The following is a 144179-nucleotide window of genomic DNA, read 5'->3' as shown; positions in this document are numbered from 1 at the left end:
AAACATCAAGTGCCCTGGCACCCACTTTACAAATCTCCTAAAAATATTAAATTAGAATGTACTTTAACAAATAAATTCTAAAAATCTACACCCACTATCTATGCAAGCCTTTAAAATAATTTTGAAAATGAAACTAGTTCTTACCACATTAGATTCGTTTTTGCTGGTAGTTAATCTGCTGGTAGTTGTAGTGTTCACAGTACCTGGTGGGAAACATTAGGAAAATGGGAGCTTTCTTTGAGGAAAAAAACCCAACAAAACAAAACCTGGTTTTATTTTGAGTTGTAAGGCTACTAACATTCATCACACATCACATATCATTGCATCACTGTAGAATGACTCTGGCATTAGCATTAATGTGGATTTTGTAATTGTGTTAGAAAACAACTTCAAACAGTATTTTTAGAGTTCAAGTGGCAAACCCTTCTCTGCTGAGGGCCCATGTCCCACGGAGGGAAGAAAATCATTTGAGGATTATATGCAAGTAGAAATAATTTTGAGAGCCTACAAAGCATATGTTTAATATAACTTTTACATGAAGAAATGGGATGATATATTTTATATATATGTGTGTATATATATATATATATATATATATATATATATATATATATTTCAGATAACCCAGATACATATTCCATAAAAATGGCAAACCGTGGACAGTAGAGAACAACAAAAAAGATAAAGGTGGGTGAGGGGACAAAAAAAGGAGGCAGACAGAATGACAGGCATAGGCTGAGATGAAGAAGAAGAGAGCCAATAAAAAGCGGGGGGGGGGGAAGAATTGTGGGGCGTTTAAGTAGGCTCTGTAGTGAGTCTGTCCTAGGTTAGGGTTGCCAGGATACCCAGTTAAGTTTGGATTTCAATAAACACTAAATATTTTTAGTATAAGCACGTTCCATGAAATATTTGGAACATGCTTATACTAAAACATTAATTATTTATCTGCAATTCAAACTTAACTGAACATCCTCTATTTGCTAAATATGACAACCCTATCCTAATAATCTTGCTGAGTTTCCTAAGTGTGTGATATTACAAAGTTTGGAAGCTATTGTCACTCACTGAAATAATCATAATATTAATAAAGGTACAGTTTATTTTTTTCAACCTTCAAAATTTATTTTTAGGAAGGAAGAATTTTATTCTCCCCTGGACTTCTGTGGGGTTTTATAGGAAGTGAAAAAATGACTTAGATTCAAAATTAACTTCATAACCTACTATAGGTAGTAGTAGTAACTATAGTAACTACTATGTAGTACTACTATAACAGAAACCTAACTTTGACATTCAAAGTTCGAGTTGGGTTGCCTGGGTGGCTCAGTAAGTTAAATGTCTGACCCTTGATTTTGGCTCAGGTCATGATCCCAGGGTCATAGGATTGAGCCCTGAGTTGGGCTCATGCTGAGCATGTAGCCTACTTAAGGTTCTCTCTCTCACTCTACCTCTGCCCCTCTCCCCCACTTGCGTGAGTCCTCTCTATAAAACAAAACAAAACAAAATAAAATAAAGTAAAATAACAAAATCCACAAAAGGTTCAAGTTGCCTCAAAGCTTTAAAAAACCCATATTTAGGGGTGCCTGGTTGGGTCAGTTGGTTAAGCTTCCTTCCGACTTTTGAGGTTGGCTCAGTCAATATCTCATGGCTCCTGAGTTCGAGCCCAATGTCAGGTTCTGCACTCACAGCATGGAGCCTGCTTGGAATTCTCTCTATATCCCTCTCTCTCTGCCTCTACCTTGCTTGCTCTCTCTCTCTTTCTTAAAATAAACAAACCTAAAAACATATTTATCAAGGACCCAGATTTGAGCTGTGGGTTTCTGACTCTGTTTTCCAGCATTTTAGCTTAACATTATTTGGCAGCACTTACTGGAGTATATGTCAGCCATCAGGAAGAGTAATACTAAAGTGAAGTAAAGGTTAAAGCCAGGAAGAATGACTTGCTTTAAGAACAGAGAGAGTTATAGAATAAATAAGGTCTCAAGAGTATTCATTTCCCACCTCACTGGGCTTTCATCTGAATTTATAAGTGTAGCAAAATATTCACATCCAACCTTCAGCCTCTTCTCAAAAGAACTCAAGGAAATGCCAAGAGTATGAGTTCAGTGGGGAGAGGAGGTGGAGGGGAGGAGAGAAAAGAAGTCTGTCAGAATCAAATGTCTTATCGTCAGTTATATTATTGCCGAAGATAAACTTCCTCTTTAAACTACCAGCAGGCATGATGGAAAAGTCAGCTGAATTGAAAGATTATTTCATGCCTGTGCTCTCTAAGATACATGGCTGCCAAAGACCACGCACTGTTCTCTTGACTCTACAGAGGCTGGGGAAGGACTGTTCCATAGCCTGGGTCAAATTGTAATTTTACACTGGTGGGAAAGCAAATCCCTTTACATGTGACCCATGTCCATAAGGACTTCACTCGGTCTAAAATGTTTTTCTCTTCTATAAGCCTAGGCAAGGCAGAATGCCAAACAGATTAGATTGACAAAGGTAATGCTATATATAACCAGGGCCTCAAGAGGGTTTGCAAGTATGGATTGCGTAAAGTACAACAAACTAATATTAACACAGGATTGTATCTTGCCAACCAAATAGATCACACCACTGCAACACAGCCAACCAGCACACAGGACAGTTTATGTGGGAGGAGGGATTCTTGGCCAAGAGTAGTGGGAGAAACCTTTTTTCTATTTGGAAATGCCTAGAACAGAAGGGCCTATACCCTGATTTGCTGGGAGGTGTGTCCAAAATGACACTTCATCCTTTAAGACAGGTTTGTGAAATTCAATTCTTTTGAAACTAGAGGAAAATGAACTGTATCTAGGAACAGTATTAAGGACTTAAACTTCAAAAAATCAACACCGTGTACAATTGCCCAACTCATTTTATAATTCAGTGTCCCAATTACCTGGCTTTTCTGTGGTGGAAAGAAACAGTATTAGATAGGGATTGTGGAGGAAGTGGACAGTGGATGTATTTGGAATGGAGGGAACTCTAGTTCAAGGCATAGAATAATAGGTAAGGATTGCACAGCAGAATATGGAGTTTATTAAGGTCTAATCAAGGCTGCCAGTAATACACCTCAGTGAAGAGCATGGAAGAAAACATCAATAGTTTTTTTTTTTCATTTGATATATAAATGTAACACATTTTGTCCTAAGAGTAATAGAAGGCCAATCTCTCTGACGATATTTCAGGTTTCCTGAATTACCACTATTTGTGGACTAGAAGCCTGGATGTGATTGGTGCCACCTACTGGGTTAAATGAAGAATTACAAACTGTGAACCTATTTTGAACTGTTTCCTTTACTACTAAACAAATTACCCTTAGGGAGTATGAGTCTTCATTGGGACGATTACATATTAAAAAGTTGATAAGTTCAGATTTAAATCATACCTTTTAGATGTGGAAGGGTCATGAGATATCATATGCTTTAACACTGGCATTTTCTGCACATTTTAGGAGATGAACTTTGGAGATGGAGTCAGAAGCCTGGCTTTTCTGAACTAGTTTTTTGTCCTATGATACCTACCCTAGAGAGTTATTATGAGCATTACCCAAAACCACATGTTTTCAATATGCTCTATAATATGTTTTGACTGTCTTAGGCAAAGAAAAAACTGAAACTAAATGACTTGCCTGGGTTATTTAACTGTTTAGCCTCAGAATAAGGCCTGTGGCTCATATATCTGACTGTAAAACCAGAGCTTTTCTATTAAAGTACTGTTTCCAGAAATTTGATGGTGGGATGATTTTGAGTGGCAACTGAAATAAATTTAGGAGGTGCTAGAACACAGCATTAAATACTATATAAATCACAGTGAAAAAATTACTCCCTTTTCAGTTCTTCAAACTCGATTGCATCAAGGAGAAATTTTAGGTTTGGTGCAGGTTTGCTTTAAAACTCCCTACACCATGCTAATCTCACTTCCTAATAAAGATAAAACGGACCTCAGGCTTTAGCATCTGGTTAGAACATTAAAATCTTGTTTTCAGTATACTTATTAAGTTTACTTTCTATTATGGAAAACTATTATTGGTTTTCCACTTAAAATAGGAATTTTGGGGCGCTTAGATGGTTCAGTAGGTTGAGTCTCGGACTCTTGATTTACAGCTCAGGTCATAAACTTGTGGCTTGTAGTTTCGGTGTAGGGCCAGGTTCCGTGCTGGCAGCGAAGAGTCTGCTTGGGATTCTTTCTCTGTCACTCCCCTTTCCCCTCTCCCTTCCCTGCCTCCTCCACTCTATGCATGCGTGCACTCTCTTAAATAAATAAACTTAAAAAATAATAAAACAGTAATATTAACTTTATTTTCCAGGAATGCATTAGGAAATTAAGGAAGTCAATCTAAACAGAACATACTGAATAAAAAATAGACTAAGGGAATTTGGGAAACACTGAGCATGACTAAACCGTATCACATCACTGTTGATAATGTTATCTTAACATAATTACTTTAAAAATCCCTCTATGAAGAAAACTAATGCTTCTTTTGTTCTTTTTTCAATAATCAAACAAATAAGTCAACATAAACAAAATCTAGGACTCAGATTTCAGATCCCCTTAGGCTCAAATAAACCCAAAGATTTTGTGTTATGTGGGTGTTAGAAAATGAAACTGGCCTATAGTCAGTGTTCAGTGAATGCACAATCAGTAAGACAGAGCAGTAATGGGTCACACATGCCTGTAGCTACTTTCATTTGTGGTAACTGGAAATTTAGTGCCCTATCACTTAATTCTCCAGAAGCATAAAGAGGAGATAAGAGAAAAAAAGGTACGATCTGTGGGCTGCCCTAGTCCAAAGTTCAAAGATTCAACGTTCTGCAAGGAAGGAAAAAAAAAAAAATCTCCATAGAGTGATTGAATCAAATGGAACCCTTCACTATTTACTAATCTTGACTTGATTTGAATCTGGAGCTAAAAGATTTTAAACTCCTTACTCTAAGATCCTTTGAAATGACCTTCAGCTAATTTTAAAGTAAAACAAGAATCTGTCCTTCTCATACCCTCTTCTCCTCCATCTTTTAAATTTATACCTTGATGACTTTATATTGCTTCTGATTGTATTCTAGGTTCTTATTGGAGAAGAAAATCTCAAGCTTTCTGTTTCCAATTCTTATCAAGCAATAGTTAAAAGAAAAAATATAAGTAGAACATGGGTTAAAGGATGGGTAGTAGATCCAGCCATCTAGATTTTGTAAATTTTATCTATGGGCCAAGTCAGACTAATAGTGTGCTGTGCACATGGACCAAATCATCTTGAACTGACCCATTGCTTTTTAAAAATTTCAGATTGATAATTTTTTTATTATATTGTGCCAACAAAGATAAGAAACAGGCTAGGAAATTTAGATTCTGAATTCACCTTAGAAATATTGTTGAGGACATTAGCTACTATAACATATGTAGAGTATCCCATCTCCATGGAAGAGAAATTTCTCTCTGGTCTCAGTACTAGTAAAATCTATATTTCTCCTGAGCAATTGGTTTATTATTATTTTGTGGACAATGTAAACCCATGTTTCTTTTTCTGGGAAATCCAGAACCAAGTTTGAAGCCTGCTTCTACCAACTATATATAATACTTTCATCATGTATTTTCATGTATTTACCTGGCTTCAACTTATTTTCTCTTTGATTTGATTTAGTCATATATTTATTTAATCTTATATGCTCTGTGTGATTTTATCAGCTGTTCAAGCCCTTAATAGAATAAGATTGAGAAGAAATTAGAGATATACATACTGATACCAATACTAATAAAACATTGTCATCCCCTAACCATGATTTCTCACTGCATGTGTCTTTTTAAAAATAGAATTCAGATTCCACACAGGAGCATCTGTACTAAGTATTTTCCCATTCTTAAGTAGACTGGTATATTCATGGGGGGTAATTTTATTATCTTGTTTCACAATTACATATATTCCGTACATTCTTTTGTATATATTACATGTTATACGTAATTAATTAAAAATATATAATTTAAATTATAAAAATAATTTAAATTAAAAAATAGAGTTCAGATTCATAGATCCCTGAAAATTTAAGAACCTTTTCTCCTGTCCCTCAAAAGCTATTCTTTTATTTTTATTAAAAAAATTTTTTGGGGGCGCCTGGGTGGCGCAGTCGGTTAAGCGTCCGACTTCAGCCAGGTCACGATCTCGTGGTCCGTGGGTTCGAGCCCCGCGTCAGGCTCTGGGCTGATGGCTCAGAGCCTGGAGCCTGTTTCCGATTCTGTGTCTCCCTCTCTCTCTGCCCCTCCCTCGTTCATGCTCTGTCTCTCTCTGTCCCAAAAATAAATAAACGTTGAAAAAAAAATTAAAAAAAAATTTTTTTTAAGTGTATTCCCTCTTGAGAGAGAGAGACAGAACACGAGCAGGGGAGGGGTAGAGAGATTGAAAGGGAGACACAGAATCTGAAGCAGGCTCCAGGCTCTGAGCTGTCAGGACAGACCCCAACACAGGGCTCGAACTCACAAACCATGAGGTCATGATTGGAGCCGAAGTTGGACACTTAATTGACTGAGCCACCCAGCCACCCCTGTTCTTTTCTTTTTCTTTTTTTTTTTTATGGTAAAATATACTGTTTTCTCTAATGATGCCATAAATTCTTTGGGAGGGGGGAGGAAACACTGAAAATCTCAGAGAAAAATCTGGATTGGCAAAACTCACACCCATTGTCAGATGGCTATCTCTTTGGCCTTCTGTTCTGAAATAGCAGAGTCTATTCCAACAAGATTCATGAGATCAAACCACAATAATTCCTAGGAAAATGGAGGAAGTGGGGAGGAAACTAATTTTATCAGGTGTCAACTGTGTATCAACTACATATACTAAGTACATAATACGTAATTTAGTCTTTACGAAAGAAAATTCATTTTCTCCAGAGGAATCCTTACTTTACCAGAGCTTCTGAGAAATAATAATGATAGTTATAAAACTTATTATGTCACTACTAACATTTAATTTACTGTGTGCCAGGCATTGTGGTAATCACTTTTCAAGGAATGGAATTTTCAATGTAAACTAAAATAAAACCTCCACATGTATACCGATACTTTACCTACCTCGAGACCCAGGAAGATTAAAATATGCTTGCTTTGGCTCCAAATTCTGCTGTAAGTTCAGTGACAATTTCAGGTCATTGGCCTTCTGGTAGTTCTTCAAGGCTTCAATTCTCAACTCAATCATTTTGCCATTAAAGCCATTCTACAGGAGAACATTTTTCAGAGCTACACATATAGTATTGGCTTCTCTAAACCACCTGTTACTTGAAACCTTTTTACTCAGAAGTTTAAAATGATCCCATCATGCTCAGTCTTTAAAGTTGGGCAGAAAGTATTTGTGATTCCCCCCACCCCCACTTCAAATAGAACAAAATCAAGACTAAAGGAAAAAAAATGTATTTATCTTAAGTTATTCAAGGTGAAGCTGGAGATAGGTTTCCACAGCAATCTCGCCATGGAACATTTCTTTTAGCAGGATAATTGGTAATCCAGAGGAGGGCATGGGGATTACTATTATGAAACTAAAAGACGTTGTATTATTTGAGTGAAACTGTATCCCATGTCCAACCTTGGAAGATCTTAGTACCTGAAGGATGTTGGCTTGTTCCTGATACCTGACCCATTCCATTTTCCTCTGTGGCTTTCCCTGGTGGAAGAAAGAGCTTCTGGGTGACAAAATAAATTGAGATCAGAAATCAGCGTTCTCAAAATGCTGCAAAGACTTCATAGCCAAAGTATGCTGTCATAGATTCACTAATAAATTGGTTTCAACTGCACAGTCCTTCTAGTAGCCCTCATCGGTACAATCCATGCTCTAAAAGCTAAAAGCTAAATGAATAGAATCAATTTTTATGAATAAATTTGTTGTGAGAAGATTAGATACAAGCATAATATCCCTAAATAAATGTTCAAAAACAAATTAGCTATTATTTTGACATCACATAGTTATTGTGGAGTTACATTGTTGGTATAGTTTCTCCCACTTTGCCCTCGTTAACGTTATTTCCCCTAAACTTGCAATGCCACTCTGATTCAAATATAATATCCCAAAGGAACCACATCTCCTATAAAACTTGTATCAGTTTCAGGAGCATACTTATACATTATTAAAAATCTCCATTCTATCACCTCTAAAAGCCCCTACCATTCAGAAAGATCACACTACCTTCTTTTTCTCTTTCACTTTCTCTGCACATGATGTCTCCAGTTCATTCTTGGTCTTCCTAGGTGAGGAGGGGGTTTTGGGAACCTGGGATAAAAGAAGAGAGCTAAAGGAAGAGAAGGTCCCGGGAAAGAAGTACAATGTCTCAGCCAACAGTAAATCCAACACACATATGCTCAAGGCCCAGATCCCGCCTATTTGCCTGCCCAAACTAGCCCTGATTGTCAACAGGCTGTTTCCAGCAGTGTGACATCAACAACCCTGGAATTCTAAGTAACATGTAGTCCACTTGCCTTCCCATCCTGCAAGTCTGCTTTGTTTTTTATCTGCGGTGCTTTTTGTTGATCACCAAGTTCTTCTGTGTCGAATGTCTGTAGAGAGACGTTTCGGCAAAGCTTTAAATTAGTGGGAATTAGTGAGGGAAGTGGAAAACCAATATAAGTCAAGGTTTTTTGGTTTCTGCCAGTCAGGAAACTGTCAGGGTTCGACCAGAAAAGTGTACTACCAAATGGGGTTCAGAATGGAACAAGTCCTTCTATTTGGTCTCTTTAGTGTAACTTATAACAATAAAACCTATTAACTGTACCCTTATTATAAGCCGTCAGTACTGTAAGCTGCTTGCACATTTCTTTACTTATTTACAATATGCTACTACATTACAAACATTCTCATTTAAGCCTCACAGGACTATTTTTACTTCCATCTTTTCCAACGAGGAAAAGATATTTGAAGAGGCTAAGTCATTTGTTTAGGGTCACACAGCTACAAAAGTACAGAGCTGGAATTTGAAGCAGATCTTGTGAACCCTGAAGCTTATGTTCTTAACCCCTGACCATACTGTTTTTCTCGCTCCACTTTCTGCTGTCTAAAACTATGGGTAGGGAAAGCCAATCACAAGCTAACATACAGGGACATCCCTTTTAAAATCTTTTGGGAGCTTTGAAGAAGCTGGATTTTCATAGACGAATTGTGCTGGCATAGTTCTTATCACAAGGACTCAAAAACAGAAGAACTAAAACTGACAATTCACAGAACTGATTTGTAGCTACCTCTGAGAAGTAGGAGCAGATCTCAGGTCAAGATGCAAGACTTGATGGTATCCTGATTATTTGTGGAAAGTTAATATGAAAAAAGCAGTCAGAGATCACACTACACACTGTTTATATCACAAGACACAATCTATTCTTCTAGTCTTCTAGTCTGTGAAAAAGCACTCAAATCCCAACGACTTAGACTACAAAGGAATATCCACTCCCACCTGGTTTCCCAGAAAAAGGCCCTACTATTATATATTAGGCAATGCTGTGATTGTTGCAAAATCATAGGAGAATTAGAATTGGGTATTTATTCATTCATTCATCCAACTTACATTTATTGTCTACTATGTTCTAAGCATTGTGCTACATGCTAAGGATTCAGAGATGAACAAAGCAATCAAGAAACTGGAGGAGCTTGTATTCCAGAGGGGGTCAGGGAGATAAGAAACAAGTATAATCATAATTAATAATAATAATAAAATAAAAATAAGTTTAATTATAAAAAGTGCTATGGAGGACATGAATAGAGTTATATAATAGAAAGTGAGGAAGGGTGCCCTATTTTATTTATTTCTTAAAAAAAATTTTTTTAATGTTTATGTATTTTTGAGAGAGAGAGAGAGAGAGAGAGAGAGAGAGAGAGAGAGAGAGAAGGAGGAAGGGCCAGAGAGAGAGGGACACACAGAATCTGAAGCAGGCTCCAGGCTTCAAGCTGTCAGCACAGAGCCCGACGCAGGGCTGGAACTCAGGGACCACGAGATCATGACCTGAGCCAAAGTCGGACCCCCAACCGACCAAGCCACCCAGGTGCCCCGGGGTGCCCTATTTTAGATAGAGTGAACAAGGAGGACCTCCCTGAGGAGGTGACATTTAAGCAGAGACCTGAAGCATGAATATGAGCCAACCAAAAGAAATAGTATTATAGGCCAGGGTAAAGCAAAAGCCTTGAGATAGGAAGAGTCTGGGCATGTTTGAGAATCCATAAGGAGGCCCGTGTGGGTTGCATAGAAAGTAAGGGGAAGACTTCTATGAGAAGAGAGAGGCAGGCAACAGCCACATTATGCCACAATAAGGAGCAGCTATAAATGGTTTCCATAAGAATAACGACGTGGTTTGATTATTTCAAAAATATCACTCTGGCTGCTGTGCGAAGGATGGATTGGAAGGAGGCAAGGATGAAAGCCGGGACGTGACAAAATGAGAATGGGGACCAGAGGAGAGGGAAGTTCTTTGCATTAGGGTCTGTAAGACAATTCTATCAAGAGATCCTTAGAGGCACACCTTGTTCCATAGCATCTCCATTTCCTTCCGAAGCATCTTGTTTTTCCTTTCCTGTTGGGGGTGGGGAGGAAACCAAACAAACAGAAACGTGTTTGTCCAGTCATTAAAGTGAAATTGGAAGAAATTATAAATAATGAGGGGAAAGGGATGGGGACACAGGTATAAAACAAACCATAAAGGAAGGCAATAAATAGACCTAGCTCAAAATCCAGGAACATGAGAGATGAGTTTGATGATGATGATAATAAAAAAATAATAATGATTTTTAATAATAACTATAATTATGGTAATCATAGTATGATATCAACAGAAATGTGTTCCTCACACAACACTTAAGATGTTCTGATCATACAGAAGTTTCTCTGGGGCTTAGACCACTAATTTATAATTTTTAAGATCCTTTACCTTGTTGGTTTTTTAAACTCTTATGAGTCTCCTGAAGCAAACTATTTCTTTTATTTTACTTTGGTATTTTCTATTCTTTCTGAAATGTGAAGGGTTAATATGCTTGTATTACTAACCCCTAAATGAAAAGTTTTTAAGAGTCAAAAAGAAATAGAATTTTTGCTACCAAGTCTTGAATTTGCCCAACATCTGACCCCTTTCTAGATGAAGGAGATAGGAGTATTGGAGCCTCAGATGCTAGAGATGAACTGTCTTTCCTTCCACATCTGATGGTAGTAATTGAGTTGAGCCCTGTTCAGGAGGCAATTCCCTGAAATGCCCACCAACCTCTTACCAGATTCTGCTTCATCTCCTCTGCTTCCTTAATGAGCTCCATGACTGAGGATTCTTCACTCCCCTTTCCTGCCATGATCTGCCTCATGATCTGTAGACTAGCATGAAAAGATGTCACAAAACATAATACTTCCTAAAGGGTAGTATTAATACTCTGCAAGCAGTCAGAAAGCATTCTGTCAAGGGAGAGAGATGGGTGCCGAAGTCATAGGAATTACAGGTTCCTTCTGGACATAGTAGCTCTCTATAGGATGATTTTATTCCCAATCGACATTTGCCTCAGCTATGTGCTCTAAAATGAATTCTGTGTTCAACAATGCTCAAAACTTAGGCCTCCAACAGCCAGTGAGACTCTTCTTTACTCCTTCAGAAAAATATTTTGGTGTATGGCTTTTGGTGTAGAAAGGGTGTTTTGCCCCATGTGAAGAAGGAGTTCATAGAATCTGTTGTCTTCAGCATAAATCCAAGAATTATGTCCTACCCCATCTCTGTTGGTATTGCTTCTCCATGTGAAAGACATTTGAGTTAGTTGGGGAAACCACTTATATCCTTATGGTAGCTCTCAGAGAATCCAAGCCATCAAGAAGTTTCTAACAAAATCTGAATCAATACCAAGTGAGTCAAAGACTCTCTATTCTTTAAAAACATTAATTTATGCTTATGTTTATGGTACTTTTTCCTCCTTAATTATAAGCAGCGAAGCAAGCCTTTGTGTTCTCTTGCCCTGAGAGACGTTTATTTCTGTATTGTAAGCAGCTGGTGCTTGATCACAACTTTCTGCCTGGCTTTTGCTCTCCAAAAGTCGGGGCTCCCTGAGATGCTTATTGTAAGGGTAGAGAATGAAGGTAGATCCATTAAGGTGAGATTCTTTGAGACTGGAAAGGAAACAAAGTTGGTGGGTCCCAAGAACAGTGAGTGCTCTAGTTAAGAGTTGAGACCTTATCTGCCTAGCATATTAAAGAGGCCAGACCTCCAGAAGACTCCTAGGCCCAGAAAATTTTTCTATTTCACTGCTTTGCATGGGAAGAGCAGAGTCATCTACCCTAAAGTGATTCCACAAACATGTATAAGGAGCTATCAGTGTAACCATGATAGACTGACGATACTAAAGGCTCTTCTCTGTTTCTCGGGTGGGCATCCTAGGGAAGAAGGGTGATAACTGTAGCTCCTTGAGATGAGGGCTGAGTCATATGTAATTTTACTAAAAGTAAATAAAAGATTACTTGCCACTGATTTGTGGCTACAAATTCTTTATCTATTATAGCTAAATGTCTAAACCTTTTTAAAAATGTAAATAATCATTGTTAATCCTATGGATTAAAGTTCTCCAGCTTTTTCCCCTCTAAGAAATCCTGAGTAGGGAGCCCTTACCTTCTCTGTTTTTCTTCCAAGTTAGACATCAACTTCTGGAATAAGAGATTGTTCTTATCTTCAAGAGGTTTTAGGATCTCTAGCAGTTCCTGCTTCCTTAGCTTTAAGTCCTCATTCAATTCCTTCAAGTAGTTGTCATCTATTTTGGAACATCTGTGGGAAGAATAATATCTGTCTTTAGCCTAGGTTAATAATAGAGACTCTCCTTTCCCTTCTGGATAGTTACCACTTGGCACCTGTTCAAGGCTCACCTTACTTTTGAGGGCAAGTAAGATCCTGAAGGGTTTGAACCACTTGTCATCTTGAAGGGAAATTTCTACTCTAAGAATAGAGATGTCTTCTCGAAAATACGTGCCTTCTTGTTCCATTCAGTTAGGTCATCGTTTTTCTGCTGCTGTTCTTGAAATGTCTGTTGCATTGGACTGGTTTTAGCTGCAGCTTGAGTCACAATGGCCCTGAGACCACAGAATCAACAGGTCTTTTAAGTAACTCCAACATCAGAGACAGCTTGTTGACTGAAAATACTGTTAGATACATCTGATCAATTCTTTCCTTAGGTTTAACCAATGCCCAAAGTTTTATCCTGAAGTCTTTGATTGAATAGGGCAGAGAATCAGAACACATCTATATTATGGAATTCCTAGAAAACAGTGGCTGGTCAAAAATAACTCACTAACACCACCTTCCATGCCAGGTAACCTCCATTAAATGTCTACTACATACTGTCCAGATTCTGTGAGTAAGGAAAATATAAATACAGAGCATCTACCTTCTGAGGGTCTTAGGAGAAGAGAAAAACCTCTAAGAGACATTTTTGAAAAATAAAGGCCAAACTGGCAAATATAAGCTATGGATATAATAGTGAGAAATATATGAGCTAACTATCATTATTTTCCTATCTTCAAAACTTGATATACTACAGGGCAAGAGAGAATAATACTGGACACATAGCAAGAGACATAATTTGTGAAAAATCCATACTATCGGTATGTCCTTCCACAGCCAGGCTTTTTCCTGAGAGACTGCAAATTTACACTTACTTCCAGATTCTGATTCGGCCTCCATTTTTCTTCCCTTGCTAGAACCACATTTCTCCTAGACTAAGATTTTCTGTCTTCATCTATGTAACTTAGTGAGCAGAAAATAACCCAAAGAGTCGCACATTTGTTTCTTCAAGCCCTTTATTTTTTTTTATTTTTTATTTTTTTCTTCAAGCCCTTTAAACACAGCTTTAGGGCAATATTTTTAGTGATGTTCTCAAATATGAATTAAGTCATGTCAGTTTCAAGTATTGACTGAGCATTTCTTGGCATCTTCTATGGGCATCCTCCAGAGCAACTTAACCTCTTTGTGTTTTGGGAAACCTTAAAGTCAGAATATTGTAGTGGAAATAACACAAGATTTAGTTTGTCGATCTTCGTTTGAATCTTGGCTTCACTGTGAGAATTGAGCTGACTGTGAGCAAGTTACCAAATTCTCTGAGCCTCAGGTCCCATTTTTGTAAAAATGAGAATGGCAAAAGGTTTGAGTGAGAATTAAATATAATATTATATGAAGTTCCTGGCTCATATCAGGTGTTTACTTTTTCATGTGTTTTTGGTTGTTATGGGTTTGGGGATTGTTTAATGCCCTAAGCAATACAAAATACGAAAAAGGCTGATTTATATGAGGCTGATGAAACTTAAACTTCAGAGCCCTTTATCTTTACAAACTTCTCTCGAAGGCTCCATACCTCATTTTATATCCATAATTTTGTATTCTTTTTTTAGAAAGAGGGAAATCTCCAAATTATGTATACTTCAGGGTCCCAAAAAACCTGGATCTGCCCCTGGTTGGATCTGATAAATATTTCCTATCAGGATCTTCTACAGCAAACCTTCTTAGGCAGTCTCTACAAATACATTTTCTAAAGCAAATATGTGCCACTTGTACGTTTTGTATGATAGCTAGTATAATATGACATTAAATTAGAACAGTCATATCAGATGAAGCACAATGTAATTCACACTGGTTGTCTTAAGAGTTCCCATGAAAAGTTTGGATTTAATGAGGGTGAACAAACTAGCTAAAAGAAGGAACTAAGTGGACTTATTACCAATAGTTTTTTTAGACTGTAGATGTAGGTGGTATCAAATAGTAGAGAACAATAATGGCATTGATACTAAAGCAGAGCCTCTTTAAATTTCATGTCTTAATGTTTGGTTGGCAGAATAATGTTAGAATTTTAAAACACTTAATGGACAGGCAGCATCCAACTCACCTTCCTTTGTGTCCTTGCCTGCAAATGATTGAACAGGGAAGAACATTTGCTATTCTGACATCAGAATATGTTCTTTTCAGTGGCCAATCAGCACCTTTTATTCCCTAACATTCCGATGCCCATTTCTCCAACTTGTAATCTGACTTCAAGAAGAATATTTGTCTTGTAATAATGTATACATTAAAAGAGCTTAAAATAAAAAACTAGTATTGAATGGATAATTGATAGACTACATTAACTCTGGGACAGAGGTAGGGAGGGTGAAGCTATAGATGACTTTAGAAATTGAAAGGAGGGAAGTTGAACACTGATTTTTCCTGCAGTAGAAAGTTAAGTCATCTGTTGATTGAGGAACCATGGTAGGAAACTTGGGAAGAGCAATGACTTGAGGTTTGGAATAGCACCTGCACCATGGAAAAGGAAGCCAACCAGGCAAGAGTGAAAGGATCGCCAAGTAGTGCTAAAGGTCAAGGTGAGTTTGGGAGTTGCAGATTGTCATGGCATGAATCAGCAGTTATACAATTTCTCCAGCAGTACTTGGCAAGATAGAAGCAATAGTAGGAAGAACAGATGGTTGGTTGACTCTGAGCTGCGATTTGGCAGAATATATAAGCAGAAGTTCAAGGAGTAAGGGGGCTGAGCAGTCTGGTAAGAGTATCCATAAAAGAGAGAGTTGATCATGGTATTCACGCTGTGCAGGGAAGAAACTGAAGAGCAGGTGGTTAAGAGGAGAAACCAGGAAGCGGTTGAGTTTAAGGGGTCTAAGGAAGAGGAACAGGAGGTTATGGTCAGAGAACATACTTCTTATGAAATAACTTGTAGGACCTCACCAATGTTTAGATAAATTATAGTAGCAAATCATATTTTTTTTCTGCAGTAAACATTGTGTTTCTTTGTCACTGCATAATATCCACTGAAATTCATATGGTACCTCAAAATAGGCCTTATAACAAGCTATTTACAATGACCTCATCCAACATTATAGCATTTGATTTTAGTATCTGTTAAGAAAAAGCGTGAAGGCTCTATAATTAGAGAACTCAGAGCAGTAACATTTTAGTGTTAGTTTTACCAGTAAAGATTCAGATTAGTCTAATTAAGCCAGGTTTCCAAGAATAGAGGCAATTATTTTCATATTAAGGGGGAAAAAAGTAAGAGTGTGCACGAGACAAAGAAGTTTTTCTGTTCTCCCCTCCCTCAGTTTTGGTTGTGGCCACAAAATTCCTGAGGGAGGAAACATGAAGACCTTCTGGTCCTTTCTGACCTAGAGCCAGTTCAACCTTGAAGACATTATAAGATTTCCAGTAAGTAGAGAAGTGCTGGAAAAATCATAGACATTAGGTTCTTAAAGATCACCCACCTTTCCTCGTGCTGTTAGGACCACTTCGTTGTCTGTTTTACCTCTTTATAGCTGTCCCAAGCTAGGTAGCATCTACATTTGGAGTGAATCCGGGTAGTTTTGAGGATTGAGTTACATTTCAGGACTCTTGAATTCCCTGTGTTACTGTTGAGGTCTTTTTGAAAGTAATGCATTTTCTCAGTGTGTCCAGATACTTAGTACAATGGTCTTCACACTGAGGCAGGTGAACTTTCACAAAAGCATTTCAGGAAAGGTGGAAATGAGGTTGGTTTTCAGTGAGTCTTTTGCTGGATCCTCAATTTCCACAAGCACTCTTCACTAAAATGGATTTGCCTGCAAATGCCCCTTGGCCACTTTCCCCATCTCCCTTTTCTTAATCACATTTTTCCCTTTTGTTAAAACGAAATACCTTTCAACCATCTGAAGTCTTACTTCAGTGACTTGTTTATCTTACTTTAGAGATTTGCTCAGGGGATGGATTTAAAAACTTCTAGGGCATTAAACTAACCACAGTTCAAAATGCCGGTGTTGGGGTTAAAGAGAGGGAAAGATTGTTAATGACTGGATTACAAATTATTTTGCAGGTCAGGTGGTTTCCAATTCTTTGCTTTCAACAAAATTGAAGGATGACCTAATAAAATTGTCAGCTGAAATTTATTACAAATGAGATTTGATGATAAATTACTATATGGGTTTTGGCTTATCATTCAGAAAGAGTTCAAAGATTTCAGTGACACTGCTGTAACAAAATACCTTTCATTCCTATCTATTTATTTGTGTAAACAAGTTTTCTCAGTGAGTATTGTATATAAAGTAAATAATATAAATAAAATTGATGCTGAAGTCTATATTATTCTAGACTAGAATAATATAGGTAAAATATAGATAAAATAATATTCACCTGTAAATATGTGAACTAAATCGGGGGAGGGGACAGTCTACCCATCAATTAATACAAGCATTTCCAAAATAACTTTTTATACTTAAAAATCATTTATGAAAAAAATTGTGTACTACTAATAATTATAACACTAATGCAACTCTAAAGAAATGTTAACATTTAGACCCTTAAGGTCACAGGAAATAAAAAATAAAATTTCAATGTTACATACATATTTTGCAGAGAAGTATGATAAGGTGATAAAAAAAGTCTTCCAAGCATACAATATGTTGCATTTGAATAAAAAATTCTGTGGGGAAATGGGATGGAAATGTGAGTTCAAAGAAAAAAAGGAGAAAAATATAAAAATTTTGACTGCTAAAGAAGGGCTTATTCACAGTTTTAGATGTTACTGGATGTGGGTTTTTAAGATTAATTGCATACATTTTAAAGTGATATAAAAGATTTATTTGAAAATGTCAGTATGTCAATACACCAGAAATGTTTTTTGTAGCTATTTAACTTAAAATAATAAATTTTAGAATCCAACCTAAAAACATGTGAAATGATATAAAACATGTGAAAATTCTTTTAGAACATACAAGCAAAAAAAAAAAAAAGAATTAAAGACCAGCACTCTTGCAGTGGTTCTAGGCTCTGATGTATTTAAGAATCCCCCGGGAAACTTGTAAAATCTGCAGATTTCCAGGCTCACCCCCAGAGATTGCTACTCTGTAGATCTGCAAAACATATGGTTTTAATAAGCACTCCTAGGTGATTCTGATGTGTGGTCTGTGGACTGACCTTTGAGAAATACCACTTCAAGCTTTCTTCTCTGATCACAGTGCATCAGCAGAAAGCTGCTTACTTGAGTTTTTTTTTTTTTTTTTTTTTTCCTGGGCCATCTGTAGAACTGCCTCCTCTGAGTCATATTTTGTGTCACACCTTCACCTTTTGCTTGAGATGTCCTGAGAAAATTTTATGAAGGCTACCTGCATTTGTAAAGAAAATCACCCAAGACATCATTCCATCACCACCTCTCCCAGTCACCAGCACTTCCCACAGGTGACCACAAACCATAAATTTCTTTCAGAATTTGGTACTAAAGAAAGTGTTGCTTCTTTAGGAAAATACTGGCATGAATTTTTCTTAGAGATATATCAGTAAACTAGTTTTGTTTTTCTTTTCTTTTGGTTTGCTAAGAATCTCAGATAATTTTGTGACCTTGGACATTTGGATCCTAACCTCTGCTTATGACCTTCTAACCTAATTAAAATTTTCTTGGTCTTGGTTTTTTAATAAGTTTTTCTTTTTTTTTAATGATTTTAATTTTTTTAATGTTTATTTATTTTTGAGAGATAGAGACAGAACATGACTGGGGGAGGGGCAGAGAGAGAGAGGGAGACACAGAACCTAAAACAGGCTCCAGGCTCTGAGCTGTCAGCACAGAGTCCAACGCAGTGCTCAGACTAGGGAACAGTGAGATCATGACCTAGGCCGAAGTCAAGACACTTAACTGACTGAACCACCTCTTTTTTATGATTTTAATAAATTACCTCCAAATCCTTTCTAGAGAAGTATAAATAAGGAAACAAATTGGCAAAATTATTCTGTTTCTATATATTTGTTAAATATATGGATAAAATATTTGGAACCAAAGCATTTTCTAGTTTTATTCATCTTTGTATGTGTTTATGTGTGTGCATGTGTGTATGCGTGTGTGTGCATCCATCTGTAAAGGAAGTTTGCTTGTGGATGTAGAGAATGGATTGATGGAATTTACTGTTACATGTTGGGTGTACTCATTTGTAAGGCATATTGGGTTTTCAGGTGCACAACTGGATAAATGGAAGTTAGGACAGACTAGGTGGACTTGGGGCGCTGGTAGAGTACCCAGGCTTCAGTTCCATGTGGGCATTGTAGTCTGTTGCAAATAGGAAAAGTAGAATCTCTTAAAATGGAAAAGTCTAATAAGGAGATCCAAGGCTCACAGAATTCACCTTAAGGGAGGTCCAGATCCTATGGGCTGGTATCTATAAAGATGCCAATGTTCTTCCAAAGATACCTTAAATTTTTTGACTGTCCTTGAAAATAATGTTTAGTAGAGGGTAGAAGATAGAAATATGTAGTCTATGTATGTATGTATGTATGTATGCATGTATGTATGTATATAAGAATCATTTATTTGTCATATATTCTAAAAATCCTATTATAGACCTGCCCACCTCAGGATTAGAGTCAAATGAGACAAACAGGATAACATTCTTACTTTTTGCAAGGGCTATTATGAGTCTCCTTCCATAATTTAGAAAAAGATGTATGTTTTTGGCCATAAGGTACCTCAGGTATAAGCCTTGGCAGGGAGAGGGGGAGAAAGGGCAGCAGAGGCCCAGTCTATAGTGGGGTGGGGGGCCACCACTCAGCTCAAGCCAAAAATTCAAACCCATTTCTGCCAATTATTGACCCCAAAAGAAAGTAGAAATCTCTGTTTTTATGTGACCTCTTGACATTTTTTTTTTTTTTTTTACGAGAGAGGGCAGGGGAGAGGGGCAGAGGGGGAGAAAGAGACAGAATCCTAAACAAGATCCATGCTCAGTGAGAGCCTAACGCAGGCCTCGATCCCATGATCCTGGGATCATGACCTCAGCCGTAATCAAGAAGTAGGGTGCTCAACCAACTGAGCCTCCCAGGTGCCCCTTGATCTCTTGACTTTTAAATGCTGCATGGACCAAACAACATATCCGTGGATTTCATTTGGCTTCTAGAGTACCAATTTGGAACCTCAATTCAAGATAAATCCATCCATTTTTTTTTCTGGGCTAAGATTTTTTGTTTTTGTTTTTGTTTGGTTTTTTCCTGTACTTAAATTATCATTTTTAAAGAGGCATTTAAATACAGATAATTCAAGCAGTGTTTTGCAGGACTCAAACTCAGGAACCGTGAGATCATGATCTGAGCCGGAGTCAGATACTCAACCGACTGAGCCACCCAGGTGCCCCTAGGAAGTCTTCTATGAAACCACTCTTGGGCATATGATCATGGTGAAAGAGGGACAGATACGTTCTTTCTCTTGCTCATTGAACAGATTCAATATTTACCAAATTGAATTGAACTTGATAGTTAAAAGTATCAGCATTTTTCAGCTTGAAACCCTTTCATACGTAGCAGACACTGTTGCCTGCCTATATCAGTGCTACTTCCTCTTTCTGCCTTGTGTCTAGGCCAGGGTTGGAATCACAGTTGGTCTGAAGCAGTCATGACAATTCAGATCCTCTTTGCCAGTGATAGGTCTAAGAATGGACACAGAGTCAGTCCTGGCTAGGGAAACATAAGGGGAAGACTGCTGGGGTTTCCAGGCAGAATGTTTCTTCTCTAATAAAAGGAGGGGGAAAAAAAGAAAGAAAAAAGTATATATACGTTCTATCTTTCCTTTCCTACTTTGGACACTGTCCTCTTAGGGCAGAAAATTCGGAGGTACTGTAGGCATTTTACAAGGAGGTGGAAGGCCAAGAGAATTACAAAGAAAGGAACCCAGCCCCCTGATGTGGTAGAGCTGCTGAAATGACTTTTGAACCACTTACCTTCAGACTTCTTGTCACATGAAAAATTAAGTGCCCTATTGTTTAAACCATGGATAACAAGATTTTCTGTTACTTGCAGTGTAAAGGATTCTACCTGGAATACCATATAAATGCAGGGCTAGTGGTGTGTCAGAACTAGCTCACACAGGCTTGTGAGACAATTGTGTCTATCTCTTCCCAATTCTACTCTCAGTGACTTGGAGTTGGTAGCTTTAAATAACCTATGGTGGGAGTATTTATACTATGGAAGGAACTAGGCCAACGATATTTATCAGGGCCTTTTCCCCTCGAGAACTGGTTGTTAAACATTTATCAGCTGCCCACCACTGGGCAACTTACCTTACTCCTCACAGGTAATATAATAACAGCTACTAAGCTATTTATCATCTTTTTTTTTTTATTTTTTATTTTTTTATTTTGGTAAGATTTTATTTTTAAGCAGTCTCTACAGTCGACATGGGCTTGAATTTACAACCCAGAGATCAAGAGTTGCTCCACTGACTGAGCCAGCCAGGCGCCCCTATTTATCATCTTTTAAAGTGCATTTTTAATAGAAAATGGGTAATAGATTATATCAAGACATTTTTAAGTTGTGGAGTTTTAGAACTGGAAGGGATTTTAGAAAATTTAAGAAGGCAAAATTAAATCTTGAGTGATTTTAAAACTAACCTAGCATTACATAACTAGTTAATAGCAGAGTCAAGCCTACATTTTGACTCTTTATTCCCATCTTAGTAATCTTTCCAGTACATCATAGAGCCATTATATTACTTATACAATAATAATAATAATAATAATAATAAATAATTCTTTGCTTATGAACATCTAGCCTCAAATAAAAATACTAAGCTGCTGAGATATTCAATTTCTCTATAAATAGACCAACCTAGCTTTGATAATGCATATAAAAAGCCATGTTTAAATATATATATATATATATATATTCTAAACTTTAGTCTACTCAGCAAAGATGCAGACCTTAAAGAAGGCTGACATATGGAAGCTGTTAGCATGAGATTAAAAGCTGCCAACAACCTTCAATCATTACTCACAGTAAGTCCCGACAAGTAATGGGATGATCAGCTGGGCCTGTGCTGCCCCGGGTACACCAAGAATACTCGTGCAGAGAGGGAGTTGCTGCCACGTCCATTCTCCAGAGGCTGAAGGACTGTCAGCTGAAGCCTGAGCTCCTCTGCTGGATTGAGGAGAGGCAGACCATCTTGAAAGACAGAAACTATATTGTGGGATAAAAGGAATTCACAGAGGATCTGGAATGGACAGTGGGGCAATGGAATGCCAGATTCTGACAACTTAGGTTTGAAATAGCTGACCAAATTAGCCAGCAGAGATTAGATATTGAAAACACTCAGTACTGGTTGGATACTTGTGGGGGCTTCACAGTGCTGGTGTGCATGAAAACTGGTACGTTTTTGGAAAGCAATTAGGCAGTATCCTGTGTATCAATAACTGCAAACATAAAGATGTTGCATAATTTTGATATAATGTTGAGCATGTGGTGATACATACAGGTGAGTTCATTATACCAGTCTCTCTATTTTGGGGTACAGTTGGAATTTTTCACAAAATTTTAGGAAATGTACATAGGATTTGGCTCAGGAATTCTAATTTTTATTGATCCATTTTAAGGAAATATATATAAAAGATTAATGACCATTTATTATAAAGTAGTAAAAACATTGGAAGCAATCCAAATTTCTAACAACTGGAGAATGGGTGAATACATTATAATATGTCCATACAATAAAAATGCAAAGGAACCATTAAGATCATATTTTGAAAGATATTTAATAAAAAGAGAAAATACTCAAAACACAAAATCAAATAATAGAGAACAGTATAGTATGTGTGTCTGTGTGTCATTTAGAGAAGACTGAAGAAGATGCACTAAAACCAAGGTGTTCTCAGTGATTATGTTTGTCCTTTATTTTCTGGATTTTCCAAAGTTTCTCTAATACGCGTGTAGAAACTTTTAAAATTAAAGACTTTTTTCTTATAAAATCAATACATGCTAACTTAACAATAGAAAGTATGGAGAAAAAGAAAATATTGAAACGTCTATACTTAGAAAAAATTATAACAAAATAGAAAACAGAACAAACAAAAAACTTCATGTTACTTGCAGATACTTCTGATAATGAAGGGTATCTGTCTTAATCAGCACTGAAGTCCAGAAGGCTAAACTGCACCCAGAGCATACATCTGAGTGCGCAGATTAATGGTTAATGCCATCAGGGAGATGGGGGATAAGAGATAGACCCTCGGACTGGATGTTTGAGGTTGAGAGAAGGTGGTAATTGAGAGTGAATTTTTTCAGGAGCACCTGTGTTGGTGTGAGGCTGAGAGAGGCAACAATAGGCAAAGAAAGGACTTAAAAGATTCTTACTCTGCATTCAGAATGCACTCTCTACGCTGGGGTGCATATTTCTCCACTTAAGAAATGAAGAGTGAAGAGATTATTGTGCTAATAATTACTGTGTGATTTCCCAACTGTGTGTCTCCTAATAAGAGAACAAGTTGAGAATGAGCCAAGTGAGGCCCAACACAATTTATTTCAGTTATACGGCCACCCTCAAGTTTAAGACCTTGGTTATCCCAGATATGCAACCACAGGCTCTAGAAACCTGACCTGAAAACCCTAGTTTAGACCAGTGTTTGCCAACTTTTTTTCCTCATGCAACGCGTAGGAAAGATGACCTTCCCATATGGAACATATTCCCATGGTGCACCTAGGGTTAAGAGACATGTCTCTAATTCTCTCCAAACTAAGAAGGCAATGCTAATGAGTGTAATGTTATTATAAAGAAATCCTTGACTGTACTGTGATCTTTATTTGAAAATAGTGATTAATTCACAAATGATGGTTGTCTTTAACAAGCTCATCCTTAGGGTAGGTAGGGTAGCCACCGCCGGTCTCACGCTTGGAGGGAGGGCCATGTGGGTATTACACCTATTCCTACTTTCTGAATATAATTAAAATCGCTTTCAAAATTTCTGCCTTTAATGATATCCCAAGAGGTTTATGAAACTTGCTGACCATGCAGCCTCCTTTCAAGTGAGATTAGCTTGGACAGGCAGGACAGGCTGAGTTGCCCGGGTTCCACACCCATCTGGGAGAGGCCTTGCTCTTTGACTTTTCTCAGAATCAAATTATGAATAACGTCACTTGAAAGAGGCCTGCTCTTTTATCTTAAATAGGCCCTTTTACCTTGAAATTAAAATGGGGGGTCAGAGTAAACTAAGAATGATGACTGATGATATTTATTCATTAATTAACCAATTATACATTTCAACATTTACTGTATGCAGGCACTGTTCTAGGCTCTAGGGATTCAGCAGTGAAAGAAGACAGACAAGATTGATCCCTACTTTCATGAGGCTTTCATTCTAGTGGGTGGAGACATCAGACATGAAACAAAATTGGAAGCACTGTTAGTTTATTTGGGTCCTCATTCAATTCATTTATCTAGCTAACATGTACCAAAAATGTCTAACATGTGCCAGGCATTCTAGATGCTTTCACATAAATCTCATTTAATTTTTGCATTAACTCTGCACAAAAGAATATTATTATCTCCTTTGTTCAGACGCATAAATAGCACAGCTCATTGTAATAGCAAAAGAAAGGAAGCAATCAATATGTGCAATATAGGAGACTTGTTAAGTAAATTATAGCAATCTGTGCAATAAAATACTATATTATGTAGCTATTTTTTTTATGTAGCTATTCTAAAGATCTCCATGTGCTGATATGGAAAGTTGCCCAAAATACAGTGTCAACTTAAAAAAAAAAAAAAAGAAGAAAAATGCAGAACAGGATTTAAAATCAGCTCTTGTTTATGTTTTCTTCAAAAAAAGAAAAAAGATATTCATACCCCTATGTTTGTACATGGAAAGTATATGAGAGACCACATAAATAATTCAATAGTGATTCTAGGGAAGGGGAATGGTGATTTAAGATGAGAGGAATACTTACTTTTAATTGTATATCCATCCTTTGACAGTTTGAAATGTTAGCCATATGCATTAATTATTTTTTCAGTTAAAGTTGCTCATGTTTTCTTAGAAGAATGTTGATTGACCTTCTGAAAACTTCAGGGAAATGATTGGCCTGTGTTTAAGGTCATGGGAATTTAATTTCGAGGTCTTTAATTTAGGAAAGAAGATAGGTAAATGTCATGTAAAGGAAAAATATATTAACCTGTATGCTTCAAGGTAACTGTGTGCGCCTATACCTGTGCTTGTTGAAAAGAACTGGTGGGGTTTCCTGAACAGAAACTGAGGGGCCCAAGGTAAAGGATTAGACACGATTTAAGGGAAAAAGAAGAGGATTTAGAAAAGGTGCTAATGTTTCATTCTTTGTATTCATAGTACCTGGTATAGTGCTTGGCGCTAGGGGATGATGTTTGTGAAAGCACATGAGATTATCTGAGGATGTTAGGGGTGAGGATGCAATGGCAGGTGATTGAAGTTAAAGCAGTTTCTGGGGTTCATGATATGGTTTGATCATCTCAGCCAGATGAAGATGCAAGGGAAAATGTGGTTCAGAATATAAATTACTCAGTTCCTTCTCATCCCCAGTAGAAGGCATATCCCCCAAGTCTGCTGATTTGGAAAATCCTTAGTTTTTGCAAGGACTGAATTCCTTTGCTTGTTATTTATCAGCATTCTGCTGACAAGACTTGTTCCTTCTCTGTCCTTAGCTCCTTTTTTGTTTTCTTGTTAAAAGATCTATTAAAAAAAAAAAGCAGTTCAGTAGCTCAACTCTTTCAAAATCTCATTTCATCTCATTTGTCATTTATTAATGGGCCTATTTTCTCTCCAGTATTTCTTATCCCTCAGATATATTTGAGGAAATTCTTTTTTAAATCCCTGGGGCTATTATTATATCACTAGTTCTTTTTACTGCCTTTTAAAACATCAGACTCAGACTTTAATCACTCTATATATTACTCTCCCCCTTTTCCCACTTTTCTTTTTCAAAGTACTTTTTTTTCTCTTCTAAATCTAGTATTCTGAAAATCCCTAGTGAGTCCAAGCTGGATGTATTTTTGTTTTGAGAAATTTATCAGATGAATTACAATTTATTACTGCTTGCCTCTAGGTTATTTAAGGATAGTCTGGTCTTTTTTTAGCTAACAATTTCCTATATCTTCTATCAATAGGAAACAGAAACATGCAGCTCATTTTGTGGTCATTTAATATTTTCCCCTAATTTTGCTTTGATATCGGTTTCTTAACTTTTAAAAACAGGTTTATTAGGAATCCATTTTTAATAAACCCTGACATCCTAAACATGTCTTTTGACTGAATCCCATTTTAAAGGCCATTTTAATGTTCTTTTGCATTTCAATATTCACTTGATGCTATTGGACAGCAGAATCAAGGCAAGGAAAAACGCTTTGCTATCAGAAGGATAGTGGAAAGAGCAAACATTAGGTTCAGAAGTAGGAATCCACTTTTATGATGTCTTTCTTTTCTCTCTCTTCCTTCCTCCCTCTTTTTCTTTCTTTCTTTCTTTCTTTCTTTCTTTCTTTCTTTCTTTCTTTCTTTCTTTCTTTCTTTCTTTCTTTCTGTCTTTCCTTCTTTTTTTCTTTGATTCAGACTTTGCCTATCTCACTTTCCCCAACTAGAATCAATCATCTCCTCCTCTCTTCTTATCTAATATCGAAAAAGACACATAAGACATTTTGCAAAACGCTATGAATGCCCGTGAAAAAGGGCATTATGTAAATGTCCAGTATTATTATGCTGGAATCTTGCCATTATGCTGTTTGCAAAAGAATAAGATTTAGAATAATATTCTCCTTTCAACCTTCAGTCCAGGGAGGTTCAGTTACCAAAATACCAGAAGAATGAGCCTACATGGTAGGCTCACAGCAAAGATCCAAACACTAAATTTATGCCTTTTTATTAATGATGATTGCTGTCATTATGTTCAACCTCTTGTGGCAGTCATGGTAATGGAGGGAATTGAGGGCAAGATGAGTTGCCTTTGCTTATTTTGCTCATGAGGAGGGAAAAGACAACAAAGGAGTGGGTCCTGGCTGTAGTGCAAATGAGCCAAACAGCTCAGTTTACATGTGTGGGGGGGGGGGGGGAGGGGGGGAGGGGAAATGATGTTGCATAATGGGAATGAAGTTTGTGTAAATATCGACACCGTGTATATAAGGGAAAATACTGCCTTAGGAGGCACTAGAAGGTACAAGGCTGTGTTAGACATTCCTAGATGTAAAGGAGTTACCATCCTAAACTGGGCAATTTAAGGGCACACCCATAAAACCCAGTCAATCTCATAACAGCTCTTGCTTCCTGGCTGCCCCAGTCTGTAGTCTCTGCCCTGAGACCTACTCCATTACTTTGCATTTGCAGTCAACCATTCTATTCGGAGCCCCTGTGTGTAATACTAGGTGCTCCTCAGAACAACGGGCAACTAACTTGCTGTAAGTGTGCAAAAGATTGGTTCTCAAAGTTTCATAGAAAAGATGACTTTTGGATGGGAGGTCTTAAGGGATGAGTAGGGGCTCAAAAACTCAAGTGCTTTGGGACAGTTAACACAAATATGTGACGTAGGCTAGAGAAGTGCTAAACTGCTTGTGTTGCTGGCTAAGAATAATATGTGCTTCAGTATCTATTATAGGCCCAATGAAATAACCAAAAACAGCACATATCCAGAGCCCTAGAGAAATCCTAGGCCACTGATTTGAGACCCCGATTTACATAGATGGAGGACGGGTAGTGAGGCACTACAGAGTGAAAGAGTAAATATGAAAAAAAGAAAAAACAAAACACCATCACATGCACATTATCTAAGAACTCTACTGGCATTGATGAATTTATCACAGGGATTGATACTATTTCAGAAGCAAAGGTGTAAGAAATGACCTCTATTCTTTTGAAAAGATAAAACTGGTAGAGAAAGATCTAGTAGCCCAGAGTAAGCAAAGGACATTTTAAAGTTCAAGGGTTTAGAGATAACCCCATAAATATTTCACTATTTATGCTAACACATTCTTTAAAATGCAGGTGTCAGTCAGAAAATTTTAGATTAGATTACCTCGTATGACCTAGCTGAGATTAACCCCCCAAAACAGAATAGAAGATTATATATGGAGAGAGAGGGGGGAAATTTAGAGTTTGAGGCTTGGGTAAAGTCAGAATTGTAGGTGGGTGTGAGTGCTCTGGCAGGCTGAAGGCAGCTGAGGAACCCTGCAGGTATGGGGGTGGGTACTGCAGGAGAGGGAGGAGGAAAGCTTTGTCTACTGTGCAATTTTGCCTAGGGCAGCTAATTGCTTGTGCCCAGAAAATTGCCTCTGGAAGCCTTGGGCAATATGAAGTCGGTTTTCCCTGATGCCTAGTTTATCAGGTTAAGTTGAAATTTGGTAGAGAGGAGAGGAGGGGAATGATGAGCTGAAAGAACTCCTGAGCTGAAAGAAACCTCAAAGGTCACCAAGTTTTTCAAAAAGTGTCTATACTGACAAAAGAGGGAACTCGAACCTCCGGAAGTAGTACCTCCACCAAAAAAGCAACCCACCACTAGTGGCAATATTTTTAGGTACTGAAAGGGGAAGGGGAAGGGGGGACTTCACTTTATAATTAGTTCCAGGATTCACCCCGGTATGAAGAGTATATGAAGTAAGGGGAAGGATCTAACATTCACTGAGTCTTTATCATGTGCCCATGCTTTGTACTGGATACATGATATTTATTACCTCACTTAATTTTCATAGCAATTGTGGAACAAGTTACCATCATCATTTAATACAGGATTAATAATTCTGAGATTAACAAATTTTCCCATGGTTGTTTAGCCGGTAAGAGGTAGAGTTAGAATTTGAATCCAGGTATGTTTGACTAGGCCATCCTGCCTCTTTTCCACAGATGGAAATTAAATGCTATGTACTGTGATAGGTGATTTAGGGATATAAATCAACAGGGATATAAATAAATAGTTTATCCTTGTCTCTTAGAGTTGATAATCTAAAGAAGGAAAACCCTGAATTAATTAACTGGTCATTTGAGCTTTCTATTCAGTGTCCCAATCTATAAGAAGTGGAGGAGATCACTCACAGCCACATAGATGGCAAGATACTCTCAGTGTTCGTATAATTAAAAAAAAAATAAGGTGAGGTGCCACAAATGGCCAAAATCCTTTTTATTAATCTGCATAGCTTTGCATGGCATATAGAATAATGTTCCCAAACTGTCCTAAGATATTAATAGGTTCAGCAAAAACAAAACAAAACAAAACCCTAAAGCCTGGTGTTAGCAATATTTCTTCAAAAATGCATTTCAAAAATAAATGTAAGGAAAATACTGAGTACATTTCTGTTCTTCTTATTGTGCAGTATCTGTCTATAAGAAATGGTGGACAATCCTAAGAACAAAGGAAGTTGCATATGTCACCGGAAGGGTAACTGACAATGTGCTCAATTTATTCGTTAATACGGAGTCAAAATGGACTATTTTACCAATGTAATGTAAACATTAATACATGTTGACTCTTTCATGATCTTCAGCCTATATTATGCATATTTGTGATATGGATAAGATTTTGCTTCAGTCTAACAGAAGTTACATTTTCTTTGAAACCATATTTTACTGTCTGCTTTAATCCAGATGCCTATTATATTTTATGAGTTTGTGGTGATTTTTCATCATCACGTTATAATGAGATCAAATCTGTTTGGGAGATAGTAATCAAGTACTTGCTGCCAAGTCGATAACCACGTTCTGATTCCCAAGTTTCCCAACGGGTACGCTGGTCTTCTTGATTTGGTTTTCTACTTTTGAACTTTTGCTACTTCATTAGACAGATTTATAGTGCCCAATGCACATAGATCCACAGTATTAAGTACACACAAACTTAACACTTTGCTTGCCCATATAATGACAAAAAACATATTATCAGAATCACTAAAATAGCACATTTTATGTTACATGTTACATGTATTTCACATGTATTTTAATTAAAAATAAAACATATCAGAGGTCACAATGGGACATAAGTAAGAATATAAACTCATGCATTGCAAAAAATAATATTTTTGGTGTCATAATTTTACATAAAATAGAAAATAATATTTTATTTGTGTGAAACAAACCGTATAAATTGGAGTTAATTGTCCCATAAAATCTAAACCAGAAATATATTCATGAGAATATTTACATAGAATTAGGTAAAAAGCTGGACCACAATTTCCAGGAGGATATTGCTCACTAGTATTCCTCAGCACTTGGCATAGTGCCTGGCACTTAGTATGCATTCAACAAATATTTGTTGAATGGATAAAAAGATTATATCAGCTCTGGGCCTCTTTTCTTAGTTGCCCATTTAACCTGTTTACTCTCTAGAGCAAGTTACATAATTTATACTTAATGTTTCCGGGTTCCCAGTTCCTTTAGAACATAAATTGAACCAGTGTGATTATAAAACTTGGTAAATTGCAGATTAAAAACAAACAACATAAAAACCTATTGCTGTAACTAATAAATCTGAGTAAAAACAATTGTTTAAAAAATTTTTTCTTAATGTTTATTTATTTTTGAGACAGTGTGAGTGGGAGAGGAGCAGAGAGAGGGAGACACAGAATCTGAAGCAGGCTCCAGGCTCTGAGCTGTCAGCACAGAGCCCAACATGGGGCTCAAACTCATGGACCGTGAGATCATGACCTGAGCTGAAGTTGGACGCTTACCAACTGAGCCACCCAGGCACCCCAAAAACAACTGTTTAAAAATAGTTTTAGGTTTTCAAAATAGTTCTAGGTTTTATTTAAAAATCATTTATATACCTTTATTTCCATATGAGGATGAACCATATGAAACTGTCTTTTGTCAAAATTGGCAATTTCATATGGTTTGATCTTAGTTTTTAAAATTTGATCTTAGTAATTTATTTTTTTTAATAAAGTTTATTTATCTATTTTGAGAGGCAGAGAGAGCATGAGCTGGGGAAGGGCAGAGAGGGAGAAAGAGAATCCCAAGCGGGTGGCGCTCTGTCAGCACAGAGCCTGATGCGGGGCTTGAATTCTTGAACCGTGAGATCATGACCTGAGCCAAAACTGACTCAGACACTTAACCAACTGAGCCACCCAGGTGCCCTAGTAATTTACAAATTACTGGCTAGTTTATGCCTACAGTTTCAAGTGGTGGAAACATTGAACCTTGGAAAAAATGCAGTGTTCATTGAAAGGGCTCTTCTTTGCTTCCAAATGCCAGGGACTGAAAGTGATCTCAAAAATTGGAACAAATATTACAGCATCTTCATTAAAATACGTGAAGCTGACACTTTTACTACTAAATTTTATGGTTAATCACAAATCTCCTACCACAGACTGTGGAATGAGCATCTGAATGTATTGTAAGAAGATTTAATGACCTTAAATATTGATTACCTTAACACGTAGCAGTCCCTTCCATTTCTGAAGTTAAAACAAGCACTCTCAATTATTATGGTTAAAAAAAGGATGAGAAATTCATGTATTTCATAATTAAAAGTATCATAATAAAGTGGACCTATAATTTGTTTTCAAAAATATTGCCAATAATGATAAAAGACAGGGAAATTAATTTTGGTCATTCATTATTTAAATAATTTTAAGTCCCTAAGTGATCATAATGATTTGAATGGTCTAGGTCAGGGCTAGGACAATGGCCCCAGAGCCAAAGCAGCGACATGGGCAAAGTCTTACCCAGGAAATAGAACAATGCTTTGCTTCTGTTGTCATCCATGACTCCTTTAGCTACCTGTGGACACTGTCACGAGAGAAACCCCCAAGTAAAAACCTATAAAACTGAGAGGTATAAAGGGGAGAATTAGGAGTACCTGGGTGGCTCAGTCAGTTAAGCATCCGACTTCAGCTTAGGTCATGATCTCATGGTTTGTGTGTTTGATCCCCATGTCATGCTCTGTGCTGATAGCCTAGAGCCTGCTTTGGATTCTGTGTCTCCCTCTTTCTCTGCCCTCCCCTGTTCATGCTCTGTCTCTCTCCTTGTCTCTGTCGCTCTCTCAAAAACAAATAAACATTTAAAAAAAGGGAGGAGAATTAGACAGGTGCAGAGTGCTATTACCACCTTCGAGTTATAAGCCAATGCATCTCCTTTCTTCTCCCAGCCTCTGTTTAGCAAGAGAAGGGTTAGGCTAAGTTTACACGAGAATGGCTGGTTATCCAGACTCGCTAGTAGACCATTCCAACGTTAGTGGGAGGAGTATGTGAGGCACTACATTTTGGTGACCGCAAAACTTTCCAGACATTGTCTATGCTTATATTTATTTCTACATTAAAAACAATAGTACCAGATAATACTTGCTGCATTATAGCTTGCTTTCTAAAAATTAAAAAGTATGTATGTTATGAACTCCATTCCTGTCATTCACTATTTTTATACAATATTCTTTTTAGAATTGCTTAAAATTCTGTTGTGTGTGTGATACTCCACAGTATGTCCACACAATCCTCCGTTGTTCACTGTTTTTCTGAATTCATTTCTTCACTGGTATTAACAATATGGCAGCTAAATCTGAGCATAAATTCTTAATTCTTTTTCAGGGGAAATTTAGCAAATTCTAGAAGTGGAATTTCCTGGTTGACGATAGGGATTTTGAATAATTTTCCAGAGGGAACAGTTAGCTCCCAAGAGCAGAGATAAGGAAGAGAGAAAAGTCAGGCCGTAGGGAGAACCCTCTCATACTGGGGGAGCTTCTGAATGAGTCTAGATGAACTTGTTTAAAAATACAGAACACATATTTGCGACCTCACGCTTAGACAATTAATTCAAGCTCAGGCCAGAAAGGCAGGATGAGACATTTGAAAATTGTATTTATTATGTGCCAAGCAGTGCTATAAGCAATTTCTGTGTATTATCTCACTCTATTCCTACCATAACTCAGAGAAGTAGGTAAGAATAGAGGCAAGAGAAGTTAAATGACTTTCCCAGGGTCTCATATCTAGTATGTGGCAGAGCACAGAACCTTGTATGCCTTTAACAACTGTGCATTCTTGCTTCCTGTCCAATATGCTGGCTGCTTAGGCAGACAAGCTAGGAAAGTCCCCAAATAAAAGTCCACGATGCACACTACATCTTTCTAAAATCTCCTACTTTTCTCTTTTTCAGAAGTTAGAATTCTCCACCAATGTCACATTCTCTTTTGGTAGTAAGTACAATGATGATAAACTTAAATATTTTAGTATTTGTCACTAGTCATGCAATAAGTCATTTAAAAAATTGATCTATATTAATTATAAGTGCATCAACTATTGCTGCAGTTTAATTACTAAATTCTGATAGTTGGTATAAATAACCAATTCTTTTTGTATGATGGTACTTGATCAGGACATTGCAGAATTCTCATTGGATGTATTCTTTATATTCCAATTATGTTGAAAGTCAATCAGGGATACATAGACACAACAAGGAAGATACAGTAATTGTCCTTTCCAGAAAGTAATGCTAGTTAGGTTTTGATTTTCACACAGTATATATTGTTTTTATTTTTTTTTAATGTTTAGTTTATTTCTGAGAGAGAAGGGGGGGTGGGGAGGGGTAGAGAAAGAGGGAGACACAGAATCTGAAGTAGGCTCCAGGCTCTGATCCATCAGCACAGAACCTGATGAGGGGCTCGAACTCACAAACCCCGAGATCATGACCTGAGCCAAAGTTGGACGCTTAACCAACTGAGCCACCCAGGTGCCCCCATACATATTTTATTCTAAATAAATATCTGAAAACGTCCAAGTCAACATGTTCTGCATAAAACATGGGCTCTCATAACACTGTCACCTCCTTTAAAATGGCTGAAGATAGGGGTGACTGGGTGGCTCAGTCAGTTAAGCATCTGACTTTGGCTCAGGTCATGATCTCGCGATCAGTGAGTTCGAGCCCCACATCTGGCTCTGTGCTGACAACTCAGAGCCTGGAGCCTGCTTTGGATTCTGTGTCTCCCTCTCTCTCTCTGCCCCTCCCCTGTTTGCGCTTGGTCTCTCAAAAATGAATAAACGTTAAAATAAATAAATAAATAAAATGGCCAGAGATATGTACACATTGAAATTAAAGAGTTCCTCAAAGCACCCTTGAATGACTAAAAGAGGATTGTGTTTATATTCAGGTACAATTATCAGCTGGAAAAGATGTTTTCCTTGCCCCTGTTGCTCCTGCTTCCTCCTTCCTTCTTCCAAATCCTCAGTTCCTTTTAAGTATTATCAAGTAATATAGCACAGTGGTTAAAATTATGGGTTCTGGAGCCAGAATACCCAGTTTCCAATCCTAGCTCTGCCGCTTACTAGCTGTGTGATCTGGGTAACTTCCTTAGCTTCTCTGTGTCTTAGTTTCTTCACCTGAAGCTCCAAACTTACGTCTCCAGACTTGAGACCTCCTAAGAATTGTAGTTTTGTGTGGTAATTGCCCAGCTTCTCTCTCAACATGACTGTCTAAAAGGTATCTCAAACCTAACATCACCAAAGAGGACCTGTCTCATTCCTACTCTGCCCTGGCATGTAAATGGCAACACCACTCAAAACGCAAATCTAAGAGTTTCCTTGATTCTTCTTTCCCTCTCATTTCCATACCTAATCAATCAATTCTATCCCCTTTACCTCCAAGACATATCTCAAATCTTCCCACTTCTTCCATTTCTACCAGCACTACCTTCTCCAGGCTATTGTTATCTCATGTCTGGGCTCCTGCAATGTTTTCTTTTCTAGTCTCTATTCTTCCCCTGTTACTTCTCCAAAATCTAATCTTCTTATAGCCAGAATGATTTTTTAAAATCATAAGTCATATAGTCACCCTCTTACCCCATATCCCCCAGTGGCATCTCATTACCTTTAGAATAAAAGCCAAACTCCTTAATTTAGCTTTCAAAGTCTGAAAAATCAGTGCTGTTGTGGGTGAAAGGGTGTCCTCCCCCAAATTCACGTGTACCTGGAAACTTAGAATGTGACCTTATTTGGAAATAGGGTTTTGCAGATGAAATTAAGATGAGGTCATACTGGATTAGGGTGTGCCTCAAATACAATGGCTGGTGTCCTTATAAGAAGAAGAAAGGGCGCAGAGAGAGGACATACTGAGGAAGACCACATGAGGACAAAGACAGAGGTTGGAGTGATAAGACAATGTGATAGTCTACATTCTCCACAAGAATACTGAGAATTGCTGAGAGACACCAGAAACCAGGAAGAGGTAAGGAAATATTCTCCCCTAGAACCTAGAGTCTTTGGAGGAAGTAGGTCCTGCTGACACCTTGATTTCAGACCCCCTTTGCCTCCAAAACTGTGTGAGAATATAATTTGTTTTTTCAAGCCATCAAGTTTGTGGTATTTTGTTATGACAGCTTTAGGAAACGAATACAGGTGCATTTATACCTCTCCAGCTTCAACTTGATTGCTCTCCCCTTGCCCTCTACCCTCCAGTCACACTGGTCTCTCTCTGTCCTTGGTGTTAGAACATCAAGCTTGTTCCCACTTCAGGGCTTTTCACTAGCTGTTCCCTTTACATGGGAATGCTTATCCCTGATCTTTGCTTGGAATCTTCTTATTGTTCAGCTCTCAGCTAAAATGTCACCCTATCAGAGATTCCCAGCTCAACCATCATTTCTTTTCTTTTTTTTTTGTAATTTAACTTTATTTTTTATTTTTTAAAATTTACATCCAAATTAGTTAGTATAGAGTGAAGCAATGATTTCAGGAGTAGATTCCTTAATGGCCCTTACCCATTTAGCCCATCCCCCCTCCCACAACCCCTCCAGCAACCCTCAGTTTGTTCTCCGTATTTATGAGTCTCTTTTGTTTTGTCCCCCTCCCTGTTTTTATATGGTTTTTGTTTCCCTTCTCTTATGTTCACCTGTTTTGTCTCTTAAAGTCCTCGTATGAGTGAAGTCATATGATTTTTGTCTTTCTCTGACTGACTAATCTCACTTAGCATAATACCCTCCAGTTCCATCCACATAGTTGCAAATGGCAAGATTTCATTCTTTTTGATTGCTGAGTAATACTCCATTGTGTGTGTATATATATATATATATATATATATATATATATATATATATATCACATTTTCTTTATCCATTCATCCATCGATGGACATTTGGGCTCTTTCCATTCTTTGGCTATTATTGATAGTGTTGCTATAAACATGGTGGCACATATGTCCCTTCGAAACAGCACACCTGTATCCGTTGGATAAATGCCTACTAGTGCAATTGCTGGGTCGTAGGGTAGTTCCATTTTTAGTTTTTTGAGAAACCTCCATACTGTTTTCCAGAGTGGCTACATCAGCTTGCATTGCCACCAACAATGCAAAAGAGATCCTCTTTCTCCGCATCCTCACCAACATCTATTGTTGCCTGAGTTGTTAATGTTAGCCATTCTGACAGGTGTAAGGTGGTATCTCATTATGGTTTTGATTTGTATTTCCCTGATGATGAGTGATGTTGAGCATTTTTTCATGTGTTGGTTGGCTATCTGGATGTCTTCTTTGGAGAAGTGTCTATTCATTTCTTTTGCCCATTTCTTCACTGGATTATTTGTTTTTTGGGTGTTGAGTTTGATAAGTTCTTTGTAGATTTTGGATACTAACCCTTTATCTGATATGTCATTTGCAAATATCTTCTCCCATTCTGTCAGTTGCCTTTTAGTTTTGCTGATTGTTTCCTTCATTGTGCAGAAGCTTTTTATTTTGATGAGGTCCCAGTAGTTCATTTTTGCTTTTGTTTCCCTTGCCTCCAGAGACGTGTTGAGTAAGAAATTGCTGCAGCCAAGATCAAAGAGGTTTTTGCCTGCTTTCTCTTCGAGGATTTTGATGGCTTCCTGTCTTACATTGAGGTCTTTCATCCACTTTATTTTTGTGTATGGTGTAAGAAAGTGGTCCGGGTTCATTCTTCTGTATGTCGCTGTCCAGTTTTCCCAGCACCACTTGCTGAAGAGACTGTCTTTATTCCATTGGATATTCTTTCCTGCTTTGTCAAAGATTAGCTGCCCATACTTTTGTGGGTCCTTTCTGGGTTCTCTATTCTATTCCATGGATCTGAGTGTCTGTTCTTGTGCCAGTACCATACTGTCTTGATGATTACAACTTTGTAGTATAGCCTGAAGTCTGGGATTGTGATGCCTCCTGCTTTGGTTTTCTTTTTCAAGATTGCTTTGGCTATTTGGGGTCTTTTCTGGTTCCATACAAATTTTAGGATTATTTGTTCTAGCTCTGTGAAGAATGCTGGTGTTACTTTGATAGGGATCGTGTTGAATATGTAGATTGCTTTGGGTAGTACTGACATTTTAACAATATTTGTTCTTCCTATCCAGGAGCATGGAATCTTTTTTCATTTCTTTGTGTCTTCTTCTATTTCTTTCATAAGCTTTCTAAAGTTTTCAGTGTATAGATTTTTCACCTCTTTGGTTAGATTTATTCCTAGGTATCTTATGTTTTTTGGTGCAACTGTAAATGGGATCAATTCCTTAATTTCTCTGTTGCTTCATTGTTGGTGTATAGGAATGCAACCGATTTCTGTGCATTGATTTTGTATCCTGCAATTTTGCTGAACTCATAAATCAGTTCTAGCAGTTTTTTGGTGGAATCTTTTGGGTTTTCCATATAGAGTATCATGTCATCTGTGAAGAGTGAAAGTTTGACTTCCTTCTGGCCAATTTGGATGCTTTTTATTTCTTTGTGTTGTCTGATTGCAGATGCTAAGACTCCAATACTATATTGAATAACAGTGGCGAGAGTGGACATCCCTGTCTTGTTCCTGACCTTAGGGGGAAAGCTCTTAGTTTTTCCCCATTGAGGATGATATTAACGTTGGATCGCTCGTATATGGCTTTTTTCATCTCGAGATATGATCCTTCTATACCTAGTTTCTTGAGGGTTTTTATCAAGAAAGGATGCTGTATTTTGTCAAATGCTTTCTCTGCATCCATTGAGAGGATCATGTGGTTCTTGTCCTTTCTTTTATTGATGCGATGAATCACATTAATTGTTTTGCAGATATTGAACCAGCCCTGCATCCCAGGTATAAATCCCACTTAGTCGTGGTGAATGATTTTTTTAATGTATTGATGGATCCGGTTGGCTAATATCTTGTTGAGGATTTTTGCATCCATGTTCATCAGGGAAATTGGTCTATAGTTCTCCTTTTTAGTGGGGTCTCTGTCTGGTTTTGGAATCAGGGTAATGCTGGCTTCATAGAAAGAGTTTGGATTTCTATTTTTTGGAACAGTTTCAAGAGAATAGGTGTTAACTCTTCCTTAAATGTTTGGTAGAATTCCTCTGGAAAGCCATCTGGCCCTGGACTCTTGTTTTTTGGGAGATTTGTTATTACTAATTCGATTTCCTTACTGGATGTGGGTCTGTTCAAATTTTCTATTTCTTCCTGTTTCAGTTTTGGTAGTGTATATGTTTCTAGGAATTTGTCCATTTCTTCCAGATTGCTCAATTTATTGGCATATAATTGCTCATAATATTCTCTTATTATTGTTTTTATTTCTGTTGTGTTGGTTGTGATTTTTCCCTTTCATTCTTGATTTTACTTATTTGGGTCCTTTCCTTTTTCTTCTTTATCAAACTGGCTAGTGGTTTATCAATTTTGTTAATTCTTTCAAAGAACCAGCTTCTGGTTTCATTGATCTGTACTACTGTTTTTTTGGGTTTTTTTTTGGTTTTGATAGCATTAATTTCTGCTCTAATCTTTATTATTTCCTGTGTTCTGCTGGTTTTGAGTTTTATTTGCTGTTCTTTTTCCAGCTCCTTAAGGCGTAAGGTTAGGTTATGTATCTGAGATCTTTCTTCCTTGTTTAGGAAGGCCTGGATTGCTATATACTTTCCTCCTATGACTGCCTTTGCTGCATCCTAGAGGTTTTGGGTTGTGGTGCTATCATTTTCATTGACTTCCATACACTTTTTAATTTCTTCTTTAACTGCTTGGTTAGCCCATTCATTCTTCAGTAGGATGTTCTTCAGTCTCCAAGTATTTGTTACCTTTCCAAATTTTTTCTTGTGGTTGATTTCGAGTTTCGTAGCTTTGTGGTCTGAAAATATGCATGGTATGATCTCGACTTTTTGTAGTTGCTGAGGGCTTATTTGTGTCCTAATATATGGCTATTCTGGAGAACGTTCCATGTGCACTGGAGAAGAATGGATATTCTGCTGCTTTGGATGAAATGTTCTGAATATATCTGTTAAGTCCATCTGGTCCAATGTGTCATTCAAAGCCATTGTTTCCTCGCTGATTTTTTGATTAGATGATCTGTCTATTGCTGTGAGTGGGGTGTTAACATCTCCTACTATTATGGTATTACTATCGATGAGTTTCTTTATATTTGTAATTAATTGATTTATATATTTGGGTGCTCTCACATTTGGCGCATGTTTACAATTGTTAGCTCTTCTTGGTCTATAGACCCCTTGATTATGATATAATGCCCTTCCTCATCTCTTGATACAGTCTTTATTTTAAAGAATAGATTGTCTGATATAAGTATGGCTACTCCAGCTTTCTCTTGTTGACCATTAGCATGATAGATGGTTCTCCATCCCCTTATTTTCAATCTGTAGGTGTCTTTGCCTAAAGTGGGTCTCTTGTAAACAGCATATAGATGGATCTTGTTTTCTTATCCATTCTGTTACCCTATGTCTTTTGATTGGAGCATTGAGTCCATTGACGTTTAGAGTGAGTCTGAAAGATATGAATTTATTGTCATTATGATGCTTGTAGAGTTGGAGTTTCTGGTGGTGTTCTCTGGTCCTTTCTAATCTTTGTTGCTTTTGGTATGTATGTATGTATGTATGTATGTATGTATATTTTCATCTTTTCTCCCCTCAGAGAGTCCCCCTTAAAATTTCTTGCAGGGCTGGTTTAGTGGTCACAAACTCCTTTAATTTTTGTTTGTCTGGGAAACTTTTAATCTCTCCTTCTATTTTGAATGACAGACTTGCTGGATAAAGAATTCTTGGCTGCATATTTTTCTGATTCAGCACACTGAATATATCCCATCACTCCTTTGTGGCCTGCCAAGTTTCTGTGGATAGGTCTGCTGCAAACCTGATCTGTCTTCCTTTGTAGGTTAGGAACTTTTTTTCCCTTGCTGCTTTCATGATTCTCTCCTTGCCTGAGTATTTTCTGAATTTGACTATGATATGCCTTGTTGATGGTCAGTTTTTGTTGAATCTAATGGGAATCCTCTGTGCTTCCTGGATTTTGATGTCTGTGTCTTTCCCCAGGTTAGGAAAGTTTTCTGCTATGATTTGCTCACATAACCCTTCTACCCCTATTTCTCTCTCTTCCTCCTCTGGGACTCCTATGATTCTGATGTCGTTCCTTTTTTTTTTTTTAATTTTTTTTTTTTAACGTTTATTTATTTTTGAGACAGAGAGAGACAGAGCATGAACGGGGGAGGGTCAGAGAGAGAGAGAGGGAGACACAGAATCTGAAACAGGCTCCAGGCTCTGAGCTGTCAGCACAGAGCCCAACGTGGGGCTTGAACTCACGAACTGTGAGATCATGGCCTGAGCCGAAGTCGGACGCTTAACCGACTGAGCCACCCAGGCACCCCTGATGTCGTTCCTTTTTAATGAGTCACTGATTTCTCCAATTCTTAAATCATGCTCTTTTGCTTTAATCTCCTTCTTTTTTTCTGCTTCATTACTCTCTATAAGTTTGTCCTCTATATCGCTGATTCTCTGTCCTGCCTCGTCCATCCTTGCCGCTGCTGCATCCATCCATGATTGCAGCTCAGTTATAGCATTTTTAATTTCATTCTGGCTATTTTTTACTTCTTTTATCTCTGCAGAAAGGGATTCTAATCTATTTTCAACTCCAGCTAGTATTCTTTTTATCGTGATTCTAAATTCTGGTTCAGACATCTTGCTCGTGTCTTTGTTGGTTAAATCCCTGGCTGGCGTTTCTTTGTGCTCTTTATTTTGGGGTGAATTCCTTCATTTTGTCATTTTGAAGGGAGAAAAGTAATTAATGAGGTAGAAAAATTGAAATTAAAAAAATTAAAATTAAAAAAATATTAAAATTAAAAATTAAAAACACACAGACAAATTGAATAGATGATGCTAGATCATAGGTGTGTTTTGGTCTGGGTGTAGAAAATGGTTTGACAGATTAGAGAAACAAAAAAAAAGGGGGGGAGAGAAAGAAAAAGAAATCGTTTGAGAATTTGAGAAAATGAATACACTAAAGTAGACTAAAATACACAAAAGTAGAGAATATAGTAGAAAAAAATTATAGAAAATTATTTTTAATAAAAATTAAAAAGAAAAATATGAATTTTTTTCATTTTCTGTACTTAAGAAAAAAGAAAAGAAACGAAAAAGAGAAAAAAGATAAAAAAAAGAAAAGAGAAAAAAAAGAAATCGTTGAAAATTTGAAAAAGTGAATACATTGTAGTAGACTGAAATAAAATGATGGGAGTGAGATAGAATTTGAAAAAATTTACATAAAAGAAAAAATATAGTAATAAAAATTAAATAAAAATATTTTTAAAAGAAATTGAAAGTAAAAATGAAGTTTTTCTCTTTCTGCATTCAAGAAAAAGAAAAGAAATGAAAAAGAGAAGAAAAGAAAAAGAAAGAACAAAAAGGAAATTGTTTGAAAATTTGAAAAGGTGAGTACACTGAAGTAGACTAAAATAAAATGATAGAACTAAAGTAGAATTTGAAAAAAATTACACAAAAGGAAAAAATATAGTAATAAAAATTCAAGACAGATATTTTTAATAAAAATTGAAAATAAAAATGAGTTTTTTCTCTTTCTGTATTCAAGAAAAAGAATTGTAAAAGAGAAAAAGGAAAAAGAGAGAGAAAAGAAAATTGAATAGATGAACCTACTAACAGATTGAAGTAGGACTGAAATTGCTTCATTTTCCCCTAGAGGTCAGTCCATGTAGCTCTTTATAGTCCACAAATTAAGCTGGCGGTGAGGTTTGTGATCTTGAAGAGCGAAGTTGGCCCAGTTGGGCAGGGCTCGCTGTAACAGCTCTGTTCTCCCCTAGATGGCGCTGCTAGCCTATTGGGGTGGATTCTTGCGGTGCTCGTCGGTGCGCATGAGCATGCGCGGGAGTGGTGAAATATGGCACCACCCAGCCACCCAGTCTGTTCTCCTGGATCAGCAATTGCGCACCGATCCTCCGTCTTCAGTTCTCGTCCACTCCTCGCTTTTCTACTCTCCGTGACCAGGCCCCAGGCAGTACCTCTCTCCCGAGTTTTGTCTCAAATGCGGTTGTCTTCCCCGGCCCCTTACTTCTGAAGGACTGCGGCTTTGACCTGCTCCGCCCCTCTGCGGAATGGTCTCACCAAACAATGGCCGAATGAGCAATGGCCGAATGTCAGCTGCACCCAGGAACGCCCACTGGACCCTGCTATTGCCGGTGACCCGAGACTGTAGCCAGGTGCCACCCGCCCCGCAAAAAGTCCGCGAGATAGTGGAGTAGCAGCTTTTCAGGGTTTATGGAAAATCACAACACACATCTGGCACCAGGCTTTACCCTCAACAACCTTGCCCCAGCACCAGCGAATGTGGCTGCCTTCTGTGGTCTGCTGGGACCAGGTGGCTTCAACAGTCTCTACCAAATGTCCTTCCAGCAGTGGAACCGCTTTTCCCCGTGTGGCCCGAGGACCTCGCGGCCCCCATTCTGTTCCTGGGGATTCACCCTTCCCACCAGAGCACCTCCAGGTATTGAGCCGCAGAGTTGCAGCCTTTGCGCTCCCCTTGTTTACAGTCTTAATGGAATTTAAACCCTCTCCTTTCTCCTTTCTTTTTAGTTTAGCCCCTGCGGCTGTTTCCAATTTTCCACTTTCTCTCCAGCTGCTTTTGGGGAGGGGTGCTTTTTCCCATATGCTTTCCCCCCTCCCCAGTCTCCGTCTTCTCTCTGCCCACAAAAGATGTTCCCTACCTTTTGGGGCTTCTTGCTCCCCAAGTTCAGCTCTTCGTGTCACGTACCTGCTGAATTCTGTGGTTCAGGTTGTGCAGATTGTTGTGTTAATCTTCCAATCGGTTTTCTAGGTGTGTAGGATGGTTCAGTGTTGGTCTGGCTGTATTTCATGGACGCGAGACACACAAAAAGCTTCCATGCTGTTCCGCCATCTTGGCTCCTCCCTCAACCATCATTTCTAAAGTAGCCTCTCAAACTCTCCATATCGCATCACTCTATGTTAATTGTCAGATTTTAATTGTCTGCTTTGTTATTCGTGTATGTATTCATGTGTGTCACTGCCCTCTCAATACACACACACTCACACACCTCCCACCTGAATTCACTAACCTGTACTAATATAGTAAACACTAGCCACATGTGACTATTTAAATATAAATTTAAACTAAAATTAAATAAATTTTAAAATATTATTTTTGGGACATCTGGGTGGCTCAGTCTGTTGAGCGTCTGACTTCAGCTCAGGTCATGATCTCACGGTTCATGAGTTTGAGCTTCACTTCGGCCTCTGTGCTGACAACTCAGAGCTTGGAGCTTGCTTCAGATTCTGTGTCTTCCTCTCTCTCTCTGCCCCTCCCTTGGTCATGCTCTGTCTTACTCTCAAAAATAAATAAAAACACTAAAAATATTTTAAAACGAGGTTTAAATATTGTTTCTAAATGATGATAGCCACATTTCAAGTTCTCAATAATCACATGTAGCTAGTGGCTACCATATTGGACAGCATAGATTTAGAACATCTTCATCACTGCAGAAAGTTGTATCATATAGTACTGCCCTAGAACATAAGCTCCAAGAGAAGAGGAATCTTATATCCCCATTACTTTGAATTTGTATGGGACATACTAGATAATAAATAAATATTTCTTGAATGAATAAGTAATGAGCTTTCAAGAAAATTAAAGAAAAAAAAAACAAAAACACTGCTGAGCCTTGATATGAATGAGCTTCATAAAAGTGAATGGCAACATCACTGCTGGTGGAGACCAATATGGCTTTCAAGGGAAGGATGACTTCTATTCTCCTTGCTTTTCCACTGGGCAGTTTCTACAAACATATCTGCCGTTGATTATTCTTTTTGCTTGTTTGGTTTGTTTACTCAAAACACTCAAAAGTAGATCTGCTTGTAAACAAGATTTTAAAAAATTCTCTCATCTTGAGTGGTGGCTTATTTGGCTTACAAATAAGAACTTCTAGGAGGGGTCTGTTGAGAGGTTGAGGGAGGACAGATGGGGTGTGGGTTTAATATTATCTTCTGTGTGGTATGGTATTTGCTCTGGATGTCTAAAGAGACAGTGTTATCAATCTCACATCTTTAGTAATCATTTCTCTATGCTTTGATTAATGTGGGTGTACAATGTGTCTGATGTAGCAGCATGTGTCTGAAACATTCTGAGCAAGAGGGATCAAAAAGTTTTTTAATTTTAAAAATGAATTTTAAATAGGCTAAAAAGAATGAGATTATTTAATATAACAGGTAAGATACTATATTACTGCATTAGAAGAAAAAGCATGGATATATATCTTTGTCAGACTTGTAGGACAAATAGAACCAGTATATTTTTAAACTATTAAATCCTTGGCTATAAGTGTCCTGTTCTGTTTTCAGCTTATCACAACCAGGTTAAGATTTAAATTTGTGAGTGTCTGCTACAGTGCTTAGCATATAAAAAAAATCAATGTTGGTGTCTACTCCATCCCATTCCTCTATTTAATACTCAGATATATGTCAAAGCTCCTACAAGGAAGCTCATTGATTAGCTAATGGAGAATTATTACTTCAGGGCACTCATGATTGAAAAGCTAGGGACGGACAAGCAATCTGGAGACCAGTTCAGAATGGGTGAACTTGATGAACTTGAATAATATTTATTAAAACAGCCATTTCCTATTATGAAATTGACCACAGAGTGGGGTTAGGGCACTGTGGAAATGGAGGATTCATAACTTTGTCTGAAACAGTGTACAGATGCTCTGTGCACTGTTACCTAATTGGAATATACTATTTCCAAATCATAAACTTTATGGCTTTAGAATCATTGCTAATGTTTTTACATGCAATTGAAATAAAGGAAAATACAGGGAACTAGATAGGACTTCTTTGCTGCAAAACAGAATAAAGAGGGTGTGTGTGTGTGTGTGTGTGTGTGTGTGTGTGTGTGTGTGTGTGTATGTGTGTAAGGGAGAGTGCAGAGAGAGGGAAGGAGGAGAACAAGTAGAAATGATGGTGTATGCCTGATATCAGAATTCAAAAAAACAGAATCTTGAACGGATTCAGAAAGTTCCATCCAGATTCTAGACTAGACGATCTTTTCCTCTAACTCTCCAGCACAGAGGGGCATCTCAGCATTTCTGTCTTGTGTTCAGTGGCCCAAGCTTAGGCCTGAGAGTGATTAGCTCTTCTGGTAGAGGTGAGGTTACCTCATCCCTACTGCGGCTCTGATGAGAGGCAAGAAAGGAGCATGAGGGCTGCAGCACATTGATACCTTGAACCTTGATGAGTAGTGCCCTCTTTAAAGTGACCCAATTTCACATCCCAATGTAGGAAGAAGGAAGTCTTTAGGCCATGGACAAAACTAATGAAGAAAAAAGTGTGTGCTTTTTGGGGGTTTGCCCTGCACACTCCACCTTCTAGAACATCTCCTCTATTAGAGACAATATTTCTTCAGGGAAGTCCCCATATTTTTCCTTGCTTTGTGTGTTTTTCTGCCACACAAAAAGAGGAGAAGATAGTGAGGAGAGCAAAGTCAAGGTGAAAGGGATAGGGATAAAAAGGAAGGGGCAAAATATGGCAGTAAGGGAAATTTGTGAGGTTCCAGATAGGCCTGGAAATCAAGACCCCCATGGCCCTGCTTATAGAAACATATCTGGTTAATATATATTTAGATAGCTGATATAGATAGGTAGACAGACAGACAGACATATATACATCCACACATAATACATATGCAGGCCTGAAATGTAACTTGAAAAAATGTACTCTCTGTAAAAATGATATGTTAGCCCTTCCTGTGTGGAGCCACAAGAACTCCCATCTTTTTGCCTTTGAACAGTTGCAGTGGGTCTGGATAAAAAAGGACAGGTTTCTGGTGGAGGAATAGGGTTGTGGGATGGAAAAATAGAGAGAAGGGGGACGGAGGAAGAAGGACAGAAGGCAAAAGCTTTTGCCAGGGGTGCTAGCCAGGGATCTACTTAGATGCTGTAGGCAATGGCAGAACCAAGTGTGTGTCTTGAACTGGTCCCATGGCTCCTCTGCTAGATTTGAAAATAGGTTTCCTTCTGAGTTGAGATCATGACCTCATAGCACCCACTTTGTCTCCACTTTTCTTTTTTCCATTGACTCCTTCTCCCTTTTTCCATCTCTCTCCAACAGTTGTGCAGAGAAGGAAGTTGCAATAGCAGCTCTCATTTTGATTCTTTCTGTCTTTGGTCTCAAACTTCTTACCCTAGGAAAAGCTTTGAAGACCCTGCAAGACTCATGGCCCTATTTCACCTTTGCCAGGCACTCACTGTTCCCAGAAATTGAAGGAAGGAAAAGGATTAATGGCATTATTTTGCTGACTTTGTTTCAACTCAACCCTGAACCAAAAGGTAGATGGAAGACAATGGAGAAATAAAGGTTGGGCAAATAAACAACTGTTCTCTTTTCGAGAAAATCTCTGCATGACAAATCTCAAATTGGACAAAGTAGGATTAGCACTTTATATTGCATAAGCCATCTGTCACTGCAGGTTCAGGAAATCAAATGGCAGATCTAAAATCTCTAAGGGATATGTTATTCTACAAATGATAAGAGAAAAATCTGTGATCTGGCTGTTGCAGAAATCAGAATTATGGGGTCAGAAGGAACTGATCTAATGGTCCAGTTGCTGCACCCTAAAACCTAATCAATATACTATACTCAGACCCATCTCTCTTCAACCTCTTTTATCACGAGTTCCCTACTCTAGAAATTTCACCCTCTTCCTATTTCAAATATTTTCTTTTTTCCTACACGCTTTCTTCCAAATTGACATTCCTGTAAATTTTAAATGAGGACTTCAAAGCCCAGCTCTACCTTCCCATTGTCCGTCTGTAAGACCTCTGTTTTAGTGAAAGCATATGCCCATAAATGCACCATGATCAGCTTGCTCTGTCCCTTGCCTCTTTTGGGCTTGATCTTTTCCCTCTAGAATGTGTTGCTCTATATTCAACTTCATCTGCTCCAAAACAGTTCAACTTTGGCTCAGTTCACATTCTCTAACTTCAGTGCAGACATCCCTAAATGTAGCTTCATTGATATCTCTATAATCCAACACTCTATAGCTCTTAAAAGACTATAGTCTAGCTTTTGATTATATGCACTTGCTCACTTTTCAAATAACATAACATGCAAAAAAAGCCTTACAGTCTAAAAAGCCTAACAGTGTCTGGCATATAGTAGCCATCCAATAAGTATTAATTAATTCATTTCCTTCCTCATTATTATTGCATATTAATTGTTTTCTACCCAACATTGTTGACAGTTAATAAAGAAAATGATAATTTTATTCCCTTTTCTGTGTGTCCCCCATAGGGCCTGGCACCCTGGAGAGCACTCAGTAGATAATCAATAGATACTTACTGACTGAATGATTGATTGACTAATGCACTTTGCGTTTGGATTCCAAGTACAGAAGGCCTTGAGGATGTCTTGGTTTTCCTCCAAATGATCGGAAATTGACCTCTACTACTACATTACCTCTATTACTGCTCTTTTGCAGATGAGAAATTTTAAATACAGAGAAAATTTAAGTACTCCCAAAGTCAAACAGGACATTAGTGATAGCTACAAGCTAAGAATTAGAGGGCAGTCATCCTCATTGCCAGTCCACTGAATTTAGAGTCATTGAGTCATTTTTTTCTGACATTGGTAACTTTTGTCCAATCTCTGATGCATAAACTATAGCATGTTGCTATATGACTCTGCTTCTCTATCTTTTTAACTTGTTTAATTTTGAGTGACTCTGACTAGTAAAAATGTATCTTATTATCTATCATGATAGTTTAAAATTTTTTATTTTATTGAGGTACAACTGACATATACCATTATATTTGTTTCAAGTGTAAAACATAATGATCTGATATTTATATATATAGCAAAATGATTACCTCAGTAAGTCTAGTTGGTATCCATCATGATACATAGTTATAATTTTTTTCTTGTGAGAAGAACTTTTAAGATCTATGGTGATTGCTTTTTGTTTCTTTTTGGCCTTTTAAAGTCAGTAACTGTGTCTTATATGACCTTACTTACATTTTTTTGGTGTCTAGCATTTTACCAGACATTTAATATATGCTCAATAACTATTTGTTGAATGGATGAATATTATCAGATAAAATGATCTTTTTAGGGTACCAAACAACATACCTAAGTCCTCTTTATGGCATTGAAAGGAGTTAAATTTATAAATAACCTTATTTTATTCATAGCAATTCTTAACATTAAATTACAACTCCTTTGCCTAATTGTTGACCTTTAGGGATTACATAAGAAACTGAACTACTATATGGCATGGTCCTTGGTTTGACTCCTAAACTATAGGCTAACCTAGGCTTTAATTTTCAATCTACAGATAAGAGTATAACTCTTACACATTTAAAGAAAGAAAATAACCTCTTCCAACTGAAATAAGAGGTAATTTAAGGAGACAGAATTATTGGCCCCAAGTTAGCAAAAAGCATTTTATCCCTGACTCATCTGTGCCGTATGGATTTCATAACTGATGATTAGCTTCTCTTAATCAGTTGAACATCCATTTAAGGGACAAATTGATTAGCTCCTTGCATAATTAACAGAACACTAAGTACCATCACTTTGAGTTGAAAAAATTGTTTTGATTAACAGTAAATATGCAGTTTAATGTTAAGACATTAAATGGTGTTATCTCAAATCACTCTTAATCTGTTATTTTTCCCCAAAATGTTAAGGAGGTGTTTGCAGCTAGCTCAGTGACCAATGTTTGCAATTCCCAAAGCATTTTCACTTTTTTTCTGGCCTGCATTGAATTTAATATACCTTTTCCACAGAGAAAAAGAGCATAAAAAAATGTGTGAATAATAACATTAGTATGTGATCAAACTCTCAGTTTGTACTCTCTGCTTAGTGAAATGGCAAACACAGCTCTGAGGCATAGAACAAGGAAAATAGTTAAATATTAAACTTTTACAAATCATTTCAAAAAGAATTGGTGAAGAATTAAAGAAGAGTTGGCAAGAATGTTCAAACAGAGAGAAGGGTTAGTAGAGGCAGCAGGATCCATACAGGACAAGGTTCACAAGCTGGTTGAAATCACAGAGTTAAAAGAGTAGAAGCATGTAAGACACTAGCAAAATAAAAGATGGGAAAGGCTCTTCTTGTGGAATTCAGGTCAGAGGAGATATTCTGATGGGAAAGAAGAACCAAGCAATGAATTTTACAATCCATAGGGTGTCAGCAAAGTTGTTGAAAAATGAGCTATGTCAGTAGTCCACAGAAAGATGCATTAAATTGCACAAACACATAATTAAAGCTAAACATTCAGAATGTTAAGGCCGTACCATCCTGAGCCAGATGGTAGTTGATTCTGACTACACCTTGGGCACTAAGGACCTAATTATTCTTTTCAAGGAAGTGTGCAGGTGTTAGTGCTGGAGTTAGTGCTGAGCAGGACAGGTTAATGGAGGTGCTGGGATATTTGAAATTGATGAGGCCTGAGGCAAGTTTCAAATACTATTTGAAGAAGTTTAGGAACTTATGGACATGCAAGGAATTTGGTTAGGCTTTTTCTGAAAGTCTACATGTACTAAATATCAATCTTTTAAATTCATCTCAAATCACTAGTCCCTGTAAGGATTAGTTTAAAAGAGGACTGTTTTGTAGACTTGAATCAACAGGATGCTCAAAAACTAGTCAAAAATCATCATTTATTTTAATATTACTATTCTATCAGTTCAATAAGAGATGTTTGGCTGTGACAATGTAAGCATTACTTGAATGGTAGCAGAGACCAACTATCTGCCAAGAAACGGCCAAATAACATGAATTCCAGTAGACCAGCTTCTCAAACATTAGTGTTCATAAGTACCTGGCTAGCAAGGTGAAAATACAGATTTCTCAGATTGTCCTTGGTGATTCTGATTCAGTAAGTTTGGGTTGTGACCGGAGATTCTGCAATTTTAACAGATACTGATAAGAGATCCATGGACCATCTTTTGAGAATCACACACAAGCCGAGTTCCTTGAAGTTAAGGATAACTATTTTTTATCATCACTTTAAGGACTTGAAGGTGATGATGCTTGACAATCATTAATGATCATTTGTTAAGTGAATGAATTACTTGTTGAACTTTTACATCTCATGATTATTTCTCATGCTGGTTTATTCTCCCTTAGTATCATAGTATTTTCGGGTTCCACTATGTTTGCCCAGAAGTTCTATATCTAAACTCTTCATATTAAACAACAGAATCATGTTTAATAGTTGGGGTCAGTGTGCATTCATTTATTCAACATTCAAAAAATATTCCTCAAGCTCACACTATGTAACAGCGACTGTTCTAAACACTTGAGACATATCTGTGAAATGAACAAAGATTGCTCCCTCATGGAGCTTACATTCTAGAAGGACACATGTATCTACTTCTAACCCTGAGGTTTTAAAATTATTTTCTGGGAATATAATTATGTGTTGTAAGTTCTTCACACCAAAGAGTTTCTTATAGAGTCCTGAATTAAGTAAAAAATTCATTTTGGCAACTTCTGAAGCTCACCAAGGAGAAGAAAGATTGGTTTAAAGCACCAGGGAGTTTTATTTTTGCACATAAATATTTATGTGTGTAAAGGGGTGTGTGGTTAATTATAAGCGACAGGAGGGGAATGACAGATGCTTAGATCCTCTGTCCCCATGGAGAGACAGACCTTGCTTGTTGGAGTGTAGTGGCACATCGTGTGGTCTGTGTACTGAATCACTGATTTAAATATTGCAGCAGCTGGAGTGCAAAGTATATCAGCAAATACTACAGGAGGAGGAGCGTGTGTGTCCTGAATACAAAATAAGAATGGAATAGGTTTGCACAGTCACATTGAGCAAGGCTGTAGATGGCATTTTGCTTTTTACATTTCAGTTTAAAAGGAGAGCTGGAGAAGGGTGACTGGACAGTCCAGAGGACACAGGCAGATATATAAGTGGAAGGCTTGGTATTCCTTTCTAAATCCTAAATTTCTATTCCCTGAGGGGGGGGGGGAGGAGAGTGAGAGAGAGAGAGGAGGGAGATTCTCATTCTGCCAGGGAAAATCTATTCCGAGAATTCATCTCCATAATGAAAGCACTAAACCAAACAAGGATAGTCCCTATTTCAGTGCTCAAGGGGAAAATGAGAAGGAGAAACTAGTTTTCCTTAGCAGCTTTCATTTTAGTGGTTCTACTTTTGGTCTAATATGAAGTTCAAAATCTTTTTCTCACTTTTCCTTTAATAAATAGTATCTATAAAGGCCCGCTAGTTTACACAGACCACACCCTACCTTATTTAGTAATATTTTCCTAATTTACAGATTAGAAATTGAGGTGCAGAGAGTTCAAATGCTGTTGCACAAGATCACTCATTTATTAAATAGCAGGATGATGACTACATTCAAGTCTCTGATTACAAAATCTGTTCCTACCATCATACTGCCTCTTATTACTCTTATTCCTTCTTTAATTTTATTTTTACTTAAAAAAATGTTTTATTTCTTTTTGAGAGAGAGAACGCCAGCAGAGGAGAGGCAGAGAGAGAGGGAGACAGAGGATCCAAAGCAGGCTCTGTGCTGATAGCAGCAAGCCTGATATGGGGCTGAAACTCATGAACTGAACCATGAGATCATGACCCGAGCCGAAGTTGGAAGCTCAACCGACTGAGCCACCCAGGGTCCTCATTCCTTTTTTTTTTTTTTTAATTTTATTCATTTATTTTGAGAGAGAGTGAGAGCAGGGGGAGGGGCAGAATCAGGGAGAGAGAGAGAGAATCCCAAGCAGGCTTCACACCTGCAGTGCGGAGCTCGACGTGGGACTCGAACTCACAAATTGTGAGATAGGGACCTGAGCCAAAAGCGAGTCGGACACTGAACCAACTGAGCCAGTCAGGCACTCCTCCTACTTCTCCTTTTGTGATTGTTGTTGTGTTTCTTTTCCCCTTTAAAATTCTCCAATTTAGAAATGACAGGAAAGCTGAGGGAGTGAGGTTTTGTGGGTGGGAGGTGAAGAAAATGGTTAACACTGATGGGTAGAACTTTTCTACTTACAGATAATGTGTTGAAATGAAGTAGGAAAAAAAATAAAGAGCAGCTTTAGAAGTATGAATTCAAACAGTAAATGAACAGATACATTACATACTTGAAACAACGAAATAGCTAAAAATGTTAACTCCCTTTCTCAATACTCTAAATGTCTATGCTACTGCCTATACTGAAGATTTCACATCATCTCATAAAGTTCTTGGGAGAGACCACCTGACTTAAAAATATCCCCTCAAAATTCTGTGATATCCACAAAAACAGCCACCTCAATCTCAACCTGCAAATGTCAATGATGGTTGTCAGAAATTATGGCCCATAGTATTTAATATGATAATCCCTTGTGAGTCTGAGTCATAGCTCACCATCCATGTTGACGCCAGTGAGTTTGTAGTGTTCATGTGGAAACAGCAGGGAATAGTGAGCTGGATTCCATTCTGCCTCATGCCTCATCAACCAGATGGTTGGCTGTATCAAAGCCAGTAATGCTGATGTCAGAGGCGAGAGAACACAGCTGGATTTTCAGGTTCAAGGGGAAAGAGGGAATCTATAATGCTGAAAGTTTGGGAGGAAATTGCCTTTGGACTAGTGGATAGAGCCAACTAGAAGGGATGGAGAGTTTTTAATGTTAAGTCCTGCAGCAACATTTCTGTGTAATTGCTTTTTGGGCCATGGTAGGATTTGAATCCTCTTTATCTCACACCTGCTAACAGACTTACTGGTGCCAGTCAGCTAGTTATCGTGCACCAGATCCAGAAGGGATTTTAGCACTGACACATGAGACTCCTACCAACTCCTGTATCTTATTATCCCTGGTATTTCTGGTGACTAGCTTGAAATCCAAAAAAAATGCAAGGATGGAAATTAGCTTAGAAGATTAGCTCCTAGGAACTTGTTGATAAAGATTTTACTTTTACAAGTAAATCAGTGTAATTTTGCACCTGGACTAGGGTGTGAAAAAGGTGACACCTGCTTTTTGTTCTGGCTTGGTCATACCAGAGCTAGCAGGAAACCTGACTGCAGGCACATGGGTCAGGGGAGAGGCGACAGGTCTGTTTCCCTATCAGGACTTACACAATATAGGAAACTTGGACAGAGGGCCCCAGTCTTTATTCTCTCATAGTTGCTGCTAAGATGTTCATTCTCCAAGCCACTTTGGTCCATATAAATATGAACACTCTCTTGCAGCAAACTTGGTCATGGTTCCAAAGGCCATGGTACCTGGTATCCATGTGTTGTCACATCATGGGCCATCCATGTTGACAACTTGTGGGCCACTGCATGGGAGTGATGTCTAAGTCTTCTATCTATACCTGAAACAGGGGCACCTGGGTGGCTCAGTTGGTTGAGGGTCCGACTTCAGCTCAGGTCACAATCTCGCAGTCCGTGAGTTTGAGCCCCGTGTCCGGCTCTGGGCTGATGGCTCAGAGCCTGGAGCCTGCTTCCGATTCTGTGTCTCCGTCTCTCTCTGCCCCTCCCCCATTCATGCTCTGTCTCTCTCTGTCTCAAAAATAAATAAACATTATACCTGAAACAAAAAATGTCTCCCTTCCTCTTCCCCAAATTTCTGCTCTACAGGTATCTTTCTCTTTCACCAGAGTTCGGGCCATTAATCCCTGTTTTCCAAGCACTAGCTTCCTCCTAAACACAGATCTGGGTATGAGGTTGGGGGAGTGAGTGGAGAGTTACTTTCAGGGTCTCTTCTGAAGCACAAAAATCTACTAAAATAATTCCCACAGGGCAAAGGAGGCTGATCACAGAGACATGATTATTCTTGGAAGGGAGGTAGGATAAGGAAACTTTCCCTTTTATTCTATGTATTCTCCTACTGCAGCTAGAACAAGGTAACATTAATATCTCAATGAGTCATCCTGCCACAGAGAAGTGGATGACCTGTAGGTTACTGAGGTTCAATGAGGACTTGTGGGATATGCACATACTATCTATGATTGAATCAAGCTTAGGAGTGTAGGACCAGAGAATGATTGAGCAACGAATTGCAGATGAGTGCTTGATACAGGACAATTCAGGTAATACTTCATTGGGACAGTAATTGTGGCATTTGGTGTCAGGAGAGCAACATATCCAGAGAGAGAGAGAGAGTTCTTCAATCTTAAGTGCACAGGAACAATAAATAGTATTTCTGTTGTCGAGTGCCCACATATGTGTGCATAAAATGCTTAACCAGTAACCCCTCTGTGATGCTGTAAAAAAGACAGTTTCACAGTTGCTACAGCAAAGGGGTACTGTGGATTTTAAACTCCAGGAATTAACCTATGTAAATGACTTCTGGGTAGCAGGGAAGACTTTTTTCAAAAAGCACTCAGCCCAGAAGTTGCTCTTTTCTTGCCAACATTCTGGGTGATTTATACAACTGTTCTCACTGAAGAGTGCAGAGAGAAGGAATTTTGCAGCAGAACGTAATTGTGGGATTGGAGACAAGAGATGTCCCCTGAAGTTGTAATGATTGCACAGAAGCAGAGTGAAAAGATCAGCTGAGCCAAGACAAGCACATTATTTTAGCTGTAATAGTATACTGATGAGATAGAGTTAATAGTTAACACCTCAGCTACCTGGTTCTTATTACTGTCTATCATTTATAAGTAATAACTACTATATGCCCGTTGAGTTTGTATTACAATAAAATAAAGAAAAAAATAGTGTGCAAGTACTAAACAGTCACAGTGTTGCTCAGTGCCTATGATAGATTGCAAAAAATGGCCATAATTTTGTCCCTTGTCTGTATCCATTCCACTGATGATGCCCTCCTACACTGACTCTGGGCTAGGCCATATGGCTTATATTGGTAAATGGAAAAATAGAAAATGTGACTAAGGGAGAGACTTGGAAAGTGCTTGAGTAATGAAACTTGCAGTGTTGCTGCTCTTAGAATCCTGAACAATTGTGTGAATAAACCCAGGCTACCATGTGGGAGGAAAAGGGACATGTGGTCCACTTATCCCCATCATCAGAGCCAACAAAGAACTGAATGCCAGAGAAGCCCAGACAAATTGTTACCTACGCAATTGTGAGCTAAATAAGTTGTTTTTGTTTTAAGCCACAAAATTTTAGAGTATTTTGTTATACAAGTTTATTATACAGCAATAGATAATGGCTGTAGTGCCTTATATACATATGGCTCACTTGATATTCACTAAAACCCCATGGAATAGGTAGTATTATCACTTTCCTTCCACAGATAGGGAAACAAAGGGAAAGAGGGAATGAGTACATGGACCCGTCTCATACAGCTTGTAGATGACAGCCCTGAAACTGAGGCAACATGATTCCAGAGTCCATGCACTTAACTGCTGTGCATGATCAAATATTAACTTATGTCTCAGTTAATTGTTTATTAATCTGACAAAACAAAACACCTGTTTTCAAAAAAAGCAGTTCAATTATTTATTTTTATTTTTTAATTCTTTCTTTATTTTTGAGAGAGAGACAGGCAGAGTGTGAGCGGGGGAGGAACAGAAAGAGAGACACATGGAATCTGAAGCAAGTTCCAGGTTCTGAGCTGTCAGCACAGAGCTCAATAAGGGGCTCAAACTCATGAACCATGAATTCATGACCTGAGCTGAAGTCGGGCGCTCAACTGACTGAGCCACTCAGGTGCCCCTCAATTATTCTTAAAAAATTTTTTTATGTTTATTTATTTCTGAGACAGAGACAGAGCATGAGTGAGGGAGGGGCAGAGAGAGAGGGAGACACAGAATCCAAAGCAGGCTCCAGGCTCTGAGCTGTCAGCACAGAGCCCAATGCGGGGCTCGAACTCCCAAACCGTGAGATCATGACCTGAGCCAAAGTCAGTCGCTCAACCGACTGAGCCACCCAGACGCCCCATTTATTTTTAATTAATCTTTTCATATGTCTCTAAAACGTCTCACACTAAAAGAACCCCTTAGGGAACTTGTGGCTATGATGGAGTAACTAGGACCATATTTATTTACCTTCTTTAAACAACATAAACCTGGGCAAAATAGATGCAACAATGGGGTTTAGATGATGGTAAACAGACAGCACAGAACAATGATTCCTGAGACAAGGGAACAAATGAGGTGAGCCCTACAATCATAATAGCTTATCTGGAGAGAGTTTCCAGATGGCAATACAGGAAAGGGGACCCCAAACAGACACTAGCCATCATGTTGAATTGAGGAGACAGTTTGAAATTTAAGCAGACCAAGATGGCTAGAATTTTCAGATAAAAATAAGGGCCAGGGGAGAATTTCATAGACAGAGATCTTTGCAAATCTGTCGAAGGAATTCTTTGAGTCTTTGTCTAAGTAATTATCTGCTCATGCATGTGAGAAAATTACCTGGGGTTTTAGGAAGAACCCTGGAAAGTAGGTAGATTTTACGGGGGGGGGGGGGGGGGGAATTGTTGGTGTTCTCACTAGCTGGCCAAATTAATCTCAGATTAAAGGCTGCCCTAAATCTACACTAACAAAGTATAAGAACAAACTTTGAAGTGATCAAACTTATTATAATTAATTGAACTGCATTCCAGAACAAAGTTTAGCAATAAAGGAATACAACAAAATCTAGCACATTACAGTATACAACTAAAAATGTTCCACATCCATGAAAAATTATCAAGCATCCAAAGAAGCAAGATATCATCTATAATTAGGAGAAAAATCAATAGAAGCATATCTAGAAATGACAGATAAGATGGAATTATCTGAGAGACATTAAAACTCCTATTTCCATATGTTTGAGAAAGGAGAGGAAATAAAAAAATGAAGAAAGGGAAGATACAAAAACATCCCAATTGAACTTTGAAAAATAAAAAAATATATATCAGAAATGAAAAATAATCGAATGGAATTAATGGTTAATTATAACTCTGCAGAAAAAATGATCAATGAATTTAAAGATGTCACAGTACAAACTATCTAAAATGAAATGGAGGAAAAAAATCAATGACAAGTAAATCAGTGCTTTGTGGGACACTATCAGGTAGTCTAATGCACATGCAATTGAAGCCCCAGAAGGAGAAAACAAGGAGAGACAGAAAAATATTTGAGGAAATAATAGTAAAAAAATTTCCAAATTTGATGAACACTATAAGCCCACAGATCTAGGAAGTTCAATGTACCTCAAGTAGAAGAAACAGAAGAAAACCACACAAAACGTATCATAATAAAATTGCTGATATCCAATAATGAAGACAAAATATTAAAGCAGCTAGAGACAAAAGACACAGTTCATAAAGAGGGACAAAGAAAGGATAATAGACTTCTTGCTAAAAACCATGAAAGACAATGGACTGATGTCTTTATAGTATGGAAGGGGAAAAAAATATATACATGTGTATGTGTGTATACACACACACACACACACACACACACACTAAGATTACATAACCAACAAAAATATTTTTCAAAAAATAAAAGCAAAAAAAAAAGACATTTTCATAAAACAGAAAAGCAAAAGTAGAATTTATCACCAGCAGCCTATACTGCAAGAAATGTAAAAGGAAGCTCTTTAAACAGATGGAAAATAAAACTGGATGAAAATTTGGATCTATAGAGAAGAATGAAAGGAACTGGAAATGGCAAATATATAAGAAGATATAAAAAATTTCTTTTATTATTAAAAAATTCAAAAGATGATTATTTAAAAATAATAACAATGTATCTTGGGATTAATAATAAATGTAGAAATAAAATATGCCCGCATAGCACAATGGATGAAAGGGGAGAAATTGAAGCATATTGTGGTAAGATTCCCACAATATACATGAAGTGGTATAATATTATTTGAAACTAGACTATAATAAGTTACAGACATAGGTTTTAAATCTGAGAATAAGATGTTCAGGCTTTGGCGATGGTGAAAAGTAGCCACTAGAACTGCCTTTGAAGCTGTTTAACCAACTAACCACTCACATCAGTGAACATGCCTTTCCAAGTCAGCAGATCAGTGTCAGCCCTTCACTACTGAAGTGAATCAATCCAGGATGCACTCACTTCCATAAACATGCCACTGAGTGTCAACCAGTCAACAGTCATTTTACCTGAGTCATCACACTTTCACTTACACCTCTCAAAGTCCATCAATTCCTGAACTCCACATTTCCAAAACCAAATATAAAAATCAGTAATCTGCTTTGCTCTGAGATACTCTGCCTCATCAGCATAGCTCTTCTTTTCTATTGCTTTTTCATTTCAAGTATTGAGTGGTAGTTGATGAGGAGAACAAAGGCAAAAGAAATGTAGATAAAATTAAATTTCCTTACAACTGATAACCCATTGATAAATACCTGAGACAGGCAAAGTAAGACATTCCTCAAGGAATTCACAACTGCCTTAATGTTAATGTTTTGCCAGAGGCAAAAAAGTAACCTTAGCTTGACAATAGCCAGATCCCCAGGATCCTGTAAGTCTTCTTTAACATATGAAAATCCCTTTAGAAACTATTTCTACTCCCCTACTTAAAAGTATATGATCAAATGCTCCTCACAATCACAGTGTAGCTCTTTCTGCCCATGGGTCTTGTCCCTGTGCTTTAGTAAAAACACTATTTTGTATTGAAAACATCTCAAGAATTCTTTCTTGACTAACCCACATCACATCAGTGGTCTCCTCTTCTCTTGACAAACCCTAAAACAATCTGCAAAACCAAAAAGTATAGCCAATAGGCCAAAAATGAAGATAAAATGGAACCATAAACCATATTCAATTATTCCAACAGAAGACAGGAAGAGAGGAAAATAGAAAACAAATAACAAGATGTTAGCTATAAAGCCAACCACATCAAAATCACATTAGATGTAAAAAGCCTAAACAACCCAAGTAAAAAGCAGGGATTATTAAAAATCAAGTCCCAATTTTATGTTATCTATAGGAAACCAGTTTTGAATTCTAAATATACAGATAAATTAAAAATAAAAGGGTAAAGATATACTATACAAATACTAATTTAAAGAAAGCTGGAGTGATTATATTGATATCAGATAAAGTAAATTTCAGAAAAAGGAATATTACCATGGATAATGATAAATGGGTCAATTTATCAAGAAAACATAACAATTCTAAACATGAATGTATATAATAACAGACGCTCAAAATACATAATGCCAAAACTGATGGAAATTAAAGGAGAAATAGAAATCCATAATTATAGTCATATTTCAATATTCCTCTCTCAGAGATGATGGTAAATGGAGAGAGAAAATTAGTGAGGATATAGAAGACTTTACATGGTTTTCAATGTGGAAAATCCTAAAGAACCTCTAAAAAACTACTGGAACTTATAAATGAGTTTAACATAGTCACAGGATAGGAGGTAAATATCAATTGTGTAAACAACTTGAGAATTCAGTTATATTTATATATAAAATTCATTATTTATGGATTTTATATTTGCAAATTTGCTTACTCAAATTTATTTGTAATGTCCAAATCAATGCTTACAGTCCTTTCATGTCATTTGTGGACATGTACAAGAGCAGAGAAAAATTTGGGTTACCCAACACTCATATTCTCAGATACACTTGAACAAAGTGATGCTCTGCTTTCTTGTTTCAGATCTCATATCATTAACAAGTATCCTTTTTGCATGCCAGTGTCACTTTTTTTTTTTTTTTTTTGCATTTTGTGCTTTTTGTTGATGAGTATGCTATTTCAAAGTATTGATGAGTGTGCTATACCCAAGTATAGGGCTGAAATGCTGAATAATGTTCCACAGTGCAAGAAAGCTGTGATGTGCCTGACTTGGTTTGGTTCATTCAGGCATGAGTTTCAGTGCTGTCAACTGTGAGTTCAATATTAATGAGACTACAATGTATATTAAATAAGGTGTCTTTCATCCGGATTGCCAACAGGCACATGAAAAGATGTTCAGCGTCGCTCCTTATCAGGGAAATACAAATCAAAACCACACTCAGGTATCACCTCACGCCAGTCAGAGTGGCCAAAATGAACAAATCAGGAGACTATAGATGCTGGAGAGGATGTGGAGAAACGGGAACCCTCTTGCACTGTTGGTGGGAATGCAAATTGGTGAAGCCGCTCCGGAGAGCAGTGTGGAGGTTCCTCAGAAAATTAAAAATAGACCTACCCTATGACCCAGCAATAGCACTGCTAGGGATTTATCCAAGGGATACAGGAGTACTGATGCATAGGGGCACTTGTACCCCAATGTTCATAGCAGCACTCTCAACAATAGCCAAATTATGGAAAGAGCCTAAATGTCCATCAACTGATGAATGGATAAAGAAATTGTGGTTTATATACACAATGGAATATTACGTGGCAATGAGAAAAAATGAATTATGACCTTTTGTAGCAACGTGGATGGAACTGGAGAGTGTGATGCTAAGTGAAATAAGCCATACAGAGAAAGACAGATACCATATGGTTTCACTCTTATGTGGATCCTGAGAAACTTAACAGGAACCCATGGGGGAGGGGAAGGAAAAAAAAAAAAAAAGAGGTTAGAGTGGGAGAGAGCCAAAGCATAAGAGACTGTTAAAAACTGAGAACAAACTGAGGGTTAATGGGGGGTGGGAGGGAGGAGAGGGTGGGTGATGGGTATTGAGGAGGGCACCTTTTGGGATGAGCACTGGGTGTTGTATGGAAACCAATGTCAATAAATTTCATATATAAAAAAAAAATAAGGTGTCTTTAAACAGAAATAGACAAAAAAACAAGGCTATGTTTTGATCATTTGATGACAATGTTGTGAAAAGAGATTCACAAGAGCCTAATCCTGTATTTCCCCTAGGAGCAAAGGTTCAGGATTCACTAATTTAGTGTTTTTGGTAACTTCATAAAACAAGTACTGCGAAAAATGAGATCAATAGTAATTGCAACAACTGGAAATTTCAATAAAAAATACCACTTTCAATAGCATAAAAAACTATGTAATATTTAGGAATAAATTTACTAAAACATCCTAGAGCTGTATATTGAAAACATACATATTATTGTGGGAAATTAAAGACCTATGAGAGCTATACCATGTTCATTAATTGCATAACTCACTGTCCTTAAGATGTCGAAATCCTAGCAGTCTTCTTTTTTGTAGAAATAGATAAGCTGATGCTAAAATTTATATGGAAACACAGAAGACTTAATATAGACAAATCAATTTTGGAAATAAAGAACAAAGTTGGAGGACTTATGGTATGTGATTTTAAGACTTACTGTAAAATGATCAAGATAATGTGATTTTGGCCTAAAGATAGAAAAATAGGCCAACAGAACAGGATCTAAAGTATATCTTAATATATATATGGTCAACTGATTCTTGACAAAAGTGCCAAGGCAATAACTAGAAAATATAATCTTTACAACAAATATGCTGGAACAATGAAATATTTATATGCAAAAAGAATTCCTCTGGTGTGACTTAAAGTCACTGTATGGATGGACAATTAGAAACAGGATTCAAAGTTTTTGAAATTTTATAAGACAATGGCTGGAAGGGGCTATTCCTGGAATAATTAAATTCTGAGGTGAATTTTTGGTACCTCAAGTTCTGGAGATGACTTCTATTTCTGAAAATTGGTGTTCTTAAGTATATAGGGTGTACTTACTAGTTTTTACACAAAAACATCTTTGTTGTTGATGTTATGCATAGTAATTAGAAAAGTATGCTGGGTTTCAGTTTTCTCATTTGTAAAAATGGGTATAATATTTTCTATAATCGGTACTTTGGGGAAAATAATATGTGGAAGATCTTTGGAAAACACTTAGCTAAATGTCTTTTGATACTGGTGCTATAGTCTTAGAAGGATGTGATACCATGTGAAATCTCCACATGATAACTAAGTCTCATTTTTTACTAAAAATTTCAATAGTTTCTTTCTTAATCAAAAATTTTCTTCACAGCTGATAATTAGGCAAAATTACTGATTTGATTTTGGTTCCTTTTTCTTTACCATCTATACCTTTGTGGAGTCAAATGACTGAAACCTGATTTGCAGGAAGAATTGTAAGGCAGAAACATACTTCACAAGAATTTAATCAGTTGAATGGAGAAGGTTGCCTTAGGCAGGGTACTGTGCTGAGCTCTCCGTAGGAAAAGAGCTGGTGATGGTAAATCTCAGGATTCCCAGATATGATCCTGGATTACAGTATTTGCAGGCCACTGTAAAGGAATTACACAATCTGTATAATATAACACAGACAGCAGGGCCTGTACCCTGTAATCAAATGAATGAATATTTCTGCAGTGAAATATGTAAGAACTATAAATAGCCTCATAGCCATTCAGGTTAGATTTGCAGATGAATGAGTAATGAAAAAAACTTTCAGTTTTAAGAGCACTTCGTATTTTGCAATTGTAGATAAGACTGCATCGTTTTCAGCGAATCATGTTAGTGTCTTTTGGGTTGATGTCATGAAATATTAAAAAATAAAATAGAATTCAGGGGTCATGTTGTCTAACCACTTTTACCAGTTAGGAAATAGTAACAATATTAAAGGAGCACTTAAGATGCTAGCCCTGCATTATCTCATTTAATCCTGCTTGGCCATCACATTAACAAATGTCAGCTCTAGCCTCCAGTAAAGGACCAGACCCAGATCATGCTTGGGCAAATCAAGCAAGGTTGATTAATCAATGACACAGAAGGAAATCAGCATGGTGGCAAAGGCAGAAGTCTAAGCATTTAGGGTTTCTCCCAAAGGGCCACACCAGTGGACACAGTGGATGGCTGCTTAGTATGAATGACTTAGCACTAAAGGGACATTCAATCGATTCATGAGAGTAGTTCTTCCTGATTACTCTATTTAAAAATAATTTTCCAGTTTGACTTATTCTTCAGCTTCTTCTATCTTTTATTTTCTATTAGAAACTCTGGTTATAATACTAGCTAGACTTTATTAAGTGCCTACTATGTACCAGGAATATTATCATTTTTAATCCTTACAACACTTAAGGTGGATATTATCACCACCATTAACAGATAAGGAAACTGAGGTTCTGAGAAGCTAAATACCTTGCTCAAGACTGCACAAAAGAAACATTTCTGGGATTTTAATATGGGTTTGTTTTTCCTTTACAATGCAATCTTAAGGTTCCCCTTTAAGAAAAGTGCTGTACAGAAATCTCAATGTAAGCCTAGGTAAATTGGAAACTTATTTACATTATAAAGTAATACTCACTTTACAAACTCATTTTCTTAAAAATCAGGATTTCTTTAAATTATGATTTCCTTGGCACATTCTGTTTATTGGTCATTAGTTACTTGATGGAGAGTCTGAGGGACCATAGCCAAATGCTGATCAATCAGAAATAAGGATAAAGACTTTCTGGAATAATAAAATAAATCACCTGGGAAGTACAGCTAAACATATTTCATTTTCCACAAATACATGTATCTTAGAAGTGAATTGAGTTAGGCTGGAAAGATCTCCTTGCCTAGGTAGTTAGGAGACTTTTTTTTTTTTTTTTAAGTAGGCTTCATGCCCAGGGCAGAGCCCAATGCAGGGCTTGAACACACAACCCTGAGATCAAGATGTGAGCTGAGCTAAGAGTCAGATGTTTAGCCCACTGAGCCCTACCCAGGCGCCCCAGGAGATGTATTTTAGAAATCATGCATTAAAAAGAACTCTGTTAGATGTTATGAGGAGAGTCATTGAACAGAACTGAAAACTGGAGACAGGATTCTTATTCCATGAAATGGGAAGATAAATAAATAGATTATGCTAAATGCTATAAACAAAGAAATGCTGCTAAAACCCACCCAAAATGTTGCCACAGTTATTTTCACTCTATCAAGCTCTTCAAACTTGAAAATTCATGGGGTACATTGATTAGAATGGCAGAAGGTGATTTAACATCACAGGACAATAATAAAGAATTAGTGGAGATGGGATAGAGTCCATAACAAACATATTTTGCATAAACAAAAATTAGCTTTCCTGTAGAGGATTCTTCAGAATGAGAAGATGACACGTAGAGATGAAAATGACATGAAGGGAAATTGGAAAATAAGCTTCTGCTTTAATAAACCTCTATGATTAGGTTAGAAGATATATGCAGGATTAAATAGGGCCCAACGCCTGATTCTGAAAAGCAATTCTTCCTAAATACTCCATTAAACATTTTTTTCCCAGCTTTACTTCTTCATCTTCATCAGTGTTTTATTTTGTACTGTGTCATTGTTTTTCAAATATAAGCATTTGGTTTCATCATCATATTCATCTGAAGCAGGCCACCTTCCTTCTTTTTTATAGACTTCTTTATATTTTGATTGCTCTATACCTACAAGATACTGGAGTAAGTTCCTTTTTTTCATAACAATAACAAAACCAATAATAATAGCATCAACGATTTGTGGCCGTTGTTTTTTGCTAGAGAGTGTGCTAAGTGCTCCATATGATTTATTCTCATTTAATCCCCCAACAAGGAGAAAACTGAGGTTTAGAGAGATTGGTGATTTGATCTAAGTAGTAAAGCCAGAAGCTGAACATAAGGGTCGCTTGACTTCAGAGTCTTTGCTCCTAACAGTTGCGTGGCTTTAGCCTCCCCTTCAGGTGTGACATCCTTGGTGGTGGTAGGCAGTGTCCTGAGGCCACAGTCCTAAGACCACTGACTTGTGGAGGGAGGGAGGGCTCTCCAAGAGACCTCAGGCTGTGTCATCTGATAACTGAGCAGTAACTGGTCCCTTTATCTACTTATACATAACTCTTTAATTCCTGCATATTCTTAGAAGATCTTTGGAGGAGTCGATAGATATTATTATTATTATTATTATTATTATTATTATTATTATTTTAATGTGTATTTATTTATTGAGAGAGAGAGAGAGAGAGAGCGCACAAGCAGGGGAGGGGCAGAGAGAGGGAGAGAGGGAATCTCGAGCAGGCCCCGCACTGTCAGCACAGATCCCTGTGTAGAGCTCAATTTCACAAACTGTGAGATCATGATCTGAGCCAAAATCAGGAGTTGGATGCTCAACTGACTGAGCCCTCCAGGAGCCCTGAGAGCTATTATTTTTAATCTCAAGTTTAGGTCATGAAAGAGAACTGGTTAAAGATTAAATGACTAGGGGCACCTAGTTGACTCAGTTGGTAAAGCATGTGACTCTTGATCTTGGGTGTCATGAGTTCAACCCCACGTGGGGAGTAGAGCTTACATTAAAAAAAATTAAATGACTTGCTGGGAATGGATTTTGAAGGTATTTGGCTCCTCTGAATTAGGCCCAGTGAGAAAGAGAAAAACAACTCAGGTGAGGTAATTATCCTTACCCTGGGTCTAAATGGGTTCAGAGTTAAAGCTCTTGGTACCCAACCCCCACAAAGGTTTGTTTCTCCACCACTGATCTGCCCCAGTGGAACTGTGTTCTCCAGATTTATCTTAGTGTACCTTGGGACTGTCTCTGGAAGGCTATCGCATAAACTTAAATGCAGTAAATTGAGCTCCATGTTTCTACAATGGACGGAAAGAAAAGCAACAAAACAAACAACTCATTATGTTAAATCTGATTTTAATTCTCTTTAAGAAAATTAAGCAACTGGCACGATATTTTGGCAGCTTTTTGACAGCACCCACATTTGATTTGATGAGATGCATGCTCCTATTTGAGCTGTGTCCAAAAGAGGGCAGACAGATGGAAGGCTTTTACAAAAGGAAAAAAAAAATCCTGGTTAGTGTAAGCCTGGAATTCCTAATTTGCTTTTAATTTTTTTCTTTTAAAAAGCAATAAATAGGTCTTAACAGATGGGCTAACTCTTGAGTTAGAAGCACCCTTTGAAAAATTACAAGCAATGAATGCCTTTTACAGATGTAGAGAGTTCAAACACATGCAAATCATAGCAAACTACACAGGGTGAGGCTAGAGAAACAGAAACTTTCTGAGAAAGGAGGTTTAGAGAAATAAATATATACTCAGCTATAAAACAATTTTGTTGTGACCTTCCAACACAGTTTTTCAAACTGTGAGTCATGACCCATTAATAGGTCATGAAATCATTTAATGGATTGTGACCAGAATTTGAAACAAAAGGTGGTGTGTAGGTGGGGGGCGGGAGGGGGAGCAGGGGTACAAAACAGGAAATATTCAGAATGCACCATGTGTGGTAAAATAAAGGCTGTTTCATGATGGTTTGTTTCCATCACACACTGTTTACTGGGTCATGATGTATTTCTAACTATAGGTCATGGTGAAAAAAGTGTTTTTAAGATGCTGGTCTAGGCAGATGACTAATGCAACTATATCGCAATATGCCTCCATTCATGAATAATCAAGCTTCAGAATGTATTATGTAGTGTTAAGACTTGTGTTGTGCTTCTGAGTATGCCAAGTATATTCAAGGAAATCCTAGTTGGCTTGAGGAGAGTTGGCCAGGGGTGGCCTGTGAAAATGTCCTACCTGCCAGATATGCCTGGCAAGGATGCCTGAGAAGACTCAGAAACCTTGTGCCTGTTGGCATGAGGTGAAAACCCAGAGAATGGGTGATCAAGTGCCTTTCTTTTGTGTCACCAACTCAAAGAGATACTACTTTCAGATCCAAGAGGATGGTGTGATTAGGTGCGTGATAAAAAGCAAGAGACCCAGAAGGTAAGCACAGAGTAGAACAAAAAAGTGACACTTGGTTTTCCTGTAAATAGTTCTTAATGATAAAGGGTAAAAATGGTAGTCTAACATTTATTGAGCACTTAATATATGCTACTATTGTGTTAAGTGTTTTCCATAAATTATTTAGTAATGATTTTAGGACATAGGCACTATTATGACCATTCTATACATGAGGAAATGTATGCTCAGAGACGTAGGGAAATTTGTTCAGTGTTACACAGTTATTAGTGGTGAAACCAGAGGTTGAATATAGTTTTGCCGCCAAAGCCTGAGTTTTTCCTAATTCTGTGTATTGCCTCAGTTGCCTTGATTTATTATATTCATGGCCTAGGCTTAAAGATGTCCTCTTTCACCAGAAGACACAGCAAGAACTTAGCTCTATGAATTATCCTTGCCTGAGTCCCTTTTTTAGTCCACTCTCTGCATCTAGTCCATTAGCTTTCTGCTCAAAATATGGGACATACCATATCTGCCCACTTCTCTCCATTTCCACTGCCTTTACCCTAATCCATGCCACGTCATCTCTCGTTGTAGGCTATAGAATATTCTCCTAACTGATCTCCCAGCTGTCACTCATGCTGCCTTTTGATCTATTCTACACACGGCAGCTACAAGAATCTTTTAAAAACATAAATTAAATACCATCACTCTTTTGCCTGAAACCCTATACTGGTTTTCCTTTGAAATTGGAATAAAATCTAAACTTCTGAGCATGCCTACATAGACTTTCCCTGCCTACCTCTCCAGCCTCATCTCCTACTATGCTCCTTTAGCTTTGACTTAAGATGGCCTCAGGTCTTGTATCTGCTCTTCTCTTTGCCTGGAAGGTGCTTTGCCCCAATCTCAGCAAAGCTGACAACTTTCCTGCACAAGACTTTCAGAAGCTGTGTAGATGAGGAGGTATTCCCCAACCCACCCAACTCATGATGCTGAATACCCACTTAGAACCCCTGTACCAGTTACCTCAGATTTACTTTTTTATAGCACTGTCTGAAGATATCTTCTTTACTTGTTCATTATCTGTCTCCCCATTTAGGCACCAAAGCACTAGGACCTTGTCTGTGTTGTCCTTGACTGTATCTCCAGCATTTTGAACATAGGACCAGATTGGCCATAGGAGACACTCAAAAAAATCTTTGAATGTGTAAATGAGTGGATGGTTGGATGGATGGATGGATGGATGGATGGATGGATGAATTTGCTCCAGGATTTTCCAAAGGCCCACATTCTGAGGGCTCCAAACCTAGACAAACTATGAACAGAGTGAAGTTACAATGTTCTCCTGGTCATGCTAGTTGGATATGGCATTTTGAAGCCAAAGGGTCTGAATTTTGGCTTCCTCAGTTATTGTCATGTTTGGTTCTCCTTTTCCACAAGGTCATCACCCTGACAGACTTGAAACTCTTGTAATGTGTTATCAGAAAACCAGAGTTCTGTGATGTTTGAATCCTGATTCTTTTATATGTAAAATAAAGACAAGAATAATTTTACCTAGTAGGGACATTTCAAAGATTAAATAAGAGAGTGGGTATGAAAAACAAATACTTGCTATTGTAATTACCAGTCTTTTAAGGTACTGTGGAAAAATGAGGAGTGAACATGGAAGTGCTTTTGTTAATTCCAAACTCAGGAAAGTGCCCTCCATCTGGGCTTCATCCTCAAGGCAACATTTTCCCTTTAACTCTACATCCAATTATCTTCCAGTTGCTATCAATACTTCCTCTCCCTGTAAGGTGGGAATAAGCTCGCTTCATCCCTTTACCATTTGAGATCTGACACAGGGCCCTATAATTTGATTAGATGAATTGACATGTCTGGAGCTCAGAGATTTAAAAAAAAATATTAGTTTTCTTTTCCTGAGGAAAGTTCATTTGTCCCTTTCCCCAAGATACCCTGCTTTTTGGTGTCATGGAAGGCTTTCCTATGCTGTGAAGATCCGGGTGTTTTCTTGGCTTGTCAGCCCTCAGTTGTTTGGATGCAGAGTGAGGGAAAACTCCTATAGTTTCCCCCTTGCATTCCTCAAATAATTCAAACAGTTACTGAAACCGGATATGATTCCACCTGGGTACCTCTCCAACTGTTAACTGGCTGAAGTGATCACATGCTTTTACCAAACCAGCCTCACTTGCCTGGAATCTACCATCATGGTTTTCTCCAGGAAGACACTCATTTTTTCATTTGTACTTTTGTTGGTAATAAACTTAGTTTATTATGATTTTTAAATAAACTTCATTTTCCCATTCTTTCTTCCCTTCCCATTTAATTATTTATCAGCTGGACTACTGTAATGGTCACGGAGTGCTTTCCTTGCCTTTAATCTCACAGCCTTACATCCTAACTTGCTATTACTTGTTATTATCTCATCCCCTTAGGCCCTTCTCCTGATTTTCACAGTGACAAACAGGTAATCCAGGAGACAAATTAAAGTCAGAGCCATAGAGCTGCTGAGGTGTGGTTTCTACCTTTATCATCCATCTTAGAGGAGCTCCTTGAAGTGTGCTAACTGTGGACCAAATAAGAGAGTATTGCCCCAGCAGACTGATTCCAGCCTTGACTATGTACTAGATTGCTGGGCAGCTCACATTACATCTCTGAGCCTTAGTGTGCTTTTCTGAAACAATAAAAATAGTAATGGTTAAAATTTCTTTTGTAGTTACCATGTGCCAGGCACTGCTTTAAGTATTTTACATAGACCTGTTTATCTGTCCAATAACCTGTTCAGGTAAATACTACTACGATTGCCTGCATTTTACAGATGAGAAAAATGAGGCACAGAGAAATTAAGGAATGGGTGTAAAGGCACACATCTAGAAGTAGTTGGGACTCTGATTCAAACCCAGGTAGTGGATCCAAAGTCTGCACTTGAATGCTGTGAAAAGAAAGAGTTAAATTAAAGGAGCTTCCAGGGTCTCTCTAGCCTTAAAAATACCCTAAGGTTATATGTCAGAGAAGGCTGCTTGTTCCCCCAAAAACACAAAGGGCAGGAACAGAACTATGTTAAGGTGTGACACCGGAGTCAGTCCAGTTCATCCTCAGGCAGGGAACATTGTCTAAATATAGAACCTCCCTTAACATTGGAAGGTCTGACTAAACTGGGTTAGTTGCTGGGCAAGGTGCTAGAGGCAGAGGAGGCTGAAAGGTGTGCCAGCTGCGCAATGGTACCGTGTAACAATGTAGGGCAAGATTTCTCCCTGAGCTCTGCCCTCCTTGCCTCATTGCTTTCATTGTATGTCCTTTTGTGGGATTATATAATGCTGATTAAGGTAGATTACTTTATGAATCAATCCTCCTCTCAGAAAAACAAGGGCATTTTGCCAAACCCCTTCCCACCAGGATAATAATTTTATGCCTTTAGGTTGATTCTCTTTGTGTTTGTTTGTCAGTTGTAAGAGAAACGCTGGCGTGTGTCTGATCCATGCACAGCTGGACTGTCTTTGGGCATGCATGCCTTCCAATGATGTTAAGTTCCTCTTTGAAAGAGGTTTCTAGGCCCTTGAATTGTATTCCCCAAAAGATGTTCAAATCTTGACCCCTAGTACAAGGGTAAGTAAGTGGCCTTATTTGGAAATGTAATATTGCTTACATTTGCAGATGTAATCAAGTTATGATGAAATCCTGCTGAATTAGGGTGGGCCCTAATCCAAAGACTGGTGTCCTTATGAAAAGAGGGAATTTGGAATCAAACATACAGTTAGGGTGAAAGTCATGTGACCATGGAGGATAGACTGGAGTGATGCTTCTACGAACCCAGGAAAGCCTAAGATTGCAGGCAAACATGGTGGCAAGATTCTTCCCTGGAGCCTTCAGAGGAAGTATGGCCTGCTGACACCTTGATTTCAGTCTTCTAGCCTCCAGAACTGTGAGAGAATACATTTCTGTTGTTTAAAGCCACTGAATTTGTGATAGGTACGGCAGCCCTAGGAAATGAATGCAGATACTTCTCTAGACCCTTTGCCAAAGACTTTTGAAGGATTTTGTAAACATAATTCCATTAATCCCCACAACATAAATTGAATTGTCTGGAAGGAAGAGTACTATGAACATAGAGCTAGACCACAGGCCAGAAGACCTGAGATACAGCTCTAGCTCCACTTCTAACTAGCTCTGATTTGGGAGAAAATCACTGAGGTTTTATAATTTTTTTTTAATTAAGGAAATAGGATGATTATAAAAAATACTGCCCTACCTGCTTCATAAAGTTGTTACAAGGATCAGTAAGGATTTCCATTTACACAGCACTAGGATGCTTACAAAGCACAAGCAGGTAAAAACATTACTTATTTGTTCTTCCCAATCACCCTACAAGGTGGATAAGTTTTTGATCTCATGTTGCAGATCAATGCAAAAGTTAGGGAAGCTGTTTACTTGCCAAAGGAAGTAAATACCAGGGACAAAGTTTTTTGTTCTCTACCCTATACGCTGCACTCGGTAGTGCTTAGGAAAACACTTGGTTCGTAGTGAATGGTCAATATATATTCACTGAATGAATAAAGGAATGACTAAACCTTTATTTTTGGACACTTAAACATGCAGTTCTTTTCTTTTATTTCAGTTCATTTCATTTTATTTTTAAAGTTTGTTTATTTCTGACAGAGAAAGAGGCAGCACATGAGCGGGGGGGGGGGGGCGCAGAGAGAGAGGGAGACACAGAATCTGAAGCAGGCTCCAGGCTCTGAGCTGTCAGCACAGATCCCAACATGGGGCTTGAACCCATGAACCAGTAGATCATGACCTGAGCTGAAGCTAGACACTTAACAGACTGCGCCACTCAGGCGCCCCAAACATGCAGTTCTTTTAGAACACTGCGGCTGGGAGAAGGTTAATGTATTAAAGTATACAATATACAGTTCCATTCATTCATTTATGCACACAAAAATTTTGATGAATGTTTACCAAGGGAAATACTGTAGGCAAGAGATGGAGGTAGTGAGAATGGCCCACATCTGAAAATATTTTGAGGGTAGACATCACAGGATGTTGTAGTTGATTGGATGTGGAATGTGGGAGACAGTGATGTGTCAAGGATGACTCCAAGTTTTTTGATATGAGCAAACTGAAATCCAATGAGAGTGGATTTCAGAATTATTAAGATGGTGAATTCTGGGGTGCCTGGGTGGCTCAGTTGGTTAAGCATCTGACTTTGGCTCAGGTCATGATCTCACAGTTCATGAGTTTGAACCCTGCATTGGGCTCTGTGCTGACAGCTCAGAGCCTGCAACCTACTTTGAATTCTGTGTCTCCCTGTCTTTTTCCCTTTCCCCCACTCACTCTGTCTTTTAAAAATAAACACTGAAGGGGCGCCTGGGTGGCTCAGTCTGTTAAGGGTCCGACTTCAGCTCAGGTCATGATCTCGCGGTCTGTGAGTTCAAGCCCCGCATTGGGCTCTGTGCTGACAGCTCAGAGCCTGGAGCTTGTTTCCGATTCTGTGTCTCCCTCTCTCTCTGACCCTCCCCCGTTCACGCTCTGTCTCTCTCTGTCTCAAAAATAAATAAATGTTAAAAAAAAATTTTTTAAAAATAAACACTGAAAAAAAAAGATGGTGAATTCTGTGGGAGAAACAGTTTTGGAGCAAGAGTGGGGAAACCAGTTTAGTTTTGGACATTTTAATTTGAGTTTCATTGTAAACTTCTAAGTAGAGATGTTGTGTACACAAATGAGTCTGGAGTTGAGGGAAGAGGTCCAGCCAGTCAGGTGGGAGGAAAACCAAAAGGGAGGGGTGATAGGAAAGCTGAGGGAAGGTGCTGTTTCAAGAACATTTTAAAACCAATTACACAGAAAAGAGAGGGACAATTGCTAAAGCAGTGAACTCAATTCACATACTGCTGCCTGGTTGAGTTAGGTGAAACTAAGTTGCTTTCATTTAATATGATAATTTGGAAGCAATTAATAGGTAACCTTGACAAAACAGTTTAGGTGTAAGTGGAACCAAATCCTTATTGCAGTGGTTTCAGGACAAAATGATGGGAGAGGAAGTGGAGACAAAAATATAGACCCATTGGAAGAGTTTTGCTGGAAAGGGGGCAGAAGAGTATTGTGGTAGCTGGAGAGTAATTTGATGTCAAGGGAGAGAGGTTTGTTTGTTTGCTTGCTTATGAAGAGGGAAAATACTAGTGCATGCTAATGATTGATTATGCAGGGGAGAGAAGGGGGCATTGCTGAGGTGATGTCTTTGAGTCAGTGGGGGAGATGAGATGCACCGAACAAGGAAGGGGTTAGCTTTGGAAAGGAGCAGAGAACAGATTCAGTGTCACAGGAGGGAAGGAAGGCTATATGGGCACACACACCAGTGGTTGTTTGTTACACAGCAGAGCATGTGGAAGTTTTCTTTGAATGCTTATCTTTTTTCTGCATTGTAAAAAGCAAGGCCATCAGCTAGGAGTGAGGGGGAAGAGCTGGAATTATGAAGAGATGTGACAGCCCAGGAGAGTGGGAGAGTGAACAGACTAAAGAAACATAGTGGTAAGATTTCCAGGCAGCCTCACATAAAAATGAAAAGGATTAATTTGATGAGTAGAAGCCAAGGGCCAGAAATTTTACACATTTGTTGACAGCCCAGCCATGGAAGCTATGCTCCAGGCCTTGGGATACAGAGAAGAATTCTGACCTCCAAGAACTTAAAATCAGGCGTCAGAGATAAATAATAAACACATGAAAAATTCAAATAATAATTTAAGATAATAGAAGAGATATATGTGACAAGAAAGCTTATTAAGATGCTGGATATATTTAAGGAGTTCAGAGGAAGGAGAGAGGTGATCAGAAGTGATATGATGGTTGAGCCTCATAGAATAGATAAATTCAGAGAAGGGTAAGTGAAGATAAAGGAAATAATAAGAACAAAGACTAAAGCCCAGAGAGAAAGTGGCAGAGAAATATCATCACCAAGTAGAGTTGCCAGATAAAATACAGGATGCTCAGTTAGATTTGAATTTCAGATAAACAACAAAGAACATTTCAGTATAAATATGTCCCATGCATATTTATCTGAGATCAAAGTTAACTGGATGTCCTATCGTTTTATTTGCTAAATCTGGCAAACCTATCACCAAGATTGAAGGAAACCAAAAAGAATGTTAATTGAACTAAGGAAAGAGAGAATTAGACAGAATGTAAAGATGGGATGTAAAAGATATTGGGTGGTAGCAGATGCTTCAACAACGATGGAAATGAGATTTTGTCATTAGGACACCCTTGACGGCATTTGACATAGCAGTGAAGGCAGAGGCACCATAGATAAGCACCACCCAGTAGAGAGGTCTGATAGTAAGAACGGAGAGAAATATAAAATCTAAGGTCAAGTATGGAGATGGACCCCAGGCCTTGGGCTAAGGCTACTAGGATGCTATCTACATTTAGATAATGTGTGAACAACCCAGATCCTGTCTTTAAGACCCTCTGTAAATTCCAGAGATTGGCTCAACAGTGAGATCACAGCTTAGCTGGCTTGGTACTCTAGGGCTCAGGTATCCTCTGTTGGGGATCAGAACAAGTCAGGGAAGCACAGCATCATTAATAAAATATGAGAGAAAAAAAAGATAGAAATGCTACTGTCAGTAAAATGCTCATTTTAATTCAATAGTAGACCAAATTTGGATACTCCCAGATGGAAATCAGACTGTGAACTTCAGATTATAAATCGTTTAATAGAACACACTCTTTTCCCAGGAGACCCTACACTGGATTTGATTTTATTACAACCGGGTAGAAGAAAGCCTCAAAGAAATTCTATAAGAGCCAAATACTAATGTGCAGAAGACAATGGCATAATTGTTCCTGCCTGGCCATCAGAGGTAGGAGCCTGATCACTGAGGACAGCAAGTCCAATGGCTGTGGACTGTCAGTGGGTAGAAGTTGTGGAATGACAGGGGCACCTGGGTGAATGGCTCAGTTTGTTGAGTGTCTGACTCTTGGTTTCGGCTCAGGTCATGATCTCATGGTTCGTGATTCAAGCCCTGCATCAGGCTCAGAGCCTGCTTGGGATTCTCTCTCTCCCCCACTTGTGCGTTCTCTCTCTCTCTCTCTCTCTCAAAATAAATAAACTATAAATAAATAAATAAATAAATAAATAAATAAATAAATAAATAAATAAATAAATAAAATGACAGTGACATGCTTCTCCAGCCACATTTTATCTTTAGGTGCCTCAAGTTTCTTTCATATCATTATAGAACATTTATTGCTGGAATGCCTGCCTCCAGGCAGGGGGGCAGCTTTTGGAAGGTTTTGGGTTTTTTTGTTTTGTTTTGTTTTGTTTTTTTAAATGAGGGTTAACAGAGTGACCTTTGACAGTAACTGCTAATGGATTAGGGTCAGGGATGGCTCAGCGCTCGCAGACTTTAAAAATATTGTCATCTATCTTTCTCCCTGAATGGAGTGTTCATCTTGCCAGTTCCTATAGTTAATTAGATTGTTAACTCTGCCTATTTATAGCAGCAAACACTTCACTGGCATGTACCAAATGCTGATTATTAATCAGGGGCCTCTCCTGACTCAGGGTGGAACAAAATGTAATTATTCAGATTAGATTTAGGCCAAGGTCCAATGACCTCACAGGCAAGATCCTGATTTTGCAAGCACTAGTTTCTATAAGCTGCATCTCTGGAAGATGTAGAGATTCCAATCTTCAGGAGCATTGGGGTTAACAGTGATGCTGAGTTTAGGCACCTCCCAGCATCCTTAAAAGGATTGCATTCTCTGCTATATTTGTACCTATGCACCTGCCAGCTCATGACTCAAAATCAGCCTTACCCAGTAAATCATTATACAAAGTAGTTATGGATGTAGAATTTTAATAGCAAATCAATGAAAGTTAATTTTCATGGATGCTATTAGGAAGGGTGTTCACCAAGACTGTCTCCTATCATATATCACATTATTTTATACTTTGGGAGAAAAGCTAAATTCTTATGTAGCTGATTTCAAAAAAAGAAAGGCTTTGGAATGGCCCAACCTTCTTTACTATATTTGACCGAGTGTCCTCCCCAACATTTACCATTTAGGCCTTTAGTGGGAAATAAGGATACCCTCAGGGTAGGCAGGATGGAGGAAGAAAACTTGAGAGGAGCTCTTGGGGTAGTTTGCAGTTGCTCGGAAGAGGGGTCTTCCTTCAGATACTGATTAAGGGGTCAGGTGAGCACAGCATTTGCTATGCCCTCCATGCCTTCTGTTCATTGGGTGAGATGTTTGTTACTCTAAGTTCCTGCTATGCTTGGGCCTCATGGTTTTTCAAGTGTGCCAACTAAGTAAAAATGAACTTTTTTTTTCTTTGGCAAAATCAGGTATTTTATACTTGAGAGTATTTCCATTTTCATGTGATATCCTAGGAAACATAGAAAGTGCTTCTAAGTTCTTGGTGGGGTGATGAGTGGAATAAGTATTTTTTAAACAAGTGCATATAATGTAAGATTCATCATTTAACAGTGTACATTTCAGTGGTTTTCAGTATATTCTTTATGTTGTACAACCATCACTGCTATCTAATTCCAGAACATTTCCATCACTTCAGAAAGAAACCCCATACCTATTAGGAGCTAGTCCCAAAGCTAGTCCCAGCTAGTCCCCTCTCTCCATTCTCTACCAACCACTAGTTTACTTTCTGTCTCTATGGATTCGCCTATTCTGGACATTGCATATAAATGCCATCATATAATATATGGCCTTTTGCATCTGGTTTCTTTCACTTAGCATAATGCTGCTGATGGACATTTGGGTTGTTTCTACTTTTTGACTATTATCAATACTGCTGCTACAAACATTTGTATACAAGTTTTTGTGGAAACATGTTTTCAATTCTCCTAATGAGTAGAATTGCTGGGTCCTACAGAAATTCCACCTTCAACTTTTTGAGGAAGTTCTATACTGCTTTCCACAGTGGCCGCATCATTTCACATTCCTACCAGCAGTGTATGGTGAAGCCCATTGCCTTTCAGTTTCAAATTTCCACAAGAAGCTTCTGGTTACCCCATCTCCATTTTGGGATGGGTTCCCTTTGGGGTAGATTTCTACTCTGTTCAATGTGGCTCAGGATGAGGTGGGCAGTAGAGTGTGGGAGCAGAATGGGGTCACATGGTACAGCCATAAAGAGGCTCATTGCAGCACAGTTCTCAGAAAAGAAGGGATTGTCTGGTACTTTTTTTTTCTTAATGTTTATTTATTTTTGAGAGAGAGTGAGACAGAGACAGAGAGATGGCATGAGTGGGGCAGGGGCAAAGAGAGAGGGAGACACAGAATCTGAAGCAGGCTTCAGGCTCTGAGCTGTCAGCACAGAGCCCGACACCAGGCTTAAACTCACACGCTGTGAGATGACCTGAGCTGAAGTTGGACACTCAACCAACTGAGCCACCCAGGAGCCCCGGTCTGGTACTTTTGACAGTTCTCCTCTCCTATCTAATCCCACCTCACCCCCCAGCATACCACCGCGAATAGTCCTGAATCATGGAAGTGGTCAGTTGATGACAATTCACTATTTTTAAATTGAACTGAGCCTTGAACTTTTCTTTAAGATACAGTACACAACTCTTTAGTGGCTCATAAAAGGTAACATGTTCACTTAGAATGGATATTTCTTATATCAAATCTATGAGGCAAATGAAAACTCTAACTCAATGTGGAACTGTTAACTGACGTGTGCAAGATCATGAAGTGAGTTAGCAACCATCCTGGAATTAGCATTTGGAACCTCAGTGCTGCTGATTGGGTTCTCAGGCCACTTGTGGGTTGAAACCATAATTATTGTCCTTCCTTGTTATTTTGGGATCCAAAATCCCATTCTTTATTCATGTCTTTGGGGAATTTGTAGGCAAAATCGCACTTACACTTTCCAAAATGAGTTGCTTTATAAAAATCCCAGAATGCAGCAAGCCCATCTGTTTCCTCTCCTACATTAACTTATTTGTTGCAGTAAAACCCCAGACAGTCCTCAGAGGGATGCAGTTATAGGAAAGAAAACTGATTATGAGGGAAAGATTTTAGGGTCATTGAGATTTATTCCACTTATATGCAAAGTCTGCGTAATGTGTGCAATAGCCTGAGATCACCTTGGCATAAGGCATGGCTCACGTTTGAGCAGCTAATCGTGCAGACTGCACATGAGGGGAATAGTAAGCAAAGGATTCCCACCACAGAAGGTTTAACAATCAGGAGCTTAAGATATTGCAATGGAAATGAGGCTGGTTGTGCAGCATTTTAACTGAGCATTACTCTGGATCTTGTCTCCTAGTGTTAAGACTCTCAAAAATTATTGATTTGGATCCCAATGGGGAGAAAGATTTAACATTTGCCTTGTTTTCTGTGAAAGTCAAAATAAATATACACCAGCAACTTGAACCTGAGGTAGACTCTGTGTGTGTGTGTGTGTGTGTGTGTGTGTGTGTGTGTGTGTGTGTGTGTATGTAGTAGAGGTATGTAGTAGATGTAGAGATGTAGAAATCTGAAAGTGGAAGGTAAATAATGATAGATAGCAAGCCTTTCAGATAACTTGTATTTACTCCATATTATTTATAATAATTTACAATCATTTTTCATACTATTTGTAGGGTTAAGGGACAGGGGTCTTTATTTCTATTTCCTAGATAAGGCTCTATCTAAAAGGTAGAGTTAGGTGGCTGAGTCCCCATGGCATAGCAATATAAATGTTATGTGAACCTGCTACCCAGCTCTCGGACTATGGACAGTACTGCTTCTCCCCCACTCCTGCCTCCCAAAGGACCTCCAGATACAGCAGATGACACTGATGAATGGTCCCCACCTGGCTCTTTATTGAAGCCCCACATTGTACACAGAATGGGTGAGATAGTGGATGCCTCAGTCAGGGTGGGCAGCTAACAGGTCAATAGAAACTCAACCTGAAATTGCTGTTATAGCACCTTATTATAGCTTTTGGCTTTGATGTACAGCTACAGCACTTTGTAATTCAGCAAATGCGATGCTGTGGGACTGCACCATTAGGTAGAGCTGTAACTGGAAGTCAGGTGATCTCCAGCCCAGCTGGAGCTCTGTGACCTTGGGAGGATTTCTCAATGTTTCTGTGACTGTTTCTTCACCTGGCAGGGCAGTAGAATAGGTGTTAGACTTTCCTAACCAAGATCAAGTAGGATAATGCATGTGAAACCATTTTGAAATGAAAATAAAACATACTGTTAATACAACAAAGTTAGACAAGTCAGAATTCCCTTGGGGGCATTTCCTTTCTAAGTTGGAAAAAGTGGAAGAAGAGAACATATATTCTTTGGAAACGGGTATCACATACTTTGTCTCGTGTAACCCCATCAAGGTAGACATTATTCCCATTTTGTGTATGAGTTGACTTAGGCTAAGAGAAGATAAATTACCTGCTCAAAGTTGCTCAGTTCATTGGTACTCAGCAGAGGCAAGACCGGAAGCAGTGTGTCTGCTTTCAAAGCTGTGTCTAAGGTATGTGATCCCCGCCTCACTGTTCCACCCAACATTTACTTCCACATTAACAACCCATCCCTTTTCCCTTGTTTCTGCCACTTAACTATTATATGACCTTGGCACATTAATCCCTTTGAGCCTGGTCCTTCAGCTGTAAAAACAGGATTAATACTACTCACCTTCCAGACTCGTGCAAAGATTAAATGAATTAGTCTACCAGTAGTGCCTGGTCAGATGTGGGCACAGAGAAGGTGCCTCATCTCTCTCCACCTCCAGTCATCTACCTCATCCATGATGCCCACTCTGCAGTGCTCCCAAAGTTCAACCTGTGCCTCGGGGCTTCCCTTCTTGTTTCAGCAAGAAGAATGAGAAAATGTCACTGAGCATTATCTTTCCATTTCTACTGACATTAGAAAATTTTTGAGAAACACCCTTAGATATTTCTAAGTTAGGCACCTGAGCATGATCTTTGGAGGAAAACTACTCTTTAGTTGAGGGAAGGATTTTGCCTTGAGCCGTTGCTCAGGATGCTATCAGAGTAGAGGTTTTGATGTCATTGGTCATTTTGTCTGTATTTCCCTAATAGCTGAAAGCCATGGCACTGCTATACTTCCTAGTTCTCATTACTAATCTCACTTAATAGTTATCAATAAATGAATGTTGATAAAGTTTGTGAGATCACATTATTTCACTTTAAGATACTGATTTGAATCTGCACACCTGACTCTCCTTTCCTCCCAAATTCCATTTGAAATGACCAAAGAAATATTAGAAAACATTCATAGCAGAGCTAGAAAACAGAAAATGAAGCATACTGAGGCCAGAAATTTTAAGAAATTTCTATAAAATACTGTTTATATAGAACTAGCTTTAGGCTTTACTGTATGGTAATGAGAGGCTCTTATTTTATGAATTGTTTTTAAACGCTTTGTTGGGAGTTTAGTTGTATCCCTCAAAATGATCTGTTCCAGCCCTAACCCTCAGCACTTACAAATGAGACCGTATTTGAAAAGAGGGTCTTTTTAGATGTGGTCAAACTAAGATGAAGTTATAATGGATTAGGGTGGGCTCTAATCCAATGATTGTGCATTTATAAGAAGAGGGATATTTGGAACAGAATATGCAGGAAAGAAGGTCATGGAATGATGGAGGCAGAGACTTGAGCAGTACAGTTGCCAGCCAAGGAATGCCAAGGATTTCTGGCAACTGGCAGAAGCTAGAGGGAGGCAAGGAAGGCTTCTTCCCTAGAGCCTTCAGAGGGATCATGGCCCTGTCAAAACCTTAATTTTGGACTTCTAGCCTCCAGAACTGTGAGAGAATAAGCTTCTATTATTTTAAGTCACCCAGTTTGTGACAATTTGTTACGACAGCCTTAGGAAACGAATACGAGCTTGACTGAAAACTTTAAAAATGGATTTAGGGAAGTATTGACCCAGATGCAATAAAAGAAAGACTCACCTGGAAAGTAAGTGAGTCGACTCCCTCAGCAGAATCCCAGATAATCACCAAGCTCAGACCAAGAGGGACTCAAAAATATGTGGGTTACATGTGGACCCTATAAATGACCTCGGGAAATTGGAGCTTGACTCCACCCTTGCTATGATCTTCCATGTCAAGTAAAGTGGAGGCATCATCAGACCAGGTTTGTACTGAGGAAGCTGTGCTGATGTGAGAAAGGGCTGACTTGGGGATCACACCAAACACAGAAAAGCATGTGCTAAGCATGATGGACTAAGCAAATGAATTCTCTTGCATATGCTCTTTTCTAACTTCTGGGTATAACCTAGCTGCCAATCTTATAAAAATAAAGCTACAAAAATAGGAAATTTCCCCTTCCTCCTTTGTCTGAAACTGAATAGTTTGAGATCTGTACAGTTTCTGATAAGCCATTTTTCAAATCCCCAAACAGGAAAAATGTAGACATTCATTTGTTAAATTCAAATTTTTGTTGAACACTTACTATGTGCCAGACATTATGCTAGAATGAGAGTTTCATTCAGAGATTTTGCATCACATGCAAAGATCTGGAGGCAAGACAAAAGAGAACATGAGGCAATCAAAGAGTGACAAGAATGGGTAAATAGGGAAAAACCACTGGGGCTGAGAAATTATTCAACAATTATTCAAATTATTCAAACAAGGGAGACCAGTCAGTGCAATCAGACTCCTCTGAATGGACTTATTCCAAGAAACCAGAAAAAGAAAGGACTTAGGTGAATCACCAATTCCTTTTAATATTTCAGTACAAGATTGGAGAGGACACTCTGTTTATGAAAACTGAACAATCTGAGGTTAGAAAATATTGCTATAAGATCAGAAATATAATCCTTAAATTTAAATTTTAAATAAAGGGAGCATAGAGAAAATTGAATCCTGAAGTAAATTGGTGAATTAAATGATCAGGTTGAGAAATTCTCCTAGAATGCAGAGGAAAATGTACAAATTTAACCATAAAGCATATAAAGGAAAGATGTACAGGGGATAAATCCAACAAATCCAACATAGGTATAATAAAAATACCAAAAGGAGAGAGCAATTAGAGAAATGGTAACAATAAAGAAATAATAGGAAAAAAATACGAAAACATTTGAGTTTTAGACTGAAAGGATCTACCAAGAATCAGGCAAACTTAGTGTTCAGACTCCCACACTGAGATAGAACTCAATACAGGTTCCTTCTTGCAGTTAGGTAAAGCAACAAACAAAACAAAACAAATTATCTAGAAAGGGAAAAGAAGAATGTCAGTATACTACTTTTCCAAGATACTAATTGTTGAAAGACAGGGAATAACATATGTCGAGTTTTGAGGGAAAATATTATTATGCAAGAGTTTCTTATTTGGTTTATATGTGAGGGCAATAGAAAAATCTATTCTCAGACATTCAAGAACTCATAAAATATTCCTCTTCCTGAGAAAACTCCTATAGCTTCTTCCTGAGAAGAAGTCCTATAGCAATTCAAGAAAAAAAAATCAAAATAAGGAGTCCAAATTGGACGAAGCCAGAGCATCATAGAACTTTTTGCAAGAGATGAAACCAGTAAAATTTGGTATCAGTGTTTAAATAATTGCTGTTAACATATGAAATTTAGCAAAGATATTACAAATGATAATAATGTGGATCCAAAAACATAGCTTATTTAGATAAAAACTTGGGAATGTGGAGGAAAAAGGAGGAAATAAATAGCTCCGTGAGTATATGAATTTTGTCTGATTTGTTTACTATTTATCTCCAGGCTTAGAATAGTGTCTGGTATATTGTAGGTACTTAGCAAATGAATGAAAAGTCTGCTAAATCTCTAAACTCAGTTAGAATTTATAACTCCCATGCATCACTAGTAAAAAGACTATTGGAGAGAAAGATGAAACACAAACACAACTTACAGCAATTTGAAGAAAATAAAGGGCAAATGTCCCCTCCCCAAAAGATGCTTCATCTAACGAATAATTAGGAAAATTGCAAATTAAAATAATAAGACATACCAATTCCCACCCATCCATCCATCCATCTAATTGCCAAAGATCAATACTCTGACATACCAAATGTTGGTGACCATATGTGGAAACAGGAACTCTCTTACTCTATTGGTGGGACTTTAGTAGTAATGCTTTGGAGAATTTGGAAATATCAAGCAAAGTTGAAGATGTGCACACTCTAGGATTTAGCAGTTCCACTACTAGGCACATACCCCAAGGAAGCTCTTGTAAATATACCCCCCCATGAACTCCTGCAAAGATGTTCATTAGGTATTGTTTTTAATAGTTAAAAATTAAAATCAACCTAAAAGTCCTTCAAAACGGAATAGATAGGGGCGCCTGGGTGGCGCAGTCGGTTGAGCGTCCGACTTCAGCCAGGTCACGATCTCGCGATCCGTGAGTTCGAGCCCCGCGTCAGGCTCTGGGCTGATGGCTCAGAGCCTGGAGCCTGTTTCTGATTCTGTGTCTCCCTCTCTCTCTGCCCCTCCCCCGTTCATGCTCTGTCTCTCTCTGTCCCAAAAATAAATAAACGTTGAAAAAAAAATTAAAAAAAAACAAAAAACAAAAAACCGGAATAGATAAATGTACTGTGATTAACTCATACAACTGAATAATATACATCACATAAAATTAGTGAACTACGTTTGTGTTTTAATTAAATATCAAAAACTTAAATTTAGTCAAAGAGCAAATTCCAGAATGGTATGGATAGCATGCTACCATTCGTGTACATTGAACAAGTCCTCAAAGATACACCCACATTACTATGAATTGTGTATGCTTACATAGACAGTGAGAAGCAAGGACTAAGTGGAAATGTGCCAAATTCACAATAGTCATTATCTCTGGGGAAGAAGAGCAGGGGAGTTTTGAGATTGAGATTGTGGATTGGAATAAAGGACTTCAATTTCATAATGTTTTTACTTCTTTTATTCAAAAAAGTCTGAAGCAAAGTGACAGAATGTTAACATTTGTTAATTCTCAAAAGTGGATACATGGGTGTTTGTTATAATATTCTTGTACTTTATTTTAAAAATCTTTCACACTCCCCCAAAAGTGTAATAAGTATCTAACCTCATATCCTTACAACAATGATTCCATCAGAAGACTGATGAGTTTCTAGTGGGGGGTGGGGAGCATGGGGAGGGAGTGGATCCATGTAACTTCTGTAATGATTTAAAAAATGACAGAAAGCTTTATGTGTGTGATGTGTATGTGCATTGTTTTGTTTTGTTTTGTTTTGTTTTTGGAGAGGATGCAACTCTATCACTTCCAAAGGTATTTGGAAATGTATGACAGAAGACTTTGATTTGCATAATACTTGACTAGTGTTACTGGCATTTAGCATCTGGGGCCAAGCATGCTAAATATTTTGCGATTTGCAGGTCTACACCTACACAAAAAGAATTGGCTAGCCCCAAATGCCAATTACATTCTTCTGGGAAATATTGAGTTAGAAGTTGCATCCTACTGAGAATGACAGAAAATCCTGTAATTAATAGTATCAACAAATAATCATTTTTCTTTTCTTTTTTAAATGTTTATTTATTTTTGAGAGAGACAGAGACAAACCCACAAACCATGAGGTCGCGACCTGAGCTGAAGTCGGATGCTTAACCAACTGAGCCACCCAGGCGCCCCTTCGTTTCTTTTGTAACAGGAATTGTGGAGGTTGCTGATATATGTTCCGTGGCTCAAGGGTGTCAGGGCTCAGTTCACTCTGTTTCTATTTGTTTTTCCTGATAGTTTCATAATGGCTGCTAAAGCTCCAGCCATCAAATCCTGTCCAGACAGGAATAAAGAAGGGCTAGAGAAAGAATGGGCAACGCCTGTACTAAATACCAAATATAGGTATTTGGAGGAAAATAAGACTTTCCCTTAAATCTTCAGTATATTCTATTTATGTCTCATTGTACCACATGTTTTTGCTTGCTGCAGGAGAGCTTTGTAGGCTTTATACCAGAAGAAGGCAAGAACAAAGGGATTTGGAATGGGTGTTAGGAAGTCAACCACAGTATTTGCTGCAAAAATGAATAGGTTAAATTTAATACTAAAATAACGAATGGGTATATCAAAGCTCATTCAAGAAAATAGAAACCACTCTAAATATTTACCAGAGAAGGAATTTAATGCAAAAAAAAAAAAATTGGTTACACAGTAGATAGAAGAGTAAAGTTAAATAGGGGACAGTGAGGCAACCCAGAGATTAGCAACCTCAGGAAGCTGCTATCCACTCTTGGTTAGAAGACAAAGGGAGAAGGCAGAATTACTAGGGTCACTTGGCAGAAGCTAGAACCAGGACAGACCCATTCAGCAGGAACTGGAGCCAGAGGGGAACTGGAGCTATTGCAGAAAACAACACATGAGAGGCAGTGGGGGAGGAATACCTTGCTTATCTCTTTTTCCCACTGGTTTCTACTATTGGCCAAATGCAGCTGGGAGCCAGCTGACAGTCTATAGGATCCACACTGTGATGCAGAGCTGAGTAAGAGAAAGAGAAATAAACTGGAGGGAAAACAGGCCCAGGACCAAGCACACCGAGTCAAAATACGAGACAGCCTTCTATGTTACAGTAAAGGAAGGTATAGATGATAAAAGTAAATCAGGGATGACAAAAATAATATCAGATGATGCAGAATTCAAGGCTCAGGCCGTTAAATGAGATGAAGTATTTTCCTTCTTTCCTTCCTTCCTTTCCTTTCTTTTGTTTTCTTTCTTTCTTTCTTTCTTTCTTTCTTTCTTTCTTTCTTTCTTTCTTTCTTTCTTTCTTCTTTTTTATTGCTGACGGGTGCAATCCATAACAAATATGAAGGAATCATTGAAACTAAGTGCTAAACAGCATGGTATCAAATATATATATCAAAACCTCTCATAAATACCCTCTTAGAAATACAATGAGAACCATAATCATAGAGGGGACTTTAGTCCTTGTGATAGATCAAGCAGACAAAAGTAAATAAGCACATTCAACAAGAGCTCATATTAAGACATATGGCAGCAGCCAAACCTGAAATCAGAGATATTCGCAGCTTTAAGTGCTTTTATTAATAAACAAGAAAAATGAAAATAAATGGATTCAATTATGGCTTCAACTCAAGAGAACATAAAAAAAAACAAATATAACTTTAGGAAAGTGAGAGAAAAGAATCAATAAAAACACAAACAGAAATCAATACATTTAAAAAGAAACGTAGAATCAATAAATTTACCAAGAGCCTATTTCAAAAAGATCAACAAAAGAGACAAACTCTTGTATTTAACAAACACACACAAAAATGAGAAAAGACCCAAATGCACAACATTAAGAATAAGAAAGTTAATACAATTACAGATACAGAGAGTAAACACATTGTAAGAGCCATACTGCATGTGAGTTAATCCTAATACATTTGAAAATCTCAATGATAAGAATACTTTTACAGGGAAATGGAAACATTACAAAATTGAGAGAGGTCTTATTATGACTTGTGAGACCCTGCAGTTATACTCAGTCTCCTAGAAATAGTAGTCTTCTGTATTACATCTATCATGACGGCATACTGAGCTGTCTCCCCTGTGAGACCATAAGCTTTCTGAGGTCAAGGACTACATCTTATTTGATTTTGCATCTCCAGTATGTAGCTGCAGGATACATTGCAGATGCTCAGAGATGTTCATTGAAAAAATTTCTTCTGTCCTCCCTCCCTCCCTTCCTTTCTTTCTCTCCCTGCTCTTACTTCCCTGCTCCTTTTCTTTCCTTCTTCAGCACCCCATAGAATAATCAAGAAGCAAGATCCATTTAGCTCAGAAAAAAGAGTGCCATGTTTATGCCATTCTTTAGGTCCTATTGATGGTCTATTCTCTATAGATTCTGTTCTCCTGTGAAGGAGACATGTGCAGGCAGGCTCCCGTGTAGGGTCCATAGAGCATTCCTCTGCAAGCAGCACCGCTTATCAGGAGCTGCCCGGAGCTGGTGACTCAGAGAATGGCCCAGCAGGCCCTGGCTGTTGCTAGGAAACCACAATTCCCTGGTGGAACCCAGCACAACACTTGCAGGTTGTCCCTGATAACTTAGAGGAAAAGAAAAGCTGTCAGAAAAGGTAGAGGGAAAAACAAAAAAAACTAAAATGAAGAAAGTAATTTTCCTTTCTCGGCACTAATGACATGTATCTACAGGGATTAGAGACAAAAATAATCAAAAGAGAGGTTGGCATCGTTAACAAAAACTGTTTTTGCTCTTGCTACTTTTGACGTTGTCGAAATGTGCTGCAAGAACATGGCCAAAAAGATGTCTGTTTTGTAGATGGTCTCAGAGTTCTCTGGAACTTTGTCCATGGAAGGGTCTGGGGAAGTGATGAAAGGCTCTCCCCTTTCATCCCTGTCCACTCCCTGATTGGGACCTCTTCAGCTGCCTGGTCAACCTACTTATGCAAGTGAATGCTTCCCTTGGCCTCCAATACACTTTGACCAGCTGCAAATCAGTGTTGCCCAGGCACACCTAGAGAGGAAAGGGAAGGAGAATAATAGAACCCTATAGCAGTGGTTCTCACAGTTGACTGCATGTCAGAATTACCTGGAGGGTTTCTTAAACACAGATTGCTGGACCTGACTCCCAGTCTTTCTGTTTCAGGAGGCCTAGGTGGGGGATAAGAGTATGCATTTCTACTAAGTTTCCAGGTGATGCTGATGCTGCTGGTTTAGAGACCACACTTTGGGAAGCTCTGCCCTAGACTATTAAATCTTGCAAGGAATTGTCAATTCACTTAACTGACAAAGAAACAGAGGTTCAAGGAAGTGCACTGGGTTGCCCAAGGTCACTTAGCTGCTGCTGGGTGGGTTCAAACAGAGGCTTCCTGAATTGAACACCAGCGCTTTCTCTACTACAAAATGCTCTCCAAGCAGCGTGCCTCTTTAAAAATTCTCCAAAAGACTCCAGATGGCCACCAACAGGGGTGGTCCTATCAAACGAATGCCAAGTTGCTAAATCCAACCCCGATAGCGACAGCTTTGGATATGAAGTCAGAGACGGTTTGCAAAAGCCTTTGTGTTCTTCGCAGCGTTGTCTCTCATCTTTCTAAATACTGCAGATAGAAAAGGAAGCATGTTGAGGAGGAGCAGACACAGCTAAGCAGGACTCCAATATGTGTCCAAAGAGGCACACCTCCAGTGCCATGCTGCCAAACGAGGGCTGTCGGTGGGAAGCCCCATAAGCTTTGGACTCAAACAACAAGGCGGGTCTCCCTCTTGCCTGCCCCCACCATCCTCCCTCCCTGGCCTCACTGTGTGCAGAGGTGGCTTCAGAGATATATTTAAATCTTAAAATATATATATCCTTTCCACTTTTGCTTGACTGTAGGCTTCGTCATTCATTGAGGCTAATTGTAAGCTGCAGGATACAAAAAGAAAAAAAAAAATCAAGCAAACAACGTGCATTAACAAGGCCTGGCTAAAGCAAGAGTAGGGTGAGTATGGAGTTTATCTTTGGTCCCTCTGGTCTCCTTTTTGACACTCATGACTTTCCAAGGCCTCAACTCTTCCCTGCCCTTCTTGATTTCTAGTACAACCTTTACTTCTCTACTTTACTTCTTCTAGACTTTACTTCTTCTTTACCTTCATCTAACCTCTGCTAAGGTGTGAGCTGAAAAATATTAAAAATATTGAAAGGGTTATTGCTCATAGGTCTTTTAATTGTAATAAAGGATGTTTGAAGACTAAACACCCTCAAACACCCTCCAATGCTTGAAAAAATGAAGCTCTAATGATGAAATTTTGAGGGATTTAGGGGTTAAGGGGAGAGTCACTAAGAACCAGGGCCTTATTCAGAATTTTTTACATTGTACATCATAGGTGGTCCTTAATTTGTGCCCCGTTAAGGCTAAGACTTACCTTGTGTATTGACAATGCTGGCAGTGGCTCATGCCTTAGGAACCATCACCGGTAATTGTAGTTCTTCTGTTATTACAAGAACTTTATGTCCACTAGATGGCATTCAGATAGAGATGGTAGACAAATTCTTGTTTCTATAGCTTATTGATGCAAAGAAAAAATGAACTGGAGAGCTCCTCCTTCCTGCCAGGATTTTTAGCTTTGTTCTTATTGTCTTTGCCTCATGGGGTGACCTATGTTTGGGACTCCTACTGAGTTAAAGCATAAAGATATGACATTTTACTTGTGTATAGCGCTATATAGTGTTCAATGTGCTTCGATGTATGTTCTTTCCTTTGAGCTCACTTCTTGACTTGTAGAAATTATCATTTCCATTTCACCTCTGAGGTAAGAGGTTCAAATATATCAGCTAGAAAGTAACAGAGCCAGAATGTGAATCTAAACCTTTGATTTCTGGGGGTGCCTGGGTAGCCCAGTCGGTTGAGTGTCTGACTCTTGATTTTGGCTCAGGTCATGGGATCGAGCCCCATGTCAGGCTCTGTGCTGAGCATGGAACCTGCTTAAGATTCTCTCGTTCTGTCCCTCTGCCCCCTCCCCCACTCGTACTCTCTCTCTCTCTAAAATAAATTTAAAAAAATTCATAAACCTTTGATTTCTGATTCTAAATAGACCATATTTCATCTCCAAACAGTAAATTAGAGGTGTATCATAGAAATGACGGTTGTTAGCTGACTGAGTGGGCAGAGAAGCCCTTGGAGGACTGACTGTGGTTAAGAAGTGACTCTGGCCAACATAGGAAAATATTGAAAAGGGGAACATTATGGTGCCAGCCTTTCTTCTGGTGATCTCAGCAGACATCATGATTTGTGTGTCTTAAGTCCAGAGTGGTGGGGGCAGACAGTAACATGACTTTCAGGAAGGCAGGAGAGTAAGAAATTGTGGGCAGAGAGGAAAGACGGTACTTAAAATACAGCAGTGGGTTCTCCCAGAGAATTTACTCATGGAGTCAAAACAAGTCCTGTGAAGGTGAGGAGGCTCCTTCAAAATCACATTTCAGCTGAGAATGCAAAATCACCATGGGCAAATGGAAGAGCTTGTGCTGGCTGAGATCCCCTAGGAGTTATCTGTATGTTGTCTGCTCACTTAATGCTGTATGCAAGTGTTACAGTATTGTATTTCATTAATATTGCTCTGGTGTAGAGTGGTTGTCTTATATTTCAGGTGCTCCCAGGGATGCTGGGAGAAGGAATTATGTTAACTAGCAATATTCCATGCATTTAATCACTCCTGGGAAATTAATATAGCAATAGTGTTGACTAAGGAGTTAAGAGAAGAAGGAGGGCATTTCAGGTGTGTGGATTAGTGGATTAACAGGCACAAACGTATCAAGATGGAAATAAGCTTAATCTGTGGGGAAGAGTAAAAGCCCCTGTCTTGTCAAAGTGGAGAATCAGGGAGTAGAAAGTACCATTGGACAGATAACTTCAGACTGGCTTATAAGATGTGGTATGTCACTTTGAGGAGGGCTTGCCTTGATTATGGACATCACAATTTTTAAGAAAGTATCATTTTAGAAAGATTATTCCAGCACTTCACCGAATAGTTTTTAGTTGGAAGAGTCTGGGGCAGGAGAAAGGATATAAGGCTATTGGTATAATTTTTATAAGAGGTAACATAGGGCTGACCTTGTATGGAAAGGGAGAGGATGGACCGATGATGAAAGACACTAAGATGAGTCCCTTTTGTTTGCCAATGAGAAAGTCAATTGTTTATTGAACATATTGTCCCCACTGGGATCTTGTGGGCAAGAAGCAGGTTTTCCTGCTATTCTCTTAACCTCACATTGTTGCTGCTTGTTTCCCAATGTGGTCTCCCGTTGTCTTAATGGAGCAGTGGCGCTCTGCTCATTAAAACTGTGCAGCACATTACAAGCATCACTCATTTTAAGTAACTGATTTTATAGCATTTCAAACCTGCCAAGTTGATAAATTAGGCACTGTACTATTTTATACAATCTGGAGTCTCAGATCTAGGGAATTTTGAAAATTAGCAAATCCTGTGGCAAATGGCAGCCCCTGCTGGCAAATATGATATTACAGGCTAACTCTAGTAGACAATGTAATGGCCCAGAAAAAGATGAACAAAGAGAATAAAGCTGCTTGAGATAGAAGGGCTGAGGAGGGGAATCCATTAGTTTGGAGAAAGTGATATATTTCAGGGAAATACAAGAAAAGCAATCAGTGACAGTAAGATAACCCCAAAGTTAAGGAACAAATCCAGAGAATTTTTAAAGACCCAATATGGGTATGACTATGTGAGGTGCTTGGACAATATCAATGTGATGGTTCTGACCTCATAAGCAATTCTACATTTAGAATGACAGATTCTAAGGATCTAAGTGCTGCACAAACTTCTTTCAGGATAACATTGCAACCAGCATTTCAGTAGTCTGACTACACTCCGCAAAATTTCTTCCACAATTATTTTGTATTTAATGCATTTGGGAATTATTTTCTTGGGAATTGTTTCCCCTGTGAAAATACTTTTTAATATATTAGAAATTGGTGTGTTCATGAGGAGGTGGGGTATGGCTTCACTTTATAGCCCTTGTTAAATACAATTCATACATTCTATACAGTTGGATTTTCCAGACTCATACATGATTCAAAGAAGATTACAGAGGTCTTTATAAGGTTTGGTCATAGATTTTTCAGAGAGACTGGTGTGTAAGAAAACTTATTTGTTTACATTCCACCTTTTATTTCCAGAAATAATTTAAGACTGCTTTAAGGCAGATGAGGTCAGCAAACTGTAAAGAACTAACTCTTCTCCTCAGGAATCTGGTTGGGAACATAAGAGCAGGTGTAAAAAATTAATGAATAATAAAAGATTATCTATAAGAAGGTAGAAAAGCGTTTCTAGAACTTGATTGCCTGGGTCAATATCCTGGCAGTGTAGTTCTTTAGCCTAGAACCTTGGGTAAGTTGTGTAAGCTCTCAGTGTCTGACTTGTAAAATGGGGATAATGACAGCACCTGCCTCATAGGGTTGTTGTGAGTTTTAAATAGCTTCATATATGTAAAGCACTATACAGAGCCTGGAATTAGTAAGCACTATATGTGTTACCTACTATTATTATGGAAAGTGGTAAATGAATGACATACTCAGTAATCTCTGCAGGAATTAGCTGGGAAATAGTGGTATAAATAAAGAAATAGTGAAAAGAACAGAAAGTGAAAAGTGGAAGAAATAGAGAAGAAAAGAACACAGAAAGATAAACTGGGGAGGCCTACAGGGAAGGTGGTGGTGATTCATGTAACCTGAATTTTTATAAAAAAAAGAAGTAGGATTTATGTGATAGAAGAGGCAGACAGAGTGGCTAAAATCATAGTGCATGTAGCCTGTTACAGGGGAGAGGAGAGGCTGGTCTGATTGAAGCAGTGTGGGCACAAAAGGGAAGTATTTGAATCCCATGCTGGGATGATCATGGAGCTGAGGAGTCAGAACTTTACTCTGAAGACTTGGGAGCTGCTTGGGTTTGCATGGGGGAGTGTGGCACATCAGGAAAATTAATCTCTGCTGCAAGGGTGAAGGATGTTGCAAGGGCCAGGAGTCTGGCCAGAGGTCATAGGGGATGGAAATAATTTTCTCTCTACCCTTTTGGGTTCCTACCTGAGATGCCTGCAATAAAAGGCAGATTTACAGGAGAAAAGCAGATAGAAGCCTATTACCATGTTCACCTCATGTACACATGAAGGGAAAACTGAGTGACTCCCCAAGGTGGCTTAGAATCCAGGACTACACAACATCTTAAAAGGGAAAGCAGGGTGGGGGTTGGAGGTCTCTTAGGGGAGAGTAAAGGGAGATGAATGGGCCTTTAGAAGAATAGGTGGAAGGTATGATAGTTTGTGACAAAGTTTGTCTGGGTGTGGTGTGAACTTTAGTCTCCTCTCCTGTGGTAAGAGTCTGTCTTCCCTGGTTGCTATAACTCCTGGGGAGAGGATTGACGATAAGTGAGTTCCTTTTGGAGGATGACAGGAGTTTAGAGTGAGTCTCTTCTTGCATCTGCTGGTATTCTAGTGCCTGCATCTCAAAAAAATCGATATACCAAAGTGACAGATTTGAGGTGGCATTTTCTGCTACCCTTCAGGGTTAAGTCGTGTGGGAAGTGCAACAATGAGAGTCTGGACAAGGGGAAAGGCAGATGGAAAGATGGTGAGATGAACCTCACTAAGAATGACCTGAAGGGGCTGTGGGAGATTCTACTGTTTGAAGCCAGAGACACTGGGATAGTTGAAGTATCAAGTGATCTTAGGAGGAGGCTACGGGTGCCGTAGATGATATTCTAGACATATTGAGGTTGAGGTGGTAGGAAAAAGTGAACACTCATAATAATGTCTGGGGTAGTTTATATCAAGACAAATGTCCTTATCAGCTCTAGGTTAGAAGGTCTCTTTGAGTATGGGGTACATCCCCAGACAGAAATCCAAATGATTTTCTCAACTTTTCATTTGTAGTACCTTTCATTACAGGACCAGTGATATCATTGCTTTTAGGCTGAATCTGGGTAGCATTTGTCTGTAAAGTTTTCATCATTATTAGCACTAAGTGTGGCCCAAGCATCCTGGATAATTCACATTTAGCCTTTTGTGCTGACTTTCTGCCTGAGGACCCCTATGTCTCTTCTTCCAATTTAGCATTAATATTAATGATGACTGTTAGAGCAGAAAATCAGATCAGCAGGCAGAGTCAGATCTGCTTCTTTAAGCGCTCTCAGTTTACCCAAATGTGAAGATCTGGGGGTGCATTTGCTCTTCAGGTGAAGTCTGGTAAGTGATGAGAAGAACCCCTTTCCTCAAGTGAAAGGCTGATGCATTAGGGGTGGTTCACTCTTTGCAACCTCATTTAGCAGCACACTAAACAGTGGTTCATTAAGCTGTGAGCATCTGCATCATGGCACCAGAGGCTTCTGAGGGCACCAGGCTGAGATGGTGGCTTCACTGTTTAAATCCTGACTCTGGGACATTTAGAGCTCTGTAGGAAGAACAGACAGAGTAGCGAGTGCAGTGAAATTGAACGTGGCCAGATTTGCCCTAACATTGAATTAATGCTACAGGCACTGAGATTCAGAAATAGTAACAACATAACCCATAAAACAAGATGGGGTAAATTTTGCAGGGGATCATTTGTTTTTCCATTCCAAGGCTTGAGTGGTCAGATGTAATAGGGATAGGAAGGAAAGTAGAAATAAAAATTGTAATCTTTAGCTTGGCCCAGCTGCCAAATCATGCTTAGGTATATTTTGATATGTCTTAAGTTTTAACTCCAATTTTCTTTTTCCTATGTGGTGTCGGGGATGGGTTCAAAATTATCTTAAGGTTATAAGATTTCTCCTGTGTGTAATCTGATCTCTTGTTCTTCTACTCGGAAGTCAGCAATGCCCCCAGTGGCAGTGAACACAAATAGCTCAATATGCTTTGAGTCATAGTTTCCATTTTTATAACTTTTGCTTGTTTTATGGTCTAATTTTAGGCCTGACTTATTTTTTCCTCTTAGTGCTATGTTAATAAAATTCACAATGCCTTGAATGTAGCAAAGAGTCAAATGTTCATTGAATGACTGTTTCATAATCACAGTGTGCAGGAAAAAGCTCAGCAAATCCTGCTTTTGTGATGCGATCGCGCAAACAGCATAGGCGTAAAAAGTAAGGCACATGCGGCTTCCAATCCTATGTCTCTCTAGGCAAGTTAGTTGAACTATCATATCCCAGTTTCCTTATCTGCTAAATGGGAATGTATGACCTTCACAGAATCATCGTGAAGAATGAAGAGGTAACGTACAAAAAGTGGCTGGCAGAATACTGAGCAAAGGAATGAGCCCTTACAAAGTATTTGCCACAGAAATCAATAACTCCACGGCAAAATTTCGTAAGACAAGGACATTTCTCCAGATACAGCAAAGTTTCTGAAGTGTCAAGCTGATGATCTAACATCTATTAGGGTGCTAGCTTTGTGTTCTAATCCTCTCTTTCTGTACACATTTTTTAACTGCCAGATTTGTGGTGAAGGGGAACTTGGATGTCTGCTAAAATGATGTGAAATTTTTCTAAAGGTAAATTGAAAGGAATTTACTCTCTGCTTTTAATAATGTCAACCAAAGGCAAAAGTGGACTCTATAAGGAACGTTTTGACTTTCCATGAGAGCTTAGGATTGCTTAAAATGATGAGGAAACAATAAAAGTGTGAAGTGAGCTGTATGAAAACTTCAGTATCTCAGAATTTGCAGACAGTATTGTGGTATAATGACCTGAAGATTGGGCCACTGCCCCCATTGGAGCCACCAGGGATATTCATGTTCTCCTGGACTTGCCAGACCATTTGCAGACACCTCGAACCGTCATGAAGAAAGACTGTATAATGGATCTACTTTCATTTTAGGGCTTAATTAATTTTTCTTCACATCGTAGTGAAGTAGAATTATTTCTGAGAAAGAAGTATTGGAGTTTCATGCTAGCAGGCAGTTGGCCTTTCCTATCAATTATCCATAACTTAAGAAATCAGAGGAGAGAGATAGGCTCAGAATTAATGAACAAACCACTCAATAGAACAGGTAAAAATGGAAGCCCAGGTTCTCCAAACTTGTTGTTAGCAGTGGAAACTGAGCCTGTAGTCCTCAGGGAGATTGACTTGATGGTCTTCAGAGACACCAGGTGCATCTAAAATGCTATAACTTACTCCCCTCCCCCATTTTTTTTTAAAGATGTGGCTTCTCAGTCACATCCTCTCTTGGACCCTACATCTTAATGCATATTTCCTCTTAAAGGGACAAATTCACTATTCTATAACATTAAACATACGCACTGAAAAGCTGCCTTATTGGGTAACCATCTTAAGTTTTATGACAAATTACCTTCATTTTAGCAGGCACCTGGGATGTCTGTTTACTAGCTGCGACTCAGAGCTCCTGCAGAGGGTTATGAGACTGGATCTGATGCACTTGTGGCTCTACTCACATATGACAATGGGGAACCCCTGCAGATGGCAGCAGCACTTCAAATTTCACCAGCCAGGAAGGGTTTGTGGTTCACACAACCAGAAATCAAAAGACGCTGGCAGAATCCTTATTGTAGTCCTTGTGCCCTGACCATTTCCAGCCACTATTCCAGATTCCAACTTTACTGCTTCAAGTCCCGCACAGTGTAGAGCATGGACAGAAGGAAGCAAAGCCCAAGAAATGTCTGTCTAATTCCCTTTATCAAAGAAGAAAACAATTTAAAAACTTTCAACACCCCAGCCCCTCCATTTCCCTCTTAAATGTGGGTTCTCTCTCCAACCTGAGTGTGAAACGGAAGGAATAGAAATGGAGATTGTCGATCATACACTGGTTTTTAAAATGATATTACTCTCCACAGGCTAGTTATACTATTAGACAAAGAATGAGCAAACTATTCCTTTTGCTTTCTATTGCTATAAATGCCCATTAAAGAAAATTAATGTCTGTTCTGTAATTTCTGAGAAGTATGTACAATGCCTGGACATAAGAGGTATCCATAAATATGACTCTGAGTCTTTCACATCTGAATGGAAAAGCTGTATTATTTATATAATTTCCTTTGTGGGGTTGAAAATATAAAACATGTAGGCTGATAATCACATTTACATTCATAATTATTTCTAACTTAGATTTTAAATTGCAGAGGCAATACTAGCTTATATAAAATGTCCAATAATTCAGAAATATATGTAGAAAAAATAATCCTCTCTTCCCTATCTTCCTTCCTGAGGCGACTGTTAAATATGCTCATAAAAATACTTAACAAGAAGGTAGGATCTTTCTGTACACATTACTGCAGCTTTCTGTGGATCAATAGAGTGAAATCATATATAATAGCTGCATAGCATATGGAATATGGAATACTATAAAAACTGATGTTTATTTCTGTTGGCCAAAGTCCTCAAAGTGGAATGTTATATAGAAGAGTTTTGTGTCCTGCAGACTTTTAGTGAATACTGCCAGATTGCCCTCTAAGAAGGGTATAACAATATTTGATTGTCATTTGCCTACATTCTTACCAGCATTTGATGTTACCAATTAAAAACAATTTTTTTGCCAATCTGCTGGATAGAAAATGGCATCTTGATTAAACTTGCATTTTCCCAGCAAGATCACATGGCATAGTGTCTAAAGGCATGGATCTCTAGTCCAGCTGCCTGATTGTGTTGCCTACTACCTATGTGACCTTAGCAACTTCCCTGTGACTCAGTTTCATTATTCCCATTGACAATAGGAAAAATAATAGTACCTGCCAAATAAGACTATTATTGGGATAAATTGAGTTAATATTTGTAAAAATTTAGAATAGTACCTGGTGCTTAGAGCAGTGCCTGACACATAATGAACACTATATGAGTTAAATAAATGTTGGTGATATTGAACATCTTTTTATATTTTATTAATCATTTGCATTTTTCTGCTAAATATGAATGTCAAAATATTTAATTTCAGTGTAAAAAAAAAAGTGGATGGAATTTTTTTTTCACTTTTGAAATCACATTACTCCCAGGGAAAAGCATAGTAATTCCTGCCCCACCTCCCTTCTCGAAGAAACACTCCACTGCTTGGAAATGCCAGATGCCAGGATGCTGAGAAGAATTTTGCCGTAATGTTTGAATGAGAAGGAAAATAGAAAGGTTTTGAAAAATAGGCAAAAAATGTTCTAAGTAAAAGAACAATCCAGGATTAACCATAAAAGGTAATTTAAATTTTTCTTTTCTAATGCCGATGATACAATTTTACAAGTGAAAAATCATCATTTGATATCTTGGATTTCAGAATAGCTCAGCCTTTTCTTGTTGAGATTACTAACCACATACCTCTTTTCTCAATTGGTTATTTTTCACTTGGATTTGTCCTCTACAGGGAATCTTGTATTATTTATCAGTCATATAAATCTAAAACCACCCAGCATTGGGCTTGCTTAAATGTCAGAGACAACTATTTCTTGTGTTCTTCCTCTCAGCTTCTGTCAGCAACATGTTCTTTTTATGTTTTCTCTACATCTTTAGTGTGATGGAAAGATGCTCTTTCATCAGGCATCAGTTTTAACCTGTTTTGGTTAAATTCACATTTGAGTAGTTTTATTCCATTTCAGAATTATTGGGGGTTGGGGAAGGAGGGCAGCCGAGGTGGAGAGGGGGAGGAAGCAAGGGGAAGGAGGGGGAACTTTCTGAACCACATTCATTGGCTTGCATGCACTATTCTTAGGCAACATCAAACTGACTTTTATTGAAACTTAGAAACAATGGCCGGCAGTGGGAATGTTTATGGAAAAACACCCCTTCATAATCTCAGCTTCAAACCTTCTGATATCCTACACCATTTCCTATTTTTCCAGCTCATTCCCTCCAGTCCTTGGGCTCTAGTAGCTGTTCCACCTCTCCTCCAATCCATTGACCCCATCACCTTCTTGCTGATCATTACCTCCCCTCAAGTCTTTACTGCATGATTTAATTCCCTTGTGTACATATTTAATTTCCCTGCCCCTTTCTGCCTCCATCACCCTACCTACCTCCATCACAAACCTAAAGTGGATCAGGTAGCCAGCCAATCTTGAAGCATTTCCCTGAATTCATTCCCTCTCTCCTCGACCATCATCTGATCCTTTCTCCTCTCCCCTCCAACTTCCAACGCCCCTCCCTACTCCTCACTCTCAGCTCATGACCTGATTGTTTATTTCACTGAGAGGACACAAGCAACCAGAAAAGAAATTCCTCATGCTTTCATCACCAAAACTCATAACCTAGGTGCATCTGTGCTGACAAGCCAGCCTTCAGCTGTTGATGTAGGGGGCAAACTATCCCTGTACCCCTGTAGGGCAGTCCTTGCACGTGTGTGCTAGATTTTGCATATTCCCCAAACTTGCTGCTTACTCAAGGGCAACACTTCTGCAATTTTATATTCTCTCTTGCATGATCAGTCTCCTTCTCCTTACTTAATCATTACCATCAGCATACAAGGGTTCTACAATATCTCATCCTTAAAAAATTTTCAATAGAGGCATTAATTGTAAGCTTTATAAACAAATTTCTGTCCGGTCATTTTATTGTATTGTATTGTATTTTTTATTTTAGAGAGAGAGGGAGAGCACACGAGGCGGACAGAGGGACAGAGGGAGAGAGAGAATCTTAAGCAGACTTTACGCTCAGCACAGAGTCCAATGTGGGGCTTGATCCCAGGACCCTGGGCCAAAATCAAGAGTCTGACACTCAACCGACAGCCACCCATGTGCCCCTGTCTGGTCATTTTAATGAGGGAAAACATTATGTGAAAAGGTACGAACATGAAACTGGATCTTTTCTTTTAGTGGAGCATAAAGCATTTTTTTCAAAGCCCAAAATTAGTGACACAGTAAATAGACATTCTATAACATATGCTAAAGTAAACTTGTTAATTGTCATATTTGAAAATGGAAAGACTCCAACATAAAGCAGAAACAGGAGTTATCAGGTTTTGTGGAGGAATAAATGAATGTTTATGGGCCACCAATTCCTAGTGAACTTAGGAAGTCATGTAACTTTGATACAGATAATATTAAAATTAGTTTACGAGTGGTATGGCTTAGACTTTCCCACTCCTAACAAAGTACCAGGGAGATAATATACAATCCTTAAATGTGAAGCTGCTTAATGCATTAATAAACTCAACATACACCTAAGGAATCTGAACACTTCTGCTTCTCCAAATGGTTGAATTGTAGTTCTCAGCACTGAAAGGATTTATCACCTGTGAGTATACAGGGGCCAGGTATACGGTGCCAGATTGGCGGGCAGTCCAGGTCAGTAGACTCACTGGCGCCTCTCATCTCACACGGCTGGAGTATATGGGCCTGTGATTCTGGGAGGCACTTGGCTGACTGGTGAATGGCTGCCAGCCCTGCTACCTTCTTCTGTTGGACTTCCAGTCTCCCCCAGCTGCACCTTCAACTGGGTCATGTTCTCTGCCCTGTCACTGAATACTGCAAGGACATGCCTGCCATCTTGTGTTGGCTCTCTGAAGCCCTAAGCATCTGAACAGTAGAAATATTTGCAATTTCAGTTGCAAAATGTCTGTTTCTATCCAGAAACGAGACCTATGTTTGCTGAAAATAAGATAAACCACTGTTTCAGATGTCTGATTTTCCAGAAGTCATAGGTAGTAACATCCTTGGTGCTGAGCCACACGAGGTGTACCCCAAATCCCCAGGGCAAAGGATTGACATGTAGAAGCACTTCCCACCCCAGAGATAGTAGCATTTTGGGGGGATAAAGTCAAATATGGTGTCACACTAAGCACACCTTGGATATTCCTGATCTAGGACCCATTGTGGCTCTTCACCACCAACCTAGGTGCCAAAGCTCTGTGCCTGAATACTAGGCAAGTACCAGCTTCTCAGTGTCAAGTGCATAGCTACTGTTAAAAAACAAAATTCAACTGAGTAAATTTGAAGATCTAATTAGGTTTATTAAATGATTCGTGAATGGGGCATTATCCCATCTAGCAAACAGAGGGAAGCTCTCAGAAGTTGCACAAAATGGAAGGTTTTTATAAGAAGGTTGGTGGAGCAAGAGAGTTATAGGCAAAAGAAAACAAAGTATTGTTTCAGGCAAGATCACCTTCCCTCAGGGGGAAGGGCAGAAAGTCTTATTATGCAGATTACCTCATTCTTCCTTTTTTGGTTGCGGGGGGGGGGGGGGGGGGGGGGGGATTTGGACCTTGTGATAGATTATCTCCTTGCTACTTTCTGATTGGCAGGTTAAGACTACATTTCTGAGGGGAAGATAAAAGCTGCAATTAGGCTAGGTATTAAGGCCTGGTTTGGTGACTTGGCCTGGCCAAAGTAATGCCATTTTGGGCCTGTGTTTTTCTTTTTAACTCCACTCTGGGGACAGGATGCCACTTCACTCACTTGTCATGGCTGCTGACCACTACCTCATCTTTAAAAAATACCTCCTTGGACCCCTAATTATCCTCCAGCTGTTGCCCATTTTTATACTCCTCATTACAAAAAGTAATTGTGTATGTTCTTGTTCTCACTGTGTATCTTTTCCCATTTTTTTTCCCTGAAACCCAGTCTAACATTCCTTCCCCCATGCCGTCTGCATTGTCAAATCCAGTAATATTAGTTGCAACTGACACAGGTGAACACTCTTTCCTTTTTATGACGCTTTCTTCTCTTGGTTTCTAGAACACCACACTTTCTGGTTTTCCTTCTGGTCCCTTCTATGACTCCTGCTCCTCTTTCTGATCTTTTAACATCACAGTGCCCCAGGGCCCAATCCTTGGGCCACTTCTCTCTCCTCTTTTCACACTAACCTTCTTTGTGATCTCAGCGAGCCCCACCCACAGGGATGACAGATAAAATACAGCCTTCCCAGTTAAATTTGAATTTTAGATACATAACCAATAATATTTAGTCCTGTGACTTTATTTTCTAAATCTGAAAAACTTATGCTAATGACTCCCAAATTTCTCTCTCTAGCCCAAATGGCTCTCCTGAACTTCTTATAAATGGCAAAACTGAATCTTGGATATTTAATAGCCCCAATATCTCCACTTAGATTTCTAACAGGCAGCTCAAGCTTACGATGTTCAAAACACATCTTGATTCTTTTTCCTCCCATCAAAGTTACTCCTCTTGTAGACTTCCCCCTCTCAGACAATGGCATAACTATTCTTCCAGTTGATGTATTGGTCTTTGACCCCCTTTTCTCACTTGCTGCACATCCCATCCATTAGCAACCCCCAGAGACAGTTATCTTCAGAATATAATCCGAATTCTCACTTCTGCCACCTGCACTGCTACCATGCGGATCCCAGCAGCCTTCTAACCCAATATACACTCCACAGAGAAATTTGTTAAAAACATAAACCAGATCATATCACTCCTCTGCACTAAAACCTATAATGTCTTCTCTTCTCTGAGTAGAATGCAAAATCCTTACCATGACCTGCAGACTGCATACCATCTGTCCCTCTGCACGTCTCCGACCTCATGGGCCATCACCGGCACCCTTGCTCCTGTAACCAAACCAACATGAGTTTGCTTCTTGGTGAGTCAGAAACCGCACCAGGTTGAGTGATTGCACAAAGAAAACTTTATTTGCAGCATATAAGGAGATCACGGGGAATGGCTTCCAAAGCTGTGACTCCTCCAAGCAAGGGTGGATGTGTTCCCTTTACTTAGGGTTAGGATGAATTTTACATAGGGAAGCCTTGGCATTGCAGATAGAGGTGGGCACAAGGTATTGCATGAGTCGGAAGGAAACATGGCTATACACGCATTGTATGTTATGTAGAGGAGGCTCGTGCTCCTCCTTGGGCTGAGGTTTTAATAGTATAATGATGTAAAGGTAGTTGTTGGTCATTCTAGAGGCCACTCCATGGTCCTTCTGTGCAGGTGTGAGTCTGAGGTTAAGCTCAAACTGGTCTGGGTTGTCTGGGCTGCTGGTGGTCTTGTCAGGGCAGCTGGTATCCCTGGAGGAGTGATTTCACTTTCCTTCCTCCCCCCCACCCCCCGCCTGCCCCCAAGTTAAGAGATAAGCTGGAAAGAAGAGCTTAAAGAAAAATGTGGGACAAGGGTCAGTGAGTACAAGCAGCTGGGCAGTAAAGCACACTCTAGCCTCTAGGGTTTCATTACTGTTCCCCTGGTTGGGATATGCTGTCCCTGTGTATCTGAATGACTGGCCACCTACCTCTATTCCAGCTTCAGCTGCAATGTCACCTGATGAGAAAGGCATAACAACCACCCCATTGGACACCTTCTCCCTCCATCATGCTCTTGTAAGGGCCATGGGCAGCTCGCCCCCAAATGTGCCACTTTGGTGTATTGATTATTTTAAGTAAAAGTTACTTGAAAGACAGCCTATGCATGGACACTCAGACCCCCCTCTGTCTCTCTGAGAGCAAGAAATTCATCTCCATGTGAAAGGCACCTTCTCTGTACCAGGAGGTAGACATCCTTATCACTGGATATGGGAAGTTTAGACCCCAGAAGGCTGTATAAACAACCCTTGTTACTTTTTACTGCTTTACTACTCCACACCAAATTCTGTTTAGAATTTCTTACTAATTGAAGCTCCCAAAGTTAAGCTTTTTTTTTTTTTTTTTTTTTTTTTTGTCTTGTCAATTCCTCACAGATTTATTGTCTCTGTGCCTAAAGAGTATAAAAACTGCCCACTTTGGTTATTTCTTTAGGTCTCAATTTCAGTACTGGGCCTCCGTGCACACATAATAAAATTTTGGCTTTTTCTCCTGTTAATCTGTCTCATGTAAATTTAATTCTTAGTCCAGCTGGAAGACCTGGAGGCTAGAGAAGAATTTTTCCTTCCCTTCACTCTGTTCCTTAAGCTTCCTTCATACTACTTAGCACCACCTGGCAAGTTTATTTATTGTCTGTTTCCACCCTTTCCCACAAGTAGAGTGTAAACTCCATGAGAGCAGGGCCTTGATTTTGTCACTGCTGGCTATCTGGGGCCAGGAATAGTGCTTGTGACCATGATTGCTCATATTTGTTGAACAAATGATTGAGTAAATTAATGAATAAAAGAGAAGAGATTTATTTTTTTGGTGGTTGTGGTGAAAGAAACCATCATCTTTCTTTTTGTTCTGTATCTTAATTCCACTTATAACCTAGACATCTTTCTTTTTGTCAGCTTAACTTTTCAGCTTTGCAAAATGTGTAAGTGGGAATAGCTGTTCCTTCTCTTGAGAAATCACTAAAAACCTTCCATTATTTATACGGATTTGAGCAGAAAGAGGGATGCATCTTTCACTAAAATAATTTAAGGGCTCAGGATTGGGGAGCCTCAAACCAAAAGTAAGTACAAAAAGTTGAGTATTTGCTCTTGCAGCCTTTTCAGAAAATATACATGCCCCTGGAATGATGCATTGTGTTAGAATATAGGTATTACCTTAGAGTTTGCAAAGAGCTTTTATTTCCTCTCATCATCTCCATTTCACAAGAGGGAAGCTGAATCTCAGAGGGCTTACAAGGTAGATTATAGGTGGAGTAACTACCTGAGTCTGGGTTATCAGGCTCAGTTCAGCTCAATAAAACAAAGAGGTTGGGAATGCAAGCTGGTGGTGTAGCCACTCTGGAAAACAGTGTGGAGGTTCCTCAAAAAACTAAAAATAGAACTACCCTATGACTCAGCAATTACACTACTAGGTATTTATCCAAGGGATACAGGTGTGCTGTTTCGAAGGGACACATGCACCCCAATGTTTATAGCAGCACTATCAATAATAGCCAAAGTATGGAAAGAGCCCAAATGTCCATTGATGGAAGAATGGATAAAGAAGATGTGGTATATATGTGTATGTGTGTGTGTGTGTGTGTGTGTGTATATATACACACACACACACACACATACATACATACATACATACATACACACCCAATGGAGTATTACTCAGCAATCAAAAAGAATGAAATCTTGCCATTTGCAACTACGTGGATGGAACTGGAGGGTATTATGCTAAGGGAATTTAGTCAGAGAAAGACAAAAATCATATGACTTCACTCATATGAGGACTTTAAGAGACAAAACAGATGAACATAATGGAAAGGAAACAAAAATAATATAAAAACAGGGAGGGGGACAAAACATAAGAGACAAATATGGAGAACAAACAGAAGGTTACTGGAGGGGTTATGGGAGGAGGGATGGGCTAAATGGGTAAGGGGCACTAAGGAATCTACTCCTGAAATCATTGTTGCACTATGCTAACTAATTTGGATGTGAATTAAAAAAAATAAAATTTTAAAAATAAAAAAAAAATAAAAGAGGTAAGACCTTGAAAATTGGTTCTTATCAGAATCACCTAAGTTGACTGAGTTGGGAAACATGTCTTTCCCATAAAAATTATGGATAGAACTCAGGAAAGTGACACTGTCAAAAAAAATTTGAGAATTTTCATTGAAAGATTGAGAGAACAAATTCAAAGACACTTTCATCTTGGCTTCCATTTGCTTATCTGTATCTATTAACTTAGAATTTACTTTATACATTTTTCAATATGTTTTGTTCAAGAGTGAACTGTTTTTGTGGATTTCTCAATCTTTAGTGGATTTTGGGATTTTAGAAGCTTGTGATTTAGAATATGCTTGTCTTAGTCCTTTTGGCTTGCTGTAACAAAATACCATAGACTGAATGGCTTATAAACAACAAACATTTATTTCTCATGGTTCTGAAGGCTGAAAAGTCCAAGATCAGGGCTCCAATAGATTTAGTTTCTAGTGAGGGCTGACTTCTTTGTGCTGTGCCCTCACATGGCAGAAGGGTGAGGTAGCTCTCTGGAGCCTTTTTTATAAGGGTATTAATCCCATCCATGAGGTCTCCACCCTCATGACCTAATCACCACCTAAAGGCCCCATTTCTAAACAGCATCACATTAGGGATTAGGTTTAAACATATGAATTTAGGAGGAATATAGATATTTGGTATGTGGCAATGCTTACATTATTTTTTTGTATATGTAATTGCTGTAAAGTCACAACATTAAAAAAACAGTTACAGTGTGGTACTTTGCATCTTAGAGGGTCCCAAGATCTTATTGTCAAACATAATAATTTACTACTTCCTCCTCTTGGAAGAACATAATCTATTCTATATTATAGGATAGGTTATTGGTTTGCAGCTTGTTATTAAATTAAAAAAAATTTTTTAATGTTTATTTATTTTTGAAGGAGTGAGAGACAGAGTGTGAGTGGGGGAAGGGCAGAGAGACAGGGAGACACAGAATCCGAAGCAGGCTCCAGGCTCTGAGCTTCAGCACAGAGCCTGACGTGGAGCTCGAGCCCACAAACTGCAAGACCATGACCTGAGCCAAAGTCGGACCCTCAACCGACTAAGCCATCAGGCGCCCCTGTTACTGAATTTTTTATAAGTGGTAAAGGGCTAGCACTCTGCATGCTGGTATCTGGTCTCCAATCTTTGCCATTGGAAAAAAAAAAAAAAGTCATCTTGAAGTCAGTTTTCAAACTAGACCTGCCATGTTTACTATTCCCGGCTGCTATCTTCCTTCTGGCTCCTTGTAAGGAAAGAGCACACCCAGCAAGTGTGATGTGAGCACCCTCGGAAACAGGCTGGTCAGAAATGTAGTGAAGTGAGAATCCACCTTGCCCAAGAGAATTTCTCTGCTGGCAACTGCTTCTTCCCACTCCTATGTGGCTTTAAATTTCTACCTGCAGGAAATGTTGGGAAGAAGTGGGCCCATTTAGGGCTTTTCAGAGAAGGTAAAAGCCTTAAAGGGAATAGTGGAGATCCAGCAGCTAAGTAAATAGCAGGGTTTGGCTAGAGAAGAACTGGATGGATGTTTCTGCCAAGGTGGAGGAGAGGGTAGGATGTCTATGTGGAATCCTCCAATGGAAGGAACTGATGGGGAAGTATTTCTGGGAAAAGAGCCTGTTTCTGAGGGTGCTCACATCACATTTGCTGCTTGTGTTCTTTCCTTAGAAGGAGCCAGAAGGAAGATAGCAGCCAGGAATAAATAGTAAACATGGCAGGTCTAGTTCTAGGGTATTTCCTCTCTGGAGTATTCAAGCAGGATACGGACAAGAAGCATTGCTTTAGTTCTCTTACTGACATTAACAATCCTATTCCTTCATTGTCCAACAGAATTTCACCTGGATCTCTAACCATTACGGGGACACTTGTGAGTGAGTGGTGGTGGCCTAAGGGATTGGTTGGGTGATATATGAGTGACAGGTGGATGGGTAGAATCCAGGGAGTGCTTGCACTAGAGGGCCTGGTGACTGTTGTCCTATCTGCAGTGTGTAAGGAGGGTTAGAGAATTGTCAGGGGCACAGGGTGTTGAGAGAACTACCAGTCAGACCAGAGACAGGCAGAGGTTTTTTCAGACTATAATAGGACAACAGTGAGGTTTTTCAAAATTTGCCCTTAACAATGAAATTTGTATAAATCTTACTGTATTCTAGGTAATACTCCACACATTTTACATATATTCATGCATTCAATTCTTATAACAGCCTGTGGGGAGGCAATTTTATCATGCCTGTTTTACAGAGGAAACTGAGACACAGAGTTTAAAAACTTACTCAAGGTTAAATAGCTAGAAACTGGCAAAGGTGAGGGCCACGTGGGTGGCTCAGTCAATTAAGCATCCAACTCATGATTTCAGCTCAGGTCATGGTCTCATGGTTTGGTTTGTGAGAATGAACCCCACGTTGGGCTCTGTGCTTTCTCCGTCTCTCTGCCTCTCCCCTGCTCACACACACACTCTTTCTCAAAATGAAGAAATAAACATTAAAAAAGAAAAAGAAAAAGAAACTGGCAAAGGGAGATTGAACCCAGGCAGCCTGGCTCCAGAGACTGTGGCCCTTGCAGCATACTACACAGCCTTACTACCAATGTTTCAGAAGTGGCTGGTTGATCAGTTTTCAAATAATTCAGAGTCACTGACTTGAGCTAGATAGCAAAGACCGTGAGCAGTGGTGGTGGTGCATACAGGGGAGATAGCAGCATGAGTTAAGGAAATACTTGGAGGTAATGGTAGGATGGGTGTTGCACCAGAAAGGAAGGCATCTGAATGGGGTGAAGGTACCCCATTCATGCTACTTACAGCCTATCTGTGCAGATACACCCGGGAATAACACAAAGAAACCAGAGTTAGCTATTTCTAGTTTATTGTATGATTTTCTGTAGGCCCAAAATATATAAGTTAGTGCTTATTTTTATGGCTGCTGTAGAATTTCAAATAGGAAATCTTTAATGGATTACAATCTGAGTTCAAAACGATCACATTTTGTACCTAGTTAAAATCACTGCAGGTTATTGAATGTTCTGGTTTTGAAAAGGAACCAAATGTTTTTAGCGTCCTTTGCTTGAGAAAAGAACATGTTAGTCCCAGGTTATTTCCAGTTTGATTTTATGGCATTATGTATCTATCTGCCATTTGATAAGTTCCAAGATCAAAAACTGGGTAAGTGACTGAGATCCTATCACTCCGACAAAATAAATGTGTTATGTGGTCAGCTTATATTCCATCAGAAATTTAGACTTCCAAATCAGGCTACCAGCCATGTTGTAACTCTAAAATTTTCAAAACCAGTTTGGAATTAGCCAATGCTGATTGTCTATGTGATTGAAACTAAGGACCAGAAATGACGCTTGGTACTTATTTATGGAAATGACAATTGCCTCCTTCTTCTCCTCCTCCCTGCCCCATTCCCTTCATCATCAACATCAACAGAGATTCGTATGGTGTGTTACAGTTGACAAATCATGGCACATGATGTTGAGTTTGTTTTGCATTTTCTTCACTGTTTCTACTTTCCATTGAAAGCTAATAAGAAATTATTGAAAGTTGAAATTGTTCCTTTGTCTTTTAAAACTGTGACAGGGACATATACAATTACCAACTCTTGGTTATTTAACATACTTAAACAGTGGTTAAAACTATGACAGCAATAATTAGGTCAGTTGACTTGGACAATTAAGGGATGGATATAGTCTTTGAACATTAAAACAAATAAAGAACAAAACCAGGCTTTGTAAGACTGAAAGATAGGAGGGTAATTCCAAGTATGTAGTCTTTTTATATTAATGTTATTTTATATCAGAAAATTTGTCTTAGAAGTACCTAAAGCTGATTGCAATAGAGAATAAAGAGAAAGATATCAGAAATCGAGTAATAAAATTGCTACCAATTTGGCCTGAAAATTTTTTTGGAATAAACGACCTAGGTGATTCACACCTGGGATTGGGAATATGATGGCTATACTCAGACATTGTTTCTTGATCTGACATGCTAGGCAAATACTTTGGCTTCTGTGTCTCATTTGCAAACTAGCATTCTCTGACCTGACTTCTAAAGGAAGGTTACTGCCGAGGGCCAGCTGATAGGAATGCTTATGAAAAACAGCCAAGAGCACAGTGCCGTGTAAATGCTAACCACCCATGATAATGATAAAGAGAGGGAGGAAAGGTATGTTGCCTTCTTTGCCTAACTTTATTGTGTGGAGTTTGACCTTCAGGAAAGTCATTTTGTTTGTGGGTGTGTGAGCAAGCAGACGTGCATTTGAATTACCATAGAATATAGATTTAATAATTTTCAAGATGTTTTTAAGAGTTTTTAGATGTCAAGTCAGGAACATTCAAATTTGTAAAATGAAGGCATTTTTCCACACAAAGTTTTTTCTCCTGTGTCTGAGCTTGGATATATACATAGATGGAAACACAGTTTTTCTTGTCATTAACCAACTTTAAAGGCAACTTCAGTTTAATAGGCTGTAGCTGAGTGCTCCCAGCCCAGTCAGCCTCTCTCTGCTTGAGCACAGGCAAGAGTAATTCACTCTCAGTGGGAAGCAGAAAGGGCATGTACTATTTTCCTAAGAAACCAAAGTAAAAGCTCTGTCTCTGACAGGCAGTGACACCCCCAGCCTACCCCAATGGTGGCCGGGTAGCAAGTCTGTTGAAAACATTTCCCACTGTTGTCACTGAAGTGTGTGGATTTATTTCCTGGAGGGACTACCCCCTGGAACAGTCTTCCAGGTGTGACTGCCCCCACAGTAAACTCTCATCCTAATTTTGCATTCAGCTGTTACTTCCTGGAAAAGGGTCAGAAACCACATGGGAGAGCAAGGATAATAGTAGCCAAGACCCAAATATTGTAGGAGATGAGGATCCTGGTTCCTCATGAAAAGACTTCATTTGAGAGAACACAGTTCTCACTTGAAACCTTAATTGGACTGTATGATTTTTGGTTCTTTCAAATTCTTCAACATTTGGTTTTGTTCTATGAGAAGTTCTAGGAAACCACACTGTAGAGAAGCATCCCATTTCTCAAATGCTTTTAAAATTAAGACAAGACTTATCTGGCAATGGCATCACAATGCTTGGCAATGTCCAAAACTGATTTCTATTTTTCTGTTCTAACTGGAAAATACATCTGGGTTCATAACCTTGAGTCTATAAAAGTCATCATCTGTTGTTTCACCAAGATCTTTTAGGGAGAAACATTTCATCTATTGTTCCTTTCCACTTGGCACTTGGCCTTGGAGATGATATGGAAAAAGCCATGAACTTTAATTGCAATACTGAATCTGCTATGAGTCTGTATGCAACCTGATCCTTCATAGCACGCATTCTGCTTTGCAAGAAAATGCAGTGTGAAGTTTGTTTGCCATTCATGGTTTTGTCCTTCGTCGTGAATAGGTGTAGCTTCTGGCATTTCCTTTCTGCCTATTTGTTTATCATCTGTGACCAGGGCAAACTCTGTCTGTTTACACCCAACATTCAAAAGTAGCTAAAACAAAGCGCAATTCTTCCAATTCTTCGTGTGCCTACTACAAGCAAGGCACTCTCTTGGGTACAGAGTTCATACTCTCCCATAGCTGGTGGGGAAAGTAAGAAAATATCTGTAAATACACTCACATTTACTTGCTCCTGAGGGCCATTTGTGTCTTTTTTCTCATTGATATTTCAGTGGTTTCTCTCCTCTGAATGTAAGCCCACAGAACAGTGTTTGGATTTAGTTGTACATCGTACATTGTCGTTGTTGGCATTCAATGTGTTACCTCTTACAAATACTAAGAACTATAAATCTGTTTTTGGTGCTAGCAAGAGTCTTGCTAGGAAAAGAAGGAATAAGGAGGTAGAGATTTTCTTAAGAGTCTCAAAAGGCCATAAAATTCTTAGAGACCTTGATTTTCCTGGCATTTATCTTTTTCTCCCTTCCCCATTTTCAGTATTATTTGATTTACACCAATAAGCAGGGCTGAAGGCTATCTCCTGTGCAGATTCTCTTGGGTGTGGATAGAAGACATGGTTTGTAACCCAGACTGTGTGGAGTTCCAGCTTTGATGAATGGGTCTTTGATGAGTCCTTTGATCTTGCTCAATTTTTAGGGATTTGTTTGCAGACACCTGACAACCAGCACACTCAGCAAAAACAGCCTTCAGACTTTATTTCTCTCCCACCCAGGGAAGCCATCAGCCATGCCCTTTTATCTCTTCCACTAAAGCTAGATTGTGTCTCTGGCTTGAGCTTGCTGAATTGATATTAGTGCTCTCAACTTTCTCATTCTCTGAACTTTTACTCAAATGAAGCAGCTGTTGCTGGACTTTTGATGAAATTGAATGACATGAGACCCAAATTCAGTAGCTCCTTAGAGGGCTATGGTGCCTGGGGAGGTGTGAAAGGGGAAGAGTGGGCAGAGTTTCTAACAAAGCCTGGCTCTTATTCCCACCCACGTCTGTGTTTTTCCTAGGTTAACAGATCCTGATGCTGAGCACAACTGAGACAGAGGATGACGTGAACAACTAGGACAAAGACTGCCAGGCTGTGGATGGTGCAGGTAGGATTAATAGCAGGAAAAAGAAGTGACTAGCTCTAAGGGTAGGGAAATAAGGGCTCGTTCTGAGGTTCAGAAATTAAGCATATCTGCATGAAAAACATTTCTGGGTTAAATTGGAAAGGAAAATGAGCACAGATTTGGATATATTTGGATATAGTTATAAACTTCTTACTCAAAATAGTCTTTTTTTGAATATCTTATTCATGCTGCTAAGTCATAGGACTTAATGATGATGGGGAGTTGAGTTAGTAGGACATTTCCTGGAAAAGGAGTACACGAGATCATACGTTGTATTTTGTTGTTGTTGGTGGTGGTTTTTTGTTTTGTTTTGTTTTGTTTTGTTTTTAAAAGGGCATTGGGGAGGGACCCTGGGTGGTCAGTCGGTTAAGTGTCTGACTCTTGATTTCAGCTTAGGTCATGATCTCAGGGTTCATGAGTTTGAGACCCCTGAGTCGGGCTTCGTGCTGACAGCATGGAACCTGCTTGGGATTCTCTTTCTACCTCTCTCTCTCTGCCCCTCCCCCACTCATGTCCTCTCTTTCTCAAAATAAATAAATAAACTTAAAAAAGAAAGAGTACATTGGGGACATTTTTGATATAGGTGTTAGAAGAAAGGTACCATTTTAACATCTCAGAGCACTTGATGACTATCTAAATGATACAGGGAATTTGCACCAAAGGTATGGAGAAAAACAAGAATATGCTCTGGAAAGGGTCGGTCAGGGAAGGCTTTATGGAAGAAGTAATGATAATAGCTATCAGGTGCCTACTGTGGGCGTTTCTTTGTACATAAACTATTTCATGATCTTCTTGAAAGAGATGTACGATTACTTTCATTTTACAGATCATGAAACAGAACATCAGAGAAGTAATTTGTCTAAGGGTTTCCAGTTCATCACGGTAGAGCTGGGGTTTGAACTGGGGCAATTTGATCCTTTCCTTCATGTCTCACTGCCTTCACTTGGGCCAGATGTGAAAGATGGATGTGATTTAGTTGTAAGGTAGAGCAACTTAGGACCAGTATTGAACCTAAGGGAGGAGAATGGCCCAGGAGAGGGAAAGATGAGCAAGCACTGTTCCTTGCCCTGAACGTTGCCTGTGGTAATGGGGAGTGAAAATGACACCAGCTTAATGTGTGTCCAGCCTAGATTCATGAACCCAAGTCTCCTGACACTAAGTAAAGCTCTTTTCATGATGTTTTAATATATTTTATTCCATAGTGGGACTAAAAGATAATAGATTTTAAAATGCTACCACATTGTGTGTGAATTTGTTAATATATAAAAGAAGAATGGAGGACAGTTTGAAAGCCAAAGACACTAATCTAAGTCCTTGAAGAGAGGTAGGGAGAGACTGAAGGCAACAACATCTATTCCCTGGTTTTACCCCTGGTGCGGTGTGTGTGTGTGTGTGTGTATGTGTTTGAAACTGTTACTGTGTTTGGGGCACAACCAGAGGCTCCTAGAGATACTTCCAGTCCTGTTTGGCTGTGGGCCCACCTACTCTCCAAGGACAGAACTAATTGTTCAGCTTTTTATCTTATCATTGGCAAGGCTTACTGTTATTTTCAATTACCCAACTCCTAAACAGCTCATATTCACTGTATTTCTCTCTCTGGAGGCACCAGGCTAACTCAGGTTCTGGATGAACCTCACGAAAACAAACAATATTTAAGATAATTTTGACTGAGGTGAAATTTTGTCACACTGTCCGGGCTTGATATCTATCTGTCCTGTTCTGAATATCTGATTCATGAGCCTCTCTCATTCCTGAGCACTTATTTGCTTGCATGGGTTTCTTTTCAGCTCTGAATAACCTGTAGCTCCTGCAAACTTTCCAGGTAGTTCCCGGAAAGGAATCTGCCCCCTTAGACTTGTTGCAGAACAACCCTTCAGTAGACATCCGCTGTTTCTGCCTACTGGCAATAATGACTCCTCCCACAATGCAAATGACACTTGCTAAGACTTCCAATTAAAATTGGTTCTCTCTTCACATGTGCATTCCTGGGTGCACTTGTGCCTGCGTGCACGTAGCACATGAAAAAGTAGGCCAATCAGATACTCTCTTCAGGAATTTAAATCTTAAGCAGATTGACCCAAGGATGGGAAGTGGTTGGAGGAGTGACTTGAGGTGACCATCCAATAATCTTGCTATTGAGATTGCCCGGCTATTCTTATTTCTGACTGTTCTAATGTCTAAGGTTCAGCTTTTCTTTAATTTTTGTGGATTTGCCCACGTGCTTCCCCAAATTTCTTTTTTATTGTTCAAATTAGCTTGAATCAGTTTATGTTGTTTGCAACCAAAGAACTTTAATTGATACAGATCCTTACTTATTTGAAATTACAATGGCCAAGAGCAGAGTGGTAGTCAGTGAGATGACAAAGGCCTTTCTGTTTGAGTCCTAAGACTGCTCCCTGAGTGTTGGCATGCATTTGTTCTTTTGGTGCTCACTTGAACCTCAACTGAGAGCCTTTCCTATGCTCTGCCATTCTGGTTACTTCAACCTAGGGTTGGCCTTCTTCGGACATTCCATTCCCAGGACAGCTTCCTTAAGCTGCCCCTGGTCTACCACATGATCTGGCACTAGAAAGTTTACACTTTCTGTGTCTGGTAGTTTCTCTAAATGTCTCCCCATTTCTCCACAAATCCCATGGGATGCCCAAACATGGTTTCCATTCTTCTGTCCTGGGGGATTCACTATTTCATGAACCCCTCCCTCCCAGGTCCATCGCCTCCAGGCTATGAGGTGAATCTGGGATTGGGGCAGACCTGGCTTGGCTGATCTTACTTCCACTACTTATATGCGACTATACCTAATCTCTCCAGGCCTGCCTTTTAAAAAAAATTATTTATTTATTTTTTGAGAGACGTAGAGAGCGGGAGAGAGAAAGAGAGTGAGAGAGAGTGAGCATGAGTGGTGGAGGGGCAGAGAGAGAGAGAGGGTGATAGAGCAGGCTCTGAGCTGTCAATGTGGAGCCTGATGTGGGGCTCAAACTCACAAACCATGAGAGCATGACCTGAGCCAAAGTCGGACGTTTAACTCACTGAGCCACCCAGGCGCCCCATTTTTTTTTTAAATAAAGGATTTTTATGGCTGTAGAAATTCAGACTGCTGTCTATGTATTGGTATTGGTGTGTATTGGAGACAGGTTTCTGGGCAAAAGAATGTGGATAACTTAGTGCAAACTATTAGTCTCTTGGGACAAATGCTCTGCATGGGCTCTGGGGATGATAAATTTACTGGTATAATTTTATATAGGAAATTTCACAAATAAAGAAACATTGGCCCAGAGAAGTTCAGTCACTTGACCAAGCACCTATAGCTAGCTAGTTACAAAACCGTATTTGAAATTCATAGTACTTTCTCTCTGAAAAATACTATCCATGCTGAAAGTTGCCCTGGATGATTTGCCTGCATGGTTTTTGTTTGTTTGTTTGTTTGTTTGTTTGATCCATTAACTCTAGTGCCAAGTTCACTAGAGAGACTATCCCACATGAGATGGAAATGATAGTAAAGGCCTGAATACAGAGGGGGAGTGAGGTTTTTCCTGCATGAGAAATAGGACAGGTCCCTGTTTTGTTTGGTTTATTGAATCAAGAAAGTATAAGCTCTTATCGCTTAGAGTCTGGGCTCTGTCTAGTGATTTTCCAGGGCAACCTGGTGCTAGGGCTTTCATATCCAGCCAGCAGGGATAGTTTACAGGGTTGGCCTGTGTCTAAGCAGGGAATGGACACCCATGAGGGTGACCTGGTCATCCTGGCCCTGCATAGTTGATTCAGCTGAGAGGTACACACAGCCCCAAAGAGCAGAGCTGCTCTGCCAGCTTCTTATCATCACTTACTAGTCCAGGCAGGCATTCCCCACCCCTCCCACCCCCAGCAAGGGGAGGACTACTGAGTTACATCAGACATAAATGAATCAATACAAACTAATTCCTTCACAAAAGAAAACCTAATTAGTCACACTGCTCTCCAAATCAACTGCCTCTCTCTCTCAGCAGCTGACACATTCCAATTCTTGCATACAACTTCATTCTGATTCTCATTAATGAAAAATACATATCTATGTTGTTATTGTCAAGTCTAAGCCTTGCCAAATTTGTTTTTTAGAATACAACCAATAATGGAAACTTAATTACGGTCTTAGAAGGGTTTTCACAATTTAGAGAAAAATCAGGCTTTATGTTAGGAAATAGAATAAGTTCACAGCAGGTGACGATCTAATCAGAGGTGAGTTCTCACACGGCTGCCTGTGTAAGAGGGAGATGCAGAACCAGGGGATGACCCCAGGGCACCCCTAGAGGATGTTGCAACCCAACTTCAGCTTCTAGGAAGAATGAGCATTTCCCACAGGCCTTTCCTACTGATAGATGCTTTGTATCACTGCAGGAGCCCCAGAGAAATCAAAGGCCACTTGTTAAGTGAAACTCGATTTTTCATTCACTCATCATACATCATTCTTCCCAGTGGCCCTGGCAACCAAAGAGACTGCTGCCTTCTAGGGCCAATGTAGAACATCCGTTACCACACTGGCAAGTCAGATTCTGTGAGTGCAGATTACGTCAAGGTGGTACTGTGGATAGTTGAGCATGAGCATGTGAGTTTAGCGTTAAACTGTCTGGGTTCAAATCCTGGCCCTGCCATTCACTAGCTTTTTGATCTTAGACAAGCTCCTTCTCTGAGTTTAAGTTTCCTCACCTGCAGAAATGGGGCTGAAACTGTATTTTCTTAGATCTAGGATGTCACCATTATTTTATGTACAACTAAGGAAGAAAAAAATGCTTCTAATCAAACTGTGACACAACAGTGATTGCAAAATTCACCCATTTTAGAGATGTTAAAATGTAAAAAAAAAAAAAAAAAAAAGAAGAGCTCAGTTGAGGAAACAGGATAACACCCACTTCATGGTACTGATATGAGGGCTGAGATAATTCAAATAAATGCTTAGCATTTTGTCTGTCACACAGTAAGCCCTCATAAACGATTACTGCAGGGGCACCTGGGTGGCTCAGTTGGTTAAGCGTTTGACTTTGGTTCAGGTCATGGCTTCTGAGTTCGAGCCCATGTTGGGCTCTGTGCAGACAGGTCAGAGCCTGGAACCTGCTCTGGATTCTGGTCCCCCTCTCTCTCTACCTCTCCCCTGCTTGTGCTCTGTCTCTCTCTGTCTCTCAAAAGTAATTAAATATTAAAATAAAATAAAATAAAATAAAATTAATAGGTAGCTATATGATCTTGACACCCAGAATTGGGAGGAAAGATGAGTTAAAAAAATGTTTAGGGCCTTAACATCTCTAAATGTGAAACACTATCAACTCCTTCTGCTATTTATCTTCTGTAAACTGATAAGGAAATACATCCCGTTTTTTTTTTAATGTATGTATTAATTTATTTGGAATTCCAAGGCCAATTTAAACTTTCATACTGGAGTATTTATACTTCCATTGTAATTGTTGAAAAAGGATTTTACATTTTTTTCTTTATACTACTCAATGTGACTCTGATTTTTCATGGATTATCTGTTTTATACGAAGAGAGTAAAATTACCTTAATATAGTATCTCCATGTTGGGCATGCCTAAATAAATAACACGTGGTTGCAAAATATTTTGTATCTCTGAACTCCCACAGATTTTAGAAGATTGGTAGAGTTGACTTTCGTTATATTGGTTAGGTGGGAAAGGAAAGAAAGTTCCACATTATTGTAAATAATCACCAAACACAAAGGAGATTCATTTAAAATATTATTCAAATACTAGTCACATAGAGCCTAAATGTTGGATCCCACTTTGAGTAGACCTATAGGGTTAGCTGTTGTGTGAGAAAAGTTCAATTTAATTCAAATTTCTGTTATTAAATCATTAGTATGAAGCAACATGGTACTAGGTGTTAGAGATGCAAAGTCATTGAAGACAAAATTCTCACCCTCCTAGATTTTATAGTCTGATAAGACATGACAACACAGACTGATAAATACTATAAAAATGACTTGGGAGTACCAAGGAAACAGTGACTGCCTGGTTAAACAAAGAAGGCTTTAAAGGTTTATAGAAGTTTACAAAATGGAGAGTTTGGGAAAGGGTATTGCCTGCAAAGAGAACAGTGTTTGCAAAAGCCATTGGTGTGAAGAAGCATGGCTTTTATGTGGCTTAGCATGACTACAGAACAATGCACAGTGTATGTGTGTGAGAGTCAGTTGTGGTGGTGGTGCGATATTGGCAAAGAAAGTTGAGGTAAGATGGTGAAGGGCCTTAGGTGGCTCTAGGAAGCAGGTAGACTTTATCCCATAGGCAAAGGGTATAGATTCAAGAAGGGTTTGGTGGCAGACTCAATGGGCCATAATGACACATTGGCTGCAGGGCTGAGCATCACAGAGGAGCTAGGAATGATTTTAGGTGTTGAACTTGGACTTCTGTGATGGAGGGGTGGCATTCACTGAAAAGGAACATAGGAGGGGCAGCTACCTTAAGAAGCACATGGCTGAGAGATCAGAAGACTTGGAGATTGGTGTGAGCTTTTCAAAGACTACCTCTGAAAATAGTTAAATCAGGTTATTTTATTGCATAACATACTACACCCCTCTGTGCCTCATGTTCCTCACGTTTGTGGAAGTAAGATGGAGAAATAGACCAAGATGACTTAGGAGTCAGGGTGCATCTGTTCAGTTCCTGACTGACAGTTACTAAGCTCTTGGATTTGGGGGCAACTACCTAACCCCCAAAATGAGAAATAATGATAACACCTGTATGTGGCACATGGTAAGCCCTCAGTAAATGTTTCTTGTTACCTTTCTTGTTCTTGTTACCGTTATTATCTTTATTATAAAATTCTGGGTTTCCAGGTGGATTCTATGACACTTTTGATGAGAGGAATCTTATTAATGGATACATTTATCCTATAATTTGAGGCAGCATAGCATAGTGCAAAGAGCAGGAACTCAGAACCAGAGCATATAAAGTGGAGTCTGCATCTACTGCCCTCTAGCTGTGTGACCTTGGGCAAGTTACTAACCTTTCTGAGCCTCACTTTACTTGTCTGTAAAACAAAGTTAATGAGAGCATCTACCTAACAGGGTTGTGAGGATTAAGTGAGACAATACATGTTAAGTGCTTTGATGAGTACCTGGCACATATTAATGCTTATATAAGAGTTTGTTATTATTACTATTGTTACTATTATACTCATTTTAATTTTTCAACTGTAGACTGTTTGGGATTGGGGTACTCCAGTGGAAAAGTAGCTGCTTTTCCGGGTCAGTGACATTGTTCAGATGCAGTCCCCGAATAGACAGTCCTGTATTTAGTCAGGTTATACCTGCCATGTCCTGTATGCCGGTGAAGCCGTGGACCACAGCTAGCCTCGGAAATGGCTCCTCTGAATTAAATGGGATGTCTTTCTCCTCCAGATTCTGTGTGGGAGGCTTATACATTTGGTTTGGTAATGAGTTTGCTTTTTGAGCCAAAGAAGGGAAGAGAATAAAAGAAGAGAGAAGGCGTGAGAGGCAATCATAGAAACCTGGAGGCTTAGATCCTCCAAAATGGAAAAGGAGCCTGCATTTCTGCAGAAACAAGAGAGAAACAACTAACAATCTCAAAGCTCATTATGATTTAACTTTGAGATAGCACAAAATGACAGTAATGTGACTATTGAAGCCTGTTTTAACTGTAGGCAGGACAAAGGAGTGGAGATGGAGTGTGTTAGTAAGAGCATAAAGATAACCTCCTCGCTTACAGGCTGTGCATACATTAGTGTACGAATGTACTGTTAAAAGCTGCTAAATCTCTCTAAAGTGGGCAGTTCCCTTTCTATGGCAAATGATTGAAAAATCTTTGTTGTGTATTTACTTGCACAAATTTCTTGGAACCTTTTAAGCTGCTCTCTCGCTGTTGTTAGAAGGCTACAGACTCATGACTGATAGTGTCAACAGATAGGAGGTAGTGATGAATTCAGAGAGCACATTGCTTTCCATAGCTGAAAAGAGTAAAGTATGAATTCATCTAATTTTTTTTTCTGAAAAGGAGCGTTTCTCTTTGTGTTAGAGTATAGGAGAATATTGAAAAGATAGAAGGATCTGAGTGTCCTATTTTCCCATTGACTGACAGTGTCATTTCCTTCGGCTTTCCACATGTCTGTTATTACCATGATCGTCACTATTATCACCTTTTTCCCATTTGAGAAGTGAAAATTGTCCTCAGCATTGTATTGTGATAGCGACATCTGAATAGGAAGAGCTGGACATTGGTGTTTGTCTAGATTAATTGCATAAATTGGGAACTTTGTAATTTGATCTTGAGTATTAGACAAAGTCAGTAGCCATAATTATTTAACTTAAATCTTTTAATATACATCATCTTAAGAGGGTTTTGAAGAATTTCAATGGATCTGAAGAATTTTTATTTATTTTTATTTTTTTATGTTTATTTATTTTGAGAGAGAGAGAAAGTACGAGTGGGGGAGAGACAGAGAGAGAGAGAGAGAGAGAGAGAGAGAGAGAGAGAGAGAGAATCCCAAGCAGGCTCCACCTTCAGCTTAGAGACGGATGCGGGGTTCATTCCACAACCGTGAGATCATGACGTGGGCCAAAATCAAGAGGAGGATATTTAATAGACTGAGCCACTCAGGTGCCCCAAAGATCTGAAGAATTTTTAAAATTTCAAGGCAACGGAATAGATTCACTAAAATGTGCTCCAAGATGATATCAAGGGATAATTGCACAATTGTGTAGCAGAGCTTCAGGTCTGTAAATGTCATTCAGTCACATTTGTTGAATTCAAATGAGAGTAAATAGCCCTCCTGAAAATGCAAAAGAAAAAAGATGCTTTCCCTCACTAGGGGCACTTACTCTGTCTTTTGGCATCATGACTTCATATGTACAATAAGCAGAAGATGGTATAAATCACCTGCAGATGAGCAGGGTCGATGCCCCTTGCTGCCTCTTCATGATCTTAGGCAAATCACTTAAATCCTTATAGGCTGAAGTTTCTTCGTGTGAAAAATAAGCAGGTTAGAAGAGATATTTTCTAATATCCCTTTCAGCTCTAAAAGTGTATGGTTCCAAGCGAATGCAAATTAACGTGGTGTGAACAAAATGCTTTGTTCACTTATCAACAATACTAAGAACATCCTAGGAGCTAAGCACTCTCTAATGGGGCTGTGGATGGAAAAAATAGGAACATTTGGTCTTGCTTTCAAGAGGTTCACAAACTAGCAATTATAGGGCACTATGCTCAGTGCGTCCTGCCCTTCCCCACCCCACCCCCAGACGAAATTGGTGGGGATCCAGAGGAGAGCAGGGCTAGTCCCCAGGTTGGGTGGGGCAGCCATCCAGGCTGTGGTGCTGATATCTGTGATAGGCTCCAAAACATAAACAAAAGATTGTCAGGTAGAGAAGAGGGGAGGATGCCTCCGGCAAAAGCGGCAGCACTGACAAGATGTACACACTGCACTGAAGGGTTAACTCAAACATGGACATGTCAATAGTGGAAAGTAAAGGAGACCAGAGGAATTATTTGATACTTGATTGTGAAGAGTCTTGAAAGTGCTGCTAAGATCTTTTGATTTTTATCCCCAAGGCTTTGGAGATGTGATCAGAATAGGATCAAGAATAGGAGATGTGATCAGATTGCTTCCAGAAAGTTCACACAGATGGCACTGTGGAGTCTGAACAGATGAAGAAGGGAAGGGAAAGAAAGCTCTTAGAAGACTATTTTGATGGTCCATGGGAACAACGGTGAGAGCCATTTGTGGGACTGTGACAGTGGGAATAGAGAGGAAGGGACATATCTGAGAGATGGCTCAGAGGCTGAATCAATAGAATCTATTCATTTACTCAACAACTTTTTATTCAGTGCCTGCTGTGTGTCGGTATGAACCTGTTCAGTATGAACCTGAAGAGAAGATAAGCACTTCAGGAATGCTGATGGGGGAATAGTCAGAGTGGAATGGAGTGAAGTAGTACTAGTTTAGGTGGGCTTCCTGGAAAAGGTGTGGTCTGATACACGTTTCCAAGGAAGGAAAAGAGACATGCATTTGTAGAAGGAGACAGGGGAATACTTTAAAGATTGGCCAAGGGTTACTGAGAAGGCAAGAATGAGGAGATAACCGGCAGGAATGCCTGATTAGCAAAGAGAATCTGTGAATGGAGGAAAAAGATGGGAAAAGATAGGAGGCATTTGAGTGAGAATGCTGAGCAGAAGAAACACCTAAATTTGATGTGCTAAGTAAGCCACACAGAACTGTGGGTTTTTAGGAGAGGAGTTATGTGGTATAATAGAAAGAGATTGAATCAATGCTTGCAGACCTGAGTTATGCCACTATTAGCGAGGTCAACATTCAAGTTAATGAAGGTCTCCAAAGCTCATATTTGTGCAGTTAGAATGGGAGAAAAAAGGTGTTTAGATGGAAACCAAGCTAAGAGACAATTATGGTAGTCAATTAAAAAATGCATGTAAAGTGCAAACCGTGAACTAGACATTATATAGACACTGGAGAACACCAGGAATGAGACATGACAGGCAAATGGACTGTCTCAACTGCTGGGGAACTGGAAGCAAGAGTACTGTTCAGGAAAAATTGGATACTTGCCTTTACTTCTGGCCCTCCCATCTCCCCTCACTTCTACTTCTGGGTGTGGCCTTGCTGATGCTGAGTCTGATTTAAGAACCAAAAGGTTGATGGGTACCCAGAAATATTTCCTATCAAAGGCATGAACTGTTTGCAAACATTCTTGAATAGTGATGCAAGCTCCAGGTATGAAGGGGTTAGGTTTGAGTAGCCTCAGGACACCCAGACCCTCGGGTGCTCTAGCACCATAGGAAGCTGCTAACAATGGCTTCCTCTGCTTCTGCTCTAGGTGACTGCCTCGCTCGTTCCAGCATTCTTTCGTATTTTCCCCCCTATCTTTTAATACCATTTATTGTATAATTATTTGTCTTTATAAAATATTTTCTCATTTTTAACATTTGTGTGAAGTACAACTCATGAAAGCATCAAGCCACTTAAGTCCTTGATAGTAAGTAGTTCGCTATTCTTATTCATTACCTTTTACATATCTTTTATGGTGAGTTACATAAAATTTCCTTAAAATTCTCATGACCAATAAATTATTTATTTGTTAATTTATTTACTTAAGATACAACGATAGCTACTGTATTTGGAAGGAATCTACATGATAGCAATACCACTTAGGAATAACACTAGTTATTTTAACAATACAATAATATAACCCTGACATACTTCTAAAGTCCCCACTCTTAATCTTATGATGGTAAACAAAATTGGCATTTGATTTTGACAACAACTGGTCTTGGCAGAGAAAATCTCTTGAGAATTTTTCACTATGATTTTAGTTGCCACAACTAAGTGAAAGAATGAGTCTCTAACTCTAGTAGGTATGCAATATTTAGACCACTACCTCCAGACTTTCGTTTCAGGGCTTTTAAGCTTCTAACATTCTTGACCAAATGTATCAGGCACATAACCTTACAGATTAAGGGGACGTGGTTTCTTACTGCCAACTTAAACCTAATTGAATCATTCATCAGTCTGTGCCTTCAGTGGATGCACAAATAGGAAAGCAGACAGATAAATAAATATATTGCATTATAACAAGTAGTCCTTATTTCTGCAGACTGGCAGGGTGGTGCTGGGAACCTGAAACAAAACAATTAGCTCTGTTGAGTTTGGCTGTTACCTTAATTTTAGAATCTTTTTCTTTCTGTTTCCTTCTAAAACTTTGTACTGACTCCTGACAAGTGGGGGCACCCTGGATGCCCAGGGGCTGGGTGGGGACTTGAGATAAGAGAAGTGTGATTCTTCCTGCCCCCTACAAAAGTAACCCTGGATTTTCCTGCCTAGAATTTCACTGCCTGACCTACCTGCTGTTTTCTCATTTTTCTCTGTCTTGGCCCTTCTTGGGTTGCTGGTCTGAGGGAAGCTGATTGAGGAAAATAACCTTTCTTTGTCTTCTGTAGATACTCATCCAGAAGTCAAGGGCCAAGCTAGAGGCTGGAAACCTGGGCTCTGTCATTAGTTAGACAGGAAAATTAAGACAAGTCATTTATTCTTTTGGGTGTAGTTGCTCGTCAGTTAAAAAGGAACTATCTAGCCTTCTTCCTCAAAAGACTAATGTGAAGATAAAATACTACTTGGGAAAGGCATTTTTGCAAAATAGAGAATCTTGAAATACAATATACTATTTAATTATCAATCTTTTCTATAGCTTTTTCGAGCCTCCAGTATCTACAAGGCATTTTTAGTTTCATCAGCTGTCTTAAAGCATTTTCCTTAAATTCTTTCAGTTTCAGTCACATTACTGGTAGGCAGCCATAATTCATGTTCTTGCTGAGGGACACCTAAAGTCAGCTCTTGCTCTTAACCAGGTATCTGAAGCCAGATTTATATTTCTTTAAAAAAAAAAAAAAAGGGAAACGAAAGCCTCAAAGAAAGGTTGTCTGGCAACCGGATAAAAGGATTTTCTTTCAGGCTTTCCAAAAAGACAGAATGGGAGTCTTGAAATATAAATTACTTTTTAATGGTGTCTTGAAAAGGTGTTATTCTCAACCATCTGCCTCTCTTACCCCCTTCCTGAATATGGCCTATACAAGCAATGAAACCATTGTGTATCTTTAAATTGAATAAAAGGAGAGATATTTTAGGAGATGGAAGGAACCTTAGAGATTTCTTGGTTTATCCGTCTATTTTCTAAAGGGGGGAAGTGGGATTTAAAACAGGTAAAAGATTTTCCCTTGATCTGTAGCTTTTCAGTGCTGAGACCAAACCAGGGTTCCTCACTCCCAGCCCCGGGTTCTCACCACTGGCCAGAGGTGAGATCTGAGCCCAAATAACTACACTTGAGGCAAAGAATGATAGTCTAAGTATAGAACTGAGTTTCAATGCCCTACCTGGTGGAAAGTGTAGCAGAGGAGTCAAAGATCCCAGGCCAGGGGATATCCCTGTGAAAAGGCATTTGTACTGAAGAACAAATATGATACTTCAGATGTTTACTTTGGAGGTAAAACATCTGCTGTGTTGATCTGAATTGTGCCTGTTTCACAGAGGAAAGGAAACTGGTTGGTGTCCTTTCTCCTAGCCCAGAATTTCTCCAGTTATTCTGATCTTTCTGCTCTGGTGTAGGCCCTCCCTCATGGTCTGCCCCAGTGGAAAGCCTGGTGGCCTTCCTGGAGTGTCAGGTTATAGATGAGAGTCCCAGGAGGAGGGAGAACATTTTTCTGATCAAATCCTATTACAGTGAACTCCCCATGACTGTCTAGCTCCCTTGGTGTTAACACAAATCAGCCTCACTTGGGTTATGTAGGTCAATGCCTGGGGCTTAGAAATAGTTGTTTCACATGATCTCACTGTGATGGAACATCCTTCTTACTCCATATTCTCATTTAAAAATGACTTTCTGCTGAGTACAGAAGTAGAGTCTACCTGGAGAACATGAGCCTGCCTCCACCTTTGCCTCTGCCTCTCTATCCCATGCCTGGGTGACACAGTGCATGGCTCCCTGTTCTTTGCAGTGTAAGACCCACCACATGATACCTTACGCTGTGTTCTCCTAGGGTCTCTTCTCCAGTGGAATTTGTGGTCAGTGGGTTTTTCCTTGGAGTCTTGAGGGTATCACCTCTGCAGTGGATTCTCAGGAGATTATTTAGTTAGTTACACAACTTCCAGGTAGGGTGGGGCAGTGATTCCCAGGCTGGGGGAATTGAAGTGTTAGGAAGTTCTATGTATGGGGGATTCTGGGCACACAGAACCATGGAGTCCTAAAGCTGGAAGAGGTGTTAGGACTCCTAGGGTCACTGGAGATGGGTTTGGATATGAGACACCTTGGAGTCTGGCTGCAGCACGGGACCAAGGGGGAGGCAAAGATATGGCAGAGGAGAACATATTTGTTCAAGGAGATCAAGCAATGTGAAACTTGGGAAGAAGGCAGGAGAAAAGAGAGCAGTTCTTTGTGGCCCTGAGAGGTGAAGTGACTTGGCTAAGGACATGAGTCTTTTCTGTGCCACTAAAACAGGCAGATCTGTTTTCCAGAGCAGCTAGTTTGAAGAGGTAAAGAGAACTAATCTTCCATAAATGAGTCGGAATGAAGCCAGCTGTTTGCAGCTGGAGTTGGGCTATGTGACTTCTGCCACCTGCTGCTGCCAATTTGTTCCCAGGTTGACCATCTGACCTTTTGTCCACAAAATGAACCAGTGAAACACTCTTTCTGCCAACAAAGCAAGGGAAAGTGTCATCTTCCTGCTGTTCCATCATGAGAGTAGCATATTTGGTGACTATTGGTATTTAAAAGTGCCAATTACTCATGTCATCTGCCCTCCGGATTTTGAACCAGTTGAGAAGTAGGCATAGGAGTCCACAGGGCTCAGTTGCACCTGCCTTATGCCAGTCCCGGGAGGACAGGGCTTGGATGTCAGGGCACCATGGACTTCATAGTCTTGTCTGAATTGAACATATGGCCCCATCACAGCCAGGGAAGCTAAATTACACAGGGGTAAAGGTAGACTTTAAGTCATTGTTCAGTCCTTGGACAGGCTGGATCCAAAAGAGGGCCAGCGAGAGCTAGTCATGTGCTCAGGACACTTTCCTGTATCAGTAGATGAGAGAGAAAGAAAATGGAGGAGACGGGGAGAGGGCACAAGTTCTTATTTCAAGATGTGCTGCAGATATAGGAGGAAAAAAAGAGCTCCTCCACAGCCACCCTGTCTTTCTCAGTGACATTTACTTTTCTCCACACCTTCTTCACTTGCTGTTGTCCCGGAGGTTGTCTTCTGCTTACATGGTGTGTCCCTTCAGCCCATACTGTGCTGAACAGGGTAAGTTTCTCAGCAAATCCATGTTCAGACCTTGATGTACATCTTGGTGAAATAGGAACCACCCAACTGAGCAAGTGTTTGTCCTGATTGGGTCTTCCCAGAGACAAGGATTTAGGCACCAGGAGTATATTTGGGAAGTGATGCCAGGAAACACCCATAGAGGAAGGGGGAAGGGAGGCAACCAGCAAAGGAGTGTTATAAGCACCCATGTGGGTGACTGGAGTTTATGCTCCTGGGGAACTCTACAGCCAGCACACAAAAGAGATCGAGAGCTCTTCCAGTCGGAGTGAGGGAGCTGGTATTTGTTTACCGCATTTCATCAGCCATCATTTGAGTCTGTTTTTCTCGCACTTCCAGCCTGTGGTGTACATGATATGCTATTTGTGCTTTTTGGAGTAAATCCAATCTATCAGTTAGGTGTGAGCCACTCACCAACTCCCTGTGGTGTGTCTCTGGGTTTTTTGTGGCTTTTGTCACAGAGGTTTTTCAAGCTCCCTCTCAGGTACAATGGCATGCTGCAGTCTCTGGCAGTCCCACCACGTGCTGTGCTGACAACCCCCCTCCCCAACCTCCACTCCACAAAGAGCAGTCAACCTCTGACATACACGAGAAAACAACAGTCTCCAACAAAGCTCCATAACCAACTCCCTAACTGGATGTCTTAATAGAAACTGTCAAGAGAGAATGGCAGGTTCAGAAGCTCCACATAATGCTTGCTGCTGCCAAGTTGCTAACCTCACTTTAGGTATTAACTAGTTGAGAGTGAATTGGCTTCTGACAAGTCTCTTCCTCTCTGAGTCTGGGATAAATCCTGCCTGCTTTCTAGCTGACCATTCAAAATGCTGGCATGGACACCTGGGCCACCCCTTGGGGCTCATGCCTAAAGTCCACCTCCTGAGGCCACTGTCTGGTTCTTCCTGGGATGAACAGGAAAGTGAATCATGAGAAAGGTCCTGGGAAGCCTGCATGCCAAAGGGAGCCATCACCTGAGTTTCCTGGCTTCTCTCCTCCTTCCTGCCCTAGGCATCTACGCTCTGCCTGGATGACCTGGGAGGGCCCTCTGGTTGGTCTTAGGTATCTCTTCTGGTGCAGTTCAGGACCCACCACATGGTAACTTCACCTGCTGCCTCCTAGGGCTGATTCTCTGACAGACTTGGTGGCCAGTGGGGTCTTTTCCAGAGACTTGAGGGTCTTGCTTCTGCAGGGGTGAGACAATGGGTTTTCAGGGGATTATCTGTAAATTCTGCGAAATTTAGAGACAAACTTGTGAGAAAACATTTTCTAAGTTGTAGGTCAAGCATCTTCAAGGACAGACATCTCCCTTAGTTCTCCTATTTCTTGATGCAAGTGAAATACTTTTGAGGGTTCACATTTCAATCAAGTGATTCAAGTGAGCAAAAGTAGAGCTTTATTTCTCTTTAACTGAACTTAACACTTGTTACGGTTTAAATTTTGTCCCCCTCCCCCCAGAAAGATATGTTGGAGTTCTAACTCCCAGTACCTAAGAATATGACCTTGTTTGGAGATGGAGTCTTTAGAGAGGTCATCAAGTTCAAGTGCCATTACTGGGAATGACTCTAATCCAATATGATAAGTGTCCTTACACCAAGCGGAAATTTGGACACAGACATACACACAGGGAGAACAACATGTGAAGAAAGAGGCAGAGGTCAAAGTGATGCTTCGATAAGCCATGGAAGGCCAAGATTGTCAGCAAACTACCAGAATCTAGGGTGAGGCATGGGATGGCTTTTCACTCGGCCCTCAGAAGAAGCAATCATGTTAAGACCTTGATCTCGGATTTCAAGTGTTAAGAATTTAAAGAATTGTCAGAGAGTAAATTTCTGCTGTTTTACCCATTCAGTTTGTAGTGCTCTGTTACAGCAGCCCTAGCAAACTAACATAACATTCAAATCTTTTTCAGTGATGGTGATAAACTTGATCTTGTCAATTCAAGCAAATTTGGGAACCTTCAGCTGAACACAGTCTCTTTGGAACAAAGACACGGGAAATTCAGATTGTTTTCTCCTTTCCTGCCCTTCTCTCTAGGTTGTGGCCTGAAGTAGAGATGTCTGTCTTCTCTGTAGTCTGCTGATATGTCTCTGTCTTTGTTGTGTTGACTTTAAATGTTCTGTGTCCATTGCTGACATGGTCGCTCCTCACATTCCGTCCAGTATCAGGTCATTGGATCCAACCAGTTTACTCAGCTTCAACATTCGCATCTTAACTGAGGGCTTAGCCAGTTCTGCCAGCTCATTTTCAGTCTCAACTACACCTGCCTGAACCACATGGGGGTGAGGTAGGTTCAGGCAGGGATGGAGGCACCTTTCAGATGTTGTCCTAAGCTTATCTCTGGGGCCATGGGCTACCAGAGCAGGGAGGTGGTGGTCCCAGGACACACTTCTGCCATCCCAGACCTACCCTAACCACTTTGCCTCTCATCTGGCTGCCCATGTGTCAAGGGACCTTCTGTGAGGCCAAGTTGTGTGAGCTCTGTAGCATTACTCAGCAACTAGAAACTAGAAACATTCGGGGGCACCTGAGTGGCTTAGTTGGTTAAGCGTCTGACTCTTGATTTTGGCTCAGGTCATGATCTCATGGTTCATGAGTTCAAGCCCTGCGTCAGGCTCTGCACTATGTGGATTCTCTCTCTCCCTCTCTCTCTCTGCCCCTCCCCTGCTTGTATTCTCTCTCTCTCAAACATTAAAAAAAAAAAGAAACTGGAAACATTCTGAAAGCCCATCAGTGGAAAGATTGAATAAGTGAAACAGTATCAAAATTAGGGAATACCGTGCAGATATTAAAAAGTGTGAGGGAGTGCTCTTTACCCTCACATGGAAAGATTTCCAAGACATTATATTCTAGAACAATAGATATGGCGTGATTCCATTTCTGTGGAAACAAAACTACTATGTGTTTATAGATGCAAATGCACAGAAAATCCTGGATAGATACATTATCTAAGTACTTACAGTATTACCAACAGGAAATGCATGGATTGGGAGAGGGAGTAGGTATGCAAAAGAAGATGTTCACTTTGCCTCAAAATCATTTTGTATAATGTAAAATATTAACAGGACTGTACTAATGAATTATGAAATTTTGACAAGTAAAAAGATAAACCAATGCCCCCACTCCCAGATATCATGAATCATACTGAGAATGGCCCGCCCACCCGGTTTCTTAGTGCCTCTACAGTAACCTGGTCACTCTCTTTTTTAAATGTGGAAAGGATTAGACATATTTTTTGGCTTTAACTGAATCCTCTCTTTTACTCAGATGTTGTTAGTGCGAAAGTTTAATGAATAAATAAAGGACCAGAAAATACAGCTCCCAATTGCCCCCTGGACTGCAGCCTCTGCCATCACAGAGGCCTTTGGCAATCCAAAAGGAATAAAGTTGAATCAAGTAACAAGGGGAAATCAATACCTTATTCATGTTAAACCTGCCCTAATGCCCCCTATTACGTGACTCACCACACAGAGAATCGATCCGTTTCTCTTCTGGTGGAACATGGGGGGCTCTAAAATTTTCATTTATATGTATTATTTTTTAAGAGGAGAACTTCACTTCATGAAGCAATCTCCTCTGTGTATAAAAATTGGTAGATTAATAGCAGAGTTTCAGGGCGCCTCATGTTTGACTCAGTTCCAGTCCTGCATGCTAAGTAAACACTCTTGGAGGAATAGCTCTTAGGTCAGGACAAAGATAATAATGGTCATTAATAACCATCACTCATTACATGCTTCTTCTTCTTCCCCTGAGCTCTTCTAACCTACTGTTTATAAATGCTCTTTAATGTGCCAAGTGCACTGGCCCTCCCAGAGGCAGACACACGCTTAGAGGAAGGGTAACAGCTGCTGTCATTACGAGCCCTGGCCTGTGCAGACAGTGTTCTCAGATCACTTCTCCCACCTCTGAGGCAGAGGGTTAATGGTCACTGTGCAAGACTGCTTGGGACAGAGAGTGGTGGAATCTAATTACTGGTGCTTGTGGATGGACCCATGTGTGTGTCTTTATGAACAGGATGAGCAGAAGTAATCTCCAAGTCTGCATGCTAACTACCTTCTGGAAGCTATTGTTATTTTTAAGGCCCTAAGGAAATTATTTCTTTATTGTGAGTCTAAAATGTCCTCTATTAACTGTCTCTGCTGCCCTTACCTGATTCTCATTGCTCTGAAATCTTCCTGATCCAGCTGCAACTAAATTACCTCCTCATTTTTTCCAAGAGAACTTAGATTATTTCTGTTTGTATAACCACTGTCCCCAGTGTGGATCCCTGTCCTCATTTGTTCCCTGCCTTCCCTCCCCAGCAGCCCTCTCCCCAACTGGGAGATTCCCCATGGGTACAAGTGCATAATTCTCTCTTTCCAAACAAGTTGGAACAGATTTTCTCTTTTCTGCTTTTTGAAGCTGTGACTGACACCTTAAAATGCAGATTCTTGCACCTTTCTTTTCTCATCTTTGAGTAGGTGACTGAGTCAGTAAAAGTCAGAAAGAACAAGTAGGGTTGATAGTGAACGTTATAATTATGGTTGGAACTTGAAACGGTATTTGCAAGCTATTGCTAATATGATTTTTCATTCTGATTGTGTATGTGTGTTCCAGTAATATAGATCTACATTTATTTTGCCAGTGGGTAAATTCTTCATTCCCTGGAACCCCTGGTGCTCTGTTAACATGCAGGTGAATATTCTTCACATATGCACATCCTCTTGTCATGAATCTTCCAGGTAGACATTTTTTCTATAAAGACAGGAGCTAAAATGTAAAAGCATGTCACCTGACACATGATTAGTGAATTATTCTTCTTAAACCAAATGAATGCCCAAACAAATCAGCTCTCTAAATTGAAGTGAGAGCTTCTCAAGCTGTGCTTAGGAATATTAATAAATGGAAGAGACAAGACGCCTCTGCCCACAGCTTGTCATTCCAGTGTCCCCCGAACCCTGCAGGCAGCAAAGACTGGAAATGTTGGAGAGCCTTTAGGAGGTTGAAGCCTGCCATCTAGTGGCTACTCAGTAGAATTACCCAACATTTGGTACAGTTCAAGAATGGGAACTGTTGAAGTTTACCAGAGGTATCACTGGCTTGCACTCATAAGTGCCATATGAATAGGTACCAAGAAATCTAAAGTTTGAAAATGACCACTAGGGCAACTTTGACATCTTACCTTTGGGAAGCAAGTGAGAAGGTAGACGTTGGAGGGGGAGATCTACTGTGCTGTCAGGTTCCCCCTCCTTTAGAATCTGTAATGCTGAAAAGTGGTACCATCTGGGATGCCAGTGACTGCAGCCACCTCTAATTCTAGACACTTGGGTAATTTCTTAAAGTGCCCTTCAGATGAGCAGGAAAATCTTCAGGCTTGTTAGCTATGTGTCATTTGCGGGCACACCTGGAAAGATCATAGCAGGTGGTGCAGTAGGGCACCCAATACTAAAGGCTGATCCATCCATTGGGTGCTTAACAAATGAAAAGTAACGATGCCTGCTGGCAGTTGGGGGATTTTCCTGCAACATGGACAAATGGGGATGAGAAAAATGAGACCATCTTCAAGCTGCTCCTTGTGGCTTTTGCTTTTTTAAGGTTAGAGAACATGGGTGGGGGGGAGTGTGGGACACAGTGCTGGTTGCTTTTTAAAAACTATTGGTTGGGTTTCAATGATTTTTCTACATCTTGCTCCTGCCTTTTACAGGTTGTTGGAATTGGAAAATGATAGGGAAGATTGTTGCTGTGGTAAATGAAATCTATCTGGAAGTCAGAGCAGGGAAAAAGACAGGGAAATTGGGGCTTACTGAGATCCCAAGGTCATGTAAGAAGTAGCAGCTGGGCAACTTATATGTGTTCAGACACAGCCACATAATTCTTTTCAGTGCTCCCGTCTGTGGTTGAAATGAAGGGAGGGATCAAATTTGCCAACAGATTGTCTTCCAAGGATGCTAGTGTGGTGGGACAACCTTTAAGGATGTGTAAGGTATACACACTTTATTTAAAGAGGTGCGAGGATAGATTAAATTGTTTTTTTTTCCTTCTTTTTCTTTTCTTTCTTTCTTTCTTTTTTTCTTTTTTTCTTTTTTTGTTTTTTTTTGTGCTATGTGATTCAGTCAAGTTGGGAACAGAAAATCACCTTGAAGTAAATGTTCCTCGCTCTACAAAGAACGCTTGAGTAGGCTCCCTTGGTTATATAAATGTCAGACGAGTAGGTCTCTGGTCTCAGGAGAAGGGAGTAACAAGACGTCCTGTGCTTTGTGTGGTTTAGAAAAGGTTGCTTCACATCTGTGGGAGGGACTAGTGGTGCAGAGAGGCAGTAAGGAGGGCTGGGGGTTGAATGCAACTGGGTAGTTAAGTAAGATGAAAATTAATTAAATGCCCCTTGGATTTAGTTGCTCACTCCCTGTTTTCAGAACACTTGTCTTACCTTGACTTTTGTGCCCAGACACTCCTGTTTCTTTCCTTGCTTCGTTGGCTATGTTTTCTTTCCCTCCTTTGCAAGGTCATGCCCCTCCACCATCTGTTGGCTTTCCTTAAGGGCTTGGTCCTGCGAAAGCATCATTTTCAAAAAGGTGAAATCCAGGACTCTCACACAAATGTAAGAGAACACATCAAAGCTTTTATGTAATGATTAATTAATAAAGAAACCACTAAGGTGTTAAAATCAGGTCAAAGGAGAATTTGAAGAACACATGCATATATATTCAGGAATGCTGAAATGAATCTGCTAATGGATTCAAGATGGTTAATATTCTATAGAACAATAAAATATAATGCTTGGGGTCATCCTTCTACAGAGTAAAAATCAATTGTATCTCTATTGGGACAAAATTCGTCACAGTGCTATGGACAACAATCATTTGCATTACTATCAGTTTTCTACAAATTAACTTCTACCCTTAAAAGGGTTGTAAAATAGCCTGCCAATAGGAAGGCAATCAAACATGCACAGCTCCACAAAATAAGATAATCCCTGGAGGGTCCACTAGACAATGTGTAGAGCCCAGTCACCTCTGTTGTCCATTACCAAGGTTTTGATAATTTTCCCTGACAGTCCTGAGCCTTCTAACCATTCTGTCGTCTCTCTGGGCCATCTCAACTAAGCCATAGCTTTAATTACTTCCAATAAACGTTCAAGTTTATACCTTTGGCTTAATTCCCTCAGCTCCAAACCTAACAATTTTTCTTAGTTGTTTTTGAAAGATAACTTATTCAAGAACACTTAGCTTGTTAGTAGAAGAGGTGAAATTTGAATTTGGGGCCATCCAATTTCAGAACTGCAGCTAAAGCCCACAACATTAACAGGAGGTGGTTTTGGAGATGCCCAGGTATAGGGGGCTAGAACCTGTATGGTAGACCCCTTCACTTCTTGTTGAATGGTGGCTGGTCTCTTCTGCAGAGGAAACTAGAGACAGGGGCCCCACTGTTTCTGGCTGAGCTGCAGAGAAGGGTCCATGCTCTGGGCTGTCCATGGTGAATGTTGCTGTTCCCTGATGATGAGGCAGGAAGAGGTGATACTACTTTTCTCCTGATGGGCTTTCAGATCCTGGGCGGTGCTGGTGTTTTGCCTGTGCGCTAGCTACCTCCTACTTTGTCCTTATGGGGAAAGAGGTCTTTAGTCTGAGCCTTGGGTAGCAGTAGAGTGAGTGGTTGGGTTTTACCATGGGATGCTTCCCAGGTCTTCTAGGATATCCCACATATTCTACCTCTGCCCCATTGGCCACAGCCTTCTTCCTTTATCTTCCTGCTCCTCCAGTATCCACGTGGCCCTCCAGGAAGAATTAAGTCCCAAGTCTCATGGGGCCTTGACTGATCTTATAAGGTTAACAGCCAATTTTGACCAATGCAGGTGCTTATTACATTATGGAAAACAAATTCGAGTAAAAAGAGAATACAAACTAGGGGGTTGAGGGACAGAACTGGGAGGAGCACTTTTTTTCTTCCATTTGTTCAAGTTACCAACCGGGTCACAGAAATGGGCTTGGTCATAGTCTCATGGAGAGACCTGTGTGGCGTGGAGCAGCCCTGAACCCACAAGCCCCAGCACAGGCCCCTTAGAAGGTTGTGTTGGGGTAAGGGCCCAGTTAATTCTGCTACAGATCTCCTGGCCTGCCCTGCTGTGTGCCCTCACTCCTTGCACTGGGGTGGCGCCCAGCTGGGGCTGGCTTTCAGGCCACAAGTTCACTCTCAGCTTGCTTTTCAGAGAACGTTCCTAGTCTTCTGAGATTGAAGCCTTTACTGCAGCCAGAGAATCCTACACACACTTCCTTTGAATTCCTGCCACTTTAAAAAGCAAAAAACATCTGCCCACAGCACGTCAGTTTGGAAATCTCTTTTCCCTTTCTTTTCAATCAGAACTGTCTGAAACCACTTTCTAGATTAGATGAAATTGCTATTTGGTGCATTACTTCAAACATGAATGCCTTAGAAACCACATTTAATTCTCTTGAATTAAAAAGACAGAGGGAGAGAGAGAGAGGGAGAGGGAGAATACTCTTTTTCTATGGTCTTTCTCTAGGAATGAGGGGATGCCCTCCTCTGCCAACTATTTCCTTCCCTTTTCAAGGTCACCTTCTTTTGATTGTATTTGCTGAAAAGGAGGTTTTTAAAAAACATTAGGCATAATTTGCATATCATATAATTCCTGCTTTTAAAGTTGTACAATTCAGTGGTTTTTCGTATTTCACAAAGTTGTGCAACCATCACTATAATTCCAAAACATCTTAATTCTTCTAAAAAAGAAATTTCATATTCATTAGCAGTCATTTCTCATCACCCACTGCCCCCAGCCCCTGGGAACCACCATTCCACTTTGTGTCCCTATGGGTTTGCCTGCTCTGGAAATTTCACATAGATGGAATCACACAATGTGTGGCCCTTTGTACCTGGCTTCTTTAACTCAGCATAAGGTTTTAAGGTTCATCCATATTGTAACATGTATCAGTACTTTCTTCCTTCTTATTGATGGATAATATTCCATTGTTTGGATACATCACATTTTGTTTATCCATTAGCTGATGGGTATTTGGGTTATTTCTACTTTTTGGATAAAATCAATAGTGCTGCTATGAACATTCATGAGCAATCATATTCGTGGACATATGATTCCAACTCTCTTGGACATATATGTAGGATAGAATTGTAAGATGATCATACCGTACCTTTGTGTTCAAACTTTTAAGGAACTGTTATAGTGTTCTCTAAAATGGCTGCACCATTTTAAATTCCCACTAGCCATATATGAAGGTTCCAGTTTCTCTACATCTGCCCTAGCACTCTCTACTGTTCATCTTTTTAATTATTACTATCCTAGTAGGTATGAATTGTACCATTGTCATTTCTATTTTTATTTCCCTAATGACCAATGTTGTTGGACATCTTTTCATGGTCTGGTTAGTCATTTGTGTATTTTTTTTTTGAAGAAATGTCAAAATTCTTTGACCATTTTTCAACTGCATTGGCTTTTCATTGCTGAGTTATAAGCATTTAAAAAAATTTATTCTTTATATAAATATATATAAAGAATATATATATTCTTTATATAAATATATATATATTCTTTATATAACTCCCTTATATACACGATTTGCAAAATTTTTCTCCCATTCTGGTGGTTTGTCTTTCACTTTCTTGATGCTGATCTTTGAAGCATGAAAGTTTTTAATTTTAATGAAATTTGATTTCTCTATTTTTCCTTTTCTTGCTTGCTGTTTTGGTGTTGTGTCTAAGAAACCATTGCCTTATCCCAAATCATAAATATGTATACCTATGTTTTCTTTCAAGAGTTTTGTAGTTTTGGGTATTACATTTGGGTCTTTGGTCCATTTTAAGTGAATTTTTGTGTATGGTGTAAGATAGGATCCAAATTCATTCTTTTGCATGTGTTAGTACCATTTGCATAATGATTATTCTTCCCTATTGAACCCTCTCCCCTATTGAAAATCAATTGACCATAGGTATATGAGTTTATTTCTGGTCTCTTGATTCTATTCTATTGTTCTATATGTCTATCCTTAAGTCAGCAGGCACACTGTCTTGATTACTGTAGCTTTGTAGTGAGTTTTGAAATTAGGAAGTACAAGTCTCTTCCAACTTTGTTATTTTTCAAAATTGCTTTGGCTATTGTGAGTCTCTGGAATTTCTTTCTTTCTTTCTTTCTTTCTTTCTTTCTTTCTTTCTTTCTTTCTTTCTTTCAAGGTTTATTCATTTTTCAGAGACAGAGTGTGAGCAGGGGAGGGGCAGAGAGAGAGGGAGACACAGAATCTGAAACAGGCTCCAGGCTCTGAGCTGTCAGCACAGAGCCCGACGCAGGGCTCAAACTCACAGAATGTGAGATCATGACCTGAGCTGAAGTCGGACTGAGCCACCCAGGCACCCCGAGTCTCTGGAATTTCTAAGTGAATTTAGGATCAGCTTGTCAATTTCTGTGAAAAAGGCAGAAGGACTTTTTTTTTAAGGGATTGCATTGAATCTGGATCAATTTGGGGCAAATTGTCATCTTAAGTAAATATATATATTTAATGTTTATTTTTGAGAGAGAGAGAGAGAGAGAAGGAGAGAGAGAGCGAGAACAAGCGAGGGAGGGGCAGAGAGAGAGGGAGACACAGAATCCAGAGCAGGCTCCAGGCTCTGAGGTGTCAGCACAGAACCCAACTCGATGTGGGGCTTGAACTCACGAACCATATGATCATGACCTGAGCCAAAGTCTGATGCTTAACTGACTGAACCATCCAGGCAACCCATCATCTTAGCAATATTTAAGTGCCCTTATCCAAGCACATAGGAAGTTTTTCCATTTAAGTCTTTAATTTTCTCCATAATGGTATGTTGGTTTCAGTATATAGGTCTTACACTTTTTTTGGTTAAACTTATTCCTAGGTATTTAATTTGTTTTGATGTTACTGAAAATGGAATCATTTCCTTAATTTCATCTTTGGATTGTTCATTGCTAGTGTATAGAAATACAATTGAGTTTTATGTATTGATCTTATGTCTCGCAAACTTGTTGAGATTTTTTTATTAGTTCAGATAGTTTTATTGTGGATTCCTTAGGATTTTCTATGTAGCATATAGAGCTATTTTCATAGCATCTGTGAATAGGGATAGGTTTACTTTTTCCTTTCCAGTTGTGATTGTGCTTTTTATTAGGTGGCTGTTTTTATGACCAATATTGCTCCCACAATGGCCCCTCCCCCACTTCACTGGTCCCATCTCCTCTGGAGTTGCCACCCTTCCCAGGATCACACAGCACAGCAACGAACTTTAAACTTGGTATCAGGCATTGTAGTCCTAAAGGCCACTGATTGTCTTCATACAGAGGATTTCTCCTGGCCAATTTTCTCTGACTATGTCCCCACCACATGGACATTTTTGGGGGCCTCCTTCTCTCTTTAGGTGTTTTTTATATTTACTTTTTATACTTCTTCCATTTTCATATATCCCAAGCTTCTTATCTTCTTTCTTTGGGGTGCCCTTAAAATTTTCTTCACTTAGGGGTGCCTGGGTGGCTCAGTTGGTTAAGCATCTGACTCTTGATATCCACTGAGGTCATGGTCTCTCAGTTTGTGAGATCAAGCCCCATGCCAGGCTCTGTGCTATTAGCTATTAGCACAGAGACCACTTGGGATTCTCCCTCCCTCTGTCTATCTCTTTCTTTCTCTCTCTCTCTCTCTCTCCCTCCCTCTCGCTGCCCTTCCCTGGCTTGAGGTCTCTCTTCTCTCAAAATAAATAATAAATAAATAAGCTTAAACATTTTTTTCTTCACTTGATTATGTAGAGCAGTTCAACTCTCTTTGTTGTCACAAACTCCTCTCCATCTATGCTCAGGGGCTTTTTACAATAACTGCAAAAATTTAAAAATAAACCCAAACCAAGTTCCAAATAAAAGTACCCTATTAAGATAGAGCAAAATATTTTTCCTAAAGTAAAGAATTGTCTCCCCTGAAGGGGAATTTGCCTCTCCCTGGTAGTCAGAAATAGCTGCCTTCAGTTTTGCTATAAGATGATAGTTTCTTCCCTCCCACTGCAGGGGAGTTAAAATCACCTTTTTTCTTTTTTTAAAGGCTCTAGTCTGATAAGATAATCATTATCTGAGAAATAGGGTGTCCCCAGATGGCTGGGAGTATGAATGTGCCAGCACCCACCTATCTCCCCACAAAGTGAAGCAGGTTGATTCTGGGGAGTGAGTATGTATCTGCACAGTGTAACTCAGATCCACTGCATGTTATGTGACAGGGAATTCAGGGATGTCCCATGTGCAAGCAGTGTCTTTTCTCAGGTCACAGAAAGGAAAGACAAAAGCTAGTATTGACAAATTGGTAAGAGTTTTGATTCTGGAGCCAAACTGCTTGGGTTCAAATCCCAGGTTTGCTAAATTGTTAAAAAATATTTATTTATTTTATTTTGAGAGAGAGAGAGAGAAAGTGCACATGTGCAAGCGGGGGAGGGGCAGAGAGAGAGGGAGAGAGAGAATCCCAAGAAGGCTCCACGCTGTCAACACAGAGCCCGACGTGGGGCTCAATCTCACTAACCATGAGATCATGACCTGAGCCCCAATCAAGAGTCTGATGCTCAACCAACTGACCCACCCAGGAGCCCTCCAGCTTTGCTACTAAATGTGTAAATTTGCTAATAAATGTGTGACCTTAGTCACGAAACTTTTGCTATGATCCTAACTTATGTCTATTCCTTTATTCATGCCTGAGTTTTTTTTCTTAATCTTTAAAATGATAGTAATAGCATCTTCCTCGTAGGATTATTGTGAAGATTAAATGAGTTAATATATGTAAAGCCCTTAACACAGTTCTTGGCATGTAAACTAAGAAAGTGTTAAAATAAACAACAATTCCAAGTGTAGTGTACGAGGGCTTTCCTGTATGAGGAAAGTGTACGAGGGCTTTCCTGCCAGACTGTGAGTTTCTAGGTAGGTCAAGGCTGTGTTTTATTTATGGAATCAGTGCCTTATTATCAGCATCAATGCCTGATGCATAGCAAGGACCTTCATCAAATGTCTACTACTTGCAGGAACGAATCATCTTTTTAGATCCACTTAGAGGGTGATTCCTTATCAGGCTACAGATCAAGAGGAGAAATTGTCATGCATCTTTGAGCAACAGTTCCTTGGGGGAACTGTTATCAAAATCACTGGGGAGTAGGTGGATGAAGTGTCACAGAGAGTTAAATTTTGGAAGTTGAAAAAGATGTTATCATTTAGAAGAATAATCCAGAAAAAAGAAAAGTGAAACATCAAGCAAGGTAAGAACAAAGATCACCATTTGTAAGGAAGGAGATTCTGTAACAGACAATGAAAAAACCCCAGTAGAACAGGGATTGGCAATTTTTCTGTAAAGTTTCGGATAGTAAATATTTTAGGTTTTGTGAGTCATGCAACCTCTGTTGCAACTATTCAACTCTGATGTCGAGTGAAAGGGACTGAGACAATATGTAAACAAACGGGCATGGTTATGTTTCAGTAAAACTTCATTTACAAAAACAGAAGGTGGGCTGGATTCGCCTGCCATTGTAGTTTGATGACCTCTGCACCAGAACAATGTATGGAATGAATAAAGGGATGTCAGTGGGACTCTGACATCTGGAGAAGCACTTGGACAGAATCCTTTTTGGGAGAAGGCAGTGGCTTCCACAATATCTTGAAGAATCCTGCTATATGTAGCTCCAGGGAGCACTTAATGCAACTACTGCAGTCTCAAATGTGGCAAATACAGAAAAGAGTGGACAAAAAGACACGCGACAGTAGAACTTATTTTTCTCGTAACTTTTTTGATAAAAAAGATTGACACTTGAACTGAGTTGAAGCTCAATTATTTATATTAAAAGTTAGGACAGATAATCCAAAATTGAGACTCCTTAAATGATTTCTATTTATCTGCAGAATGGATTTTTGTACCTGTTTATGATACAGGCTTATTATGTGGGAATTGACAGAATTGCAAGCACAATAACGTAACCAAACCCTGAAAACATAGTCTCTAGACTATCACTTGACCCTCCTGGCCTCCTTCTCTGTGCTGCAGAGATGTTTAAACATCTCCTCAGGCAAGATGAGACTTTCCAAGATGAAAAATCTTCCCTTGTGGCCTAGAAATGCAACCTGTCCTGAACCACATGCCCACTCAAGAGCACATGGCCTATAAACCAAACTGAAAAGCACCTTCTTGTTCCTGAACAAGGTTTTCTTTCTCCTTGACTCATATTTTCCTTTGGGAAATAATGGAGAAAAAGGGAATAGACCATTTTACTGAGGCAAGTTCTTCCTTACCACACCATTCCATGGAATGAACAGCCCTATGGCACTTTGAAGGAAGTGACTGAGAATGTTTGGTTTTACCTCTTACAGTCAGTTCTGGTATGTTAATTTCCTAACCTTTGGAGCCTTCAATATGGCAGCAGAGTTTGCTGAGTCAGAGAAGAAATATATCTTCAGCCTGTTGTATAATTATCTCAGGAATTATAAAGGCAGTAAATGAATGATTGCCTTTTTTATTAATACATTAAAGCAGAGATGCATAATTGACACTTTAATGATCTAGTGGCAGCAAATTAGATAATAATGTGATTACAAAATGACAATTACTTTTGGCAATTAACTGGTATCACCTTTCAGTAGCCCTTTTCAATATATTGTTGGGGACCCTCATTACCAATGAGAAACGGGATCATTCTAAGGCTGAATGGGAGCTATGGGGAAGAGTTAAGTTAATTACTTAACAAAACAAGTGGCTGATCTTTATATTCTTGATCAATGAGTCTTTGGGGTTTAATAATGGCAGTAACATACTATACCTTTTTCCCTGAATGATGCCCAAACGATGTATAAACTTTTTGTAATGTAATTACTACCCATAAATCACTTCATTTCTGAAATATGGTGGCTTCTGAGAGGTTTAGATTGCTTTTTCACAGTCTCATTAGTTTAAAAAGGAAAGAGAAGAAAAATCTTGCCTCTACCAGAAAGGCAGGTAAGGATGGAAAGTGACTTCATTACACATTACATGATAACGGGCTGAGCAAGAAACAATGTCACCATACATACACCAAATATTTATAAAGCACTTCTACATACACAATTAAATTTAATCCTCACAGCTCTGTGTTATGGTAGCAGTAGGTTCCTATGAATTGTTTTAGAAAATGTCTCAAAACATAAATCTAGTGGTTCATATCAACCAGGTGAAATTTATGTAGCCTTTATATATTTGATGGGGGCATTTGACTCATTTTTAATAGAATAAGAAATGTTAATACGCAATATACCAAAAAATATTCTTAGAATGTTTTGATTAAATAGCTGTAATTATTGACAGATAAACTTATGTTGAAATTGGTAATTGCAACATTACCTTATCTGTTGCTAACGTGAAGCTATATATTTTGTCTGTATTGAATTTCACTATATGCCTCCTGTTCTCTCCCGAAACTGAATAATGAGATTAAGCATCTCTCGGTAATAAGAGCAGACACTGTATTGACTGATTTCTAACTGCTCAGCTCTATCTTTGATTTTTTTTGTGTGTACAACCTAGTGTCTCTAAACAGTTCTTTCTGAATTTTAATATCTAGCGCCAGAAATTGTAATATAAGGCAACTGAGAACACTGGCAGAGTGAGAGCTGAAATTGAGGCCACCCTGCAAGATCCTCGAATCTTTATTTGAAAAGGCCATTCTGCAGGGCTAGAGAGATGGTTAAGAAACAACTACTAGGTACAAACCTGGGGACACCTATATCTGGAATTCCATTTCCAAATACTTAGAGTCAATGCATAAAATCAGTCCTTTGCGTTTTCAAGTTCTTGGTTGCAGGATGAATGACTCCAGGGACATATGCAGCACTCATTCATTTATTCATTTGCACATTCTACAATTATTTATTAAATATCTATGATGTTCCAGGCACTGTGCTAGCTACTGGGTATATAGAAGTGAACAGAGTGGCTGTGGTCTTTGCCTTCATGAGGAATATAGCAGAGGGAAGAAGAGAGTCTCATATCCTTCTGCTTATAAGCAAACTTGAATCCGGATGGAGCTGGTTGGTTTCTTTCTGTCTTTCTTCTCTTTCTTTCTGTGTCTTCCCTTCCCCTTCCTTTTTCTCCCATTTCCTTCCTCTCCTCCCTTCCTTACTATCTCTCACCCATGGGATTCCAAAAATTATTCTCAATGTAATACAAATTTGGTGTCAGTTTATTAGAGAATGTTAATTTGGTGACATGAGATAACAAAGTCCTGGAGACCAATTATGTTTCTATCTAGTTCACATTCATTTTTCGATGGGTTTTAGGTTTCCTTGCAATATTAAACATCCCCGGGAAGAATGTTAGTATTTAAGAAAATTTTTTTTGCTAGTTCCCATTCTCCTTTTCTTCATCTATTTTTAACAAAGGAGGAATAGAAAAAAAAAAAGTCCAATGTCTATTCCACTAAATACCATTTATTGAACTCCTACTGTGTGCCACGTACTTTCTGTAGATAATCTTTAATTTCTCACAGGAAACTTTTGAGGGGGCATTGTTATCCTCTTTCTATAATTGGATAAATAGAAGCTTTGTGATGTTTGGTGACTTGCCTAGGGTCACACAACTTGTATGTGAAAGAGTTGGAGTTTGAACTCACCACCAGCAAAGCCCTTGTTGCCCTTACCAGTAGCCCTTAAATGATCTTGGGTCCACAGCTTGATAATTACTTAGACTCTTTAATTACTTAGACTCTTTCTTTAAGTAAGGGTTTAGACAGTGGGTGTTTCTCCTCCCCTTTGTGAGTTAACTACCTTTTGGTATCAGATTATCAGCTGGTGATTTTGATTTCAGTTTAATCCCAGAAAGAACTGGTTGTAATCATGGCACAAAGTCTGGCCATGTGTTTCAACTATGAATAAAAATGAAAATCTTATTTCTTCTCTTTCTGGGATATTAAGGGAGTTGATCCCATCATTAAAGTTTATTAGCAATGTAGGGCTTCTACAGATTCTATTTTCGCATAGCATAGCAACCACTTTTTGCAGGTAGAACAAATGAAATACAAAGGCATAACCAAATTAATCTTGCATCACTCTGGAGTTAGAGATGAGTTGCAACACTAATAAAGATTGTTTTGCTGGGGTTACCACCTTAAGGTGGTAATATTTTTAACAAAAAGATTGCGTTGGTTGTGCTGCTGCCTTTTGAAATTTTACCATCATTTAGCATTTCTAGAAGGTGGTCAAAGGGCATTTGTAAATAAATATTACTGGCTGGGCAATTTGTTTTATTTTAGGAACATTATTTGCTTACCACGAAAATGAAGGTTTTTAACTTGACTTTGAAGTCTGCTCAGCCAGAAAACTATTTGTAGCTGAATAAAAACCTTTAACTCTTAATATGTTGCCTTTAGTTGCTTTTATGCCTGTTTGCAATAACTTCCCATAAGATCCATGTGTAGCAAACCTTAGTGACAGGAGATAAGAGTTTTTAGGAGCTAGAATTAATTGCATGGGTCTAAGAGAAACACAGTGCTCATTTGCTTCAAGGTTTGTCTAAAAGCTCAAGGTTATATGCCTGAAACTGCTTATAGTCACACCTACTAACAATGGTGGCTCAAAATGTGCATGCTGGAAGGAATCTAAACAGCTGTATACACTTTTAATATATTTGGAATATATGAAGTATTCATTCATTTGTTATCTCAACAATGATTTGTTGAATGTTTATTATTACTAGACATCAGGACAGATAAAGATGAAACAGAAGACAACAAAATAGTCATGATTCTTGCCTTTGTGGAGTATACAGTATAGTGAAGAAGACAGGAGTTTAAAAAGTAAAAGTATAAGATAATGTAGATTTCTGATAGGAATTCTGAAGGAAAAGTATAGAGTTCTGAGAAAGGGAAGGATAGGGCAGTGAGAAAGTGTGCAGAGGTATCATTTAAGTTAAATCCTATAGATCGAGTAAGAGTTGGCCATTGCGAAGGGGGAAAAAGAAACTTGCACATACAGAAGCAGTGCTGGGGAGAGGACTAGCTTGGCAGATTCAAAGAACTGAAAGAGGCCACTATGATGTAGTGGGCAAAGAGAAAATAGCATTAGAATTTGGGACTTTTTCCCCCCCAAGGACATTGGGGAGTTGTTAAACAGGCAGTGATATTATATGATTAATATCTTAAGATTATCACTTTGTCTGCTAAGTGGTTTTGGATAATGCTTTGGAGGGGGTAAGCATAGAAATTGGGAGATCTATTGTAAGTCTATGGTAGTAATGCAGGTGAGAGATGGCGGTAGCCCAGAGTAGTAATGAAAGAGATGGAAGACAGTGGATGAACTCTGGAAATATTTGGAAGTAGAATCAAAACATTGCAAATGGATTGAGTGTGAGGCTGGTTGGAGACAGAGAGACTGAACTCTAAATAATAACTTTCAGGTATTCAGCTTTAGCAAATGGGTGGATAAAGGTGTCATTTTACTGAGGTGGGGAAGACCAGGAGAAGAGCAGATTTGGAGCAGATAATTAAGAATTTCAGTTTTATTTTAGGTGTTTTGTAAACACCCTTTATCAAACGAAGGATGTTACTTTCTATTTTCAGTGTGCTACAAGATTTTTTTAATGTATTTTGCATTTTATGAATTGCTTTTTCTGCATCTACTGAGATGATCATAGAATTCATCTCCTTTATTTTATTAATGAAGCAGATTGCATTGAATGATTTTTTTTACTGTTAAGCCAATTGCATTTTTGAAATAACTTTGGTTTGATTGTGCTGTATAATTTTTTTTTTCACACTGCTAGGTTGTATTTCCTAGAATTTGTTTAGAATTTAAAAAGATCAATGTCATAAGAGAGATGGGCCTCTAATGTTCCTTTCT

General features: G+C 39.1%; 1 protein-coding gene and 2 long non-coding RNA genes across 7 annotated transcripts in view; 2 read left to right on the top strand and 1 right to left on the bottom strand.

Moving 5' to 3' along the window:
- CCDC196 (coiled-coil domain containing 196) overlaps positions 1–14933 on the bottom strand; it is a 15178-nt gene extending 245 nt beyond the window's left edge. Inside the window, exons 1-11 of one of the 5 annotated variants that reach the window (XR_002743157.2) lie at positions 14855–14933; positions 12846–13049; positions 12595–12747; positions 11225–11321; positions 10486–10536; positions 8461–8538; positions 8171–8254; positions 7592–7651; positions 7066–7207; positions 6671–6762; positions 145–203 (exon numbers count right to left, since the gene is read on the bottom strand). Coding sequence is in view for 4 of the 5 variants with exons in the window: in XM_023255777.2 (XP_023111545.1) it covers positions 145–203; positions 7066–7207; positions 7592–7651; positions 8171–8254; positions 8461–8538; positions 10486–10536; positions 11225–11321; positions 12595–12747; positions 12846–12895 (774 nt within the window). In the remaining variant the exon portion in view is untranslated. Of the gene's footprint in view, positions 1–144; positions 204–6670; positions 6763–7065; positions 7208–7591; positions 7671–8170; positions 8255–8460; positions 8539–10485; positions 10537–11224; positions 11322–12594; positions 12748–12845; positions 13050–14854 lie in introns of all 5 variants that reach the window. The other 4 variants (XM_023255777.2, XM_023255779.2, XM_023255780.2 and 1 more) reach the window with 4 other exon arrangements.
- Positions 14934–14983: 50 nt separating this feature from the next.
- LOC109500884 lies at positions 14984–29207 on the top strand. Its single transcript, XR_002158715.3, has 4 exons — positions 14984–15326; positions 16056–16158; positions 18006–18159; positions 29042–29207. It is a non-coding gene; the product is annotated as an uncharacterized LOC109500884 (long non-coding RNA).
- A 68178-nt stretch (positions 29208–97385) lies between these two features.
- On the top strand, positions 97386–125905 carry LOC123386115. The gene is made up of 5 exons (XR_006599700.1): positions 97386–98495; positions 101129–101252; positions 102855–103018; positions 110434–110520; positions 120089–125905. It is a non-coding gene; the product is annotated as an uncharacterized LOC123386115 (long non-coding RNA).
- Positions 125906–144179: the final 18274 nt, after the last annotated feature.

This window comes from Felis catus, chromosome B3, assembly GCF_018350175.1.
Source record: "Felis catus isolate Fca126 chromosome B3, F.catus_Fca126_mat1.0, whole genome shotgun sequence".
In the NCBI taxonomy this organism is placed as follows: Eukaryota; Metazoa; Chordata; class Mammalia; order Carnivora; family Felidae; genus Felis; species Felis catus.
The sequence above is the reverse complement of the archived record's forward strand: the minus strand, read 5'-3'. Positions and strand labels throughout refer to the sequence as shown.